The 144,179-nt window shown below is 39.8% G+C and overlaps 3 protein-coding genes and 1 non-coding gene across 5 annotated transcripts; 1 reads left to right on the top strand and 3 right to left on the bottom strand.

Annotated features, from left to right (window-relative positions):
* Nucleotides 1-55,277: 55,277 nt before the first annotated feature.
* LOC130921816 (inter-alpha-trypsin inhibitor heavy chain H3-like) lies at nt 55,278-83,365 on the bottom strand. Of its 2 annotated transcripts, none has more exons than XM_057846114.1 (23): nt 83,226-83,365; nt 81,713-81,754; nt 78,521-78,678; nt 78,338-78,442; nt 78,099-78,261; nt 77,845-77,955; nt 74,998-75,126; nt 72,788-72,904; nt 72,544-72,712; nt 71,187-71,312; nt 69,588-69,769; nt 69,305-69,493; nt 66,417-66,556; nt 66,104-66,255; nt 65,951-65,980; nt 65,824-65,865; nt 64,100-64,120; nt 63,970-64,011; nt 60,073-60,186; nt 59,794-59,995; nt 58,919-59,094; nt 58,701-58,812; nt 55,278-58,616 (listed from the first exon to the last, which is right to left on the bottom strand). In XM_057846114.1, exons 1-23 carry the CDS (start codon nt 83,346-83,348, stop codon nt 58,487-58,489), a joined length of 2,775 nt encoding a protein of 924 aa, XP_057702097.1. In that variant the 5' UTR covers nt 83,349-83,365; the 3' UTR covers nt 55,278-58,486. The 2 variants fall into 2 exon arrangements, with proteins under 2 accessions (XP_057702097.1, XP_057702098.1); XM_057846115.1 differs by having other exon boundaries at nt 81,731-81,754.
* A 9,561-nt stretch (nt 83,366-92,926) lies between these two features.
* Nucleotides 92,927-138,132, bottom strand: LOC130922284 (inter-alpha-trypsin inhibitor heavy chain H3-like). Its single transcript, XM_057846964.1, has 22 exons — nt 137,996-138,132; nt 137,842-137,871; nt 136,119-136,142; nt 132,398-132,552; nt 128,621-128,725; nt 128,386-128,548; nt 128,198-128,308; nt 122,027-122,155; nt 121,828-121,944; nt 118,416-118,584; nt 117,586-117,711; nt 117,303-117,484; nt 106,661-106,846; nt 106,400-106,539; nt 104,126-104,286; nt 100,930-100,956; nt 100,739-100,804; nt 100,538-100,651; nt 97,541-97,742; nt 96,258-96,430; nt 93,228-93,339; nt 92,927-93,154 (listed from the first exon to the last, which is right to left on the bottom strand). Exons 1-22 carry the CDS (start codon nt 138,107-138,109, stop codon nt 93,016-93,018), a joined length of 2,745 nt encoding a protein of 914 aa, XP_057702947.1. The 5' UTR covers nt 138,110-138,132; the 3' UTR covers nt 92,927-93,015.
* Nucleotides 138,133-141,167: 3,035 nt separating this feature from the next.
* On the bottom strand, nt 141,168-143,856 carry mustn1b (musculoskeletal, embryonic nuclear protein 1b). The gene is made up of 3 exons (XM_057846108.1): nt 143,767-143,856; nt 143,553-143,676; nt 141,168-141,551 (listed from the first exon to the last, which is right to left on the bottom strand). Exons 1-3 carry the CDS (start codon nt 143,773-143,775, stop codon nt 141,439-141,441), a joined length of 246 nt encoding a protein of 81 aa, XP_057702091.1. The 5' UTR covers nt 143,776-143,856; the 3' UTR covers nt 141,168-141,438.
* trnae-cuc (transfer RNA glutamic acid (anticodon CUC)) lies at nt 142,563-142,634 on the top strand. The gene has a single exon. It is a non-coding gene; the product is annotated as a tRNA-Glu (tRNA).
* Nucleotides 143,857-144,179: the final 323 nt, after the last annotated feature.

The following is a 144,179-nucleotide window of genomic DNA, read 5'->3' as shown; positions in this document are numbered from 1 at the left end:
ATGTATTTCCACCTTCATGCTTCAAGCATTGCATTGCATTTGTACGGTTCGCCGTTTCTTTCACGGTGATCGCTTGATAGCCTTCTAGTTTGTGTTTCGCTTCGCGAGAGCCGCTGACAGGTGACAAGTGTTGCTTTTAATGTCTGGCAGCGAATCAGCAAGCGCGCAGGCCACTCAGTGAATCATGGGAAATGTAGTCTCGGGACAACACTGAAGTGGTGCTTTGTAATCTGTTCGCTTGTGTGAAAAAACTACATTTCCTCACGCCATTAGACGCCACTTTGTTTTCTTATTGTTGCCACAATAAAGTGGAGAAAGCCATCGGCGACTGTGATATAATGAATATTATTTAGTTGTAATACGGGAGTTCACCAGTAGAGGGTACGCATGCCATTTAGAGGCGTTATTGTTTGTGCCTTACTCCTTCACTAAAAGAAAAGTTGTTGTTCAGAGTCACTTGGCAAGATGTTGAGTAAAGTTGTAAAAGCCAATAAAGGTGTCGTGTGGGTCACTCGGTCAAGATATAACAACGACTCATCTCCTTCTTTCCCCCCAACGTTTTTATATTATTATTTTATATGCACGAGAGCTGCCGGATCTGCCAAAATGAACATGAAGTCTGATTTTTTTTTTTTTTTAACAATTTCATCAGATAGACAAAAACATAAAATTATGTGCAAATGCCTGCATCTTCAAATCATGAAAATAATACCAGCCTATATCTCACCAATGTTGTAATCTCGATGGGTCTTGTATCCATTCCATGTCAGGTAGTATAGCCACATTGTTTGCATCCTGATTAGCGTCTGGCTAATAACATAAAATTCCAATCTCTTCTTCCTCCAACTCTTCAAAAACTTGGATCTCCTCCCTTGCGCTTGATCTATCGCTTATATCGCTGTTTGAATCATTGTTTGAAGGGCTTTGTATGGCGGCCGTATGTATGGAGGTGCCATCGCATTACCGGTGTGACGTATCACTTCCGGGTTCGTCCCCTTTCAGGCTCGAACTTCGGAAACGCGATTATTTTGTCAAATATACAACATCTAAATTATTTTTTCATGCTTTATTTGTTGGACAATGTTTAATTACTGTACTTGTGACCCTATTTGGCATGTGAAGAAATTACTTCCACATTACTGCTTTAAACTCTATAGCTTGCACACATACAATACTCACGTGAAAACACAGACGGGCTAGTTTGACCAATAGCGAAGATGCTGGGAAAGCAGAAGATTCATTGATGTGCTTTTGTGTACTGTATTGTTTAGATATCAGAATAAGAACAATAACAGTCGTGTATACACAATTTACATGATGTATTAAATGTCCTACCAAGTACATAGAAAACATAGAAAATAGAAATATGACTGGCTACTATGTGTTATTTTAGCAAGGGCGGACGGGCGTCTGGCGCCCACAGTGGAACTCTATTGTGCTGTCTAGGTAACAGAACAAGGCTATGATAGAAATCTTACAGTATTGGCCCGGATATAAGACGGCCCTGATTATAAGACGACCCCCTCTTTTTCAAGACTCAAGTTTGAAAAAAGACTTTTTGAACACAAAATTAATTTTTATACAGAAAATAATTACAGTACATCTGAAACAAATGACTATAACAATATATTTGAGAGAAAAAACATGTTATTTTGCCTCATTCAAATCTTTAATATCTGAACATTTAAATATGTAAACTAAAGTGCAATCACATTACTAAAGTGCAATCACATTTGTAAATGAATGGCTTCTGGTTTTTGAAATGTAAATAAACCAATTTGTTGTGGTATAACAACAAAATTGCAATAACTGCATTAACCAAGTGAAGTCTAACTGTAACTGTAGTCTTGAAACAAATCTGAATAAGGAAAAACACTGCAATAAAATAATGCAAACTGGTTAAACTAGTAGCTGAGATTTGTCATGACAGAACATCCCTTCAATGATATCTGGCGCCATCTAGCGTTGTGAATGGGGAGAGTAGCTGAGATCTGTCATATAAGAACATCGCTTCAATGATATCTGGCGTCATCTAGCGTCGTGAATGGGTATAATGTCTAGACTGCAAATTTAAGACGACCCCCTCTTTTTCAATCTTATTTCAATGCAAAAAACACCGTCTTATATTCGGGCCAATACGGTATTCATATTTTACACGACCATCTGCAATAACTGCCTAAAAATTTGAAATAAAAAATTCTGTTGTTTTCAGTCTGACAAATCAAAACAAGAATCCAAAACTGCACACAGGTTTTCGCTATCAAGTTTGTCTTTTTCGTTTTACAGCCATGTCCTTTGCTGTTAAATCAACAGCAGTCATGCCTATTTCTTTCATATTTTATTATAAATCAGGGCTCAGGAACACTTTTGACTGAGAAAGTCAAAATAAACCCAATATATTTTAAAATATGATTCCAAGAGAGCACTGCAGTGTAGGTGTGCTTTCGCACGTGTGTATACAGTATATCGATCGCTCAATCAATCAATCAATCAATCAATCAATCAATCAATCAATCAATCAATCAATCAATCAATCAATCAATCAATCAATCAATCAATCAATCAATCAATCAATCAATCAATCAATCAGATTTATTTCTAGCCCTTTACAAAAACCTGAAAGGCCCTCAAAGTGCTTTACAACAAAGACAAACATGGTTCATAATAGGAAGGAAAGTACTACACTATGACATTAAGAAAAACAAAACAACCCATCACGATACAAGTCAAAACAGCAACTAAAACCATTAAACAGATAATATCCGAAAATATTAAAACCCTTAAGAAATAAAACCAGGCTACTCCACTCAGGGGAAAAAGCGAGTCTAAAAAAGTGCGTCTTTAACCGAGATTTAATAAAAGGCCTGGATTGGTAATGGTGCGGATTTCAGGGGGTAGGCTATTCCACAACCTGGGGGCAGCAACTGCAAAAGATATATATGGAGGAAAACACAGACGAGACTGAAAAAGCAGTTTCTGCTCTTGCACTCCTCTTTAAAATAAACTGCTGTATTTTAAGCCAAAAGAACTGTTGTTTTTGATAGAACAATATGTCTATATGCTGCCATAGCAGATTCATGGCGCATTAAGCCCCGGAACTATTTTTGATTTGTCCGTTTTACCCTGGAACCCCCCGTTTACAGACGTCGCGCAACCGCTTTTGTTTCAACCCAGCCATAAAACGAACGTAATTAATTACATTTATTATTCAAAATGTCCAGCATTTTTAGTTATGAATCATTAATTGATGTCTAATATTTCGTTTGAAAAAAACGACATTAAAAAATTTTGCACTCACATATTTTAAACTTTTAAACAAATTATGTCACAATGAAAAAAAATCGTGTCTGTAAAAAAGTCACGCATATCTACCTCATAACTATCGCTTAATTGTATTGTTTTTGTTACTGTTGCATTTTCTTCGATATGTTAGATGATAAATAATCGATGCAAACAAAGAAAATTTGAAAAAAAAAAATTTAAAAGAGTAAATATATGAAAATCAACATCTCGACCACTCCTTGATGTCTGCAATTTATGCATCGCGACACTTGTTATATTACCATGTTTCACCCATAAAATCCACCATAAATCCGGCTGTGGCCATTCACAGCTTTGTCTTGACACTCGGTGATACATGCCACATGGAGTTTTTGGATCGAAAAGAGGTAAGTATGCGATAAAATCTCGTTAAAATTATGGCGTCTTTAATTATCGCCTCCAGTTAGGGGTTTTGCTGTTTAATTAATTAATTTATTTTTTTAAATGCCCTCCTGTTCAAAAAATTGTCTTCCCCCAGAAAACAGATTTTAAGTTTTCCAATGATGTATCACACATGCATATAGGACAATTTTGAAATCTGGCCAAACTCGGGGTCTCAGAGCGGAACTTCAAGTCACCTGAGTGTTTTCCGCCATATAGGGAGTGTATATGACACAATCAAAACATCGCAACACTGCTAGCTCACAGGCAGCATGTCGCGTATTTTGAAGTATCAAAGAAATATATAAATTATTAAATGAAGGGTAATAAATTTTCTTCAATGCTGCTACACGCTTTTTCTGTAGTTGCTTTCCATTGATGTCTTGCAGTACATTTGAGCCCGTGTGTGAGTAGTTTGGAGTTTAATCAAGCGAGCAGTATACAAATAAAGTAGTATTTAAATGCATACATGTGCATTTGCTGGTTTAGTGCAGTAATATTATTGTACGATCACTTCCTCTTTTTGTCACATTTTTTCCGTGACTTCCACACTCTCTCTGCCAGTCGTCGTTTATTCCGGCAGGGAGCAACTTTGATCGGCTTCGTTGCAGCTTGGACTCGGCCCACTCGCCTGGCCCTCGATCGATTCCACTTATTGCACAAGAAAACAGCTAATCTTATTTTAAGGCGTAAGAGTCATTGTAATAGTCTTGTAAAGAGCTTTACTAGTTTCGGAGAGAACAGAATAGTTTTTGTTGTTGTTGTTGTAAAGTACAGTTCCACACATGCGTACATTGAGAACTCATTTAACTTAGCAACTGGAGGCGTTAGACCAGGGGCGGGCAAACCGGTCCTCGAGGGCCGCAGTGGGTCCTGGTCTTTGTTCCAACTGACCCAGCACAGATAGTATAACCAATGAGGTTTCAGCAGAAATGAGAAGCACCTGACTGCAATCGACTGATTGCACTTGTAAAACAGCAGATTGGTGAAAATGTGTCCTCTTAATGGGTTGCAACAAAAACCCGCACCCACTGCGGCCCTTTGTGGAATGGTTTGCCCACCCCTGCGTTAGACCCATTTTTTGTGTGTCACAAACTTCCAAGAAAGCCCATTCACCAAGGTTCTGAAAAAGAACAAAGTCAAATTTCTCTTTTTGCAGATTCTTTTATTCTTGTAACGAACAGGAGATGACGACACAAAATTCAGGAACGAAAAGAAAGCAATCATCTCGTAAGATGAATACATTTGTTCAGGGAAGAATAATTAAAAGTTGGCCAGCCAGGACAAACCCCAAGAACCCCATGCAGGTGCCCCCAAGTCGATCTGCCCCGACCTTCGAGAACAAAGGGTTTATATTAGTTATATGCTATATTAGTCATAGCGGGCGGAAGGCTAGCGCAGCCTCTTTATGAAAAACAGTGAAAAAACACTAAAGCGAAGAAAATGTGGACAAATGGGTGACCTTGGACAAGATAGACTCCTTGTAATGAAAACACTACTCGTCTCTGGTATTCCAAAGTAGACAGAACACAGTGCTATGGGCATAATAAATGATTATTGTGTGACGATGTGAAATGAACATATGTTTATTTGAGTAAAAGGAATTGTATATCTATAGTTTCATTGGCGGTGAAGTCCACCGAACAGAATGCTATGACTACGCCGGCACCTCTGCTATAGGACGCGTTCAGAGTTTGCCACAAAATGCTCACTGTCGCCGTGAACATTCCCTGCCAAGGGGTTTCAGAATCTGCACCTTTCAAACAAATTTTCTCGAGTCTCGGGGTTCGTAGAACATTTTGAAAGATGTTTTCATACTTGTGAGGAGGAACCATATTTTATTTCTGCCTGATCATGAAAAAAAAATGCTAAGGGCATTAATCGGAAAATAATGAAACAAAAGAATTTTTAAAAAATTAATTGTATACATATGGCCTTTGTGTTTTTTGGCCAGGTGTTTCCAATATCTGTTTTCGGCCAAGAATTTTGCTTTTGGTATATACAGTGGATCACATTTCTGCAGATATTTAATGATATCTTTTCATGGGACAACACTGACAAAATGACACTTTGACACAATGAAACGTCTGTGTGCAGCTTATATAATAGAGTTAATTTATTTTCCCCTCAAAATATAGACACTAATAACTAAACCCCTGGCAACAAAAGTGAGTACACCCCTTAGTAAATACGTACATCCCTAAATGTCCGAATTGATCACTGGTTGTCATTTTCCCCTCCTAAGAGGTGTACTCACTTTTGTTGCCAGGGGTTTAGATATTAATGGCTATATTTTGAGTTATTTGAGGGAAAAATAACTTTATTATATAAGCTGGACACATACTACTTTTCATTGTGTAAAAGTGTCATTTTGTCAGTGTTGTCCCATGAAAAGATATAATTAAATATCTGCAGAAATGCGAGGGGTGTACTCACTTTTGTGATACACTGTATATCTATACTGTATATACCGTATTTTTATATACACACATTCACCCTCCACATAGACACACACATGCACTCACACCTTTCGGGCCCACCTTCTCATTTGACTATTTACTTTGTAGATTCTCACTGAAAGCATCAAAACTATGAATTAGCACATGGAATTATATACTTAGAAACAGTGTTGGGCACGTTACTTTAAAAAAGTAATTAGTTACATTACTCACTACTTCTTCCAAAAAGTAACCGAGTTAGTAACTGAATTACTCTATAGTAAAAGTAACTAGTTACCAGGGAAGGTAACTATTTCCGTTACTTTAAAAAGAAGTTGTATGTCAAAGAATTTGAAATTTTCTGAGCAGTATTCGAGTCAGTGGAATAGAGAAGAACAGACAGGTAGTTAACTTGTTAGATGCTTCAGCAGATTTGAATTGCTTACCACAGATGTCGACAAAAGCTTTGCCCCGGGACATAAATTACACATTTACATGCAGGTTCTTTCCTTTAATTTCGACAAACTTGAAATAGTGTCTACATCTCCACCTCTTAAAGGACAATTTTTCTTCAGACTGCTCTGCCATCCCGACCCTGTGCACCTGTTTTGCGTGTGTGTTTGCCGCACGCGCTGTTCCGGTTTGCTTGTGAAATCACCGGCTCTGATTGGCTTACCACGACACATGACTCTAACCCTCAGCCAATCACAATCACTTCCATCGCATCTCTCGAGGGGCTGCATTCAGGTAGGATAGTTTCCCGACAATTCATGTCACCTTCAAGACGTCTGCCGTCCTCAAGATGGAAGCAGAATTATTGCTGGCTGACAGTGGGAGATGGGAACGAGGCTAGCACCAGGTGTAGCAAACACAGAAACGTTACCAAACTTTGGAGAGCATTGTCTAATTGAATGAGCAGGGACAAACAGCTTGGAGTCAGAAGTTCGTGCGCTATTCTCGAACCTGAACGCACTCCAAGTCTTGGATGACAAATCAACAGAGCAGAGAGTTGACTTGACACAGCTGGTAGTTTCTTCCATTTATTCAGAGTAAGTAACGCACCGCTTTTGACCATCAGTAACGGTAACGGCGTGGTAACGGCGGAAAAAGTAATTAGTTAGATTACCCCGTTACTGAAAAAATAACGCCGTTACGTAACGGCGTTATTTATAATGGCGTTACTCCCAACACTGCTTAGAAAAAGAAAGAAAACATGTTTTATATTGTAGTTTCTTCAAAGTGGCCACCCTTTGCTTTGATTACTTTTTAGCACACTTTTGGGATTCTCTCGATGAGCTTCAAGAGGTAGTCACCTCTAAATGGTTCACAGGCATGCCTTAACAGGGTCAATTACTGGAATTTCTTGCTTAATCATTGGGGTCGGGACCATCATTTGTGTTGCATTGAATGAGGTGTGTCTAAACAAGTGATAGCTGGCCTTGGTTCGTCACTTTTATGAGTGACCGTCTTGCGATATAAATAAATCTTGAGAAAACAACAACAAAAGCCTGTGGTTTTGCGTACATGAAAAGTGGAACTCCATACATGCCCTGTTGCTCTCATGCAGAGACTTGTCACGCAGGAAGGAAAATATCTGAATTAGTGATTTAAAAAAAAAAAAAAAAATCAACTCTTCGCATAGCGCACCCACCCTTTGGCTAATACCAAATAGAAACATGGTGTGGCGTTGAGCATATTTCCTGGAAGTAGAAACCAAATCTAGTCGGATGTGTACACAACAGTGGCTGAGACAGGTGGAGCCACCTAAGGCAGTAGTTTCATGAGGATTTCTCTACTTGGAGTGGTGCCAATTTCACGGCCCAACATTTTTATAATAATCTATTTTATTGAGCACCAAATTGGGAGCCAGTCCTGCCTATGGTAGAGCAGAGGCTATCGAGCTCTGTCACCAAACTGATTCGAGTCTCTGAAAGCGAGCTCCAAAGCTTTATTTCCATCCAGGCGGACTACCGATGGGCGCTGAATTGAAGCATATTATTATAAGCATGAGTTCGACGTGTATAAGGTCAATGTGTCAAAGAACAAAGAGCTCCACATATCGTTCATGTCATGCTAGCCAGCCATTTCCACACTTAAGATGTCGTAGTCGGTTGAGAGCCAGATATGGCTCGCGAGCAACACATTCCAACCCCGGTTGTACATCAATATTTTATTTTATTTTTTACAAATATAAAAACCTACATGTTAAGCACAGTCATAGACTTCATAATGTATTGACGGGATGCAGGGTGCAGGGCCGATAAATGGGGGGCTGCATTGTTGGCGGGGCCGTCAAAGCTGACTGAGTGGAACCACAGACAAAGAGCTTTTTTCGTTGAAAATTCTTGTGAATAAATACTTAAATCCCTGAATTCTTTATAGATATGGACGAAAAACAGTCTCGATTCTAGGTTAAAAGCAAAAAAACGTGCAGTTAGCATTTATTTTACGTAAATATGTCGAAGTACAATGCTAGTCAGTTAGTGAATGTCGCTAGCGACTGCCTTATGTAAACAAGAGTTTTTCCGGTTAAAATTTCTTGTGAATAAATGCTTAAATCCCCGAATTCTTCATAGACAGTCTCGATTTTTGGTTCAAGGGAAAAAAAAAAACAAAAAAAAAAACGTATAGTTAGCATCTATTTTATGTAAATATGTCGAAGTACAATGCTAGTCTGTTAGTGAATGTAGCTAGCGGCCACCTTATGTAAACAGAGCTTTTCCGTGAATCCTTTATAGACGTAAAACAGTCTCAATTCTTGATTAAAAGCAAAAAAAAACAAAAAACAAACGTGCAATTGTTATTTATTTTACGTAAATATTGCAAACTATGATGCCAATGCAGTACCGGCTAATTTCCCCCATTGATTTTTTTCACAGCCTTTCAAAATGCATGGATGGTACGACAAATATAATAATTACCTTGAATCCTTGAACAAATCACTCCTGAGACAATCCTTCCTGTTTGTAATCGGAACAGCTTTCATACCTTTTAACAGAAATCCAGAGTTAGACCGCTGCGTGCATGTGTTTGTGAATAGCGCCTCTTGATGTGGGCGGCTCCCTACTAGAAGGCGAGGCGCAGTGCATGACCGATCTGACCTGTCAATACCATTATGAAGTCTACGCTACTGTTTTTCATATATTTTAAAAAAGGGGAAAATGATCCTGTAGTTTAAAAACCTTATATAATTAACAAACAAAACAAAAACAAAAAACTGAGATCAGACCTAAAACAACCAAAATTGTGTTCCTCGGTGCAATGATCGACGTATCTAACACGCAATGTATATTCTGCATTATTTTAAATAAACTAGCTAAATAATATTAGACATTTGAGATCATTCTTAAATTGTATTGACAGCAGTGTTGAGCTTCTCCATGCTTCATTTCCACATTGTGGCCACTGAGTTGAGCACTATGGCGCTCATTTAAAAGACTGCCATTTGTTTTCTCTAAAAATTGGGTTACTCCGGCAAATTTACACTAATTTACTTAACTTGTTCAAACCTAGGGCCCCAGCCAATCAAATGGCGAAGATGTTTGTTTAACATGCAACTTGAACTTTTGTGACTTTTCCCTCTCCCTCTTCCCAATATCTCCACTTTTATGCCTCCCTCTATTCTTAGACCCTCAACCAATGAATAGTGTTTTTCGAGTTTTAAACATAAGACACTAGGGTTGTTCCGATCATGTTTTTTTTTGCTCCCGATCCGATCCCGATCATTCCCGATAATTTTTCCCGATCATATACATTTTGGCAATGCATTAAGAAAAAAATGAATAAAACTCGGACGAATATATACATTCAACATACAGTACATGAGTACTGTATTTATTTATTATGACAATAAATCCTCCAGATGGCATTTACATTATTAACCTTCTTTCTGTGAGAGGGATCCACGGATAGAAAGACTTGTAATTCTTAAAGGATAAATGTGACTTTGTATATTGTGACTAAACATTGCCATCTAGTGTATTTGTTGAGCTTTGAGTAAATGATACTGTAGCCATTTAACTCCTGCCCAAATGCATGATGGGAAGTGCAACCATGACTGTGCGTCGTGGTACCAATTGATATATCTTCTCTGCGTTGGGAAATAACATCGGGTGTTAAGAAAAAGATCAACTACTACCTTTCTTCCCCACATTGCTTCCCACGATATTTCTAATCGTTGGGAGAGGGATTGTAAGGCTTTAGCCAATTACAAAAAGGCTCTAAAGGCTGCCAAAATTCACTCTACTCATTTTCCGCTGCCTTTTAGCTCTGTATACTGTATGGGTAAAACGGCGCCATTATAGATTGAGCGCGACAATGCGTGAGTAGGTCGTGCAGCGCATGCGTTAATTGCGTTAAATATTGTAACGTGATAACTGTAAAAAATATCAACGCCTTTAACGCGATAAATTTGATAACCCTACCTTAATCTTAAACTAAAGACTCTGGATGAGTGTAACACATTATGACTGTAACGTTAAATACAATTAGAAAACGATTTAATTAAAAAATATTTATCTACCGTATTAAAAAAAGGCATGTCCGATATTTTTTTGCCAATTCCGATACTTTGAAAATGACGTGATCGGACCCGATCGATCACCGACATCTCTATAAGACACCTCTGCTGGAGCATTTTCCGTCAGTGTTGCTCACACTTCTTGATGACTGAATGAGTTTTTAATGTCTAAACTGCAAACAATGGCTCTCTATACTTTAGTCAGTCATGTCAAAGTGTCTCTTCCTGTGTCGAGCGAACCCTTCCAACTTCCAAGCCAGTGAGTCCATTTCCCAGGAGGTTGAGAAGCGAGAGTTGGGTAGTTTGCAATGGGCACTGTCAACTAAAGCGAGCCTTTTGGCCTCGTGCATGACCTGACAACTTCCGGGTCGTGCCGTGATCGCTTTCTTGAGGGTTATTTAGAGTGCCAGCGTGTGTTTCACATGACCTCCAACACATCACATTCCTCAGCACTAATATCATGCAACCATTTTCTCTTCTCGCTCAAATACACGCAAGTAATGGTCTGCTCATGTGACACGTGATCATATCCGTCCGAACACATCGAAAGAATGTATCAATGTCGGCTGTTTGATGTGTGAGCATTCCACCGGGGTGGGTTGATGTCAACAGTTGAGTCATGCGGGTTAATGGAGTTGTGAGTACAAGGGTCTTCAATGTGGCACTCTCCCTCTGACCATGCATGACTGAGGATCATCATCATCATCATTAAAGACACGAAATTAGGCTATGAGCTCATTGTGATGGATGATAATCATTTGTCACATCTTATGAGGTGAACACCCCAGTAATGTGTGAGGCTGTATAATTAAATTGTCGAGTTATTGTCTGATTGTATATTTCAAACTAATAAATTAATTTGGACTATTCGATTATTTTTGTACAACAAATAAAATGTTCAATTGAATGCACTTTTGGTTACCGATCAACCACTTATTTATTCCATATTTTGTAATATCTGGATATCATTTGCGCTTCTGTGGTTATTGACAAAACCGCAAAAAGTGACGCTCAAAGTTACTTCTACAATGCAGCACTTTTCTTGAAAGAGATCTTATCAACTTCACCCAAACATTTTAAGCGTCATGAATTACCATAAGAAGAACATGTCCACAAGGCAAATTAATTAGGAGAATGTAGATAGCGAAGTCATAGATGAAAGAAGCTTGCCAAAATAGTATCGGGTTTTTCCACTGGATGGAGAGGGTGGGGGGCGACATTTGCCTTTTCAAACAATGCAAGAATCAGCAGGAGACAGTAGGGACCAAACACAACATTTTATGATGTTGTAATCACAGTTTTTCAAATCCAAAATATCTTTTTTTTTATTCTGGCCTCCACACTACACAGATATTTTGTCACTGCTTTAATTCCTGGCACGCTATTAACACTGACGCACACAGACAATGAGTGATGACAGCTCCTACTTTACCTCAGTGAACTAAAAGAAAAGACATATAGGGTGATACTTTTTTATTAGAAGGCCAATTGGTTTGTTATTAAACCACACTAAAATGCTTGTCACACTGTTATGGTCTATATCGCCATAGTGATTTTCACCCAGGATACTGGGTCTGTCTATAGACAAACAGTGTAAATTCCTGTTGTTTATCTCTTTTTTGATGGTAGAAATGTAACTTTATATTAGAGCTTTTCGCTATTCTGGAATGTACAAACCAAAATAAGAAACTTAACATGTTTTTCAAAAAAATCTAACGTGTTTATTTTACAAAAAGTCATGAAAATCCAGTGATTGAGTTGAATTTGTGAGTCGAATTCTTGTGAATTTTGTAATCTCAAAATGTGTCTTGAAATCGGGGTTGTACGATCGCGCTTAGAAATTGCACTAATCTGCATTTGCCCGATGGATACCTTATTTTTCGGACTATGCGTCGCAGTTTTTTTTTTTCTTTCCATAGTTTAGCCGGAGGTGCGACTTATACTCTGGAGTGACTTATGTGTGAAATTACGTATTAGCACATCATTATATCATTTCACATGTTAAACTTGTTAGAAATGTTCTTTATACTATAGGCAAGGCAAGGCAAAGTTATTTATATAGCACAATTCAACACTAGGCAATTCAAAGTGCTTTACATCACATGAAGATCATAAAAATCACTTAAATCAATAAAACGTTAAAAAGACAATCGAAACAGGAAATACAATCATACATAAAAATCGCATTTAATCAGGAATAGAAAAAAAAAAAAAAAATAATAATTGAAATCACCAATGGAGCGAAAGCACAAGAGGAATAGAATGCAAACAGCTTGAAACATATAGGCAGTTATGGATATGCTGTGCTAAACAGAACCATTTTTAGCCCTGATTTAAAGGAGCTAACAGTTTGAGCATACTTCAGACCTTCAGGTAACTTGTTCCAGAGGTGAGGAGCATAATAACTAAATGCTACCTCACCCTGCTTAGTTCTTGTTCTTGGAACATACAGGAGACCGGTTCCATTCATTGATTTGATTAATGCGTTTAGTCAGGGAGACTAAGGGACTATAATCATGCGGGGACACAGAAATGTAGAGTTGTGCGTCATCAGCATAGTAGTGATAGGAGATATCCTACTGTTCCATAATCTGAATTAGGGAAAGCATATAGATGTTAAAAAGGAGTGGTCCAAAAACTGACCCTTGAGGGACTCCACACATGAATTTGGTTCGTTCTGACTGATGGTTTCCAATTGACACAAAGAAATCCATATCATGTAAATAAGATATGAACCACTGAAGAACAGTTTCAGTAGGCCCTACCCACTGTTCCAATCTGCTGAGTAGTATGTTGCGATGAAACCGTGTCAAATGTGGCGCTGAGATCCAATAGTAGCAGAACAGATGATTTGCCTGCATCGGTATTCCGACAAATATCATTTAGGACTTTGATAAGCACGGTCTCAGTGCTGTGTTGTGGCCGAAATCCAGACTGAAATGAGTTAAAAAGATTGTTTTGTATCATAAACACCTGGATCTGTTCGAACACAACCCTCTCGATAATTTTCCCCAGGATATAGTTACTGTATCTGAATAACTCCTAATAGCTATTATACATTAACATACCGAGCGCATTTTCAGTTTGTTTATGCGTCATGTAACGTTAGCATACCGTACACTTATTCAGCCTGTTGGTATCTCTTCTATTTTTTATTTTATTTTATTGCCTTTCAAGATGACATGTCTGTTCTAGGTGTTGGATTATATCAAATAAATTTCCTCCAAAATGCAACTTATACTATGGTACGATTTATATATTTTTTTTCTGTTCATTTTTTCGCTGGTGCGACATATAGTCAGAAAAATACAGTGATAATTGAATTTTTTTTGTGCAAGTGATAAAATGAAAAGCCAAAGAGGTGGCAGTAAACTCTTTCTAAAATACGCTTTGAACCCACTGACTGCCAATGACAGCGTTAGATACATTGTTATAAATAACAGCGTAAGAGTATATCGGTGTTTCTAACGGCATTATTTTTTTTCAGTAGTGAGTAATCTAATTAGGGAGGAGGGATAATGATTGGCTAGGTGGCTTGAAGTGTTAGCATAGCATTTAGCGTGGCGAGCGTCATCTTAAACTCTCGGAATTTTTTTTTTTTTTTTTTTTACATACAGTTCGTGGTGTCCAGATGGGTACAATTAATTGAAAATAATCTACTGTTTCCTTGGTGAGTGTGCTTTATTATCACCAAGTTGACGATCTACTTGTAGACGCTACAATATAATGATAATTTGCGTTTTTTTTTTTGTTTTTTTTAATTAACAAAAATAGTAAATTGCCCCTAAATTTTTCTTAAATGACGTATCCATGACCCTTGTGTGATGTTTTTTTAAATCAAAACAACTAGAACAACAATGATAAATGAATAAAACAACTGCAATGAGGAATTACTTTTTAGGAAAGGTAATTTGTAACTAATTACTTTTCTAAAGTAAGATTAACAACACTGGTTAGATATCCAATCCATTATCCAGAAATGGATTGGACATCTAGCGTCGTCAATGACACCGAAAGATGAGCATTCATAGCCTGTCCTCCCAGTTTGAATGCATTGGATGTCTATTGTAAAGATGCACCGATACTAGTATTGGCAGGGGGCGCCGATCCAGCCCGAAATGGTGGTATCGGTATCGGCGAGTACCAACAAAGACGGCGCCGGTACCATTTACTGGTCCATTATGATAACATTTGACCGCAGCCTTTTTTTTCCCTCCTGGCGCTCATTACACTCTGTCTGTTGTGTGATGACACGTGAACACCAAGCAACTATCGCTATTGGCCTGCTCCAGACCAATGAGAACGGGCCAATAGCCACTCCTGACCAATGACAAGGCCGCTTGGCGGCGCCGACATGGCAGCGCCGACATAGCGGCGGTCGGGAAATATTTCAAAATAGAAATCCCGTCAATTAAAATCAATGGCTGCATGCAGGATTTGCGGCCTGAAAGTTTCGAGATGTGGAGTTAAATCGGCCAGTTTCAATACCTCGGACATGTCCGTCAATTAAAATCAATGGCTGCATGCAGGATTTGCGGCCTGAAAGTTTCGAGATGTGGAGTTAAATCGGCCAGTTTCAATACCTCGGACATGATAAAACATTAGAAGACGAAGCGTGAACGAACACAACGAGTTTGAGCCTGCAAGAGCAGGACTGCTATGGAAGGGCGCTGGACCTGTGCAACAATCTCTGGTCAGTTCACTACGTCAACTTTACTTTGTCTTTTACTTAAAGAAATGCTGCAGTAATTTGTTTCCAAAGTAGGGTTGCCACCTTTCAGAAATAGAAATAAGGGACCTTCCCTCCCGAAAAAAGGAGGCTAATAGCGAGACGGGATGCTGTGGTCAATTATTATTACTTATAATTGTTAGCGTCCGCAAATGCTGAAACAAGGTTGGACCTCGAAGCGGACAACAAGCGGGGGATACGTACAAGGGTTTAATGATTGCAAACAAAAAAATAACACGCGATCGCGGGATAGTAGAAATAACAAAAGGAGTCCGTGACAGCAGGTCAACGGAGCTCAATACTACAAACTCGAAGGTTAACTAAGACGATAGGCAGCGAGCCAAAAAGTCAAAATAAAAACACTCAAATACCTGCACAGGGTAGAGGTTACAAACGAGTGCAGCACACTAACAGAAAAAACCCAACGCAGGGGCGTAACAAGCAAATGTAGCGAGACTATAGTGCGAGATGTCAAATGGCAATCAGCAAAGCAAATATCTCGGCAGCCTTCTCTGAGCTCACCCATGCTTAAATGCTGCGTTGATGAGCCCACATTGGATTCAGGTGCGACGTCAGGAACGCCCCCACTAACAGCCCAGCAACAAAACACAATCTAACCAGCAGCAGAAGGTGACAATAATTTCATGAAAGTTGCACTGTTTGGCCTTTGAGAGATTTAAAAAAGTTTACTCAGTTCATTCAGAGTTTATTATTATTATGAACTCATTTTTGCTTTCTTACTGTTGGGCTAGTATTATACTTTGTACAAATCCTTTTCCTATTTTGCAAAGGTAAGCAACAGCCTGACAAAGCCTTGATAGCAATGATTTCACATCCAATTATGTAGCTCTTTGGGGGAGGAAAAAAAAAAAAAAAAATATATATATATATATATATATATAAACGGGGTGGTATCGGTATGGTATCGGCCGATACTGCACAGCCAAGTATCGGTATTGGTATTGGGGCCAAAAATTGGTATCGGTGCAACACTACTCTATTGTTGTCATTGGCATTCAATTAATTAAACAAAATAGGGGTTGGGGGGACTTCAGTCTTATCGGTGGCCGTGACCAAGGTTTTTCTGTTTTAATCGTCTTCAATCATTTTGTTTTCATTAACATTATATTATACTATAATGCCATATCATAAAATACATAAAAATGATTTATTAATTATTAATCATTAATGTGTTTACATAACTATGTAGTTATAATTGAGACCAGGCGTCCACGTATGCAGACATCATATTTTGTGTTATATAGGAGGACCTACAAATGAGTAATGAGAAAATTTTAAAAAAAAAACCTTGAATAGTTGGATTTTTAATCAGTGCCATCAATAAAAAGCTATAAAACAACATTACTTTAATGACATGGCCTTAATGTACAGAAATCACCCTACATCAAAGATCAAAAGGACATTCTGTTTATTACTAAAAGTGTTCAGATTTTGTTCCAACTCTCAATAGAGTTGCACCAAGAACCGTTCGGGCAGGCAAGCATTGAAAGGGTGAACTTTGGTAACATGAAGCGATTAAACTGCTCAAAAAGTTTTCTTCCCAAAGCTACAAAATGAAGTAGAAATGTGGGACGGACTAACGGTAATTAAAAAAAAATTCTGTTTGCTGGTTTTCCACACTCTCAGTGTAAAAACACAAACCTTCTGGGCCCCCAGCAATAGAAGAAAGTGATATCTGCACTTTGTTCATTATGCTGCAAAATGATAGCCCGTTCCCCATTTCTTGGCTTTTATTCATTTTAATTCATACTCTTGTTGAGCCATGTCCCTTGCTGTCCTGCTCTGCTCAGTTCATATACTTCATACTATCTCTTAATTCCCATGATTGGTGGAACTGAATGTATAGGACAATTTGAAATACTTCATGTAGAAAAGTTTTTGCTGTAAAACCAGTCTATGCTAAATGGTGTCTTTGAAGACAAAAAATGGTTTATTTTAATTTGTTTTTTCTTAAACTAAAAAATATCCCCTGCACCAAACCAATCAACCTCGTATTTAAGGTGAGTGCTAGTGAAAGCGGGGCATTGCTAAAAGGAAGATCATCAAAGCAAATTTTGAAAATTAATTTTCAGTTGCTCTGTTTTATTTCGTCGCATGGTAGATAAACCAAAATATTTTGCCGCAGTGGATGACAGCATTCCACTGTTCTCATCACCTGTCCAGATGGTATGAAATGGGGTAAAACAGATTGATGAGGCTGTATGAGTACAATTGTTAAAAGTATGCTTGAGAGACAGGCAAGAGACAGACCCACAAATGAGGCCAAAACAAAGCAGTCTGGATGGGGTTTACATGGGAGGGGGCGTATTTAGGGGCAGCAGGGATGAGAAATGTCAAAATTTTGCCTTCAGAGTGCCCATCCCCATTTGCATAATATGCATTCATCTTGAGCAACAAAGAAAAGACAGACGCTTACACAAAACTCAACTTGATGAGAGAACAATGCCGGTTTAATGGGGATTACGTTTCATGGTTTGGTATTCTGGCAGCAGGTAGTTTAAAAAAAGAAGTTCTACTTTGTCAGAGCGCTTCTTCAATCAATCGATCAACTTTATTAGTATAGCACATTTAAAAAGTCCAAAGTGCTTTACATACCATAAAACAGCAAAATAAGTTAACTTTCAAACACAGTACCTACAACGCCATACTCTTTATTTCTACTTGAGCAGATTTGTGAAGAAGTAACACTTCTTTTACTCCGCTACATTGGATACACACAAGACGCTTTGATTGATGGTAGACCCACAAAATACAGCGCATGAAGTATACGACCCAACAACCAAAACACAGCACTTGCGAAGAATTTTACATATATTAACACTATCAAACCAGATGAAAGTGCACTAAAATAAATACAGTGGGGCAAATAAGTATTTAGTCAACCACTAATTGTGCAAGTTCTCCCACTTGAAAATATTAGAGAGCCCTGTAATTGTCAACATGGGTAAACCTCAACCATGAGAGACAGAATGTGGTGGTGGAAAATAAGTATTTGGTTAATACCAAAAGTTTATCTCAATAGTTTGTTATGTATCCTTTGTTGGCAATAACGGAGGCCAAATGTTTTCCGTAACTCTTCACAGGGTTTTCACACACTGTTGCTGGTATTTTGGCCCATTCCTCCATGCAGATCTCCTCTAGAGCGGTGATGTTTTGGGGCTGTCGTTGGGCAACACGGACTTTCAACTCCCTCCACAGATTTTCTATGGGGTTGAGATCCGGAGACTGGCTAGGCCACTCCAGGACCTTGAAATGATTCTTACGAAGCCACTCCTTTGTTGCCCTGGCTGTGTGTTTGGGATCATTGTCATGCTGAAAAACACAGCCACGTCTCATCTTCAATGCCCTTGCTGATGGAAGGAGATTTTCACTCAAAATCTCTTGATACATAGCCCCATTCATTCTTTCCTTTACACAGATCAGTCGTCCTGGTCCCTTTGCAGAAAAACAGCCCCAAAGCATGATGTTTCCACCCCCATGCTTCACAGTGGGTATGGTGTTCTTCGGATGCAATTCAGTATTCTTTCTCCTCCAAACACCAGAACCAGTGTTTCTAACAAAAAGTTCTATTTTGGTTTCACCTGACCATAACACATTCTCCCAGTCCTCTTCTGGATCAGCCAAATGCTCTCTAGCGAACCACAGACGGGCCTGGACGTGTACTTTCTTCAGCAGGGGGACACGTCTGGCAGTGCAGGATTTGAGTCCCTGGCGGCGATTTGTGTTACTGATAGTAGCCTTTGTTACTGTGGTCCCAGCTCTTTGTAGGTCATTCATTAGGTCCTCCCGTGTGGTTCTGGGATTTTTGCTTACCGTTCTTGTTATCATTTTGATGCCACGGGGTGAGATCTTGCATGGAGCCCCAGATCGAAGGACATTATCAGTGGTCTTGTATGTCTTCCATTTTACAATAATCGCTCCCACAGTTGGTTTCTTTACACAAAGCGTTTTACCTATTGCAGATTCAGTCTTCCCAGCCTGGTGCAAGTCTAAAATTTTGTCTCTGGTGTCCTTCGACAGCTCTTTTGGTCTTGGCCATAGTGGAGTTTGGAGTGTGACTGACTGAGATTGTGGACAGGTGTCTATTATACCGATAATGAGTTAAAACAGGTGCCATTATTACAGGTAACGAGTGGAGCCTCGTTAGACCTCGTTAGACCTCGTTATAAGAAGTTAGACCTCTTTGACAGCCAGAAATCTTGCTTGTTTGTAGGTGACCAAATACTTATATTCCACTCTAATTTGGAAATAAATTCTTTAAAAATCAAACAATGTGATTTTCTGTTTTTTTTCCACGTTCTGTCTCTCATGGTTGAGGTTTACCCATGTTGACAATTACAGGCCTCTCTAATATTTTCAAGTCGGAGAACATGCACAAATGATGGTTAACTAAATACTTATTTGCCCCACTGTATGGTCAAGAGAATATTAATTTAGCATTGCAAACATTAATATATATTAGAAATAATAAAAGTGTGGAAGAATCTACTTGTGACTAGTTGGCTCAGATGTGTTGACCACTACAGGGGCTCAGATTAGAGAGCACAGGAAATGAAATCAATGTACACACATTTAGTATCTGGTGAATAACATATAGACATACAGTCAACATTCACAGACCTCTTAATGCGTTTAATAAGCTAAAAATTGAACCACATAATTTTAACTATAAACCAAATATAGTGAATATTTGCACGCTATCGCCCTTCATTCCACTACATTCACTGCTCAAATTAATTATTTTGATATGGCGCTAACAGTCAAAACCAATAAAAAACAGGGTAACGGCTACAAAAAAATGGAGTGTGAATGATAAAACAAGCAAACAAACAAAAAAAAAAAACGGACACAAAAACACATTCAACACACCTATTCCTCCACCTAGCATTGTTAGGAATGTTCCTTTAATTCACTTTACAAGGCATACTCACATCATCATTGAATGAGCAGACGCGCGAACCGTGAAACTAGAAATAAAAGCAGAGGCAGTTCCCAAAATAAATGTGCCACTCTAAATAGGAAATAAACGATTTAAACATTTAAACTATTATACGACTTAAAGAATTTTTAACAGAAAGAATACATATACATTATACAACTACGTCAATTATTGAGATTTAAAAAAAAAAAAAAAAAAAAAATGCATGCAGCCAGTAACTGTGGTCTGCAGGGAGTGTCATTGCACCGCTAGGGGCACCAATTATAATCGTAAAATATCACTCTGGTGCATGCGCCCGAAGCAATTTTCCGCCCCGGGTGACCACCCAAACCGATTGTGTCAGGCACCGCCATTGGCCTCACGAGTCATTGCATTTTTCCTCTTTATTGTTTATTAGATTTTACTTTAGTTTTGTCAGAGATGCCCAAAGTAGTTTCAACAATGAGGTGTCACAACAATAATCACATGAATCTATCATCCCATTAAGGTGTAACAATACAGGTCCAAGCTATCAGTTGGAAGTCCTATGATCACGCTGGCCTAATCAATCACGTGGCATCTTTAAAGAAAAAGATAACAAACAAATATTTCACATAGAGCGCTGCTCACAACATTTCTACTAGTTTTTATTTGGCACTGATAGACCATAGAAAACCGGAGTTATGACAGTTTTCATTTCATGGTAGAACATATGTTTTCTCCACTAGAGGGCATTCATGCTCTTTGTACGGGTGGCGTTTAATTTCTGTAGATTTCTAGTGGAAAATTCTATGTTTTTTGTCTAATATGGGAATGGTAGTATGCAGGTCCTATTGACGTGCTGACAAAAAATTATATACCATTGTTTAAAAAAAATTGACATTGTAAGCAGTTACTCATTATTTGGGCATTCTTTTAACCGAATAATTTTTTACTTCTACTTGAGTAAATTTTTGGATGTCTACTTTTACTTGAGTAATATTATTTTGAAGTAACGCTACTCTTGAGTAAAATCTTTTACTATCCTACCCTCTTCTGGAAACGAATAAACCACATTATATACTAGGATATTGCGTGGCTAAGAAAGTTGCATCATAATGTGCTTGCCAATGATGCCAAAATAAGGGGAACAAAAGACAAACACAAATGCAGCCTCATTAAATTATTGATGGAAGAGGTGATGGCAAAAGGGTGCACACAACCAGCAGCAGGGCAGGTGTAGCAGAAGAGGGCTGATCTGAGGGTGAATTAGAACGTGAGACGGCAGACAAAGATGGATGATGGATGGTATTGATACAGGCGGCAAAAGCTTTATCTGGGCAGCACAAGCTAGACCTGCCCGGGTGATGGGTGGGCTGTCAGCCCTTTGTTTATGGCCACAACCCATCTTTCATCTCTTATAAGGCCCAAAAGCTTAGATCACTCAAAACTGCCTCACCAGTTTTTGTCTCTTGATCTGTGACTTACATCGCCTTTTTCCCCTTTCCTTTACAAACAATGTTTTCTTCAGCTGACATGAAGTCGCAAACTTACATTGGCGTGAAAAAGTATTTGCCCTCTTCTCAAATTCTTATTTTATTGCAGTTTACCCAATTTATTGGTTAAAATGAAAACAAACATCAGACAAAATAAAAGAAACATGAAATGTAAACATGAAACGCACATTTTTTTTTGGGTTAATTATTTAATTTATTCTAGGAAAAAAGAAATGTTCAAAGATTAATGACCCAAAGGCATCATCTACACTTGAAGAAAACATGGAACCATGGCGAACCTTTCCAGGAGTTGCCGGCCTACCAAAATTACGATAGGAGCACAGCAATAACTCAGTCATCAAAGACAACTGAAAACTGAAAACTAAAGAACCACTGCTGCCCTAAATGCCCTAAACTACAAGGATGATCTAATGTTTACATAAAACTGAAAAATATCTGATTCCCAAGACCTTTGGAAGAGTATTTTGTAGGTTGATGAGTAAAAGTGTGGACTTTGTATAAGTTGTATTTTCTCTTTAGAGCCATTGTAAATGAAACACGGAATTCAAGGGAAAGAACATCATTTCAAAAGTCAAACATGTTAGTAGTTGAATTATTATCTGTGTTTTAGTCCAGGACCTGGAGAACTTTATGTGATTGATAAAACCACGTGCTCTACAGTCCCTCACAAAAGTCGTGTCGCTTATCCATTTTGTAGAAACAATTGCTAATAATCTGACTTTTAATTATTCAATTGGTTTCAGAAATGGCTCATATGAAAGCCAAGACCCTCCCAAATGATGTTGAATGAACAAAAATATTTTTTTTTCACTGAAAAAAGATTCATCATTTAATGAAGATATAGAGGTCAAATTTTGGCAAGACAAAGGTTTTGTCGCCTACAGAAAGTCGTGTGAAAATTGAACAAAAAACGTACTTCAAATACAAAAATATTTTACATAACATAAGTGAATTAAGTAGTGGTGCTGTGAGATCCAAATTTAATATTTTGTATGACTTCCATGGGCTTGAAGGACTGCATCCATGCGGTTCGGCAAGGATTCATACAATTTATTGATGAAGTCATCAGGAACATCAAAGAAAGCAGTCTTGCATGCCTCCCAGAGTTCATCAACATTCTTGGGTTACATCTTCCATGCTTCCTCTTTCATCCTACCCCAGACATGCTCAATGATGTTCATGTCTGGTGACTGGGCTGGCGAGTCTTGGAGGATCTTGATCTTCTTTGCCTTGAGGAACTTTGAGGTAGAAATTGAAGTATGCGATGGAGCACCATCCTGCTGCAGAATTTGTCCCTTTTTATGGTTAGGAATGTAAGAGGCAGCTAAGATTTGTTGATATTTCAGAATACTTATCTGTCAGGGTGCAGACAATTAAAAAAACCGTGTGGCATTTGCCAAGGCCCACAGCCTGTCAAAAGGATGGACGCTGGAAAAGTGGCAAAAGGTGGATTTTTCAGATGAATCTTCCATTGAATTACGCCACAGTTCCCACAAATATTGCAGGAGACCTACTGGAGCCTGCATGGATCCGAGATTCACTCAGAAAACAGTGAAGTTTGGTCGTTACATAAATACGAAAATCATGGTCTGGAAGATTAATCTGGAAAATCCACCTTTTGCCACTTTTCCAGCGTCCATCCTTTTAACAGGCTGTGGGCCTTGGCAAATGCCACACGGTTTTTTAATGGTCTTCTGTTTAATGCTGGTTTCTGGGCACTGATTCGACCATGGAGGCCATTTCTAGACAGAATTCAACAGACCGTTCTGGTTGACACAAGGACTCTAGGTGACCAGGACTCATGGAGCTCTGCTGCATTCGAAAAGATCAAGATCCTTCAGGACTGGCCAGCCCAGTCACCAGACATGAACATCATTGAGCATGTCTGGGGTAGGATGAAAGAGGAAGCATGGAAGACGAAACCCAAGAATGTTGATGAACTCTGGGAGGCATCAATATATTGTATGAATCCTTGCCAAACTGCATGGATTCAGTCCTTCAAGCCCATGGAAGTCATACAAAATATTAAATTTGGATTTCACAGCACCACTACTTAATTCGCTTATGTTATGTAAGATATTTTTGTATTTGAAGTACATTTTTTGTTCAGTTTTCACACTACTTTCTGTAGGCGACAAAACTTTTGTCAAAATTTGACCTTTGTGTCTTCATTAAATGATAAATCTTTTTTCAGTGAAACAAATATATTTTTGTACATTCAACATCATTTGGGAGGGTCTTAGCTTTCATATGAGCCATTTCTGAAACCAATTGAATAATTAAAAGTCAGGTTATTAGCAATTGTTTCTACATAATGGATAAGCGACAAGACTTTTGTCAGGGACTGTACGCTTTACGCAACTCTAGTACAGTATAAACAAGTTTCCTGATCTGCTACGGACTTCCGGTTTAGACACATAGATGAATCTCCGGGACTTTTATTGCCGTGTGTTTCTTCTTATCACTTCGTTGATCGTTCATGGACAAAATTCTAACAATCTGTGCAGCCTGTGTTAACATGAGGTGTAGATTGATACACAGGCCACTTGATTGACCATAATGAGGCAAAATTACAAATAATATTATAGTTGTCGGGTCCAGAAGGGCTGGCACGGATTTTGTTGTTACAAGGAATTACTACAAGGTATTTTTCATCTGGTTACAGATACAGTGCCTTGCAAAAGTATTCGGCCCACTTGAACCTTGCAACCTTTCGCCACATTTCAGGCTTCAAACATAAAGATATAATATTTTAATTTTTTGTCAAGAATCAACAACAAGTGGGACACAATCGTGAAGTGGAACAAAATTTATTGGATAATTCAAACTTTTTTAACAAATAAAAAACTGAAAAGTGGGGCGTGCAATATTATTCGGCCCCCTTGCGTTAATACTTTGTAGCGCCACCTTTTGCTCCAATAACAGCTGCAAGTCGCTTGGGGTATGTTTCTATCAGTTTTGCACATCGAGAGACTGACATTCTTGCCCATTCTTCCTTGCAAAACAGCTCGAGCTCAGTGAGGTTGGATGGAGAGCGTTTGTGAACAGCAGTCTTCAGCTCTTTCCACAGATTCTCGATTGGATTCAGGTCTGGACTTTGACTTGGCCATTCTAACACCTGGATACGTTTATTTTTTGAACCATTCCATTGTAGATTTGGCTTTGTGTTTTGGATCATTGTCCTGTTGGAAGATAAATCTCCGTCCCAGTCTCAGGTCTTGTGCAGATACCAACAGGTTTTCTTCCAGAATGTTCCTGTATTTGGCTGCATCCATCTTCCCGTCAATTTTAACCATCTTCCCTGTCCCTGCTGAAGAAAAGCAGGCCCAAACCATGATGCTGCCACCACCATGTTTGACAGTGGGGATGGTGTGTTCAGGGTGATGAGCTGTGTTGCTTTTACGGCAAACATATCGTTTTGCATTGTGGCCAAAAAGTTCAATTTTGGTTTCATCTGACCAGAGCACCTTCTTCCACATGTTTGGTGTGTCTCCCAGGTGGCTTGTGGCAAACTTTAAACGAGACTTTTTATGGATATCTTTTAGAAATGGCTTTCTTCTTGACACTCTTCCATAAAGGCCAGATTTGTGCAGTGTACGACTGATTGTTAGTCCTATGGACAGACTCTCCCACCTCAGCTGTAGATCTCTGCAGTTCATCCAGAGTGATCATGGGCCTCTTGGCTGCATCTCTGATCAGTTTTCTCCTTGTTTGAGAAGAAAGTTTGGAAGGACGGCCGGGTCTTGGTAGATTTGCAGTGGTCTGATGCTCCTTCCATTTCAATATGATGGCTTGCACAGTGCTCCTTGAGATGTTTAAAGCTTGGGAAATCTTTTTGTATCCAAATCCGGCTTTAAACTTCTCCACAACAGTATCTCGGACCTGCCTGGTGTGTTCCTTGGTTTTCATAATGCTCTCTGCACTTTAAACAGAACCCTGAGACTATCACAGAGCAGGTGCATTTATACGGAGACTTGATTACACACAGGTGGATTCTATTTATCATCATCGGTCATTTAGGACAACATTGGATCATTCAGAGATCCTCACTGAACTTCTGGAGTGAGTTTGCTGCACTGAAAGTAAAGGGGCCGAATAATATTGCACGCCCCACTTTTCAGTTTTTTATTTGTTAAAAAAGTTTAAATTATCCAATAAATGTTGTTCCACTTCACGATTGTGTCCCACTTGTTGTTGATTCTTGAAAAAAAAATTAAATTTCATATCTTTATGTTTGAAGCCTGAAATGTGGCAAAAGGTTGCAAGATTCAAGGGGGCCGAATACTTTTGCAAGGCACTGTATGTATTATGAGCTCATCACACATGTACATATAAACAAAAATAATATGTCATTCTTTTTTTTTGCAGCTATTGATCGCAATTAAACATTTGGAAAATATGATTCCATTTCTTGTTTTATTAAAAACTATTGGTGCGTGTGCAAAACAGGTCAATACATCACAAATTATAAAATTATTAGAAAAATATTAACGAAGGTGGAGCATAAGTCGAACTTTCCATCATCAAAGTAGAATGCGCGTAGTCTCGATATATTTCCACAGCGTACAGTAAGTGTTGTTGTGAGGCACATCAAGTTGTCTTCCCTTGCCTAACAGCATTTTCCACCTGTTAACAAATGAACAAAAACTTGTAACACTTGCATTTATGCAATTTAGGGTAAGAAGCCCATGTATGACTTGTAGTGGATGAGTGTTTTCCATTTCTTGATTGTTGTGTAACTACATTTAGCAAAGTTAATGATATCTCAGCTGGGACGCAAAACACAGAATTGTAGTCAAATTGAACATAAAATTGTGTCATCCTACACGTACGGATTAGCAACAGACTAGCAGCAGATGGGATGTGTTGTAGCCACAGCAGTGCAGTATTCGTAGTAAATAGTATCAAACATCATCATAGTTACAATCATCATCGTAATAACAATATCGAAGACAACAAGTTGTTTCATGCGCAAGATTTTAGCTTGAGTATTTTTGGAAAATGCAGGGATAGAAGGAACATACAGTACCTTCCATAACACAGCAGCAACATGGCTACATTTGTGGTGTCACGGGTTTGGTTCCACATCAGCCTTCATGAACATGTTGTCCTCCCGTGTCGTGATGATGGCAGATGGCAGCGGCATTTCAAAATTGCCTTTTTTTAAGGGATTTTGATGAGTGATGCCACTCCAGCTCCACTGTTGTTTTTGTTGGAAAACGGACGTCGCTAGTAGAAATGCAAAAGTAAAGCGAAAGTACCTCGGAAACTTGTCTATGTTTTTAATTAGCACTTTTACAAGAGTCACATCTACTCCTTGCAGGGCAACAATGCAAAATTCCCCAGCAAGTAACAGCAACAGCAAACAACTTCTGAATTACTTAAATAAACCACAATGAAGGTTTTGGTGTGGGCTGGTCAAAATCTGGAGTTGAATCCAATTAAATGCTGTGGTATGAGCCTAAAAAGGCCATTTATGTTTGAAAACCCTCCAGTGGTGCTGAATTAAAACACTTTTGCAATGAAGAGTGGGTCAAAATATCTCTAAAGATAGGTGAAAGACTCCATTGCCAGCTAAGGGAAATACCTGATTTTGTTGTTGCTGCTCCGTGAACACTTACATTATCACACAAAGCCAGGTAATTTTAAGAAGTTTTATTGCACTTGGGAAATAAAATCACAATTTAATTTACTTTTTCATATTTTTCAGCTCTTTACACCTATTTTTAAATTGTTTTAACTGAGTTTACCCACTCTAATGTTTCAGAGGCACTATGAATTGTTCTCCAGTAGTTGGCAAATTTTAAGACAACAAAACACATTTTCGATTATTTTTAATTTAGATCATAGGATGGATCTTTGACATTTTCTGCATGCCTCAACAGACAAGGAGAGGTAAGCAAAGTAGAGACGGTAGCGGGAAGACAAATATAATTCAACTATAACCCCATGAGTTGTACGCTTCCAATTAAAGACGGGTTGGTTTATCAGTCTCCAATGGGTGATTGCTGTTTTTAATCATTTTCCTCCTCTACATGATTTACTCTCCCTCTATCAGTCTTTGCCGCGCTTATCATCTAACCCCCTCCTACTGCCTTGCTTCCCACCCCATCCATGTAGACTGCTGCTTGTTTCACAATGTTCCTATGAAGCCACACTGTAACTAACATTGGTCAGGACCAAACAAAAATGAAAACTTCTCTACTTTGACAACTGGCACAAAAAGTTTAACACTAAATCATGTAAACCCAGGGCTGAGCATCTCTTTAGCATCAGTTTAAAGCTCCCTGCATAGTGAGTGATGCAGCCAAATGTAACTGAACTGCACTTCGCGTGGATCTGTAAATTTTTTTTTTTTTTTAATGAAAAAAAAAAAAAATGATGACGTGAGATAGAGATGCAAGGATTATGCTTGATTTACACTACCATTCAAAAGTTTGGGGGCCCCAAACTTTTGAACCGTAGTGTATCATGTGGGATTTTTCATTATGTACCAAGGGCGTAGGTTTGGTCTAAAAATTGGTAGGGACGATATAACAGCATAACCTGCATGTACACTTTTTGCTGTGGAAAGGACATTAATAAGACCAAACAGATGTGGTGAATGGGGGTCAGGCCTACATTTGTCACGAATATGAACCTAATTAATTTGTAAGCTATATGATCAATGCAAAAATAAATCTGTATTGACTTATATTAACTTTCAGACTGCAAATTTATAACATCTTAATCTGATCATTTTTCTTAAATCTAGTCAAATAATTTTCTCGTTTTGAGTGTTCAAGACTAGTTAAGAGATTAATGGGTCAGATAATTCCATTTAAGTAAATATTACCATTTTTTTCTTATTAAGCCCATACATCTAAAAGTCAGTCATTTTTCACCTAAATCAAGAAAAAAATACTGTCAAATAATGTTTTGAACAATATCTATTCTTGAATTAAAAGCATCCCAGATTTTTTTTAGATGAAATATACTAACTTTTTGCTAAAATAAGTGTGTTAAGATTATTTTCAGAGAGCCATTTAATCTGAGTAAAATTTACTTGAAGCACTGGCAGATGATTTCACCGATTTCTAGTAGATTTACAGTGAAAACAAGGGAATTTAACTAGTTTTAAGGAGGTGTGTTTTTGCAGTGCATATGTATTGGTTCAGGTGATAACCTTTGTTTTAAAAAGCTTCCTACTCGAGTTCGAGAAATTCACACAGATTAATGTTATGCTAACTCTGATGCAAGTGGGACTTTCAGTAGCAAAATTAGTGGTGTGTTCACCACCTCCACAACACTGACATCTTTTTACATTACTTGCAGTAGCTGCTGCTGGCAGAAAATAATTTCTAATATTCCCTCTCATTCGAAGGGGGCGGAGGAGGCCGTATGCAGTTCTTCTGTCACGGCTGTGACTCCGTCTTTGTGTGTGTGTGTGTGTGTATGGGGGTGGTGTCAAGTCATCAGCCAATCAAACAAGCGTTTGAGGGGAAAAAATTGGACTGTCACATTCGCAAGTGAAAAGGGGTCCGGATCAGTCTGAACCTAATGAAAGCAATTCACTTTAAATTGGTTGGGTCAATTCTATTCTTACAACATATGGGAAGCCAATCTAAATGACTTATTTAACTGAAGTCATTATATAATGGAAATAAGGTTGCTTAAAAGTTTGTGGGGAAAATTTGAGCATCCTGAAAAGTTGGTAGTGTTATGTCCCTACCGTCTATATGCAAACCTACGCCCTTGTTCGCTTAGACCCCCTAGGGTCGCTTAGACCCCAAACTTTTGAACGGTAGCGTATGCTTAAGAATATTCATAAATTCCTATGTACTTGTTGCTATAAAGAGAAATCAGTCACTGTCAATGATTTCTTAATACATCCATACAACAACTTGTTATAATATTTATATCTATTATTTATAGAAAATATTGTCTTGTTGGATAGCGCTCAAAGTTTTTGCTCGGCAGTCATTACAAGTTTTACCTAATTCAACTGGCACCCACTTAAGCCCCTTTCACACACACCGAGACACCGGGAAAATGGCAGGATTTCAACGTGCAGCAGTTTTATTTGAACACAATTTCCCGTGTGGACTGACTCGGCGATTATGCAGACATTTCACGGGTCACGTCTTAGTATAATGTCCGGGACTTTCCCGGGAAGTGGTGTGCATGAAAGCAGGCGTTAAATTCCCGGGTCACAGCACGATGGCTGATGACGTAAATATCATGGCGGGCCGATCGTCACTTCCTCTTTCATCGCAGTAAGACAAAAAGCGGTAAATAAACATTGCAAATATCAACATACCAAGCTGGAAATAGATATATTAAACTCAAAACATAACAAAAACAGGATCGTAGAGCCGAGGAAGAGAGTCCATCGTCCATCTTTGGAAATGTGTGGTTTATTTTGTTGCCGATGTTAGTGTCCGCTACTGCGGAAACAAGGTTGTACTTCAAAGCAGAAAGCAATGGAGGGATGCGTTAAAGGAATTAATAAATACAATATTGGCCCGAATATAAGACGGTGTTTTTTGCATTGAAATAAGATTGAAAAAGAGGGGGTCGTTTTATATTCGCGGTCCAGACGGTATACCCATTCACGACGCTAGATGATGCCAGATATCATTGAAGCGGTGTTCTGTTGTGACAGATCTCAGCTACTCTCCCCTTTCACGACGATAGATGGCGCCAGATATCATTGAAGCGATGTTCTGTCATGACAAATCTTAGCTACTAGTTTAACCATTTTGCATTATTTTATTGCAATGTTTTTCCTTATTCAGTTTTGTTTCAAGACTACATTTACAGTTAGACTTCATTTTGATTGTTAATGCAGTTATTGCAATTTTATTATTTTATCACAATAGATTGGTTTATTTACATTTCAAAAACCAGAAGCCATTCATTTACGAATGTGATTGCACTTTAGTTTACATATTTAAATGTTCAGATATTAAGATTTGAATGAGGCAAAATAACATGCTTCTTTTCTCAAATATATTGTTATAATCATTTGTTTCAGATGTACTGTAATTATTTTCTGTATAAAAATTAATTTGGTGTTCAAAAAGTCTTTTTTCAAACTTGAGTCTTGAAAGAGAGGGGGTTGTCTTATAATCATGGCCGTCTTATATTCGGGCCAATACGGTATATAAAAAAAATATATATATATACATGCGATCGCGGAAAAGGGGGAATGACACAATGGGGCCGTGACAGTAGAGCTGAGGAAGAGAGTCCACCGTTCATCTTTGGAAATGTATGGTTTATTTTGTTGCTGATGTTGGGATCCGCTACTGCGGAAACAAGGTTGTACTTTAAAGCAAAAAACAACGGATGGATGCGTTCAAGGGTTTATTAAATACGAACAAAAATACACGCGATCGCGGAAAAGGAGGAATAACACAATGGGTCCGTGACAGTAGGTCGACGGGAATCAATAATACTAATCTAAGCGGTAGGCAGAGAGCCGATATCAAATACCAGCACAATGTAGGGATTTTCAAAACAAGGGCGGCAGAGGTGTCAAATGGCACCCAGCAAGTTAATATCTGGACACCTTCTGTTTGATCACCTGGGCTTAAATACAGTCTTGATGAACTTGAATTGGCTGCAGTTACGACGTCGGGAACGCTCCCTCTGGAACAAAACACGATTTGACCAACATTGTGACAGCCGATGCCGACCAAAAATGACGTACTGTCCGGGTTATAAATCGCGCCAGCAGCCTATGTTTTGTGCCAGTTAAGTTTGTGCACCAAGGCCCAACTCAACCTCATTCTCCTCTGGTCAAGGTGCTTTTGCTAGAGGGCAGTTATCGCTGTCCGAGAGGTTGGCCACAGATTCACGAACGGCAGAACACCAGGAATACCAATCTCGCGAGCCGAGCACCGTGTGCGAGTAGGTTGTTGCTTGCTACATCCTCTTGGGTGGGCAATAACTCATCTCCAGGCAAGGATAGGACCTTATCTCAGGCGCCTTCTACAGGCCCGCTTGCTGCCTGCTCTGTCTTAGGAAAGGATTTTCTGCTGCCCAGTGTGTGAGTTATAGATGGGGTTAAGGTGACAAAGTAGGCCTGTCTGTTTAGGTTGTCTTACTGGATTTATGTTTGGATGTGCAGAGGAATGTGAAGGTGTGCGCATTCATACAGCATGTGTACGTGTTTATAACCGAGATTAATACAGGCAAGTTCTGCCAGCTTGTCTTCGTGTATCTCATCTCATAAAGCAAAGTATTATTCTCACAAGTTATTTAAACATGTGAAGGGCATCTTTACGGTTGCATCTGAGCTTTGCCCCTCCTTCTTCAAACACACGCGCACACACACATATATATATATATACGCATCCCTCCACCCTTCTATCCCATCCACACCGCCTCTCTGTGTCATCTCGGCCTATCAATCAAAAATGTATTAAGTCCAGAGTCAGGGCCGATCAAAGGCAGAATTCCTGGGAGGAGAGCAGATAAGGCCTATCTCATTAATAAGTGCTTTACCATCGTAGAAGCCTGCGCGCTTCGCCACACCCTGCCTGCCTTCCTTTGATATCTAATTATCCATCCGTTTCATTCTGTCAGAGAAGGAAGAGAGGGAAGACTCACAGTGTCATCGCAAGCAAATACTGTTGCGTGAGTGGATCACGATCAGAACGAGGGGCTGCACCAAACAACTCTGTACATACAGGGAAAAAAATGTAGAGAGTGACACATGTAAACAAATGCAAATGAGATGTTCTTGCAAGAGAGAGTTTACCCTCAAGATAATGTGTCATGCAGATAGATGGGAAGCAGGATCGATTCCAATGAGTTCTTGATAGACTTTATATACATATACGAGACTGCGGCTCATACAAGCACATACATATTGTATCTCCTGTTAAAGAGAACCTTGGACTTAAAGACTTATAGGCTCTAATAAGCCACAATTGTTCTCTTTTACTAAAATATTTTATTAGAAACACATAAATATTGCCATTGATTTAAAAATCTATAATATTTAGTACATGTTTTGACCTACGGAGGGCGACATGTTTTATGCGCGCAATGGACACCTGGGGTGATAACGTAGTTTGTCACTGTCACTAGATCAGGGGTGGGCAAACCGGTCCTCGAGGGGCGCAGTGGGTCCTGGTCTTTGTTCCAACTGACCCAGCACAGAGAGTTTAAATAGTTTATCCAATGAGTTTTCAGCAGAAATGAGAAGCACCTGCCAGCAATCGACTGATTGCACTTCAGATTGGTGAAAAGGTGTCCTCTTAATGGGTTGCAACAAAAACCCGCACCCACTGCGGCCCTTTGTGGAATAGTTTGCCTACCCCTGCACTAGATGAACTCTACCGGGTTACTGCAATTCCTTCTATGCAGCGAGACGTCCAACACTTGCGCACATCGGTTAAAAGCGGCTAGTACTTACATTTTTTTGTTTTTACTGAGTCTTTTATTATCATTTCATTGCCTCAAAATACTTTTTGCATGTGTTTCCCTCTAATACTTTTAAGCAATATGTGTTCCTATGGTAGCTTTAAAGCAGAATGTTGATCTCCTGACCACATTAGTCACGTAGCATATTTAAATCACCCTTATTTGCTATTTCTACGTTTAAGTATTTTCTTAAGGCATCTTTAGTATGTTCTGTCTGTATGCATCTAAAAAAAAAACTAGCTGATACATACGGTAGTACTTTGGGTCTCGAATTTGTCTCTTGTAGATGTTTTGCTGGTGTAGCACATTCTGGCAGAACACCATTTTTTTTCCCGACTGTCATCTCGTCTCATCCCGTCTTTCCTGTTCATTTTGCTTTTGTTGCTCGTTTTGTGAAATATCGACAGTGCTGTCATGCTATTAATGTTCCTCTCGGGTTCAAATTTAAAGGGTTGAACAGATAAAATGTTGATGTCGCTAGAGTCATACTCTGGAAGCCTGGCAGCGTAACCATGTGACATCACCACCCTGCGACGTCAGCAACAATGGCGATCTACTAGTTAAACTAATTTTACAAATTGTATAAAAACGAAAATATCAAGAGGGCTTTTAATATCAAATTATTTTAACTCATAATAATTAGGGCTGTTAAACGATTAAAATTTTGAATCGAGTTAATAACAGCTTAAAAATTAATTAAACGTAATTAATCTCAGTTCAAACCATCTCTAAAATATACCATATATTTCTGTAAATTATTGTTGGAATGGAAAGACAAAACAAGACGGATATATACATTCAACATACTGTACATCAGTACTGTATTTGTTTATTATAACAATAAATCCACAAGATGGCATTAACATTAACATTCTTTCTGTGAAAGGGATCCAAGGATAGAAAGACTTGGTTCTTGAAAGATAAATGTGAGTACAAGTTATAGTAATTTTATATTAAAACCCCTCTGTATGTTTTCGTTTCTATAAAATTAGTAAAATTTTCAATCAAAAAATAAACTAATAGCTCGCCATTGTGGAAGGTAGTGATTGAAATACACCACAAGTTGTCAATGGCCAGTTTTAAATTAATTAGAGATCTAGCTTTTAAGTTTTTCTAGTGTGTTTTTCCCCTCGACTGACGCCGTAGTTTCCGGGTTCATTGTACCTTATGTTCATTTGAGTGTTGACTTCACAACGTACCAGATCTCTGATAGTTTGTATATTGTGACTAAATATTGCCATCTAGTGTATTTGTTGAGCTAAACGAAATGTTTGAATAAAGTTTGACCAAAGTCTGAGCATTATTTTGCATAGCTATTTTGATTGGGAATGCCAGTTCTCTTTGCATTGAGCGCTTTTCTTTTTGTGAACATTATTTTTTTGAGAGATAGGAATATTATTTTTGTTGTGCTTTCAGTAAATGATACTGTAGCGACTTAACTGTTCCGCCCAAATGAATGATGGGAAGTTGGGCAATCATGACTGTCAGTGGTGGCTGCTAGTGATGGGTTCAGTGATATTAATGCGCCGGCGCGCGCACCGAGCTCATGGAGCAACCCCTGAGTTGGTGCACGTATCGCTACAAGAAAATCACATGACCGATGCATGAACTCATTGAACTGTGTCGACACAGTCATGACGCGGCAAAATGGTTCAAAAGGAAGCGCGTCTGTCAACGCGATGGAGCTGCTGAAACAATCCACATCTCACTGGTTACTTCCTCGTTGTCAACATGCTGTGGAAATGTACGTAACACAGGGAAAACGCACTTCCATTCAAAATACAATTAATTTTAAGGTAACTCTTAGTTTATTAGTGTGACAGGTGCATAAGGGTCCGACGTTTGCGGTGCTTGGAAATCTCCCATTTGATGCCTTCAAGAGGAAGTATGGGCAGTTAACCTGCTAGTTTAGTGGTCAGAGTACTCACCTTTTGTCCTCGATGCGTCTTGCGCGCTCGTACGAGTCCTGGTCTGAACGTGTAGAACAGATTGCGTCACACGGCACGGCTCCAAAGTTACTGGTTATATTATTAACGTTTTTTGTTTTTTTTTTTGCAGGTAAAATGTCGCATTTGTACTTTCAACCTGTCATATACAAACAGTAGCCACCTCCTCAATGCCGAATCATTATTGGGCCAAGCATGAGAATGAAGTTTCTGATAATCTCAAAATAAACACAGGTACAGTGGGGAGAACAAGTATTTGATACACTGCCAATGCCAATGTATCAAATACTTGTTCTCCCCACTGTATAGAGCCATTCCTTTACTTTCCCTCAGTAGCTTTTTTGGTAATTTATTAGAAATCGGTAATTAAGCTATAATTTATTCATTGTCCACTTCAATTTTTTTCTGATGGGCTATGGTACCACTTAGATGACGAAGTGGGAAGTCAAGAAGGCAATGCAACTGTAGACGGCACGCAATGCAGATTTTCTTCAATACTGGAGGAGCCAATGGACATCTTATCCAAACCTCTTTCAACTGGCTAAGAAATGAATTTTGAACAACATTTTATCAGAACAAAAAGTCCACAAGCATCGTCTTTCACCCATTCATTATTACTTACATTTTCACATCATAATATATGTTCACATAATTTAAAGATATGGAATAATGCAATATGAATGCAAAGACTTGATGATGATTTGATTTTACATGCGATGTCATCAATTCAGTGTCAGTTTGTCAAGTGGGTTGCCTGTAGGGATTTTTTATGTCCAGCTGGTGTAAGCATTCAATGACACAGTATCCGCACTGTGTCAACACAGTGTGTCACTGCGTCGACATGCTTCATGAGGTCTCACGGACCCATCACTAGTGGCTGCAAATGCTATATCTTCTCTGCGTTGTGTTCAATACAAGGTGTTAAGAAAAAGATTATCTCCTGTCATTCTACCTCACGTCGCTCGCCACAGTAGTTATAATTGTTGTGGAAGAGATGCCAAAGCTTATGCCAATGAATAGCGCAGCCCCAATGAATGCCTAAGTCTACTCCTCTTGCTTGTCTCTGCATCTTAGCTTTCAATATACATAATACGGCGCCATTGTAGTCTGTTTGCTGCAATGCATGAGTGGGTCGTCCCGCGCATGCGTTAAAGAGCATACGACAGGAGAAAAAAGTCTTAAATAGCATTATTATGTGAATTAGAATCATATTTTGAGACGATTCGTCTATATACTGTACAACAATTTAGCAAAGCGCAGATGACGAGAAATTAGTCTTTTAATCTGCCGGTTAGCCACGCCTTACCATTATAGGGCTCTAGCGTCCCCAACAGGTGGATGACGTCAGCAGGTGACTGGGCTCATCGGTTTTACTATTCAGCCCATTGAGGGGGAATTATTCAGAACAAGGAAAAGGCGACGAAGAGAGCCGCAAAATGTCATTGTTTCAGTCTCTCTACTCCAATATTTTTACAGGATATTCTTTTTATCCAAGTATTTTCCCCAATTGCTAAATAAATGGCATGGTCATGACAAATAACAGTCTTGTGCTAAATGGAATATGAAATAATAAAAATGCACTTATTCAGGACGACATGGCAAAATTACTCCATAATGGTCAAAACTGTCGACTTCACCTTTACTGTTGCACCTCCCGAACGATATTTTATGACACCTAAATCGGACAAGTCATTTCCCTTCCCCGGCTTCGGAAAATGTAAACAAACCAAGAGGCGTGACAGCTAGCCGACATGCTAACCCGAACCGAGTGATGTTTCAAAGTCTTCGAAGCGGAAAATCACACATAACTAGCCCGGATTACTTGACATGACGACTGGGTTGTCGATTGTCTTTGAGGATCGGCAAACCGCCCGGCGGAGAGCAATTTACAGATCGTTCCCCGGAGGAGGGCAGCTGCAGTTGTTGTGCAGCTAACGTGCAGCTAATTTGCATGAGGAGAGCTTTTTATATGCCTATCAATGATCAAACGTAAGTAGTCCTTTAGTTAAAGAAAGTTTGTAGTGTTTACTTTGTAATCGCTGTATTCGTATTTGACATAATACAAAACAAGATGTTTACTCACTTCCTCGTAAGTCCAATGGTCCCACAGTAGTAGGGCTTGTTTTGGCCAATATCCATGGTGAATGGGAACCTTTTGAAACTCCAAAAAGGCGCACACGCCTCTCCCTCATAAAGCAAGATTTTTCTGCAGCCGTTTGGCTGGCGTGATGCAAAAAATAAACGTATTAATCCGCAAAATCAGCTGAATCCTTCGTCCTCATACACAACAGTACCGCTGTTTAGTGAAGAGGACGCCTTCACCCATACACATCACAGCGCCCTCCTCCTCAATGCAAGACCGAAGCCGGAAGTCACTCATTTTCATGGCGCGGGTAAAACTAAATAAATATAGTGATCGCTTCCACACACATCCTAGCAGTCCATACCATTCAGGAGCATAAAATACCGCGTTTATTATGAAATAAACATGCTTTTTCCTGTCACATGCACTTTAAATGTGTTAAATATTTTAACGTGATTAATTTAAAAAATTAATTACCGGCCGTTAACGCAATAAATTTGACAGCCCTAATAATAATGTTTGTCGTTTAAGAACTGCAAGTTTTTCTATCCGTGGATCCCTTTTAGAAGCAAATGTAGGCGCAAACAGTCCTACATGATGAAGTAATGACAACAAAAACACTAAAGTACTGGTGAGAGGAGACAAGGGGGAGTGGCAGGTTGGGAAAAGTGGACTAATGCAAAAGACTAATAAGGAAAGAACAGACAAATTGAAGAAAGGAGAGAATTGGAACCGAGAGACAAGGCCATTTCCCTCTTCTTTTCTAGCTTTTCTGTAAGGGTAGCTCAAGCAGATAAGGCTAAAAAGGTCCGTCAGTCTGTTGTGGAACAATCCGTTCTGTGTCTTCCCCTAGCTCACTCTCTCAATTATGACCATCATACTGCCTTTCTCTCAGTCTAATGGCACAACTCGGATTTCCAACGATGCCTCTTGTGATACAGCTCATCTATGTTGGCACGGTTTACTGACAACACTTGTTCAATATAATATACTATCATACCATGAAGTCAGAACAAGCCTTAGAGAATAAACCTTAAGCTTACGGAAACAAAACATTTCTGCACATACTCCTTTCAATAGCTAACCTTCAAACCAGTTTCATTTATTGATACAAAGAATTACAAGTCAAAGAAACATTAAAAAGGCTGAAATGACGTCTTCATAGCTGTTCAAACCTTTTTTTGTAATCTCACAGAGCAGAGACAGGACAAACACAAATTAAGGATTTAGAAGAACAAAAACCAACACAAAACACAGACTCAAATGCTTAACAAAGACTCCAAAGTCCGCTAGCCCGTCCCATGTTCTATTCTAAAAGAGACCTTCATCTCAAGGCATTCTTGTTATAAAGAGACTTTTTCAAAGAGAAAAGGAGGCGTGTGAAAGATATGGGTCACAATATTTACAAAGACGACTTTTAATCCAATCATAGTGTACCCCTGCTTTTATTCTGTATTTCATGGGATTAAAATAAAATAAAACATAATAAAATACAAATTGAATTTATAAGTGAATACTATACTTTGTTGTTTTGAAGTGATGACTTCAAAGAAATCTAAACACAAAATGAGCTCCTTTGACTAATGTTTGTAAAATAATGCTCAGCAAGGACTAAATATTCTAATATTTTACTCTTTTAGTTACATACGAGTAAAGTTGTCAGTGAATGATCAGATGCATGTATTTGGCACTCTTAACACCTTAACAATTTCGCTCTGACCTGTTGTGAAGATGCCTGGAGGTTTAAATAACTGTCTGGTGCCAGGCTGCTTCACCCCAAGGCCTTTTGGGAGATGAAGAGGAGGTCAGCTGCGTGTCGCGTGGATCTATGTAAATTAGAACATGCCAGAATTGGTGAACGAGGAGCGAGTAACATCCTTTTCGCTCATCATTTTTGCTCTAAATACGATCATAGCGGATTTTTAAATGTAGCAAAATGTGCTTAAGTGCAGTCCTCTGCACTAATGTGCGGGTATTCACATCCAAATAAGGTGATCAGTATAGGAACACAATATATTTTTCAAGAAACCCAAAGTAATGGGACAAATGAATAATCATTGATCAAACTTTCACTTTCTTACCAATGGTTGTAAATCATTTGCAGTCAATAACAGCCTTAAATCTGGAACACAACTGTGCTGCAACAGTATTCAGTTCTTGGTTGTTCTTAACATTTCCCATTCTGTTCTGTCTTTAGCAAGTGAAAAGCACACTCATTCGGATTGAGGTCCAGTTATTGGCTTACACTTTTGGCTATTGGCTACACAGTACACTTATTTGTATGAAATAAAAATGTGTTTGCTTTTGCTCTGGGTTATTGTCCATCTGCACTGTGATGGCAGTATAATGGGTTCTAAAGTATTTGGCTGGATATGAACAGATAGTACCGTATTGGCCCGAATATGAGACGGTGTCTTTTGCATTGAATAAGACTGAAAAAGTGGGGGTCGTCTTATATTCGCGGTCTAGACATTATACCCATTCACGATGCCAGATGGCGCCAGATATCATTGAAGCGATGTTCTGTCATGACAGATCTCAGCTACTCTCAAGTTTAACCAGTTTGCATTATCTTATTGCTAAGTTTTTCCTTATTCAGATTTCTTTCAAGAGTACAATTACAGTTAGACTTCACTTTGGTGGTTAATGCAGTTATTGCAATTTTGTTGTTTTATAACTATAGATTGGCTTCAGGTTTTTGAAATGTAAATAAACCATTCATTGGCTGCAAAGCTACATTGCTTCAAGAAGCTTCATTTCGCCACCACTGCTCCCTGGGGGGAGACAGTCAAAGTCTGCTGCCAACTGCTGTCAACACTGTTGTTGTCCAACATGCCTTCAAGCATGCATTGCAGCACTACAGAAGTATAGAACATTAAAATTATCAAAATTCATGATCTGTGCTAGTTATTTCTTCAGTTACTGTTCCAGTTGTTTCATTAATTGCTAGTTCTGTTATTTGGTAACACCTTATTTGACAGTAGCACCATAAGACTATCATAACTATGACATGACACTGCCATGAGCATAAATGAATGCTTAGGACAGATGTCATTTTGTGACACCCGGCAATCATCTTAGTTTTGAATGGATGTAAAAGATCCGAGCTGGACATAAATGGGGTTAGTGACATAATTTGACGGATAGCACTTAATGACATCTGTCAAGAATTCAGTAATGCCCATGATAGTGTCATGTCACAATTATGACGATCTAATGACGCAGCTGTTAAATGAAGTGTTACCTAGTAACCCAAATAAATCAACAAATAAGCTGCACTGGACTATAAGCCGCAGGATTCAAAATGAAGGAAAAAAGTAGCGGCTTATAGTACTAAAATTACGGGTACATTTTTTTGGCTGACTACTTTTACTCTTACTTGAGTAATATTATTTTGAAGTAACGCTACTCTTACCGGAGTAAAAATTTTGGCTACTCTACCCACCTCTGCTTATATGTTGCCCATCGAACATTGCTGGGTTCAAGAAAAGATTGGCAACCTACAAGCAGATGAAAGAGAGGTCAATCGGCAGGGATGAACCTCATCTAAGGCTGACCAGCGCCAGAGGGGCTGCCTACCTGGGTGGCACTTCTTGCACCCCATATGAACGAATCTGGTTGTGATTTAGTCTAGTGGACACTAAGACACAGAAGAGTCTTCCTTCATTTTCCTTTCTGTTCCCAGGATATGTTGGCTAACGTGGTTTGGAAGGGGTGACAGCGAGGTCAGGGGGGCTCCAGTCGACTGTGCCCCAAGGAGGAATCCTGGGGAGGGACAGCAGTGTGGTAGTTGAGAGAGGGAGGGGGTACCCCTCTGGGACTGTAGGCCCCTCCCAAATCAAAAATAAACAAACAGACTAGTCCTCTGATCTAATCAGGCTAAACTAAAAACCCTCCAAGCAGACCGCCCCAAAGCAGCTACTACACTGGACAGTTGATCGCCAACAACTTGAAAAAAAAACTAAAAAAAAAGAAAAAAAGTAATTGACTGTCCTCCGTTAAGTGCTAACAGAATGGAGTGATTAGATGTAAGTATGGCACTCAACTTTAAAGCTCAAGGCTTTAGACATGCATAGAGAGCAGATCTTACAAAAAATTGTCATAAACTTTGAATATTAGCTAATGTCAGTCTTATTTGTACATATAAAACAGGAACACAGCCAGAATCATTCCACACAGTCAACATGTATTGCTTATGTGAAACACCAACTAAACATCCCATTACTGTGTGTAGCATTTTTTGTGTGCGTGATTAGGACATCAGACTAAACGTAGCTAACAGGCATCTCCGCACATTGCTAAACAATTTCCCTTTCCTCTGCACTGAGCAAACCAATAGTTGTGCAGTTTTCTGTCAGCTGACCAGCAAAGAAGACGATGAGAGCTAGATTAGACCAATCAGGGGTCATACTCAGGTTATCACAACCACTGGAAAACTAAAACAGATGGAGAACATATTCCAGCTCGACTCGACGTCTACTGTCGGACTCATATCTTTCGGCACTGTATTCTCCTGCTTCACTGGACTAGAAGAATGTCAGATTTAGCTCTGATTTGGAATTCTAGGTCATGTTTCTTTAACAGCCGCCGAGATCTTAACATGACACGCACAAACAAACTGAAAATAAATCAAATGAAAACACAAGTTTCACCAAGTGTTTATATTTAAATGCTATATTAGTTACATTATGTGATGTATTTCATGCCCAGTTTGACCACATTAAAATATGACACAAATCTTTGGGGTGGCTGAAGGCTCCTGACGCTTTCGCATTTATAAATGCAGCATTTCCAAAAACTGAAAAATGCATTCTTGTGGCGTCAATATGTTTAATGTTGACATGAACTAATTTGTTCGAATTGGAACACGTGATGAAAGTATAAACAAAAATACCCAAGTTGTCTTTTTATTCACACCACCGTGTACTGTAATACTCTCGCCAATAATGGTGCACAAACTTCAACCCGAATGTCTGTTGTTGGTGTCCACGCTTTGTTTAACTTGTTTTGTTGTTATGTCTATTTCTGTATGCAGTTGTTGTCCTTATCTTTTATCTAGAACTCAGCTCCCAGTCTGGATAAACAAGACTTCTTTTGCTCTGTCCACAACCTTTGCACTGAGACGAACAGTCCAATGGTGCCACGGCACGAGGACACAAGAGGCATATCACGACGGAAGAACAAACAAACAAACAAACAAAGCACGAGAGATAAAATGAGGAAAATATGTACAAGGTCTTATCACAGATGCTAATTGTTTCCGTGTGGGAAGGGAAGACGGCGGTAGAGGGGGGCACTCAAGGGAGGGAAAGAGGAACTTGAGAATATCCTGCATGTGCCTTTGGCCTGCGCCTGACTTCAGAGCTAAGCCCTCTCTCAAGAGAGGGTCAACACCAGGTTCAACTTTTCACCTCAACAGCACCAGAGAAGACACTAAATACCGAGGATTACACCACAGCCCGCTGCAATATTGTCTGGCCTTCCATCGTGTTTTGGAGGACGCACAGCTTTCAGAACCTTTGAATTCAGTAATGCATTTTCATTATTATACAAACAACCAAGAAAATCATTGAAATTAAACAGAGCATTTGCTTGAACAGAATCATTACTTTCCCTAATTTGTGTTATTTATTTTTTGTATTGTTTGGCCCCGATGTTAGTTGAACATTACCCTGTAATCAGTATTGCCATAAAACTCTTGGTAATAAATGATGCCAAATGAGAATAATGGAAGGTGTTATAGGCAAATATTCAGACATACTTTTTTCATAGCATATTTTACTTTCAAACTCAACCAAATGAGTCGAATAAGCTACAACATTTTAAAAATTAAAAAAGAAAACAAAGGATTAATGTTATATTAAAACTTTTAGGCTGGGTATTTTTGATTAGCAAAATACAATGCAACTAATAGTTTTCAAAGCATTATGTACGATCTATGTAATACTAATTGTCTCAGAATGTTGATGGGTTTTCATTTCTCCTGAAACATGAATGGGAAAACACTTACATTTGAAATTACATGTTTTTAATTAGCAACATATTATCATTCAAAAAATTATTGCCAACCATGTTCGTGTTAACCGAAACACTGCATCTATTACAGCGGCGCACAAAAAAAGCGACTTAAAGTCCACCCTCCTCCTTGACTGACAGACATGAAAAAAAAAAAATACTGTAATCTGGAAAACTAGTTTGCAATTTTGACAGACAATTTAAAAGCAAAAACAACAACAACACAAATGTGTATTTCAAATTTGAAGCTTTCTGACATATGAGTGATGAGTAAGAAACAGAGATGATGAAATAGCTAGAGCTGTGCTTTTTAGTTTATACACACCAGCAGAATTTATGAACTTTTAAGGGAAACACTTCACAATAGCACAATAAGCAAAACTAAGAAACTGTTCTCTGCTTAGTTATTAGTCCTATTTTCTAAAGACTTGCAAATATTTCTCAAAATCTGCGACTTGGTTTATCACAACTGCAATTTCCAGGAATGCCAAGATAAAATTGAGCAAGAGTTTGTTGTTCAGATATGAACAGGCCACACACGTTCAGAACCATGCTACATTCCTGTTTCATATCAAGTCAGGTGCCAGGCCAGAATAAAGCAAGGTATGCACACCATGTCTGGTGGGTATACACAACAGGTTTTGAGGTGTATAGGTACAGGTATGTGTCACCGGTTGGGCCTAAATGCACAGACAGGCAGTCGGCTGGCTGGCGTCAGAGGCAGCTCGGCCGTCACAACACACCACACGCCGAAGAGCCGCATACCGCAGCACCCACATCGCGTGCACACAATGGACACTCAGTGCTCTGTATCACGCACCAGCAGCATCAGCAATGTGAAATATTCACACCGGGACAAAAGGTAGATAGATGTGCAGAGGAGGAGGGACAAGAGAGGTGAGGACTGAGTAAAAGGTGAAAGAAGTTGGGTTTGGGTCGCATAGGGCCAATGTTTGAGGAAACCTTTTGTTTTCGTTTTTTTTTTTTTTTTTTTAATATCACGTCAGCAACTTGCAAGCCACTTTTGAGATTTTTACTTGTCCTGCACACTGTAAAGGGAGATGCTCCACAATTTCATTGTACAACTGTATAATGACAATAAAGGGCTATTGTATTCTATTCTATTCATTATATTATATTATATTATATTATATTATATATTTAGGGCTGTCAAATTTATCGCGTTAACGGGCGGTAATTAATTTTTTAAAATGAATCACGTTAAAATATTTGACGCATTTAATGCACATGCCCCGCTCAAACAGATTAAAATGACAGTACAGTATAATGTCCACTTGTTACTTGTGTTTTTCAGTGTTTTGTCGCCCTCTGCTGGCACTTGGGCGTGACTGATATTATGGGTTTCAGCACCACATGAGCATTGTGTAATTATTGACATCAACAATGGCGAGCTACTAGTTTATTTTTTGATTGGAAATTTTACAAATTTTATTTAAACGAAAACATTAAGAGGAGTTTTAATATAACATTTCTATAACTTGTACTAACATTTATCTTTTAAGAACTACAAGTCTTTCTTTCCATGGATCGCTTTAACAGAATGTTAATAATGTTAATGCCATCTTGATTTATTGTTAAAAAAAAACAAATACAGTGCTTTTGTACCGTATGTTGAATGTATATATCCGTCTTGTGTCTTTTTTCCATTCCAATAATAATTTACAGAAAAATATGGCATATTTTATAGATGGTTTGAATTGTGATTAATTACGATTAATTAATTTTTAAGCTGTAATTACCTCGATTAAAAATTTTAATCGTTTGACAGCCCTAATTTTATTATATTATATTCAACTAACAATTCATTGTAAGTAAAGCTACGAACACCATTCAGCTATATTTTTTTCAAGTTATGTAAATTAAAGTTGAAAATATTCCTTTAATACTCTTATACACTAATATTGTTTCGATTAAAAAAAAAAAAAAAAAAAAAAAAGTTTGTAAAAGATGGAGATTTTTCTACTATTTTGGAATTGTTCAAGCAAAAATAATTTTTCAATGTGATGTTTTTTTTGTTTTGTTTTGTTTTTTGAAAAAAATCATTTGAATAAAATTGAATTCACTATAGTTATTAAATGTGGCAAATATTATCATAATATTATAATATGCACTAAAAAGGGAATTACAAATTGTATATCATGAGTGGTATAACAACGATAACATTATCTCTAACAGAAGAGACATTTTACAACTTTTTAAATTATTCGAAATTCAATTTTGACTTTTTTCACGCCATAATAAATGTAATGTGAGACTACATATTTTCCCAGAAACTTATGTTAGTGTACTAAATACACTATACCTGCAGATATGACCGGAAACACACGGGCAGACCTTCCACGGCTCGTTGCCTCCCTCTGCTGGAAGAAAAGACATTCAAATGATCGCCCTGCTTTGGCTCGACAATATCCTTTTTCAAAGCTTCCTTCTGCTCCGGCTGACCTAATGTTTCTAACCTTAAGGGGGATGAACAGCGAAGATGTTAATGTCAGCCATGTGTGAAGAAGTCGCTTGAGCATTTTCAGCAAATACAGTGGGGCCCTCTCAAAGTATTGCCGACACCCTGAGCCTTGCACATCTGGCCTTAATCACTAACACACACATGCAAAAAGACACACGCTCACACAGGCAAACACTTCTGCAAAGATCTCCTTAAGAAAATCCCTCTCAACTCCTGAACTTACAACATGACTTGGGTCAGCACACGTGCTCTGGATCTAGTCGCACCACAGCAAAGTAATAAGAGCTGCAAGGTTGATACAGCACTCATTGGACATGCATGCAGTCACAGATAAACTGCGGCCTATCACAGCTGATTTTGAGGAGAGGCGAGGTATACTTGAACTGGTCGCCCACCAATTGCAGGGCATGTTATGACACACAACCTTGGACACACAAACAAAAGCCACACAATCATGGATGGAACATGCAAAATCCGTAGAGAAAGGGCACTACCTCCTAACTATGGGTTCACAGTTTATTAGTCAGCCCAAATATTTATTAAAATAAAATAAATCTGGGTCAGATTCCACAAGAAGAACAAAAACTACTTGTGTGACACCTTGACAAGCCTTCAGTCTATAAAAATACAGAATAGGGGTGAAGTATCCAAAAATATAAGTTCAAGCATTACTTCGTTTCATTTAATCAATGCAGACATGGATGATGTTGATGCTGTATATACAGTGGTATGAAAAAGTATGTGAACCTTTTGGAATTTCTTACATTTCAGCATAAAAATCACCATCAAATGTGATCGGATCTTTGTCAAAATCACACAGATGAAAAAAAAACTGTCTGCTTTAACTAAAACCACCCAAACATTAATAGGTTTTCATATTTTAATGAGGATAGTACGCAAACTATGACAGAAAAGGGAAAAATAAGCAAGTGAACCATCACATTTAATATTTTGTTTGATTTATTTGATTTACTTCTGTGTTTTGGATTGATGTATTGTGCAGCATTCATCTTCTTTTCAGCTTTAACTGTCTGACAGACGGCCTCAGGCTTTCCTGAAAAACATCCTGATAAACGTTTGAATTCATTCTTCCATTAATGATTGCAAGTTGTCCAGGCCCCGAGGCAGCAAAAAACCCCAAATCATGATGCTCCCTTCACCATGATTCACACTGGGGATGCAGTTGGTGAACTGTTCCAGTTTTCCTCCACACATGACGTTGTGTGTTACTCCCAAACAGTTCAACTTTGGTTTCATCACCCCACAAAATATTTTGCCTAAACGTCTATGGAGTGTCCGAATGCCTTTTTGCGAACATTAAACAAGCAACGGTGTTTTTTTTTGTTTTTTGTTTTTTTTATTACAGCAGTGGCTTCCTCTGTGGAGCCCTCCCATGAACACCATTCTTGGCCATAGTTTTACATATAATTGATGTGTGCACAGGGATATTGGACTGTGTCAGTGATTTCTGTAAGTCTTTAGGAGACACTCTAGGGTTCTTTTTTTTTTTTTTTACCTCTCTGAGCATTCTGCACTGAACTCTTGGCATCATCTTTGGTGGACGGCTACTCCTTGAGAGAGAAGCAACAGTGCCAAACTCTCTTCATTTGTAGACAACTTATCTGACTGTCGATTGAAGAACATCCAGACTTTTAGAGATGGTTTTGTATCCTTTCAAGCTTTATACAAATCAACAATCCTTGATCGCAGGTCTTCAGACAGCTCTTTTGACCGAGCCATGATGCACATCAGACAATGCTTCTCATCAAGACATTTCTTATCAGATGTGTGTTTTATAGTGAGCTGGGCAGCTTTAAACCACTCGTCAGTGATTGGGCAAATACCCAACCTAAATTGTTAGGTAAAAATTGGTTTCAATTGCTCTTTAAGTCTCCTTAGGCAGAGGGTTCACTTACTTATTTCCCCCCTTCTGTCATTGTTTGCATGTTATCCCTATTACAATGTGAAAACCTATGAATGTTTGAGTGGTTTTAATTAAAGCAGACATGTTTTTTTCATCTGTGTGATTTTGACCAAGATCAGATCACATTTGATGGTAATTTTATGCAGAAATGTGAGAAATTCCAAAAGGTTCAGATACTTTTTCATACCACTGTATGTTCTAAACCAAGGGCGTAGGTTTAGTCTCAAAATTGGTAGGGACGAGATAACAGCAAAACCTGTGAGAACACTTTTTGCTGGGGACGGGACATTAATAAAACCAAAAAGATTACTGAATGGGGGGTAAGGGCTACATTTCTCAAAAACATGACCCTAATTAATTAATAAGCTAAAATGATCAATGCAAAATCAATCTTTTGACTTACACTAACTTTTATGTGTATTGGTCCAGGTGAAACAACCTTCAAGTCAAACCTTTATTTTCAAAGACTACTGTGACCGCACACGAGGTAGGCCTGGCCAGGAAGGAGCTCGGGATGCCAAGGTTTTCAACCAAACAGCTTCTTTATTCAGAAAAAAACAGCGGGTTTCCCCGAAAGAAAAAGGCCAAATGCAGCACAAGAAATAACAAAACAAACTAGGCCTGCAAGCACGACTGAACGGGCCCTCGCAATCTAGTGCAACTCGGACGTCACGCAACTCGGACAGTGTGCAGGTCAGGGTGGTGGCAGATCCTCCTCTCTAATCATTTCATTAGAACCTAACATGCTCGAAAGTCGCCCCTTTACATTCACACACCTAAGAGATAAAAACCCCTATTGGAGAGAATACTACAAAAAAGGAGCCACTACTGAGCTGTGCAGCCAAGCCCTTATTCAAAACCAAAATGAATCTTCTAACTGGGCCAATTCAACCAAGTGTGCCAAATTCTGTGGCTCTATAAGCTGCCTGAGTCTCTGAAAAAAAAATTTCCTTTTAATGGCGAACAAAGGGTCATCACGGCAACAGACAGAGACATGTAGACATGGGCTGTAAAATAAGTATTTCAAAAGGTCTTGAAGATACAATGACCAACCTGAAAAGAACTGGACATGTTTTGGAAAAACGAGTGCCTTTCTATTGCCACTAGTTGGCGCTGTAGGGTTGATGCAATTGACCCCTACAGGACCCTTCAGAGTATGACTCAACAAGCAGGAGATGTTTGGGGCAGATATGTTGTAGATCTTCCAAGTTATGACTGTTCAAAACTTGTGGTGACACGAAATGGCTTCAGTCATGTTAACTTCTCCTGTTGGACCCTTCTGCTTCAACCAAACCTCAGTATTTTTCACCAGGCACCTGAACACATGTCTTAAGGCTCCCCCGATGCAGGTTTCAGGTGAATATTTTTTTTTTCCTTGGAGGAGGAGCCGGTTTAGTAAAAAAAGACATTTTCTGTTCCCAATAGGGGGTGCTCGGCCTTATGGGTAATGTTTCAATGCACTCGTGTTAAGGGTGGGATCCCGCACATACATCCCAGATATGAAAAAGATTGAACATTGTATCAAGGAGCTATTAGTCTTTTACTGAATTTGTCATTTTGCCGAAAAAATGGCCGACTTAGGTCCACGCCCAGGTCAGACCCGTGAATGAAAACGCACCATTTTGAAAATTTTAGATCTCCTATGTCTCCTGAATAGTGTCACCAATTTTGAAGATGATCCATCTAACTCTCTCTGTGACAAGGTCTCAAATGTGCACCGTTAATTGATAAAAATTTGGAATATGGCTTCAAGAGACTTTTTGGAGCAGTTTTGCACAAGGTATAGATTCCCCAAATTTCATTGCTCTACGTTAAAAAAACCTAATAGGAAACGCCTTTTTGAAAAATTCAAGGGGGCGCCACTGAGCCCTTTTGTTACATTTTTTGTAACGTCGCAAGGTTATCGAAATCCACGCATGTGTATGTGCAAAATTTGGTGAGTTTTCGTGCATGTTCAGGTCTCCAAATGTAAACTGTAGTACAAATGGATAAAAATTTCACCTTCAATCCAAAATATCCGATTTTCAGTTGGATTTGGAAAATGGGTGCAGGAGACTTTTTGGAGCAGTTTTGCATAAGGTATGGACTCCCCAAATTTCATTGCTTTACGTTGAAAAAACCCAATAGGAAAGGCCTTTTTTAAAACTCCTTTCTGTCGCCACTAGTTGGCACTGTAGAGTTGATGCAAATTACCCCTACAAGACCCATCAGGGTATGACTCTCAACACGCACGGGAAGTTTGGCGCAGATATGATGTATATCTGCTGAGTTATGACTGTTCAAAGTTTTTTGCGAGACAAATTGTTGACAGTCATTTTCACTTTCTTGTTTGGACCCCTCCGCTTCAACGAAACCCCCATATCTTTCATTAGGTATCTGAACCAGGTCTTAAGGCTCCGCTGATACAGGTTTGAGGTCAACAGATTTTTTTCCCTTGGAGGAGGAACCTGTCTCGTAAAAAAAGGCATTTCCTGTTCTCACTAGGGGGCGGTAGGCCTAATGGCTAATATTTCAATGCACTCGTGTTAAGGGTGGGATACCGCACATACATGCCAGATAGGAAAAAGATTGAACGTTGTGTCAAGGAACTTTTAGTCATTTACTGAATTTGTCATTTTGCCGAAAAAATGGCCGACTTTGGCACCACGCCCAGGTAAGACCCGTGAATGAAAACGCACCATTTAAAAAACTTAACATCTCATATGTCTCCTGAACAGTCTCAACAATTTTGAAGATGATCCAACTAACTCCCTTGGCGAAAAGTTCTCAAATGTGCACCCTGTAAATCGATAAAAATTTCATATTCGATCCAAAATAACTGATTTCCTGTTGGGTTTGGAATATGGGTGTAAATGCTTTTTTGGAGCGGTTTTGGACAAGGTATAGACTCCCCAAATTTCATCGCTCTACGCTGACAGACCCTAATGTTTTAGGCCAATTTTAAAATTTCAAGGGGGCGCCACCGAGCCATTTTGTTACATTTTTTTGCAACGTTGCAAAATTATCGAAATTTACAATTTTCCACACCTATGTGCAAATTTTGGTGACTTTTCGTGCATGTTCAGGCCACCAAATTTGGCCGTTTTCATTTGCCCTGAAAAAAAAAAATAACTAGGCCTGCAAGCAGGACTGAACGGGCCCTCGCAATCTAGCGCAACTCGGACGTCACGCAACTCGGACAGTGTGCAGGTCAGGGTGGTGGCAGATCGTCCTCTCTAATCATCTCATTAGAACCTAACATGCTTGAATGTTGCCTCTTTACATTCACACACCTAAGAGATAAAAACCCCTACTGGACAGAGTACTACAAAAAAGGAGCAAATAAAGGGTCGTCACGGCAACAGACAGAGACATGTGGACATGGGCCGTAAAATAAGTATTTCAAAAGGTCTTGAAACTACAATGATCAACCTGAAAAGACCTGGACATATATTAGAAAAATGAGTGACTTTCTATTGCCACTAGTTGGCGCTGTAGGGTTGATGCAAATGACCCCTACAGGACCCTTCAGAGTATGACTCAACAAGCACGAGATGTTTGGCGCAGATATGTTGTAGAAGTTATGACTGTTCAAAACTTGTGGTGAGACGAAATGGCTTCAGTCATTTTCACTTCTCCTGTTGGACTCTATTGCTTCAACCAAACCTCAGTATTTTTCATCAGGCACCTGAACACATGTCTTATGGCTCCCCTGATGCAGGTTTCAGGTGAATATATATTTTTTTTCCTTGGAGGAGGAGCCTGTTTAGTAAAAAAAGGCATTTCCTGTTCCCAATAAGGGGCGCTTGGCCTAATGGGTAATTTTTCAATGCACTCGTGTTAAGGGTGGGATCCCGCACATACATGCCAGATATGAAAAAGATTGAATGTTGTGTCAAGGAGCTATTAGTCTTTTACTGAATTTGTCATTTTGCCGAAAAAATGGCCGACTTAGGTCCACGCCCAGGTCAGACATGTGAATAAAAACGCACCATTTTGAAAATTTTAGATCTCTTATGTCTCCTGAATAGTCTCATTAATTTTGAAGATGATCCAACTAACTCCCTCTGTTACAAGGTCTCAAATGTGCACCCTGTTAATTGATAAAAATTTCACATTCGATCAAAATACCCAATTTCCTGTTGGGTTTGGAATATGGGTTCAAGAGACTTTTTGGAGCAGTTTTGCACAAGGTATCGACTCCCCAAATTTCATTTCTCTACGTTAAAAAAACCTAATAGGAAACGCCTTTTTGAAAAATTCAAGGGGGCGCCACTAAGCCCTTTTGTTACATTTTTTTGTAACGTCGCAAGATTATTGAAATACACGCAAAATTTGGTGAGTTTTCGTGCATGTTCAGGCCTCCAAATGTAAACTGTACTACAAATGGATAAAAATTTCACATTCGATCCAAAATACCCGATTTTCTGTTGGATTTGGAAAATGGGTGCAGGAGACTTTTTGGAGCAGTTTTGCATAAGGTATGGACTCCCCAAATTTCATTGCTCTACGTTGAAAAAACCCAATAGGAAATGCCTTTTTTAAAACTCCTTTCTGTCGCCACTAGTTGGCACTGTAGAGTTGATGCAAATTAACCCTACAAGACCCATCAGGGTATGACTCTCAACACGCACGGGAAGTTTGGCGCAGATATGATGTATATCTGCTGAGTTATGACTGTTCAAAGTTTTTTGCGAGACAAATTGTTGACGGTCATTTTCACTTTCTTGTTTGGACCCCTCCGCCACAACGAAACCTCAATATTTTTCATCAGGCACCTGAACATAGGTCTTAAGGCTCCCCTGATGCAGGTTTGAGGTCAACAGATTTTTTTCCCTTGGAGGAGGAACCTGTCTCGTAAAAAAAGGCATTTCCTGTTCTCACTAGGGGGCGCTAGACCTAATGGGTAATATTTCAATGCAATCGTGTTAATTAAGGGTGGGATACCGCACATACATGCCAAATATGAAAAAGATTGAATGTTGTGTCAAGGAACTACTAGTCATTTAACTTTTCGTGCATGTTCAGGCCTCCAAATTGGCTGTTTTCATTTGCCCTGAAAAAAACAAAATGAATAAAATAAAATAATAATGATAATCCTTTGCAAAACAATAGGGCCTTCGCACGCTTAGTGCTCGGGCCCTAATAATAATAATCCTTTGCAAAACAATAGGGCCTTCGCACGCTTAGTGCTCGGGCCCTAACAATAAACCAAATATTTAAAAAACGGCAACTTAGGTCTGTTCTCATCAAAATATGTTCTTCCAAGTCTTTCTGTCAACCTCCTTCCGCCTCTCCCTTTGTTTCATCTGGTCGTCTTTTATATAGTCGTCCAGGCCAGCTCCAATGGCGTACCGCACGCAGGCTATTTTTAGACCGTGACGTTGCATCGTAAAGCGGAAGTAAAGCCGAAGTGGGACATTATAGACCCGCCCTCGCATAGACACAACTTTATTTGTGCTACTTTTCTCCGGTAATCTTTCAAAAACAAACATGCCAATCACGCATTGCTTTTTTGGAACTTGTACAAACGACTCTAGACATTACGACACATGAAGGATGTTTTCTTCATACATTTCCGGAAACCAAAAACTCGGGAGGAAAAAATGTGAAGATCGAATCAACATGTGCGAACTTTTAACACCAGCTCGGTGAATCCATTCCCGTTTCATATGCAGTAAACATTATGTTGGGTTGGCATGGTCTTTCAGAGGACAAAGAGGTAAGCCATTTTTATATTTTTAACTTATTTTTTTCGCGTAACGTTGTGCCATACTGCTTCTGTCTGACAATGAATGACCTGAAAAGAATTACAGTGGTATCTGACTGCCACTGTTACCGTTTCTGTTATATATATAAAAAAAAAAACACTTTAGTAAGGGGGAAGTGTAAATAAATTATAGGATTAAGATGTGTTATCAATGAAAAAATTAAAAGTGTTCGTTGGCTGTCACTGAGTAGCATTTGCGATCTCTACACAAAGCTAACTAAGTTACCCCCAAGAACGGAAGAAATAGGCTTGTTGAAATAGGAGAATGTCATTGTCAGTCACGTCGATAAAAAAGCTAAAGCTATGCTTAGGTCGGCTCGTTTTTTTCGTCTTTCGACACTAAAGCCATCTCTTTAACTGAACATTTTTATGTTCTTCCACATCTTTGCCAGTCAATTTGGGAGCAGGCACATCATTTTCGGAGAGAATTGGTAGGTTTAGCTCTGTAAACATCTCCTTCGTACACGATTTCCATTAATTTCCTATTAGGGACAAACGGTGGCTTGTCCCTACTTAGCAACAGTAGCTAATGTCATGAATATTAATGAGGGGAAGTGACGTGTTGCTTGCGGTACGCCATTAAGTGGCTTAAGCAGCCACACCTGGAGGAGTTGTGCAGCATGATGGGAGGCGTAGTTTTGCGGCTGGCGGCCATTTTGACTGGATTCTTCATCTCTGGCCAAAGAATGTAATGGCCCTCCACTACCTGCCTCTGCATGATGTCACACTACTAAAGAAACATTTTAAAGTACAAGTTCCATTATTTAAAAAAAAAAAAACTGGGAGCTACCCAAAAAATGGGTCCATTCCTGAGGGACACTGGAGCACCCCTAGACTCTAACTAAAGTATTGTAGTATTAAAGTGATTTTGGAAAAAAATAATGAAAAAAAGATCAGTCCTTGTGTAACGGGTATACACAGGTCTGTAGCGGAGCGTGGAAACCTCCCTGACGGTTTCTTCCAGTGGGTGTGCTGGCGGCTGTGCCGTCGGCTCGAGCTTATGGCACAGTGGTTAGGGTACCTGCCTGCCGATTGGAAGCGTCGTGTGCATGCAGGTTCACGTCCCAGCTTTGTTAGAGGGGGGGAGCGGAACGTGGAGCGGTGCTAACACACCGGTTACACTTGGATATCTCAGATTTATCTGAGGCATACTAGACTACCCCAAGACTTGAACCAAAGTACTCTCATGAAATTTTGATCTGTGATTTCATTTCACAGATTTCTTTTTCCATGTCAGTGCCCCCCTGAAGTGGACCCATTCTTGGGTAGCCTCCCGTTTGTTTGTTTTTTTAATAAAGGGACTTGCACTCTCAAGCCACTGCGTTGCATTACCGTAATGGACAGAATGCAAACAATGATCCAAATGAGGGACGGCTAGCTTGACTTCATTGTTCCTTGTGGAGGCTGGCCCGACCGCAGTGGTTTTACAGGTTAGCAAGTTCACACAGTTTATGTGATGCTAACTCTGATGCAGGTCAGACTTTCAGTAGCAAAATTAGTGGTGCTTCCCCAAACTCCACAACATTGACGTTGTTTTACTTTATTTACAGTGGGTGCTGCTGGCCGAGAAAAAAAAAGAAAAAAAACCTTCTAATATCCCTCCTCTTTGAAGGGGCGGGGGAGGCTGCATGTGGGAAGACAATCTAAATTACCTATATAACTGGACTCATCATATAATGCAAATAAGGTTGCTTAAAAGCTGGTGGGAAAAATTTGACCATCCTGAAAATTAGGTAGTGTTATGTCTCGAGCGTCCCTTTGCAAACCTACGCCCTTGCAAGGGCACCCAGCTTGATGTATATTGTTGTAAATTGATAAAGATGTTAATAAAATTAAAAACGAATAAAAACAAAAATATATTGGTTATGACTCCTAATAACACAAGTTGCCGTTACACTCTTGTTTTTATACATTCATATCAGTAAAGGTGTGATTGTTTTAATAGCTTTCACAAATTCATACATATATCAGTCACAACACCATCAATATTTTTGTCTGACTTTGAGTAAATGGAAAATGGTTCCCACATCCTGGCGCTTAAGATCATGGAACCCTTTGGTGTATTGCAAAAACATAGTGATAGTTTTCCTAATAGTGAAAGCTTGAGTGAGTTTTTGAAAGCAGTCCCCGCGCCACAGAAAAAATAAAATAAAATACAGTCAAAAATAAATGGACTCTTCAGACATTAAGATGCATTAGTGCTAGTTTTCATTAAAAATGCTTAATAAGCAAGCAATAGGACAAACATCCTATATTTTCAGATATGTAATTAGCATCTTCAGAAAACCTTTAGGAGTCTAAACGCTTGAGACATTTTGTCATTTTAAGTGTGGAGGGAAAAAAATCAATTTAAAAGAAATTCACATTCAACACATTATTTTCCTTCACACCTCACTACATTCAGCATTGACTAATTACATGTCTTTGGTCATTTTAGTCATTAGTTATTAAAAATGCAAATCTAAAAATCCATCAACTCTGGATTTCCCTATATCCTAAATGTTTTCACATCTATCAATACAGGTAGTCCCCGGGTTACAAACGAGTTTCGTTCCTAGGCTAGCGATGTAACCCGTATTTCTGCATAAACCGGAATTAACCCTTTAAGTACCCCTAAATACAAAATAACTGTCTAAAAACATGTGTTATATTTCATATTAAGAAGATAAGTAAAAAATAAGGTACTGTGAGGTACGTTGTGTTAAATGCCGTTATATTGAATGACTATTCGGACTTAAAAAAAAATATAGATTTATATTTGGGCTTTACTCGCAAGTGAGTCACCTTGCTTGGAGAAAAGAGTGCTGTGGAAAGAGTAGGGAGGTCATGGCCGTTCAGGTCGCCAGCATAGTCTCTCTTTACGCGAGCCCACGGTCCGAACTAAAAAAAAACGGATCACGACTCGCAAGACGAGTCGGCGCATGGGGAGAAGCAGCAGCACCATGAGCATACGCGGATTTTAAGGGGGGGGCAGGCCCCCTGGTGGCTGAAAAGTGTCATTGCATGAAATTGACTTTCCTATATGTATAAAAGTTGTTAAGCAATAAAACTGCGACAAAAATGGATGAAATGAACAAAACAATATATTTTCATAAAGGGCCAAATTATTTTTCAAACAGATCATGTGACTAGCACCTTGGACCAGGGGTGTCCAAACTTTTTGCAAAGGGGGCCAGATTTGGTGTGGTAAAAATGTGGGGGGCCGACCTTGGCTGATATCTTTTATGTAGAACAATATATTTAAGCAAATTTTAGCAAGCCATTCTGTGCGTCACATTGCTTTATTATTATTTTTTTTAATGTATCATTTCAACAATCTCGCAACTAGCCTTTGTGGCGTTCTCTTTTGACTCAGGCTCTTGCGAAATACTGCTGCTGTGAAATTAAACTAGCTTCAAGTTGCTTCAATTTCTCGCTACGTATCTTGCCTGTAATCTTGTCGTACATGTCTGCGTGTTTTGTTTACTAATATCGCCTAACATTAAACTCTTTAAAAACAGCAACTGTCTCTTTGCAAATAAGGCAGACAGTTGCGTATTTTAGTGAAGAAATAGGTCCAATTTCCACCTATCCTTGAAGTGCCAGCCGTCGCAGTCAACTTTCTTTTTTTGTTGATTGTCGCCGTTTTAGAAAATTGGGAGTAAAGGGTCACACGGGGTAATGATGCTTCGAGTGCTGCTGCCTTTTCGTGGGTAAATGAGGAGCAGCATTTAGTGTATAAGATACTTCATGTGCTGGTAGCAGTACTGCTGACCAATTTATTAAGTCTGTTTGTGGGCCAGACTTTATTGATTTTATGACAGAGGCTGGGGGCCGGATGAAATTTGACCACGGGCCGCATTTGGCTCTCGGGCCGGACTTTGGACATGGATGCCTTAGACTGTCATTTGCTTTGCATATAATTTTATAAAATAAATCAATCAGGGGAGGGGAATTTGAAGCAACTTTTTGGGGGACTGAATGATTCAGACTCAAATGTCCTACTCATAATATGGCCCAAACACAAAAAGGATTGCTTCAATCAAATAAAACTTTTTCAATGAAAAATTAAGTGTTCAAATGCAAATTTTTTTATTTCAAATATTTTTTCGCATTCAAAAACGTTTTCTGTGATTGAAATTTTTCCTTTTTTTGATTTTTTTGAAAATATATATTTTTTGAAGAAACTTATTTTTTGATTGAATAATAAAGACAAAAACATCCTAGCCAAAATGTGGCCCAAACACAAATCAACATTTCTTCAATTAAAAAAGTTGCTTCAATCCCTTCAAAAAATTTTATCAAAGAAAAATAGCTTTCACATGCATTTTTTTGAGTTTCAAATTCATTTTTGCATTCAAAACTTTTTTGGGATTGAATAATAAAGACACAAATCTATCTTCATATGCCTCCGCCCAGGGGATAGAGTTTTTGACTGGCGTAACTACATTGGCACAACACCGGCAGACGTACCATATTCAATAGGTCACAATCTTGGCAAAAAATGTTGCCTAAGCAGCCTGATCCCCTCAAGAATGAGGAAAACCAAAAAACGCTCATTGTCAATTTATTATTATAAAAATTCTTGTAAGTTATTGTAATTGCTGACACTGCGTTTCGGGGTCATCAACAAATTGTGCCCCCCCCTGCTCCAACAGTCAAACTCCGCCTATGACCATTAGTACAAGGAAGTGGGACCTGATGCTCTCAGAAACTGCAGGACGGCGACGAGGTTGCTGGGGGAGGAGGGGATCCTGACAAGGCAAGAATTAGTTACTATTTCTGAGATTTAAAAAAAAAAAAAAAGACTGGAGACAAACTGGCAGACTCTGCCACCGTAAAGTCGAAATCACATAAGTCAGGTTCGTCGTAACCCAGAGACTACCTGTATAGTGTTTCACCTGAAATTAAAATTGAAAACTGGATTGTGCTCTTCTCTCTTTTCAGTAGTTAATATCCCTCATGGTGCTGTGGTACATTTGAGTATAAAACAGTTAAGTATCTATAGTCCAATATCTCCCACACTATAATGTATATGGGTCTGGGAAATTATGGAATTAAAAAAAAAAATTAAAGCAGGGTGGGAACAATGTAATCAGAAGCTCTGCCATCAATAAGACCAGCTCCGTCATTTTGAACAAACCAACAGGGAATATCTTCCCCATTTAACACGTCTTTGCTGAAGTCCTTCTGCCAATGTCTACAGAGGAAATAAAATCTAGGTTATTTTACGCATGAATTCTCTTGAACTTCACTTGTGAGTAACTTTATAGGTTCATCTTACCGGGTTACATTGAGTGTCTGTCCATTCACATACAAGGTGGCATCCATTTTCTGTTGCATTTTGTCCATTTTTAGATCGCTTACTTCAAAATTAACTCCATGGTAGAACTGGCCTGAGATTCAAAAAGTTTTGTATAGTTGAGCTAGTGTCAAGTTGACAGCATGAATGTGATAATAAAAGGATAATATTCTGAATGAAAATGCTCTGCTGTTTCTTACCTAGCAGCCCATGAACAGAGTTGGACAAATGGTGGCTGTCCAGAGTATAAAATCCCAAATAGCTTTGCTGATCATGACGTCTCTTCCACACCTTGGTGTGTCTGATGACCATAAATTTGACTGAGTGTCTCAGTGTGACAGTGAGGCTGCAGTTTTTCGTCATCTGAAGGTCCATACTAGTTGTGAGATTAAAGTACATACAGGATATAATAAGTATGTTTTAAGTGTAATACAGTAACATACAAATTATTTATAAATACATATGGACAAAATGGTTGGTAACGTTATTTTAATTAAAGAAAAACCTGATGCAGTCACAGAAATAAATTCAATCTGACATAATATCTGCAAGGAATATCACGCAGTTTGTACCCTAGATGGTCCTAAAGCCTTTACCTTTCACGTGCTTATCTATAATTTTTTTTCTATTTTTACTGAGACAACCCTATATTTCACTTAAATGATTAGTGTGGTGCACAAAATGTCACCTAACGGCACAATGACTATCCGCTACCATAAAAATAGACCAAATTAATACAATTTTGAAGACACCTATGATGCTAATCAGAGGAGATATCTTGCTGGATCACGATCAAATAATTTTCAATGTTCTTTAGGTGTACCAATGTTTTTCCAGACCTGTTTCATGGGTTTGTTTTCTTCCCCGTATTGGAGGGGAGATTAATAATGCCCATGGCACCAATACACATGTCTATGCCCTAGATTAATTCTAAAATCTTGGAGTTGTTCGTTAAACACCATTAACCAAGTAGCTTTCTAAATAGCAGGCACTTCACACACACAAATAAAAAACAAAACACAACATTGATTTCAGATTATGCAGACCCAGTTATTCAACAGTTTGACTCACTCACTTGGTGTCTTTGAGAGAAGCAAAATCTGTCCACAGCATCTTGACCTGTTTACCCCCCTGAAACACAGAAATATTTTGGGTGTTGACCTCCAGCTTTATCCCCAGAGCCTTGTGGCTGATACCAAGACGACCAAAGTATGTGTCCATCTTTTGATCCGTGACTAATTTCTTCTTGGCAATAATCTCGCCATTCACAACAAAACCTGAAAGTAAATTGATTATTTAGTCTCTCTGTTTATTTCTCAGAAATCAAAATGGTCAAGGCATGCTGAGATTTTACCTGATTTGGTGTCCCTGACCAGGTTGAAAATAGTCCCTGGTTTGTCATTGATGTTGAAACACAGGGCTTCGTCTCTGTCTGGGAGTTCTATCATAAAATGTGGATCTCCATCCACTGTGAAAGTACAAAGGAACATTTAAAGACATGACTATATTAAAAAAAAAAAAACTGACATTATTTTTTTATTAACATGGCCATTTTTTCTCAATTTATCTCATGTTTAACAACAGGTGTAAAACCAAGGTAATGTATATACACAGTATATATATTATATATTTATATATACAGTGGTATGAAAAAGTATAAGCTTTTGAATTAATTCTTCCATTAATGATTCCAAGTTGTCCATGCCCTGAGGTAGCAAAACAGCCCCAAATCATGATGCTCCCTCCACCATGCTTCACGGTGGGGATGAGATGTTGATGTTGGTGAGCTGTTCACCTTTTTCTTCCACACATGACGTTGTGTGTTAATCCCCAAAAATTCAACTTTGGTTTCAGTAGTCCTCAAAATATTTTGCCAAAACCTTTGTGGTATGTCCAAGTCCCGTTTTGCGAATATTAAAAGAGCAACAATGTTTTTTTAAACAGCAGCGGCTTCCTCCATGGAGTCCTCCCATGAACACCTTTCTTGGCTATAGGTTTACAAATAGTTGATGTGTGCACAGAAATATTGGACTATGCCAGTGATTTCTGTGGGTCTTTAGCAGACATTCTAGGGTTCTTTTTAAAAAAAAAAAAAAAAAAAAAATGTTTAACCTCTCTGAGTATTCTGCACTGAACTCTTGGCATCATCTTTGGTGGACGACCACTCCTTGGGAGAGAAGTAATAGTGCCAAACTCTCTCCATTTGAAGACAACTTCTCTTACAGTCGATTGATGAACATCCAGACTTTTAGAGATGGTTTTGTATCCTTCCCAGCTTTATACAAATCAACAATCCTTGATCGCAGGTCTTCAGACAGCTCGTTTGACCGAGCCATGATGCACATTCGACAATGCATCACATCAAGACATTTCTTACCAGGTGTGTGTTTTATAGTGGGCAGAGTAGCTTTAAACCACTCACCATTGATTGGGCACACACCCGACCTAAAATGTTTGGTAAAACATGGTTTCAATTGCTCTTTAAGTCTCCTTAGGCAGAGGGTTTATTTACTTACCCCCCCCCCCCCCCCCATGTGTCATTGTTTGCTTGCTATCTTCATTGAAATATGAAAACCTATACATGTTTGGGGGGTTTTAGTTAAAGCAGAAACTGTTATTTCATCTGTGTGATTTTGACTAAGATCAGATCACATTTGATGGTAATTTTTTGCTGAAATTTGAGAAATTCCAAAAGGTTCAGATACTTTTTCATGCCACTGTATGTATGCATGTATGTGTGTGGGGGGAGAACAAGTATTTGATACACTGCCGATTTTGCTGGTTTTCCCACTTGCAAGCCATGTAGAGGTCTGTAATTTGTATCATAAGTTCTCTTCAACTGTGAGGGACGGAATCTAATACACAAATCCAGAAAATCACATTGTATAATTTTTAAATAATAAATTTGTATTTAACTGCATGAAATAAGTATTTGATACATTACCAACTAGTAAATATTTCGGCTCTTAGTTCTTTTTTAAGAACCCCTCCTGTTCTCCACTCATTACCGGAAGTAACTGCACCTGTTTGAACTTCTTACCTGTATAAAAGACACCTGTTCACATGCTCAAACAAACTCCAACCTCTCCACAATGGCCAAGACCAAAGAGCTGTGTAAGGACATCAGGGATAAAATAATAGACCTGCACAAGGCTGGAATGGGCTACAGGAAAATAACCAAGCAGCTTGGTGAGAAGGTAACAACTGTTGGAGCGATTATTAGAAAATGGAAGACGTTCAATTGACGGTCAGTCTGCCTCGTTCTGGGGCACCATGCAAGATCTTACCTCGTGGGGCAGCACTGATTATGAGGAAGGTGAGGGATCAGCCCAGAACTACACGGCAGGACCAGGTCAATGACCTGAAGAGAGCTGGAACCACAGTCTCGAAGAAAACAATTGGAAACACATTACGCCGTCATGGATTAAAATCCTACAGCGCATGCAAGGTCCCACTGCTGAAGCCAGTGCATGTCCAGACACATCTGAAGTTTGCCACTGGATGATCCAGAGGAGCAATGGGAGAAGGTCATGTGGTCGGATGAGACCAAAATTGAACTTTTTGGTCTAAACTCGGCTCGTCGTGTTTGGAGGAAAAAGATGGATGAGTACAACCCCAAGAACACCATCCCAACCGTGAAACATGGAGGAGGAAACATCATTTTTGGGGGCTGCTTCTCTGCCAAGGGTACAGGACGACTGCACCGTATTGAGGGGAGGATGGATGGGGCTATGTATCGCCAGATCTTGGCAGACAACCTCCTTCCTTCAGTCAGAGCCCTGACGATGGGTCTTCCAGCATGACAATGACCCAAAGCACACAGCCAAGGCAACTAAAGAGTGGCTCCGTAAGAAGCATCTCAAGGTCCTGGAGTGGCCTAGCCGGTCACCAGATCTGAACCCGATAGAAAATCTATGGAGGGAGCTGAAAGTCCGTGTTGCCCGGCAGCAGCCCCGAAACCTGAAGGCTCTGGAGAAGATCTGCATGGAGGAGTGGGCCAAAGTCCCTGCTGCAGTGTGTGCAAACCTTGTCAAAGACTACAGGAAACGTTTGGTATCTGTAATTGCAAACAAAGGTTTCTGTACCAAATATTAAGTTCGATTTTTGTGACGTATCAAATACTTATTTCATGCAATCAAATGCAAATGTATTATTTAAAAATCATACGTGATTTTCTGTTTTTTTGTATTAGATTCTGTCCCTCACAGTTGAAGAGAATTTATGATGCAAATTACAGACCCCTACATGCTTTGCAAGTGGGAAAACCAGCAAAATCAGCAGTGTATGAAATACTTGTTCTCCCCCCACACACATACATGCATACATACAGTGGTATGAAAAAGTATCTGAACCTTTTGGAATTTCTCAAATTTCAGCAAAAAATTACCATCAAATGTGAGCTGATCTTAGTCAAAATCACACAGATGAAAGAACAGTTTCTGCTTTAACTAAAACCCCCCAAACATGTATAGGTTTTTATATTTCAATGAAGATAGCAAGCAAACAATGACACATGGGGGGGGGGGGGGTAAGTAAATAAACCCTCTGCCTAAGGAGACTTAAAGAGCAATTGAAACCATGTTTTACCAAACATTTTAGGTCGGGTGTGTGCCCAATCAATGGTGAGTGGTTTAAAGCTACTCTGCCCACTATAAAACACACTCCTGGTAAGAAATGTCTTGATGTGATGCATTGTCTAATGTGCATCATGGCTCGGTCAAACGAGCTGTCTGAAGACCTGCGATCAAGGATTGTTGATTTGTATAAAGCTATATATAGATAGATATAAAGATATATATATATACATACAATTCAGCTATAATTAGTGGTGGTGTTTTTTTTTTTTTTATAAAGTCAATAGCACATGTGCTCATTGTTTTTTGCTACAATATCTACTTTTCAAGGAGACAATCTTGGTGAGCCAAACACACACAAAATTTTTCATTTAATGTCTATACTTGTTAATTGTAGGTTGTAAGCAACAAATTAGGTTATATTTGGGTGGGGGGGGGGGTGCCGGGAGCTACCCGCACTAGCGTGGTCTATAACACTCTAAATATTTTGTTGGAATTCTGAAAACACTGTATTTTTTTTTTTTTCTATTACTATTGGTACATGTCAAATGATATCGATTTTTGGACACTATAATAATTTCATCTAATTTGAATCCAATTAAATTTACAATGATCATCATCATCATCATCATCATCACCATACACTAATGTAATAATCAGAGTAATAGTAAAACTACCATTTGATTGCTGTCGAGAGCTGGCAGCATGGGCAGCAGAACCTAAGACAAATAATGTTCAGTAAATCATGCATACTCTGTATGTAATGCAAAACACAATTACTATTAAGGACAAAAGTGACCAGCGTACCACGGCTTCTCTGTGGTTTACCTGTTCGAAAAAAAAAACACAAAAAAAACAGTTCAGATTGTTATTCATTTGAGAGCCTATTATTGATGTTATAGCGTAAAACATAATTTCTGTTAAGGTTTACCCTCGAAAAAGAAGAATGGCGAATGGACATGAAATTTAAAAAATATCTGTAAATAATAATGTCAATTCAATTCAAACAAATAATTTTTTTAATGATACTGTAATCATACCTGTCAATTTGTACGGTTGTGGCGTAATTTGTACAGGTGAGCACTGATTTTTAAATGTGTACGCCGTATGTTCAAAAAGTTTTTCCTGCGTCACATTTTTTTTTTCTTCGTTCGGATTTTGTCACCGTTTCGGCAACAAGACAATGTGCGTTACTATACGTTACTACGTTGGTTGAATGATGCGAGAAAAGTCAGAGACACTGAGAAAGAAGAGCGGGAGTGGGAAGTACGGAAGAGTGTTGTGACGCTGTTGCAGACGCGATGCTAGGCGGCTCCAATATTTCCTGACTGTAGCCGACAACCTACAATCTACGCCCACTTGATGCTACACTAGATATCAGATACGAAATGACAGACTCGGCGGCGTTAGTAAACAACCGCCATCTTAAAGCAGTAGACTTCCAGAAAGGCTCTGTTGTAGTGAACCTTCCTAGCGAACCTAAGTAACCTTTTATGTAAAATACTCCTAAATCGGCAACATCTTGACTTGAATCTATCTTTAAATGATGAAACAGTTTTAAAACTTTCACATGTCGAAAGTACACAGAAGGGAACTAATGCAAAAACGGGAGCAATTTTAACAACTTTAACGGTTGATTCACAACATTAAATGGCTTCTAAACATAGCATAGGTTACTATTTTATTTATTGATTTTTTTAAATGAACCACAAAAAAAAAAACATGAAAGGTAATACCAGTTAGTTACTTTGGCAAGTAAGTAATTACTCTTACATTCAGGTAACAGTTACTAATTCAATTACTTTTTGGGAAAAATAATTTGTAACTGTAATTAATTACTTTTTTAAAGTAAGATTAACAACACTAGTCATAAAGATGACGTCTGCAGAATGAAAAGTGACGAAAGCGGAGATTTTATTCTGCCAATTTGTTGCCGAATACAAGTTGTTGCATGCAACTATTGCTGATCACTTCTGAGAATTAGCAAAAGAAATGTTCCCTGACTCAAAGATTGCATCGGTAAGTTAATTTTATTAATTGACTTTTTTAATTTATAATTGGACACACTAACGAACTACCTTCAAGTCAATCTGAATTGCGAGCTGAAGTGCAGCCATCAAGACATGATAGAAATTGCCCAAAGTGCTTCATACAATTATAACAAAAGTCACTGTTAAATTTTAGTAATCATGATGTAGCTGAAGATATTGATTGTTCTTTGATTGCACCAGGTTATATGTGACAATATTACCAATAAATTCATATGATTTTAAAAATTGAGTTTTATTTTTGTTTCATATTGCACACTATATAAAACACTGTAAGATTAGTCATCAATTTGTAAGGGCATACATTAATATTTGTAAGATTGCCAACGGCCTCGGGTTGACAGGTATGAATCGCATTGTTCCTCTATGATCAATAGGTGACATACATTGGATAAAATGTAATTCGGTGAATTCAGTGAATAAAAACTATAACTTAAATCATGTATTTATGGAAATAAGTAGTAATAAAAAGAAAAACTTAACGATTTGCTTGACTGATTTTTCTTGCAGCCGCAGACAAAGAGCCTAAGACAAGTAAATTCAAATCATAGATAAGTAAATAAGTATTGGCAGAAATGCAACCATTAAATAAAGCAGTAGCTGATCATACCTCTTTGTCTCTCTGCTTTTTGTCGTTGCTCTGTTTTATAAACAAACATAAATATAAGTTTAATTACTTTTCATGATTTTAGTGTTTTGGCGAGATTTTACATGACTATTGTTGACAAAATGTTGAATCCTAAACCCCAAGAAAGTCTTTTACCCTCTGTCAGCTTATCAGCGATGAGGGGACCGTCCTCACTTTCAGGTTTGGTGACCACCATAGAGGTGAGAGGGGTTACGAAATTGTAGCGCAGCGACATCTCCAAGGCCTTGGCTGTGAAGTTGATCTTTTCCTCTGGACCAGAAATGTGACTGGAAGAAATGTTAGGTGCTTCAAAATTACACAAGTGCAGGAAACCTCAGTTCTCCAGAACAGGGTTCTTATCAATGTTGTGATTGTAATTACTTTAGGGGAAAGGTCCATCAAATACTGGTATAGATAAAGCAGAGGGAGTCATTCTAAACGAGCAAACCTCTTCTCCAGTAGTTGCTGAATTGTAAGGTAAGCCCAGAGACGCTCAGTGAAGTCCCCAAAGATGTACTTGTCTTCTGGATAGATCACATCCCAGTCTTCCACTCGGGCCATGCCCTGCACTTGGAAATCTTCTTTTGGCTGGAGGAGGAAGGAAAAAGAGCAGTGTTCAGTTAAATACAAACTGAAAGTAATCCAACCATGTATCCATTTTTTTTTTTAGGTATTTGTTCAATAATGTATCCTTCCACCTTTTCATTTAAAGAAAAAAAATATATATATATGTATTATTTGAGGTCCATTGTGTGGGACAGAGGTCAGGATTTTATATGCAATTAGACTCGTCTGATATTATCGGTTAGCCAATGATATCGGCCGATAAAAGAATTTTAAAAGCATATCGGATTGTATCGACATCAGTTTTTTATTATTGTTTTTGCATGTTGCCTTCAAAGTGAATGTAGATGGCTTCCACCTTTGTACAAGGGCTGATCATACATACAGTGGGGCAAATAAGTATTTAGTCAACCACCAATTGTGCAAGTTCTTCTTCTTGAAAAGATTAGAGAGGCCTGTAATTGTCAACATGGGTAAACCTCAACCATGAGAGACAGAATGTGGGAAAAAAACAGAAAATCGCATTGTTTGATTTTTAAAGAATTTATTTCCAAATTAGAGTAAAAAAAAAAAGTATTTGGTCACCTACAAACAAGCAAGATTTCTGGCGGTCAAAGAGGTCTAACTTCTTCTAACGAGGTCTAACGAGGCTCCACTGGTTACCTGTATTAATGGCACCTGTTTTAACTCATTAACGGTATAAAAGACACCTGTCCACAATCTCAGTCAGTCACACTCCAAACTCCACTGTGGCCAAGACCAAAGAGCTGTCGAAGGACACCAGAGACAAAATTGTAGAACTGCACCAGGCTGGGAAGACTGAATCTGCAATATGTAAAACGCTTTGTGTAAAGAAATTAACTGTGTGAGCAATTATTAGATAATGGACGACATACAAGACCAATGATAATCTCCCTCGATCTGGGGCTCCATGCAAGATCTCACCCTGTGGCGTCAAAATGATAACAAGAACGGTGAGCAAAAATCCCAGAACCACATGGGGGGACCTAGTGAATGACCTACAGAGAGCTGGGACCACAGTAACAAAGGCTACTATCAGTAACACAATGCACCGTCAGGGACTCAAATCCTGCACTGCCAGATGTGTCCCCCTGCTGAAGCCAGTACACGTCCACGCCCGTCTGCGGTTCGCTGGAGAGCATTTGGATGATCCAGAAGAGGACTGGGAGAATGTGTTATGGTCAGATGAAACCACAATAGAACTTTTTGGTTGAAACACAGGTTCTCGTGTTTGGAGGAGAAAGAATACTGAATTGCATCGAAAGAAGACAATACCCACTGTGAAGCATGGGGGTGGAAAAAACATCATGCATTGGGGCATGCAAAGGGCCAGGACGACTGCTGTGTAAAGGAAAGAATGAATGGGGCCATGTATCAAGAGATTTTGAGTAAAAATCTCCTTCCATCAGCAAGGGCATTGAAGATGAGATGTGGCTGGGTCTTTCAGCATGACAATGATCCCAAACACACAGCTAGGGCAACAAAGAAGTGGCTTCGTAAGAAGCATTTCAAGGTCCTGGAGTGGCCTAGCCAGTCTCCAGATCTCAACTTCATAGAAAATCTGTGGAGGGAGTTGAAAGTCCGTGTTGCCCAACGACAGCTCCAAAACATCACTGCTCAAGAGGAGATCTGCATGGAGGAATGGGCCAAAATACCAGCAACAGTGTGTGAAAAGCTTGTGAAGAGTTACAGAAAACGTTTGTCCTCCGTTAAAGGTGGAAAAGCGCTATATAAGTATAACACCATTTACCATTTACCATTGCCAACAAAGGGTATATAACAAAGTATTGAGATGAACTTTTGGTATAGACCAAATACTTATTTTCCACCATGATTTGCAAATAAATTCATTAAAAATCAAACAATGTGATTTTCTGTTTTTTTTTTTTTTTTTTTCACATTCTGTCTCTCATGGTTGAGGTTTACCCATGTTGACAATTACAGGCCTCTCTAATATTTTCAAGTGGGAGAACTTGCACAATTAGTTGTTGACTAAATACTTGTTTGCCCCACAGTAGCACAGAAGTTATGCTTATCTACTATTAGATGTGTCTAAACTAAGAAGTTTGTGATTTATATGTGAGCAGACCATTTGCATTCATGGTGCAAAAATTAAATGTAATCCTCAGTTCACTACATTTCTCATATTTTAATTTTTACAATAGAAAACATACAAGAGGACACTTTTAAGTGGCTTACTACTCGAGTTATGCAGGTTAGCAAATTCACACAGTTTAATGCTATGCTAACTCTGATGCAGGTCAGACTTTCAGTAGAAAAATTTGTGGCGTGTTCCCCACTTTCACAACATTGACATCTTTTTACATTACTTACAGTGGCTACTGCTTCTGGCTGGAAAAAAAAAGGTCTGGCTGGAAAAAAAAACTTCTAATATCCTTCAAAGGAGGCAGAGGAGGCGGTATGTTGTTGACATGTTGTATTTCTGTTGGGGATGCGATTGTGTGTGTGCGTGTGTGGGGGGTCACTTAATAATGGTAGGCGCAATTCTATCATTACAACATATGGGAAGACAATCTAAATCACCTATATAACTGAAGTCATTATAAAATGCAAATAAACTATCATAGCTTAAAAGTTGGTGGGGACAATCTGTGCATCCTGAAAAGTTGGTAGTGCTATGTCCCTACCGTTCCTATGCAAACCTACGCCCTTGATACTTACTTACAACTATGTCGTTGTGTCCAACCACCACCAGGACAAATTGACCTATAAACGCTGTCATTCACTCACCCCCTGAGCGAACACCTCCACAAGGAAGTTGTCAAGCTCATGGCTGTCATCTAAGCGACCGGCCACCACAATCTCAGAGCCGTTGAACAAATGGCTGTATTGATTTTTGGTCAAGAAGTCAACAGCATTTCCTGGATACTGTAGTTTCACCCCCAAGAGCAGTGGACTGGACACCTCTTCATAGAAACCCTGCAACACAAATCAAAGGAATAGCCATTACTAAATCCATTATGACTCCACATGCCTTTTTCCAACTTTAGATATTTTCACTTTTTCACTCTACTTGGAGTTGAAGCGCTGCATCTGAGGCCTCAAAGATTCTGCGGGCTAGCCCTTTGTTTTGTTTGCTCATTACATCCAGGAAGGAGTAATCCACATCATTTCCAAATCCAAGACAAAACAGAGACATTCTTCCTTGTATAGCTTGACGTACATTCTCCTGGATTTCCTCTAGGTTGGAAACCCCTGTGTGTGTTAAGAAGCTGTGTGAGCACACATCCGCATTAATATCTTCACTCTATTTATAGTTTTTTTTTCTAACAGATAAAATATAACTGAATGTAATTTAGGGCTGTCAAATTTATCGCGTTAACGGGCGGTAATTAATTTTTTTAGTTAATCACGTTAATGTGTTTAACGCTTTTAACGCATGCGCGGAATGACCCAGTAATGCATTGCCGCAAACAGACTACAATGCGCAGTTTTTTGTTCATTGAGAGGTAAGAGCCAGAGAAAAGCGAGTGGACACAGGCATTCATTGGGGCTGCGCCATTTATTGGCATAAGCTTTGGCAACTCTTTCACAAAAATCATAACTATTGTGGTGAGTGGCGAGGGGAAGAATGACAGGAGATTATCTTTTTCTTAACACACTTCATTGAACACAACGCAGAACATATACTATTTGCAGCCACCACTGACAGTCATGGCTGCCCAACTTCCCATCAGGCATTTGGGCGGAACAGTCATTTACTGAAACCACAACAAAAATAATATTCCTATCGCTCAAAAAAATAATAATTTTCACAAAAAGAAAAGCGCTTAATGCAAAGAGAACTCACATTCCCAATCAAAATAGCTATGCAAAATACACATAAAACTTACTCAGACTTTGGTCAAACTATTCAAACATTTCATTTAGCTCAACAAATCCACTAGATGGCAATATTTAGTCACAATATACAAACTATCAGAGGTCTCTTACGTTGTGAAGTCAACACTCAAATGAACGTAAGGTACAATGAACCCGGAAACTACGGCATCCGTTGAGGGGCAAAACACACTAGAAAAACTTGCCAAGATGTCTAATTAATTTAAAACTCGCCCTTGACACCTTGTGGTGTATTTCAATCACTACCTTACGTAGTTAAAGACACTGTGGTAGAACGGCTGTGACAACACCGCTCGGCGACGTCAACAATGGCGAGCTACTAATTTTTTTTTTTTTTTTTTTTTTAAAGTTTGCAAATTGTATTAAAACGAAAACACTAAGAGGGGTTTTAATATAAAATTACTGTAACTATTACTCACATTTATCTTTTAAGAACTACAAGTCTTTCCATCCATGAATCCCTTTAACAGAAAGAATGTCAATAATGTTAATGCCATCTTGTGGATTTATTGTTATAATAAACAAATACAGTACTTATGTACAGTATGTTGAATGTATATAGCCGTCTTGTCTTATCTTTCCATTCCAACAATAATTTACAGAAAAATTTGGCATATTTTAGAGGTGGTTTGTATTGCGATTAATTACGTTTAATTTATTTTTAAGCTGTGATTAACTCGATTAAAAATTTTAATCGTTTGACAGCCCTAGAATGTATTCATGTTAGTGTAAAACTGTCTTGGTCATTCCTTCGAACAGAGATGATACTTACCATGGTTTGGCATCCCATCAGTCAACAGAATAATCATATCCACACTCCTTTCAGGAAGCCTTTTATCTCTTCTTTCCTTCTTTAACATTTTAACTGCTTCCAATAGGGCACGGTTGATATCAGTAGCTGAAAGACGAATAGAAAATTAGCAGATTAAAGATACCTAGAAGATTCAATTTCTGGAGAAATCGCGTCGGGATGCTTTCCTCTCTTTTTCTCTCTCAAGGGTCATTTCCTGTAGATTTTTGGTCACTTCCTACTAATTGTGAGACATTTTTGGTCACTTCCATTTGTCATTGTCCGCCACTGGCGACACTAGATGTACAATTCATTTTGACGTTCGTTCATTCGCCCCTCTCAGTTAAAATGGATTGGATGTATTACTCCATAAAGATGAAAACTAAAAGTTTTGATTGTTTTTCTATTTTTTGTGATATTTTTGTGGTTATGGGATTTTTGTGGGTTTTTTTCATATTCATTTGTGGTTTAATTTTTTTTTCAGTTTTTCTTTTTTTTATGGGTTTTTCTTTGCTGTTTTTTCTGGATTTTTTTTTTTTTTTTTTTTGTACCTCATCACATTTTTTTTGTTTTACACTTTTCATGGTTTTCCGACTTTTTCTTGATTATCGAGAATTTTTTGTGGTTTTCGCAGGGGTTTTATGCATTGATTTCTGGGTCATTCCCTGTTTATTCTTCACTTCCTATAGATTTAGTGGCTTTTTCGGGGCACATCCTGTAGATATCGGGTCATTTTTTTCCAATTGGAAACGAATGGGGCCATTGAAAATAAATTAGGAAGTTTTCGTCAATTTTTGGTAGAACCATGAGTGTTTGACAAACACCATATACAATTTTTATGCTTATTGATTTCCTGAATTTTTGATGAGTAAATTATGGGAATTGAAATTTTAAATGCTTTTGCCGGTGGTAATGAATTTTCCTTTTTGGCGAAAAACCCACATTTTTATCACAACCGTAAACGTCAAAGGCTAAATCAAAAGTGAGTTAGCATTGTATGAATTTTTGGAACGTTTTGAAGTTGGAACGGTAAGAATCAGTCAAAGCCTGTGGCCTGTGCAGCGTGCTGAAAAATGGACGGGAACATACAAATGTTATATATGGGCAGATTTTAGAATTTAAAACATTTTAAAATTAGAATTTAAACACATTTTATGTAACACATCTTTCAGCAAATTTTAAATAATCCATCTAGAAAATATAGAAACATGCACCCGTGTGTCAGTACAGTAATATCTATGAAATTCTGGAGTGAACAGCACAGAAGATTGAGTTGAAGCAGACGCTCATGGAGAGAAACAAATACAGTACTAAAAAAAATTGGTCTCCCTCCTCTTACATCCTTTCTCCTTGAGTTTCCTGATGTAGGCGATGGCGTTTGTCACGTTCTTTTCTGTAGCTTTCATTAATGAATTCTTCCAAGTGACAATCTTATCATCAAACAGGACAATAGCGAAGTGGTCGCCCTTGTGGAGGTCCTTCAAAATGGCTGTCAAGGCTTCTCGGGTCTGTATTGGTTTACAAAAATCCTTACATCAGAACACGTACATAAAGGCACATAGGACTTACAGGAGTTACAGTACCTGTGCTATTTTTTTTCCAGACATTGAGCCACTCCTGTCAACCACAAATATCACATTTTTGGGGACGCCGGGTAAGTCAGGTGGGGAAAAGAAATGGACAAAGTAGCCGTTTACCATCTGAGGGAAAATACATACATGGCACAAACCATAAGCAGATTTTGAGGGTGGGACAGGGGGGCCAGGCCCCTCCTGGTGGCCGAAAAGTGTCATTGCATGAAATTGACTTTCCTATATATATAAAAGTTGTAAAGCAATAAAACTGCAACACAAATGAATGAAATGAACAAAAAATATGTATTTTTATAATGGGTCAAAATTATTTTTCGAACAGATCATGTGACTAGCACCTTAGACGGTCATTTGCTTTGCATATCATTTTCAACGACAACAAAAAATTAGGGGAGGGCAATTTAATTTTTCAAATGATTTTTTTCTTTGATTGAATTTTTTTTTTTTTTTTTTTTTTTTGATTGAAGCAACATTATTTGGGATTGAATGATTTAGACACAAATATCCTACCCATAATATGGCCCAAACACAAAAAGGATTGCTTCTACCAAAGAAAACTTTTTGAATGAAAAATTAAGTGTTCAAATGCAAATTTTTCAATCTCAAATATCTTTTCGCGTTCAAAAACGTTTTTCTTTTTTGATTGAAGTGATTTTCTTTTTGAAAAAATATATTTTTTGAGGCAACTTATTTTTTGATTGAATAATAAAGACAAAAACATCCTAGCCAAAATGTGGCCCAAACACAAATCAACATTACTTCAATCAAAAAAGTTGCTTCAAACAAAAAAAAACTTGAATCCAATCCAAAAAAGAAGAAAAGAAAAATAGCTTTCACATGCATTTTTTTGAGTTTCAAATTTATTTTTGCATCCAAACACATTTTTTTTTTTTGAATCGGCTTTTTTTGATTGAAGCAACTTTTTATTGGACTGAATAATAAAGACAGAAATCTACCTCCATATGGCTCCGCCCAGGGGATACAATTTTTGACTGGGGTAACTACATTGGCACGACACCGGCGGGCCTAGCATTTTCAATGCTTGACGATCATGGCGAAAAGTATTGCCTAAGCACCCTGATTTAGAATTCCCCTCAAGAATGATGGGAAACAAAAAACGCTCATTGTCATCTTATTATTATAAATATTCTTGTAAATTAATTTTATTGCTGACGCTGCGTTTCGGGGTCATCAACATGTTATACCCCCCTTGTCCCAAAAGTCAAACTCCGCCTATGGCACAAACATTATTGAAAACTATTAGGGCTGTCAAACGATTAAAATTTTTAATCGGGTTAATTACAGCTTAAAAATTAATTAATCGTAATTAATCGCAATTAATCGCAATTCAAACCATCTATAAAATATGCCATATTTTTCTGTAAATCATATATATATTCTGTAAAATAAATTGTTGGAATGGAAAGATAAGACACAAGATGGATATATATACATTCAACATACGGTACATAAGGACTGTAGTGGGCATTTCACTCTACTGTCATTCAAATCTGTCTATGCTGTCCTCACTCCAAAGCGTCTACTTTTTCCAAAGCTAGACAGCTAGTGCACGACGCCTTAATAATTAGACTTCTTCCTTTTTCATCTGATTTATTAAAAAATGGCCTCAAACCATTGTCCTCTTTAGACCGTGGTAAAACTACAAAAAAAAAGTACACAAGCATTGCATTAGCAACAACGTTAGATTAGCACGCTATACAGGTTCACTAAACATAAACAAAAAGCGTCTCATACAAAAAATAGAACATTTCGCTTACTAACATAATATGTACATTCTTTACAACAACCATACTTACGGACAAATCTTGTTCAAGGATCATATAAGCACAACATTATCAGCCCGAGACGTCGTGCAGCCATAATGAACTGGCAAGAAAACAATAAACCATGTCGCAAAGCGACCACAAGAGTTCACTGTTGGACAGCACAAAAAGCCTTGCTGTAAAACTTACCAAAAGGCAGAATACTTTCTGAGCGGGACATGTGCGTTAATTGCGTCAAATATTTTAACGTGATTAATTTAAAAAATTAATTACCGCGCGTTAACGCGATAATTTTGACAGCCCTAAAAACTATAAATACCAGCCTGTAAAGGAGAACTGCAGGTGTAAATTTATGCTCCAGGTTAAAACATACTGTAACTCATTAGTGTTGTTTGAAATTATTAGTGGGGAACTTACCTGGACTTCACCAAGGTTTTCTTTTCGCTTGACATCATACTTGACGATAAAATCGCCCTCAATTTGAGTGTCCACACACGATGGGCATGTTCTCTGTTGCTCCATTGTTGGTGAAAAAGTGATGTGAGCCTTCAACATAGAGACACCCAACGAAATATAGCCACACGTTACTTTACATTCTTCAAATTCTTCATTATAGGGTTTCTAATTGCAAATGTTTTGCTTCATAATGCCACATTTCTAGAAATATTTGAGGTGAAAACACTACTTCAACAATACCAAAATGGCATATTGACAACTCGTTATGACATTTCCAAATTGCTCTAGTTTTAGAAGTAAAATTCCCACAGTAAAAGACTTTAAACGCGTGTACCGTAATTTTCGGACTATAAGCTGCTACTTTCCCCCCTCATTTTGAATCCTACATCTAATAGTTCAGTGCAGCTTATTTGTTGATTTATTTTGGTTAATAGATAACACTTTGATAGCAGTGTCATAATTATGGCATGACACTATCATGGGCATTAATGAATGCTTATGACAGATGTCATTCGGCAAATTATGTCCCTGACTTCATTTATGTCCAGCTCGGATCTTTTACATCCATTCAAAAGTGAGATATGAATGCTCATGGCAGTGTCAAGTAGTATGCATGATGGTCTAATGACAGTCTTATGGTGCCACTGTCAAATAAAGTGTTACCAAATCCCATTAGTATCAATTAATGAAACAACTGGAACAGTAACTGAAGAATTAACTACCGTATTGGCCCGAATATAATACGGCCCTGATTATAAGTCAACTCCCTCTTTTTCAAGACTCAAGTTTGAAAAAAAGACTTTTTCAACGCCAAATTAACTTTTATACAGAAAATAATTACAGTACATCTGAAACATGATTATAACAATGTATTTGAGAAAAAAAGCATATTATTTTGCCTCATTCAGATCTTAATATCGGAACATTTAAATATGTAAACTAAAGTGCAATCACATTCCTAAATGAATGGCTTCTGGTTTTTGAAATGTAAATAAACCAATCTATTATGATAAAACAACAAAATTGCAATAACTGCATTGACCATCAAAGTGAAGTCTAACTGTAACTGTAGTCTTGAAACAAATCTGAATAAGAAAAAACATTGCAGTAAAATAATGCAAACTGGTTAAACTTGAGATAAGCTGAGATCTGTCATGACAGAACATCGCTTCAATGATATCTGGCACCATCTAGCGTCGTGAATGGGTATAATATCTAGACCACGAATATAAGACGACCCCCACTTTTTCAGTCTTATTTCAATGCAAAAAACACTGTCTTATATTCGGGCCAATATAAAACATGAATTTTCATTGTCATGTACATCTGTAGCGCTGCAATGTATGCTAGGAGGCATGTTGGACGACAACAGTGTTGACAGCAGATGGCAGCAGAGGTTGACTGTCTCCCCCAAGGGAGCAGTGATGGCCAAATGAGGCTTCGAAAAGCAATGAAGCTTTGCAGCCAATTGGTTCAAAGCTTCATGGTGGTTCATTTGGTCTGATGACAGTCTTATGAAGCCGCTGTCAAATAAAGTGTTCCCATTTAATATCTTTTGGTGTAAATATCCCATAATAAAATGAGGACAGCTGTGGTTTATCGTCCTGTGCGGCTTATCTATGAACAAATGCCGTTTTCGTGTCAAATTTGGTGGGTGGCGGCTTATAGTCAAGTTTTCCTATCAGAATTGTGTAGATGGGACCGCTTGGACAAGGGCGTAGGTTTGTATAGGGACGGTAAGGACATACTGTAACACTAGCAACCTTTCAGGATGCTCAAATTGTCCCCACCAACTTTCAAGCAACCTTATTTGCATTATAAATACACTGTAGGTCATTGAGATTGTCTTCCCATATGTTGTAAGGATAGAATTGACCCTACCATTATGAGGTGGATTATATTCCTGATGTTCAGACCCTCTTTTCACTTGCTGAATGTGCCGGTCGATTTTTTTCCCCCTCAAACGCACGTGTGATTGGCTGATGACTTGCATTTATTTAAAATGTTTTTATTTATTTTCTACATTTTTTTTTTTTTAATATATATACAGCATATATATACGTTTTTCAGACAATCACACATTAATCATAATCGAATGTAAAAAGTTTTCATTTTTCTGTTAAGTTTGGCTGTGCTTGTGGACAAAAGCTGTAGTGGTTTACCTAAAGGAAGGCTCCATTTGTATTTACCTGGGTCTCTGGGAAAGCCAAGGTAGTGTTGTTCCGCAACTTTATTCGTCTTATTATTATTGTTTTTGTTATCCCTAAACTAAGAAGTTTTTTCAGTTCTATTTAATTTATTTATTTGGACAAATATTGAGTGGTCTTAAGACAAATGTTTATTTTTAGCATTCCTGGATAGTTAAGAGATTATAAACAAGTTTGTATTTATGGTGTGTATTAATACAATTAAAGTTATGTTCAAATAATCCAATTCAAATTTGCTAATAAAATCCAGACATTTATGCTGGAAGTTTTCAAAATGTTTCTTTAGTCATTTTTTAAAATAAAGGTTTGAATTGAATAGTGTATCACCTGACCCATTACATATGAAAGTTAGTATAAGTCAATACAGATTTATTTTGCATTGATAATTTAGCCTATCAATTAGGTTCATATTCATGAGAAATGTAGCCCTGACCCCCGTTCACTCAATCTGTTTTTCTTATTAATGTCCCGTCCCCAACAAAAAGTGTTCATGCAGGTTATACTGTCCCTACCGATGTTGAGACCAAACCTATGCCCTTGCGTTTGTACCTGGGAAGAAAAGCATCCTAGATTGGGATCGACGTTGTCATTTCTACTTTACCTTTGTGTCAGTAACAGTTTTCTCCACCAGAGGGAGCAGCTGATTAGTTAGGAATGTTGCTGTTGCATCCACCGAAGCGAGGCCTTGGGGCTCAAAGATGTTAACTGTGATCTACACGTACAAGCACATGCAGGCATAAAAAGTTACGTTTGAAAACAAATAAATTTTGTATCATATTGGTCTTCATTATGAAATTAAGCAGACATTCATAAAGAAAATAAAAAATTAAAAAAAAAGAGAAAAATTGCATTTACCTGAAAGTCTTGGACTGGTTGTCTGGGTTTCACTCGTGTCAGAATCTCATACTGGCCTAGTTTCCGCTGAAGGAGCTCCTCGTAAGTCAAAATGAAAATAACATTACTTTCTGCAGCAATGTTGACAGAAACTGAAAACTGCTCCATTTGTCTTCCAGATGCCCTGAAAGGAAATGTTAGTAATCAGTTACATAATGTGCTTCATCATGTGCCCTTCTCATGCATTCAGTCTAAATTACTTGACTAGTCCAGCGGTCTTTCCGGAAGAAACTGCCTTTTCATACTGTTTTTTGGCTTTCTCTTTCTCCTTCACCTCTCCAACAAAAAGTTGCCCATCAATTTCCCTGAGATGCATAAAATGAGTTTAGAAAAAAAGAAACTTTTTTTGTGTCATAAAATGCACAGTACATTTTTTTCTTTACATGGTAAAGTTGGTGATGAACGCTGTCTTTGGGAGCTCCACTTCGAAGAAAATTTCCTGTGAGATGTTGGCTCTGTTTAAGGCCTTGGAGGTCATGACAGTGTGAGCGAAACGAGATGTCACTGCACAGTCAACTCTGAAAGTTTGCACCTCGACCATCTGACACGATGAACAAAATACTAGTCAGGTACCACATTTGTCACAGGAAGATAGAACAAGCACTTTGAGATACAGTGAAGAAAATAAGTATACGAACACCCTGCTCTCCCAGTTCTCCCACCTAGAAATCATGGAGGAGTCTGTAATTTTCATCGTAGGTGTATGTCCAAGAGATAAATAATCTAAAAGGAAAAATCCAGAGATCACAATGCATGATTTATTACAATTACAATTTATAACAATTTATTTGTGTGATTAGGCTGCAGATAAGTATTTGAACACCTGTTTATCAGCTAGAATTCTGACCCTTAAAGACCTGTTAAAAGTCCACCTCCACTCCATGTATTATCCTGAATCAGATGCACTTGTTTGAGGTTGATAGCTGCGTAAAGAAACCTGTGCACCCCTTATAATCAGTAAGACTCAAACGTCTAATATGGCCAAGACCAAAGAGCTGTCTAAAGACACCAGAGACAAAACTGTACACCTCCACAAGGCTGGAAAGTTCTACGGAGCAATTACCAAGCAGCTTGGTAAAAAAAAAAAGTCCACTGTTGGAGCAATCATTAGAAAATGGAAGAGGTTAAACATGACGGTCAATCTCAATCGGAGTGGAGTCCCATGTAAGATATCACCTCGTGAAGTCTCAATGATCCTAAAAAAGGTGAAGAATCAGCCCAGAACTATATGAGAGGAGTTGGTCAATGACCTGAAAAGAGCTGGGACCACCGTTTCCAAGGTTACTGTTGGTAATACACTAAGACGTCGTGGTTTGAAATCATGCATGTCACGGAGGGTTCCCCCTCTTAAACCAGCACATGTCTCCTTGTCTTAAATTTGCCTGTGACCATTTGGATGATGCAGAGGAGTCATAGGAGGAAGTTTTGTTGTCAGATGAGAGCAAAATAGAACGTTTTGGTTGTAATTCCACCTGCCGTGCTTGGAGGAAGAAGAATGATGAGTATTATTCCAAGAACACCGTATCCACTGTGAAACATGGGGGTGGTAGCATCATGCTATGGGGGTGTTTTTCTGTGCATGGGACAGGACAGGTGCACTGTATTAAAGAGAGGATGACTGAGGCCCTGTATCACACAGATAAATCGTTAAAAAAATCGTACATGGTGATTTCTGGATTTTTCTTTTTAAAATGTCGCTCTCATGGTGGGCATTCACCTACGATAAAAATTTCAGACCACTCCATTATTTCTAAGTCGGAGAACTTTGAAAATAGCAGGGTTTTCAAATACTTATTTTCTTCACTGTAAATAAGAGAACAAATTTTGTTTCTCAAAAATGCATACACACAAAATGCAGGACACATTTTGATGTGATTGGCTTGGTGCTTGGCTGCCATTATGGTATTTTTCTTTAGAGAAACTATGTATACAATAATGCACAGAGAGCTTTCCACCACCATTGGTAGACAAATTACCCAGTGGGACAAATAAGTATTTAGTCAACCACCAACTGTGCAAGTTCTCCTACTTGAGAAGATTAGAGAGGCCTGTAATTGTCAACATGGGTAAACCTCAACCATGAGAGACAGAATGTGGAGAAAAAAAACTGAAAATCACATTGTTTGATTTTTATAGAATTTCCAAATTAGGGTGGAAAATAAGTATTTGGTCACCTACAAACAAGCAAGATTTCTGGCTGTCAAAGAGGTCTAACTTCTTCTAACGAGGTCTAACGAGGCTCCACTCGTTACCTGTATTAATGGCACCTGTTTTAACTCATTATCGGTATAGAAGACACCTGTCCACAACTTAGTCAGTCACACTCCAAACTTCACTATGGCCAAGACCAAAGAGCTGTCAAAGGACACCAGAGACAAAACTGTAGACCTGCACCAGGCTGGAAAGACTGAATCTGCAATAGGTAAAACGCTTGGTGTAAAGAAATCAACTGTGGGAGCAATTATTAGAAAATGGAAGACATACAAGACCACTGATAATCTCCCTCGATCTGGGGCTCCATGCAAGATCTCACCCCGTGGCGTCAAAATGATAACAAGAACGGTGAGCAAAAATCCCAGAACCACACGGGGGGACCTAGTGAATGACCAACAGATAGCTGGGACCACAGTAACAAAAGGTACTATCTGTAACACAATGCGCCGCCAGGGACTCAAATCCTGCACTGCCAGACGTATCCCCCTGCTGAAGCTAGTACACGTCCAGGCCCGTCTCCGGTTCGCTAGAGAGCATTTGAATGATCCAGAAGAGGACTGGGAGAATGTGTTATGGTGAGATGAAACCAAAATACAACTTTTTGGTAGAAACACAGGTTCTCATGTTTGGAGGAGAAAGAATACTGAATTGCATCCGAAGAACATCTTGAAGATGGAAGAATCTCCTTCCATCAGCAAGGGCATTGAAGATGAGACGTGGCTGGGTCTTTCAGCATGACAATGATCCCAAACACACAGCCAGGGCAACAAAGGAGTGGCTTCGTCAGAAGCATTTCAAGGTCCTGGAGTGGCCTAGCCAGTCTCCAGATCTCAACCCCATAGAAAATCTGTGGAGGGAGTTGAAAGTCCGTGTTGCCCAACGGCAGCCCCAAAACAACACTGCTCTAGAGGAGATTCTGCATGGAGGAATGGGCCAAAATACCAGCAACAGTGAGTGAAAAGCTTGTGAAGAGTTACAGAAAACATTTGGCCTCCGTTATTGCCAACAAAGGGTACATGACAAAGTATTGAGATGAACTTTTGGTGTTGACCAAATCCTTATTTTCCACCATGATTTGCAAATAAGTTCTTTAAAAATCAAACAATGTGATTTTCTGGTTTTTTTTTTTTTTTTTCCCACATTCTGTCTCTCATGGTTGAGGTTTACCCATGTTGACAATTACAGGCCTCTCTAATATTTTCAAGTGGGAGAACTTGCACAATTAGTGGTTGACTAAATACTTATTTGCCCCACTTTATATACTCTATATATTTATGATATTTGTACGCAAAAGGGTTGCGGTAAAAGATTGTGGAAATGCTGGTACAAAGATTCAATTTAGACATCCATATTCTTATCACCAGGCTTCTGTTCCTTACAGTCTCAGAGTTGGTACTTCTTTTCTGTTGAGGAAAAAAAAGACAAAACATGAACTACCATAATCAATAATTTCTTGTGTTCATTTACTATCTACTCAAACAGAGGGGAAATAGTGCAGTCATGTTAAAGTCATAATCTTTTCAACTAACACAACTTGTGCACTTCAATTACAGTAAGTTTTAAGAATAATTAAACCTATTTTTAATACTTCACTACTAGACTTGTGAAAGGAGGAAGTGATTCGCATGATAGGCTACAGTAGTTCTCATTCCCAGGTGGGGTTTGCGTGTGCTTGTGATTTCTATAGTTTATCCCACTTCCTCTGACATTTCAAGAACATGTTTAAATTGCCCATTGTCACTGTATAAATCTGTGTGAATATACAGTATTTATTTATTTTTTTTTTCATTTTTGATTTTGTTTTTTTTTTTTTCATTGTGGTGATCACGTGGATGAACCGTTTGTTAATAATAGTGTGATTTTCTGCAAATGTTCTGCAAAAAGACATGATTACTCAATGGTGCTTCTGCTATTTTGCAGATCCCAACAAATCTATTTTAGGAATGCATTACAGAATCAATTAAAAATGAGTAATACATTTATTTATAATAACAATTAAAAACTAGTGACACACAACAAAATTAAGACAGTGGCTGCTGACTTGAGCATTTTGGACCAAGTGATAAAAGCTACATTAATTTTGTTGCCTGTGAACGCTGCTGTTTCTGAAAATCGATATTTGTATTCACTGAGTATACAATTATTTTCTTGCTTCCATATTCGAAAAAATATGTGAGCTTAATTTTTTACCCTACATTATCCATGAATGTGAACATAAATTGTTGTTGTTATTGTTGTTGTTGTTTTAACTGGAAAACCAAAGTGTAATCCACAGATGTTTTATTAATATGACTCCATGGTGAGCATTCACTATTAAAATGCCTCATCAGATTTTCATAATCAAATCAAGCATCTTTAAATTGCATTGTGCTCTTTTGGATGTTTACTTTATTTTGAGCTAACCTGACTTGTTCTTTCCTTTTTATTCATGTTCAAAAGTCGTCCAGTCTGGAATGGAACTTTGAAAGCAACAGAACATATGATAATAAACATTTAGACTTAAAGTTGCTAATGTAAATAGACAAATGCACCCCCAAACAAAATAATAAATAAACTCCACCAAAGTTAGAAACCTCTGCTTAGACTAGTTTTAATTTTTCCTTTATGCTCTCACTAGCGTTTAAATGTGTTCTTAGTCAGGTTTGATGTTTGTCTCTTCTCCCCTTGATTATGATTACATCTTAGCACTCTTAACAAGTTTTCTTTGCATAAGTTTTAAAAGTCACCCTACTTGCAGCTGAGCAGTTAAAGGCCTGGTACTGGCTCTTAAAAAATGTAAACACTGGCCTTTATAATCAACACATTCTAAATATACCCAGAGTGTCAGACAAATAAAACATTTGGTTTTAAATGTGCTCTAAATGTTAGAATTACCTCTACAGGAGCATCTCTTTTGGAAACAAGCAGAGCTTCTTGCACCTGAGCTGCAAGAACAATGCAGACACAAGCCCAAAACACTGGCATACCTGCGACCAGGAAAAGCTGATCCCGATGCATGGCTGAAAACAAGTGCTCTGGGAATCCAAAGCATGTGAAAGAAAGTTTTCCCATCAAAAGTTTTACTCCGCCCACACGTTCCTGGAGGCGGAACTTGTGTTTCCACTCTGACAGTGTGAGTCAGAGATTGCCAATGTGTGTTTTCCCAGAAATTGGCACGCGAGCGATGGGATTAAGAATGCATGCAAGGTTTTTATTACCTGAACTCAAATCTAGACATGTCCATTCAAGATGAGTAGATTAGATGAATCCGTGAAAACAAAAGGCATCATTGTGAAAAAGGAAGCCTTACATAAACTGTGGTCAGAAGTGCTATGTTTTTTTCTTCTTAGTTGAGGGATCACAACAGAGCAGATGTGTTGTTGAGTTATCCTCGTGTATTGAGAAATAAATGTAAGAAGGGGGGCATGCAGACTGAAAGCAGTAACATCCAAAGAAGTCAGGGTAAAAACACATAGTGATAGTAAACACAGGGTTGAAATAAATAATTATAATTAAATCAGGCTAATAAAATATAAATAGTCTGATTTACTGTATTGTGGAACATCAAAATGGCCCAACCCTCAATTTAATCCCAGAAAACACACAGATACAAATTCTTACCTCCCAACATCCCATTCCCAAAGGACACTGTCCACTTATTATTGGATCATTATTTAACAATATATTATTCACTTCAATGTTGTGTCAGGTACAGGACAGAGGAACCAGTTGCGTATTGCAAACACACGACTTTATTAAAGTGCCTATGACAGCAAAAAGCTTGTTTATTTCATATTTCACGCGGTATTTTATGCTCCTGAATGAAATGGACCACTTGGATCTGCGTGTAACCGATTGTTTTATTTATTCAATATTCAATATTTATATTTTTAATCCCGCGCCATGAAAATGAATAACTTCCTGTTTTGAGGAGGAATGCGTCACCTGGGTCAGCATGTCACAATACAGCATTCCTTTATAGCATGCAGGTGAACTGCTGATTTAGTTGATTTTGCAGATTACCGTATTGGCCCGAATATAAGACGGCCCTGATTATAAAACAACCCCCTCTTTTTCAAGACTATAGTTTGAAAAAAGACTTTTTGAACACCAAATTAATATTACACAGAAAATAATAACAGTACATCCGAAACAAATGATTATAACAATATATTGAGAGAAAAAGCATGTTTGTTTGTTTTTTGCCTCATTCAAATCTTTATATCTGAACATTTAAATATGTAAACGAAAGTGCAATCACATTCGTAAATGAATGGCTTCTGGTTTTTGAAATGTAAATAAACCAATCTACTGTGATAAAACAGGGTTCACTAAATCCGGACCTCGGTGCCACTTTTCCTGTCGTGTTTTCCACGTCTCTCTCCACTAACACACCTGAATCAAATGATTATGTCATCAGCAACCTCTCCAGAAGCCTGACAATGATCCTGATCATTTTGTGTATGTGTGTGTATTTTCTGTTTACATGGAAAACACAACAGGCCAAGTGGGACCGAGGTCCGGATTTAGTGAACCCTGTGATAAAACAACAAAATTGCAATAACTGCATTAAACATCAAAGTCTAACTGTAACTGTAGTATTGATACAAATCTGAATAAGGAAAAACATTGCAATAAAATAATGGAAACTGGTTCAAATTGAGAGTAGCTGAGATCCGTCATGACAGAACATCGCTTCAATGATATCTGGCGCCATCTGGTGTCGTGAATGGTTATAACGTCTAGATCGCGAATATAAGACGACCACCTCTTTTTCAGTCTAATTTTAAAGCAAAAAACACCGTCTTATATTCGTGCCAATACGGTAATTGGTTTATTTTTCACATCGAGCCAGCCAAATGTGCTGCAGGGTTTTGTTAAAAAAAACTCAGAGATTGGTCAAAACAAGTTTGACAACTGTTGGACCGTTGGACATACAAGGAAGTGAGTAAACATCGTGTTTTGTATTATCTCAAATACTGGGATCATGGCACACGTTTTAATACGGAGGTGGCTTGCATTTTGCGGCTGACAATGCTCCTTGTCCACCGAGAACGCCACTTGGCCGATGACCGGTGGCTTGTCGCACACCCACCTTGGTCCTCTTCGCTTGCCCACCAGGAGAGCACTATACTCGGCGTATTGCCCTCTTCGTGTGCCCGGTGTTCTGTCAAATTTTGCACCCCATTAGAAATTGCGACTGGCCGCGAATACTGCGATTACAAAGTAAACACTACAAACTTTCTTTAAATAAAGGAATATTTACTTATGTTTGATCATTGATGGACATGTAGAAAAGTTCTCAGACACATCCTGTCATGTTAGCTGCACACAACTACTGCACACCGCTCTCTCACTCTTAAATCTTCACCGTGTCGTAAAGCATTAATTTACACCATATTCGTGTTGAACATGTGCTTATGATGTGACTTGTTTATTGAGCACCTGTGGATAAAATTGAGAGTCCAACTGAATGTAAAAGAGGTCTTATTCACAGCCACAACAGCTTTGGGAGCAAAATATTATAAGGGTTAGAAATTTGGCAGAACACCGGCAATAGAACACCATCCTCGTGTTTGGCTCGGGCAGCTACATACTTGGCCGGTTTGTCAGGCGGTCATTCACAGCTGCTTACTCAGCAAACGAGCTCTCCTGCCCACAGCAGGGGAACAACAACCTATAACTTGCTCGCCGCTGGGGGGTTGCCAATCGGCAAAGACAATCGACAATCCTGCCGCCGTGTGAAATGATCCGGGTATTTTTGTGTTATTTTTCGCTTCGAAAGGCAAGAATAAGACCTGGAAACGCAGCTCGGTTCGGGTTAGCATGTCAGCTAGCTGTCACGCCTCCTGGTTTGTTTACGCTCTCCGAAGCCGGGCAGGGAAATGACAAAAGCCGGACTAACTTAATTTAGCATAAAATATCGTTCAGGAGATGCAAGAAGTCGACAGTTTTCACCATTATGGGGTAATTTCGCCAAATTGTACTGAATAAATGCATTTTTAATATTTTATATTCCATTTAGCACAAGACTGTTATTTGTCATAACCATACCATTTATTTAGCAATTGGGGAAAATACTTAGATAAAAACAATATCCTATAAAACACAATGATACAATGATAACATTTTGCTGCTCTGTGTCGTAATTTCCTCGTTCTGAATCTTCCCTATCAATGGGCTGAATTCTAAATCAGCTGAAATCATGACCCTGCCGACGTCATCCTCTAGCTGGGGACACTAGAGCAGGGGTCTCCAACCCAGTCCTCAAGGCCCACTGTGGGTCCTGGTTTTTGTTCCAGCTGATCCAGCAAAGACAGTTGAACCAATGAGGCTTCTGCTAAAACAAGCCATGCACACCTGACGGCAATCAACTGATATCACTTGTAAAACACCAGATTGGAAAAAAAATTGTTGTCATCTTGTTTGGTAGGAATGAAATCCTGCACCCACAGTGGGCCTTTGTGGAATAGGTTGGGGACCCCAGCACTACAGCACAATAATGAAAGGCGTGGCTAAACGGCAGATTAAAAGACTAATTTCTTGTCATCTGCGCTTTGCCACATTGTTGTGTACGGCGGAAAACACAGAGAAGAATGAAAAAACAGTTTCTGCTCTTGCACTCCTCTTTAAAAGAAACTGCTGTATTTTAAGCCAAAACAACTGTTGTGTTTGATAGAACAATATGTCTACATGGTCCCATAGCAGATTCATGGCGCATTAAGCCCCTGAACTATTTTTGACTTGTCAGTTTTACCCTGAAAACCCCCGTTTTCAGACGTCGCGCAACCGCTTTTGTTTCAACCCAGCCATAAAACCAAGGTAATTAATTATATTTACTATTCAAAATGTCTGTCGTTTTAAGCTTAGAATCATTAATTGATGTCTAATATTTCGTTTAAAAATAAAAAACGACTTTAGAAAAATTATTCACTCACATATTTAAAACTTTTAAACAAATTGTGTCACAATGAAAAAAATGGCGTCTGTAAAAAAAGTCACGGATATCTACCTCATAACTATCGCTTAAGTGTATTTTTTTTGTTACTGTCGAATTTTCTCCAATATGTCAGATGATAAATAATCGATCCAAACAAAGAAAAGTTGAAAAACAAAGTTTAAAAGGGAAAATATATGAAAAAGAAAATCTCGACCACTCCTTGACGTCTGTGATCTCTGCATCGAAACCCTTGTGATATTACCATGTTTCACACATAAAATCCCCCAAAAATCCAGCTGTGGCCATTCACAGCTGTGTCTTGACACTCAGTGATACATACGACATGGAGTTTTTGGATTGAAACATGGTAAGTACGCAATATTATCTCGTTAAAGTCATTGCGTCTGTAATTCTGCTGTCGTGTGCTCTCCCCTCCAGTTAGGGTTTTGCTGTTTATTTTTATTTATTTATTTATTTATTTATTTATTTTTTTAAATAACCTCCTGTTCAAAATTTTAATTCCCCGGAAAACAGATTTTAAGCTTTCCAATGATGTATCACACGTGCATATCGGACAGTTTTGAAATTTGGCCAAATTGGTTGTCTCAGAGCGGAACTTCAAATCACATGAGTGTTTTGCGCCATATAGTCGGATCAAAATATTATTCTAATTCACATAATAACGCTATTTAAGACTTTTTTTATCCTGTCATAGGCACTTTAAGGCAGGCAATGAAAATGAACAGGAAGCGGAGGAATAGCGTAGTCAGGTTGAGTAGGTCAAGCTGAGTAGGCTGGAGGTCTGGCGTGGTCGAGTCAGGCCGGACGGGCTAAGTTTAAAGGGTCAAAAGTGGTGATCGGTCAAGGAAGGTCGGTGAGCAGGAGCATGCTGAATCTTTGATGAACATACACTGAATGCTATATGAGGCTGTGCCTTAAATGCACAGCTGGTAACAGGTTGCAGGTGGTGGTAATTAGAAATGATTGGAAAATGAGCTTCCTGATAGGTGGAGTGGCAGCAGGCTGAGTGTGAATCTGCTGACAATTAGTGGAGAAGGGCCAGGCACATGACATGTTGCATCCATTTCGTTGTTAAAATAAATTAAAGTAGAGCGTTATCTCCACCATAGACTTCATAATTGTATTGATGGGTCAGTTCTTCCAGTCACTGCGCAATGCCTTCAAGCAGGGGGCCCAACCCACAATCTGCTTTAGTTATTGGCAGTCGGTTGCTGTGACACATGCAGTGATTCAATGCTGGATTTAGGATAAAAGTACGAAAGCTGTACTGCATACAAACAGGAAGGATTGTTTTGGGAGTGGTTTATTCGAGGATTCAAGGTAATTATTATATTTTTCGTACCATGCATATATTTTTAAACGTCGTTGAAAAAAAATCAATGGGAGAAATTAGCCGCTACGGCATTGGCGTCATAGTTCGCAATATTTACGTAATATAAATGCTAACTGCCCGGTTCTTTGCTCTTTTAACAAAGAACCGAGACTGTTTTACATCCATATCTATAGAGAATACAGGGATTTCAGCATTTATTCACAAGAATTTTAAAATAAAAAGCTCTTTGTTGTGGTAAGGTGGCCACACAGTGACTTAAAGACGAGCAGCACATTCGACATATTTAGGTAATATAAATGCTAACTGCCCGGTTCTGTGCTCTTTTAACAAAGAACCGAGACTGTTTTACATACATATCTATAAAAAAAATCAGGGATTTAAGCATTTATTCACAAGAATTTCAACGTAAAGAACTATTTGTTGTGGTAAGACGGCACCACAGTGACTTAAAGACGAGCAGCACATTGGACATATTTACGTAATATAAATGCTAACTGCCCGGTTCTTTTTTTTTTTTGCGTTTAACCAAGAATCGAGACTGTTTTACGTCCATATCTATAAAGAATTGAGGGATTTACGCATTTATTCACAAGAATTTTCAATGTAAAAGCTCTTTGTCTGTGTTTCCACTTGGTCAGCTTTGACGGAGATAGGCCCCCTATTAATCAGCGCCCCGTGCCCCGTCAATACCATTATGAAGTCTATGGCTCGACATACAGTACGGACACATCGAAATACGATTAGTTCGACATATGACATAAAATTTGACACTTCATCTGTCTCGACATACGTATGAGTACATGCTCGAAATACGACTATTTATGACAGTGTCGCATTTACATCGATTTCTTGCAAGACAACAGCACGTCGGATTTTCTTGTGAGAGAAATTATCATTAGTCCCAAGAAGGTTAGTGCAGGTGGTAGTAGTGGTGAGGAAAGAAAGAAGGTGACGCTTACCATTGAAATTAAGAAAGAAATCATAGAAAAATATGAGCATGGTGTGCGTTTGAGTGAACTGAAATTGGAATTAGACAGAACACGGCTCACCACATCCTCTTATACCTCCCCACCCGGTGTCTCCTCCAACCTCCGTTCACCAGTAAGTTAGGTGACAATAAAAACTCTTATTTAAAATTTCTTATTTATTCATAACTTATTTGTTTTACATGTGTCTGATTTAATCATTTGTTAAATTGATCAATTTAATCGTTTTTTAAATTAGACAAAACACGGCTGACCGTATCCTCCTCTACCTCCACACCTGCCATCTCCTCTGACGTCCGTTCACCAGTCTCTATAAATTAAGGTGAGATTAAAAATATTTATAATTTTGTTAATTTTCTTATTTGTAATTGTTCCTGCAATATTTATTAAAGGGATCCTCTATTTTTAAGACAAGTAATTCTTAAAACATAAATGTTAGTATGAGTTATAATAATTTGATATTAAAACCCCTCTTAATGTTTTTGTTTTAATAAAGTTTGTAAAATTATTTTAAGTGATAGGTCGCCATTCTTGTTATGTCGCATGGCGTGACGTCACTGGCCCCGAATGCCGAAATTCCAGGTTGTCACTCGTTAGCTTTCCCAACATGTCATCAGTTCTACCCTTCCTATTTGAACCAGATCTGAAAAGTGAAGAGCAGGACAGCACTGTCGGTCGTTCACAAGACGAGCTTCAGGGGAAAATGCGTGCAGCAAATACCTGATAAGACAAAAGTTGGGCAAAACTGGTGATGCGAGAGAGTGCTGTTAGGAACTCCGGTTGGGAGCGAGAGTGCATGCTGTTGGGATTCGGGAACTCCGGTTTTATTAGGAGATATTCAAGGTAAGCATATTGCGTTTTCAAACGTTTTCCCAATATAATTATGTAGATTGGTAGCATCCAGAGCTGCCGTGTGCTTTACATACAGTACAGGCCAAAGAGCACACCTTGTGTAATCCAGGTCTTGTACATTGTAACGCGTGGTAGCTAGGATACATGTATAAAAGTACCAGAAAGGGGAGAAGCTTCCACTTATGCACATTTATTCACAAAAAAATAACATTTCCACCTTGACCACTCTTCACTCGGGAGCTCAGCAGTACGCAAACACGCATTCCTGACGAACTCCAACATCAGTGACAGTGACTTCACGTCAGAGTCACTGTCGTCACTGTAGCGTGCCATAGTGCTTTAATTATTTAGTATGATTTGGGGAAAACTCCCACGAAGAATAGTCAACAAAAAAGATAGCAATACTAATCCAAATCCGCGTTTTTTACTCACTCGAAGATCCAGGAATTAGACCGATCCCATGGCAATATCGCAGCCGCGATTAGGCCGTCGATTCCACAAAATAGACTGATCCGAAAAGCCGCTGTGGGACCGACGAATAAAAATAAATGGACAGATCCAAAACCATTATTGCAGACGCGATGGGACCCTTACTTGACTGAGGATCCAGGAAAAATGTTCTGGCGCCAGTTGTAACGCGTGGTGGGTAGGATACATGCATACAGGGACCAAAAAGGGGGAGAAGCTTCCACTTATGCACATTTATTCACTAAAAATAATAATTCCACCTTGACCACTCACTTCACTCCCCTTTTTTCCATTTGACTGGAAATTGCATCCAAAAGCAGCACATCGTGGCATTTTACTTTGCGAGTTTAGGCAGCAATAAGCAATTGTTGAACACGCTACACATTTGGAAAGATACCAATTACGTCATCACTGCGAGCCCGCAAACCATGGCGCCAACTAACGGTCAAAATATGGACTAAATATTATAAAATATTGCCATTGATTTAACATTTTATGTGTTTCTAACAACATATTTTAGTACAAGAGAACAATTGTGGTTTATTAGAGCCTACATGTATATAAATCAGAGGATCACTTTAAGGATTTATCGTAGGTTTTGGGGCTGTGGAACGAATTACCGTATTTTTCGGACTATAAGTCGCAGTTATTTTCATAGTTTGGCTGTGGGTGCGACAGGAGCGACTTATGTGTGAAATTATTAACACATTATGATATAATTTCACATGTTATGTTTGGTGTTTTGGAGTGATACTGATGGTTTGGTAAACTTGTTAGGATGTTCTTAAGTCTATAGTTATCTGAATACGAGCAACTTTTAATAGCTATGGCCACGTTTGCGTTCTGCCTTTGGCAATGTGTGTTCAATTGTATTATTGACTTTTTTACATTGAAATGCATACTTAATTTTGTGGCACATTCACGCCCAAGTGGGGGCGCATTCGTTCTTGTTTACGCGAAGAAGAGCGCTCACATGCCAGAAGAAGACGGACAGCTATGCAGCGTCTGAGCGAGTGGGTGAGAGAGAGAGAGAGAGAGAGAGAGAGAGAGAGAGAGAGAGAGAGAGAGAGAGAGAGAGAGAGAGAGAGAGAAACACGCCTGCGAGCCTACATTCATTGTTTATGCTTGTAAAATATCTCTACAGAGGCAACGCCTGTGTGTATCATCTTTTTTGTTGTTGTTGAGTGTTTTCCAACCACGATCGGACACTTAGAGCCAGTTGTGTGGTTGTTTGAACGATGTGCTAATGCTAGCAAACGCATGCTAACCCTTTGTGTCATTGCTGTAATAGCAGCTAATCATCATTTATTTACATTGACGCGAACCTGTTTGGTATCGAGAACGAAACTGATTGGTATTATTTCTATTTTTAGTTTCACTCTTCAAATGATGGTGTCATAACGACGGCCAAAATAAAGTTAGCAAATTATACGGACGTCCAGCATCGTCATTTGGGAGTTTAGCTCGCTGTATAGCCAGGACCGAACCATAGCGTCCTGGTGAGGACAGTATATTCGCATTTCGTTGTTCATGCATCATGTAACATTATCATACTGTACACTTATTCAGCATGTTGTTCTCTATTGTGTTTTTATATTAAATTGCCTTTCAAGATGACATACCTATTCTATGTGTTGGATTTTATCAAGTAAATTTCCCCCAAAAATACGATTTATACTCCGTTGCGACTTATATACGTTTTTTCCTCTTCGTTGGGCATTTTATGCCTAGTGTGACTTATAATCAGGCGCGACGTCGGTATAGTCCGAAAAACACGGGTAATCGAATTATAAAGTATTTTTATTTGGAAATTTCTTCTCGAAATTCGACCATTTCTACATACGAAACAGGTCTTGGAATGAATTAAATTTGTTTGTCGGGGTACCACCGCAGTAACAAAAAAAAAGTTATGCAATGAAAAAAAAAAAGCAAATTCAAACTGGTTAAAAGAAGCCTCTTTGTGTATTGTGAATGATTGGAGATTTCATGTCATGTATTTAAAGCACTTTGGTCTGTTTATTGTGATTATTTTAATGCTTGGATCAATATTCTGTCATTTATTGATAAAGTCATAAACATAAAAGGCTAAACACTTTTGAAGAGACCAGACACAATGTAGTCTGAGGCATGTCCATCAATGAGGCCTGTCCCATTATTATGAATGAACCAGCAGGGAACATTCTCTCCATTTTTTACATCTCTTCTGAAGTCTCTTTGCCAGCCCCTGTGGACACAGAAAATGCCCCATTGAGAAAATGGTGTCAAAAGAAAAAAAAAGAAAAAAACAGATCTCATACCTGGTCACATTGAGCTCTTGTCCCTTGACGTACATAGTGGCATCTGGTTTCTCTGGGACTTCTCCGGGACGCAGGTCTGTGACCTCATATTGAATACCGTGGTAGAATTGACCTGGAAAGTGAGCCACAGAATTATTTGGTAATTCATCTTGTCACTTTTTTAGTTAATTCATGCAATGAAAGTTCTTCTCCAATGTATGAACAAATACAGCCATCCATTTTCCTATTATCTATCATGTGTGCAGTGGCAGATCCTGGCACGGGCTAGTGGGGCAATCGCACGGCGAGGCAAATTCACAGACGTGCGAGTACTTGTCTACATTGCGCCCCTAATGTTACAATAACGCCCCCCTGCAGACCGCGGTTACTGTCTGCACGCCACACATAACAGGAGAACGGGAAGAGGTTGGATCAGTGAGCGATGTCACTCACCTGCGACTGTCACACTATTGAAAAATATGTTTGGGGACCCTGGACTGCAGTGTGAGTATCGTAGTATCCTAACGTTCTCAAAAAGTCTAAAGAAATTCACACTAGTCTTATTTCAAATTCCATTTCGTCTTGATTTTGCTCTATCTGGGATGTAACGCCTAATATGCCCTTATAATAGTACCGAATTAAAATGAGGTTCTTTTTTTTTCGGAAGAAAAGGAAAGAGGAAAGCTCTAACTTGTTCGCCGCCGGGCGGGTTGCCGTTCGGCGAAGACAATCGACAACCCAGTCGTCATGTTAAATGATCCGGGCTAGTTATGTGTGATTTTCCGCTTCGAAGACTTTGAAACAGCACTCGGTTCGGGTTAGCATGTCGGCTAGCTGTCACGCCTCTTGGTTTGTTTACATTCTCCGAAGCCTGGGAAGGGAAATGACATAAGCCCGACTTAGGCGGCATAAAACATCGTTCGGGAGGTGCGACAGTAAAGGAGAAGTTGAGAGTTTTGACAATTATGGAGTAATTTTGCCATGTCGTTTTTTTATTATTTTATATTCCATTTAGCACAAGACTTATTTGTCATGACCATGCCATTTATTTAGCTATTGGGGAAAAATACTTGAAAAAAAAGAATATTCTGTAAAAGTATTGGAGTAGAGAGACTTAAACAATGACATTTTACATTTCTCTTTGTCGAGTTTTCCTTGTTCTGAATAATTCCCCCTCACTGGGCTGAATAGGAAAACTGATGAGCCCATTCTACCACGTTGCTAACCAGCAGGTTAAAAGACTAATTTCTCGTCGTCTGCGATTTGCTAAATTGTTGTATATAGTTAAATCGTCTCAAAATATGATTCTAATTCACATAATAACGCTATTTAAGACTTTTTTTTCTCCTGTCGTACGCACTTTAAATCTGCATGTTAGTAGCTCCTAATAGTTGAATGATATCAAGATATCATTTTTTCAGTGTGCTGTTTTGGCCTATTATTGATCATGTTCCTTTCTAAAATATTTGGGAGCACCTCTTGTCCAGAATGAATCTTCAGCAGTGGAATGTTCTGTTGTACCAGAAGATCAGGAAATCCCATCCACCTCCACGTCAATGCCAAGAAGCTTCTCCAAATTAATAAATGTCACATTCTTAGCAAATACTGTGTTTTGGCTTTTGGGTTGTGCTTTGTACACTTCATGCGCTGTATTTTGTGGATGAATGGCTTTTGGGGGGTGGGGGGTGGGGGCAAAGCATCTGTTCGCCCAGGGCAACATGGTTAGGCTCGGACCGCCACTGCATGCGTGTCCTTAACTCATTTGCTCCCAAAAACGTATAAATATGTTCTATTTTTTATTTTTTCAGTGTCCCAAAGATTATTTTTTTCAGTGTCCCAAAGACGTATTTATACGTCTTTTACATGTTTTTTTCACAAGAGACATCTCTGGGTTCTGATTCAACTTAGCTCCAAAGCACAAAGCTGAAAATCCATTTTAAAGCAATAAACGGCCGGGGCGCCAGCGGAAGATGACCGAATGGACGTCCAGGATGTCAGGCGGTGGACGACCAAGCAGAACAACCAGGAGGACGCCCGGGATGCCAGGCGCCGGACGACCGAGCAGAGCCCGCGCCACCGTGCTCGGCCGCTCGCGTCCCCTTCACCCTCCAGTGTCCCGCACGGGAACGCGCACGGCCAAACAGGTTCCCCCCCAGGAACACAAGTTCCCCAGGCGAACTCTGCCACGAGGCAGTGGTCACCAAAAAGGAAAGACTAAAAAAAAAAATCCATCTTTATGAGACAAGTGGCGATGACGAAAAAGTTTACCCCGGCTGTCGCACCCACAACAGTGTCATCTCTCAGTTAGTTATGCGTAAATAAATTTTTACTTTGCTATCAAAAGCTATTTGTCTTGTTGTTTATATTATTTTGTAAAAGGAAAACATTCAGATGTTTGGGATGTAACTAAAGCAAAAAATAGCTGTGTTAAAGTCAAAGTTATGTTTGAAATGTATGCTTTCACAAAAAGCTCAATTTCTCTGTTTTTTCATCAGAAATTGGCAAATTGCTCAAACTAAGCTATTTTCTAATGCTGATTTCTGAAGAATGGAAAAAGATATGAACTAACATTTTTTTTCCTGCTGAAAGAACAGAGTCTAATCTTTCTTTTGGTGGGTTCCATTTTTATATCGCAATAGAACAGAATTTTCTGTGGGCCTTGCAAAATCAGTAAAAATCCAGTAAAACGGCCGGGAGCGAAGGGGGTTACTCTGGTGAAAATGGCTGGGAGTGAATGAGTAAACTGGGTTGCAAGTGAATACAGTGATGAGTTGGTAGGTATGTGAGGGTCTGTTGTGAGGGGGTAAGTCACGCACTGTTGTGTGTTGACAATTGTCCCATGCACTTTAGTTCAGTTTGCAATGAGTCTTATAGGTTAATGGATGCTCAACTTGATGTGATCTGTTCTTGCGTTACAGTACGTCATAGGTGAAGGATTGAGGAGGTGAGGGACTTTTACACAAATTTCAAAATTCCTGGTTGCAAAAGGTTTAGGCTTTCAAATTCAGAGGCTCCCCTGTACTGATATAATTTGTCTTTGTGTTGTTATACCTAGTAGGCCGTGAACAGAAGGTGACAGGATGTGGGTGTCCAGTGTGTAAAAACCCAAATAATCCCTGTGGTATGGGTGGTTCTTCCACACTTTGTGTAACACAATCACAAACTTGACTGAATCTTTTAGAGTTATTGTGAGGCTGCGGTCCTTGGTCAAGAGAATGTCCATGCTAGGGAGAAAGGGAGGGATGAGAAAAAAACAGAAGTGACGTGTCTATACAAACAGCAAAATAGGTGAGAATAGGTGACGTTAAAGACAGAGTGGACAATAGACATCTTGTACAGTTGTAGGCTAAATGTTTAGCATTTGATAACAAGCGCATTTAAAAACAAGATTTGGCAACCTCAGTGTTAAACAAATATAGCGTGAATTTCTGAAAGTTTTTTTTTTTAAATAGTCATTTAATATTTCACCATGACAGACTGGCTGTATAAACCCCATAACATTAAACAACACAGAATTATCAATTATCAAATATACAAATTAGGGCTGTCAAATGATTAAAATTTTTAATCGAGTTAATCACAGCTTAAAAATTAATTGATCGTAATTATTCACAATTCAAACCATCTCTAAAATATGCCATATTTTTCTGTAAATTATTGTTAGAATGGAAAGATAAGACACAAGACGGACATAAACATTTAACATACTGTACATAAGTACTGTATTTGTTTATTATAACAATAAATTCACAAGATGGAATTAACATTATTAACAATCTTTCTGTTAGAGGGATCGACGGATAGAAAGACTTGTAGTTCTTAAAAGGTAAATTTGAGTTTATATTAAGAAAAAGAATGTCTCCTGCTCCGCCCAAATGCATGATGGGAAGTTGGGCAACCATGACTGTCAGTGGTGGCTGCAAATGGTATACAGTATGTTCTGCGTTGTGTTCAATTAAGTGTGTTAAGAAAAAGATCGTCTCTTGCTCTCCCCAAATGCATGATGGGAAGTTGGGCAACCATTATTGTTAGTAGTGGCTGCCAAAGCTTAAGCCAATAAAAGGCGCGGTCCAATGAACGCCTGTGTCCACTCGCATTTCTCTGCCTAAACTGTTTGAGGCAACCCACGAACGGGTCACTCCATGCATGCGTTAATTGCGTCAAATATTTTAACGTGATTAATTTTAAAAATTAATTACCGCCCGTTAACGCGATAAATTTGACAGCCCTAATACAAATAAGTGTACATTTCTATACTGCAACTTCAACAACCCACTATTTCAGCCTTGAAATATTTATGAATGATATTGTGATATTGACCCACTAACACTCACCTGTCTCCTTTGATGGTAGTGGAGTTGGACCATCGTAACTTGAGCCTCTTGCCATCCTGGAACCCTACAATGCCCTTTGTGCTCACCTCCAATCGCACTCCTAAAGTTCGCTGAATAATGCCAAATCGCCAAAAATAGGTGTACATTTTACCATCAGGAGGAATTTGCTTGTCTCCTATGATCTGGCCATTCACCAAAATACCTAGTGAAAAAGGAAGAAAAATAGTTAAATACTAATGCCAGTTTTCGACTGAAGATTGGTTAATTGCCAAAGGTAGGGTGAGCATAGACTTCATAATGGTATAAACGAGTCAGATCGGTCATGCACTGTGCTTCGCTTTCAAGTAAGGGGCAGGCCACATTATGACGAGCTATTCACAAAGACACGTACGCAGCGATCTAACACCGGATTTCTGTTGAAAAAGTTTGAAAGCTGTACCACATACAAACAGGAAGGATTGTCTCAGGAGTGATTTGTTCGAGGATTCAAGGTAATTATTATATTTTTTTGTATCATGCATGCATTTTGAAATGTTGCGGAAAAAAATCAATGGGAGAAATTAGCCACTACTGCATTGGCTGTATCATAGTTCGCAATATTTACGTAAAATAAATGCTAACTACACGTTTTTGGTTTTTTTTTTTTTGCTTTTAACCAAGAATCAAGACTGTTTTACATGCATATCCATAAAGAATTTGGGGATTTAAGCATTTGTCCAAAAGATTTTTCATCAGAAAAGCTCTGTTTACATGAGGCGACCGCTAACTACATTCACTAACAGACTAGCATTGTACTTCGACATATTTACGTAAAATAAAACCTAACTGAACGTTTTTTTTGTTGTTGTTGTTGTTTTTTTCGCTTTTAACCAACAATCGAGACTGTTTTACGTCCATATCTATAAAGAATTCAGTGATTTAAGCATTTATTGACAAGAATTTTCACCGAAAATACTGTTTACATAAGGCGGCCGCTAGCTACATTCACTAACAAACTAGCATTGTACTTTGACATACTTACGTAAAATAAATGCTAACTGCACGTTTTTGTTGCTTTTAACCAAGAATTGAGACTTTTATGTCCATATCTATGAAGAATTTGGGGATTTAAGCATTTATTCAGTAGAATTTTCACCGGAAAAGCTCTGTTTACATAAAGCGGCCGCTAAGTACATTCACTAACAGACTAGCATTGTACTTCGACATATTAACGTAAAATAAATGCTAACTGCACATTTTTTTTGTTGCTTTTAACCAAGAATCGAGACTGTTTTACGTCCATATCTATAAAGAAATCAGGGATCTAGGCATTTATTCACTACAATTTTCAACAAAACAAGCTCTTTGTCTTTGATTGTACTCGGTCAGCTTTCACGGCCTCGCCAACAATGCAGGCCCCCTATTTATTGGCCCCGCGCCCCGTGTCCCTTCAATACATTATGAAGTCAATGGGGTAAGGAAGGTTTGTCTAAGTCTCTATATTAGGAGAGCAATATCATACAAAATATTGGCACTTGTTAATACAGTGCCTTGCAAAAGTATTCGGCCCCCTTGAACCTTGCAACCTTTCGCCACATTTCAGGCTTCAAACATAAAGATATAAAATTTTAATTTTTTGTCAAGAATCAACAACAAGTGGGACACAATCGTGAAGTGGAACAAAATTTATTGGATAATTTAAACTTTTTTAACAAATAAAAAACTGAGAAGTGGGGCGTGCAATATTATTCGGCCCCCTTGCGTTAATACTTTGTAGCGCCACCTTTTGCTGCAATTACAGCTGCAAGTCGCTTGGGGTATGTTTCTATCAGTTTTGCACATCGAGAGACTGACATTCTTGCCCATTTTTCCTTGCAAAACAGCTCGAGCTCAGTGAGGTTGGATAGAGAGTGTTTGTGAACAGCAGTCTTCAGCTCTTTCCACAGATTCTCGATTGGATTCAGGTCTGGACTTTGACTTGGCCATTCTAACACCTGGATACGTTTATTTTTGAACCATTCCATTGTAGATTTGGCTTTATGTTTTGGATCATTGTCCTGTAGGAAGATAAATCTCCGTCCCAGTCTCAGGTCTTGTGCAGATACCAACAGGTTTTCTTCCAGAATGTTCCTGTATTTGGCTGCATCCATCTTCCCGTCAATTTTAACCATGTTCCCTGTCCCTGCTGAAGAAAAGCAGGCCCAAACCATGATGCTGCCACCACCATGTTTGACAGTGGGGATGGTGTGTTCAGGGTGATGAGCTGTGTTGCTTTTACGCCAAACATATCGTTTTGCATTGTGGCCAAAAAGTTCAATTTTGGTTTCATCTGACCAGAGCACCTTCTTCCACATGTTTGGTGTGTCTCCCAGGTGGCTTGTGGCAAACTTTAAACGAGACTTTTTATGGTTATCTTTGAGAAATGGCGTTCGTCTTGCCACTCTTCCATAAAGGCCAGATTTGTGCAGTGTACGACTGATTGTTGTCTTATGGACAAACTCTGCAGATCTCTGCAGTTCATCCAGAGTGATCATGGGCCTCTTGGCTGCATCTCTGATCAGTTTTCTCTGCACTTTTAACAGAACCCTGAGACTATCACAGAGCAGGTGCATTTATACGGAGACTTGATTACACACAGGTGGATTCTATTTATCATCATCGGTCATTTAGGACAACATTGGATCATTCAGAGATCTTCACTGAACTTCTGGAGTGAGTTTGCTGCACTGAAAGTAAAGGGGCTGAATAATATTGCACGCCCCACTTTTCAGTTTTTTATTTGTTAAAAAAGTTTAAATTATCCAATAAATGTTGTTCCACTTCACGATTGTGTCCCACTTGTTGTTGATTCTTGACAAAAAAATTAAATTTCATATCTTTATGTTTGAAGCCTGAAATGTGGCGAAAGGTTGCAAGATTCAAGGGGGCCGAATACTTTTGCAAGGCACTGTATGTCTATGTTTTGCATCAGAAAGTATATTTTATGCATGTTTGATAGTAACGAGAACATGGACGGACCTGACTTTGTGTCTTTAACCAGTGTGAAAATAGTTCCCGGTTTGTCATTAATATTAAAGCATAAGGCATCGTCTCTATCCGGGAGCTCTATGATGAAATGAGGATCTCCATCCACTGCCGACAAACAAATCAAATTAGATATCAGAAGAAGACAATACAAAGACTATGTACTGTATCAACAATTGACAGTACTGTACTTACCTGAGTATGTTGGTGACATGTAGTTGTAATTAGCGCTTGAGACTGAATAGGTTGGGACTGAATATCCTTCCCAGAAAAAAAGTACATAATTTTCGATTACAGTGTCTCGGGAAATATAAAATAATCAAAACAGGTACATGTGCAATTTGTTGAAAGAAAGAAAAGAGGAACAAAGAGGAAAAATATCTTACGGTCTTGCCCTGACCTCTGCCTTTCCGCTGAAAGAGAAGAAGAGGGAGAATGAATTGGTATGCCATATGATTTCAAATCGGTGAAATACTTGATTGCAGTTACAATGGATTTATTTTTACGATGATTTAAAAATTATACAGTATACTAGTCTTTCTCAAAAAATTAGACAAATTTCATTATTTTCTCTAATGCATTGATAAACATTCGACTTTCATATATTTTAGATTTATTACACACAACTGAAGTAGTTCAAGCCTCTTATTGTTTTAATATTGATGATTTTGGCAAAAAAAAGTCAAGAAAAATAAAAAATCGCCATCTCAAAAGGTACTCTAAAGAAGCTACTCACCTAATCATCTGAATCAACGAATTACCTCAAAACCCCTGCGAAAGATTCCTGAGGTTTTTAAAAACTCCCAGCCTGGTTCATTACTCAAAACCCCAATCATGGGCAAGACTGCCGACCTGACTGCTGTCCAGAAGGACATCATTGACACCCTCAAGCAAGAGGCTATGACACAGAAAGAAATTTCTGAGCGAATAGGTTGTTCGCAGAGTGCCGTATCAAGCGCCTGACCTGGGCTACAGAGAAGCAGCACTGGACTGTTGCTCAGTCATCCAAAGTACTTTTTTCAGATGAAAGCAAATTTTGAATGTCATTTGGAAATCAAGGTGGCAGAGTTTGGAGGAAGACTGGGGAGAAGGAAATGCCAAAATGCCTGAAGTCCAGTGTCAAGTACCCACAGTCAGTGATAGTCTGGGGTGCCATGTCAGCTGCTGGTGTTGGTCTACTGTGTTTTATCAAGGGCAGGGCAATGAAGCTAGCTATCAGGAGATTTTGGAGCACCTCATGCTTCCATCTGCTGAAAAGCTTTATGGAGATGAAAATTTCATTTTTCAGCATGACCTGGCACCCTGCTCACAGTGCCAAAACCACTGGTAAATGATTTACTGACCATGGCATTACTGTGCCATCCTGCGTCCGAGATATAAATACCTGGATGAGCACTAGCTATCTTCTACTTAACCCTGAAAAGACAGAAGTCCTTATAATAGGCCCGAAAAGTGTGAGAGACTCTTTAGCTGCCCAGATAGTCACTCTAGACAATGTAAGTGTAGCCTCCAGCACCACAGTTAAAAACCTAGGAGTTTTATTTGACCCTGACTTATCGTTTAAAGCACACATTAATCAAACCTGTAGAACGGCTTTCTTTCACCTGCGCAACATCGCCAAAATTAGAAATATTTTATCTAAAAGCGATGCAGAAAAATGAATTCATGCTTTCGTTACATCGAGATTGGATTACTTTAACTCCCTACTTGCAGCTTGTCCTAAAAGTTCTCTAAAAGGTCTTCAGCTAGTCAAAAACGCAGCAGCAAGACTTTTAACAGGAACCAATAGAAGAGAGCACATCACCCCTGTGCTCCAGGCACTTCACTGGCTTCCAGTCGAGTTTAGAATTAAATTTAAAATACTCCTTCTTACATTTAAGACCATTAATGGGTTGGGGCCATCTTATCTCACCGATGCTCTGGTTCCATACCGCCCCAACAGAACACTCCGATCTCAGAATGCAGGTCTACTGGTAGTTCCCAGGGTTTATAAAAGTACTGTCGGAGCTAGAGCCTTTAGCCACCAAGCCCCTGTTTTATGGAATAAGCTTCCAGCTAGTATTAAAGAAGCCGAGACAGTCTGCACATTTAAGATTAGATTAAAAACGTTCCTATTCGACAAAGCTTATGGTTAGGTTAGTTGAACTCACAGTTTAGTCTAAACTGCACTAGAAGCTATAATGCTGGGGGAAGTACAGCCGCTGAGTTCTATCTCCTTTTCTTACTCTATCTACCACTTGTCTTACTTTATTTCTATTTTCCAATGTTAATATCTAGTTGTCTAGTCTCTTCATCACTAGTCACCCGGTGTCCCCTTTCCCCCCTCCCCTCTGGGGAGGGGCTATTTTTCAGCTGCAGCCTCCTGACTGTCAGGACCCCTGGCTGGATAGACGTCCTCGCTGCTACCCCCGTCTCATCTGGCTAGATGGACCTCTTCTTGCTCCTTTACTCCACTGCATTTTTATGGACTGTAACTTCGCCTGCTAATTCCGATTAGCAGTTCTGGGGTTCCTGTCTATCCGTCCTGGGAGTGGATCTCTCCTGACTGTGGTACTCCCCGAGGTTTCTCATTTTTCTCCCAATTGACTCTGGAGTTTTTGGAGTTTTTCCTTGCCGGCATGGAGGGTCTTAAGGATAGGGGATACCCAGGACTTGAACTGTATCTATTCATCTTTGTTGCTTCATTTCTAATTGTGTATCATATTGCCTCTGTAAAGCCCTTTGAGACATCTGTTGTGATTGAGGGCTATACAAATAAAATTGAATTGAATTGAATTGTGCTCAATTGGCCCGCCAACTCTCCTGACCTGAACCCCATAGAGAATCTGTGGGATATTGTGAAGAGGAAGTTGAGAGACACCAGACCCAACACTGTGGATGAGCTTAAGGCCGCTATCGAAGCATCCTGGGCCTCCATAACACCTCAGCAGTGCCACAGGCTGATTGCCTCCATGCCACGCTGCATTGAAGCAGTCATTTCTGCAAAAGGATTCCCGACCAAGTATTGAGTGCATAGCTGATATAATTAATTAAAGGTTGACTTTTTTTGTATTGAAAACACTTTTTTTTTTATATTGGTCGGATGAAATATGCTAATTTTTGGAGATAAGGATTTTTGGATTTTCTTGACTTTTTTGCCAAAATCATAAATATTAAAACAATAAAAGGTTTGAACGACTTCAGTTGTGTGTAATGAATCTAAAATATATGAAAGTCTAATGTTTATCAGCACATTACAGAAAATAATGAACTTTATCACAATATGCTAATTTTTTTAGAAGGACTAGTAGTTTGTGCAGTGTTCTTTTTGTACCACATTTGTTCATAAACGTCCTCTCGTATTGGCCAGCTCTTTTTGTGTAATATTATTGTTTATGAAGTCACACAAACCTAAACCTTAGCTCAGACTGGTAAGGATGTGGTCAAATCATTTACAAATTGTAAATTGGTGCACAGAAAGTGAGATGTGTAGAAACTCAGTCATTTTTCTTTCTTTTTTTTTTTTTTTTTTATAAATTAAAAAAAAAATTGACTCAAAAGCAAGTACTTTTGGGGGGGATGAATAAAAGATCTATCTCTTACCCTCAGTCAGTTTATCAGCAATGAGAGTGCTGTTTTTTCCGTCCTCAGTCTCAGGCTTGGTGACCACCATGGAGGTGAGAGGAGTGACAAAGCTGTATTTCAGGGACATCTCCAAGGCCTTGGCTGTGGCATTGGCTTTATCATCACTGCTACCAGTCTTGCTGTAAGAAAGAATACCCGGATTACGTGTCGCCACATCCGTCTACTGTTTGCCTGCCTCATAACCCTCACAGTGCTTTTTGTCTAGAAAAAAAAACTCTTCAAATGCAAATGCCTCATAACTTTTTCCATGTCTCAATTTGAGGTACAGTCATAGACTTCAAAATGTATATTATGTATTATATTATGAAATCCATGGTACAGTATTATAATTTTCTGATTTATCATTCAAACTGTCAGTTTTTATACTGGGCTGTGATCTGGACCTACCTTAAGATGAAAAGACTGACAGTGCCCCCACCGCACGCCAGTACCACCCCACAAGGTCACATATACCCCCCAATACAGTGATCCCTCACTTATCGCTGTAAACCGCGTAAAGTGAAAAAACTGCGAAGTAGTGTCACCCTGCCCCCATCTATAATGTACATTTTTTTGTGTGTGTACATATAATATTAAGTGTAAATGAAACCCTATAAATACATATGCTATCATTAGAACATTAATAGTTTGAAACATGTCAATAAAATAACACAATAAATCATGTACAGTGGTATGAAAAAATATCTGAACCTTTTGGAATTTCTCACATTTCTGCATAAAATCATCTAATGTGATCTGATTTTTGGTAAAATCACATAGATGAAAAAACTGTCTGCTTTAACTAAAATCACACAAACATGTATAGGTTTTCATATTTCAATGAGGATAGTATGCAAACAATGACAGAAGGGGGAAAAATAAGTAAGTGAACCATCACATTTAATACCCCCCCCCCCCCTTTGGCAGCAATAACTTCAACCAGACGCTTCCTGTAGCTGCAGATCAGTCTGGCACATTGATCAGGAATAATCTTGGCCCGTTCTTCTCAACAAAACTGATTCCTGGGATGTCTGGCATGAATCTTTAGGTCATGCAACAGCATCTCAATGGGGTTCAAGTCTGGACTTTGACTTGGCCACTCCAGAATGCGCATTTTGTTCTTCTGAAACCATTCTGAAGTTGATTTATTTCTGTGTTTTGGATCATTGTCTTCTTGCAGCATCCATCCTCTTTTTAGCTTCAAATGTCTGACAGACAGCCTCAGGTTTTCCTGCAAAACATCCTGATAAACTTTCGAATTCATTCTTCCATTAATGATTGCAAGTGGGCCAGGCCCTGAGGTAGTAAAACAGTCCCAAATCGTGATGCTCCATCCACCATGCTTCACGGTGGGGATGAGGTGTTGATTTTGGTGAGCTGTTCCATTTTTCCTCCACACAAGACGTTGTGTGTTACTCCCAAAAAATTCAACTTTGGTTTCATCAGTCCACAAAATATTTTGCCAACATTTCTGTGGAGTGTCCAAGTGTGTTTTTGCGAACATTAAACGGGCAACAATGTTTTTTTTTTTTTGTTTTTTTTTTTGACAGCAGTGGCTTCCTCCGTAGAGTCCTCCCATGAACACCATTCTTGGCCAGAGTTTTACATATAGCTGATGTGTGCACAGAGATATTGGACTGTACCAGTGCTCTGAGTATTCTGCGCTGAACCTTTGGCGTCATCTTTGGTGGATGGCCACTCCTTGGGAGGGAAGCAACAGTGCCAAACTCTCTCCATTTGTAGACAACTTCTCTGACTATCGATTGATGAACATCCAGACTTTTAGAGATGGTTTTGTATCCTTTCCCAGCTTTATACAAATCAACAATCCTTGATCGCAGGTCTTCAGACAGCTCTTTTGACCGAGCCATGATGCACATCAGACAATGCTTCTCATCAAGACATTTCATACCAGGTATTTTTTTTATAGTGTGCATGTTTGGGCACACACCTGACTTAAAATATTTGGTAAAAATTGGTTTCAATTGCTCTTTAAGTTTCCTTAGGCAGAGGGTCCACTTACTTATTTCCCCCCATTTGTCATTGTTTGCATGTTATCCTCATTTAAATATGATGCATCCTTTGCTTATACCGCGCGGCAGCAATGACTGATGTAGCTAAATGTAAATTTGACTAACAAGTGGAAATGTGAATGTAATAGAACAACAATAATTTTTTTTCACAAAATATTTCAGTTGGGTGATAGATAAATTTCAACGGTTCATTTTGTTATAATGTGGCAAAATGATTTACCTCTTCTCTATTAGCTGCTGAATTGTGAGATAAGCCCATAGACGCTCTGTGAAATCCCCAAAGATGTAGCCTTCATCGGGGTAAATAGTGCCCCAGTCCAGAGCACTGGTCTGGCCCTGCACTTTGAAGTCCTCCTCAAACTGCAGAGAAAGGAAATAATTTAGGAGGCAGTATGTTCTGCAGACAAGGGCAAGGCAGACCAAAGCCAAATATAGACAATGTTGTGAAAAGATATATATATTAAGCCAGACATTGTCTCACCCCCTGGCCAAACACTTCCACTAGGAAGTTGTCCATGTTATTGTCTATCAACCGACCAGCCACCACAATCTCAGAGCCATTAAATAACTGGCTAAAGTGGTTAGTGGTAAGGAAGTCCACTGCATTGCTGGGGTAACGTAAGTCCACCTCAGAAAGTAATGGGCTGGAGATCTCCTCATAGAAGCCCTGGAATAGATTGACACTTTCAGTCATCTTTCTTCTGCACATGATAAAACAAATTGGAATCATTAGAATACTTGTATTATAATACAGCAAATACATCACTTCTAGCATTTTGTCATCAAATGTAATGTCCAGCCAATAGTGTTCAACACGCTTATTCACAGTGGCAAACAGCACCAATTTAACTAGTTCTGATGTTGCGTGGCACACTCAGTTACTGTCATTCTTGGTGTTTTTCATTTGTCTATTATTTAGGAGATAGAAGTTTTTCATACAAATATGGAGTAAACTATAATTATTAATGTACTATTGCATTAGCATGTTTGTGATAGTGTTAGTGCAGTGGTGTTCACCCTAAAATTCATATTTGTGTTACATTTGTCTGTCCTAAATTCTGTCTATACCCGGGGTGCTCAATTCCGGTCCTCGAGAGCCCCTATAACAGCTTGTTTTCAGTGTCTCCCTCCTTTAACACACCTGAATCAAATGATCAGCTCATCAGAAAGCTCTGCAGCAGCCTGATAACGATCCTGATTGGTTGATTCAGGTGTGTTAGAGGAGGGAGACATGGAAAACAAGCTGGATAGGGGCTCTCGAGGATCGGGATTGGGCACCCCTGGTCTATAATAACAACAAGGGCGTAAGTTTGCATAGGGACGGTATGGACATAACAATACCAACTTTTCAGGATGCTCAAATTGTCTCCACCAACTTTTACGCAACCTTATTGGCATTATATAATGACTTCAATTTTATAGGTAATTTAGATTGGCTTCCGATCTTGTAAGGATACAATTAACCCTACCATTATTAAGTGAATTACAGTACTTTCAATCAGGGGTGAAAGTAGGCCAGAACGGTCAGGAACGCAGTTCCGGTATAAAATTCAGGGCTAGAACGCAGTTCCGGTATAAGATTCAGGGCCGAAATTCTGTTCCGGTACACGGTGCTTTGATTCCGAAAATATGACAGCAACTGTCAAAACGCTATAAAAAAAAAATGCTAAGCTGCCACACATGCATTTCCGCTCCAAGAAGAAAACAATCTACCAACATCAGATTTACATACACAAGTGTTAACAACAAGCATAATAAAGTGCTTGTGTAGTGTAATCCGTTTCCACCAATATTTATAATTGATTTAATTCCACGGACGGCATGGAGGTTTCCCCAGCTGCTGCAGTTATCTGAGTGACGATGACGAGTCACGTCAATGTGCGAATACACGCACCAAAGCAAAACGCCTGGACTCATTTAGTCGTTCAATTGGCTGACATACTGACATGTGATCAGCAGAGATGGTTAGCTCTGATTGGTTCAAATGTGCATGTTTTCTGGAACAGCAAAAAAAGCTTGTTGAATTGATTCGACAAAAATAGGGCAATGCAACATAAAATGGATCAAATCTTTAAGAGCAACGAAAGAGTTGAGGAGGCTTATTTATCATATTTAGTTTTATTTGCTCTTATGGGGAGGATCAGAACATCTTTGCTGTCAATGTGCACTTTGGACTTATATTTGTTCATTTATGTTAGGCTACTTAAATATTTCTGTATGATTTAAAAAGTCAATGTTTGCGCGATCTTCAAAATATATTCCATTTCACTCTGCATAATATAAGTCATTTGTACTTATTTTCTGAATATGTTACTTGTATCTTTATTATTTAAAAAAAAAAAAAAAAAAGTAAATGTTTACATTAACTTCAATTTTAATTAAGACTGTCAAAATTATCGTGTTAACGTGCTGTAATTAATTTTTTAAATTAATCACATTAAAATATTTGACGTAATTATCGCACATGCCCCGCTCAAACAGATTAAAATGACAGCAGTGTAATGTCCGCTTGTTACTTGTTTTTGGTGTTTGGCGCCCTCTGCTGGCGCTTGGGCCCAAATGATTTTATGGGCTTCAGCACAATGAGTGAGCATGGTGTAATTATTGACATCAACAATGGCGAGCTACTAGTTTATTTTTTTTATTAAAATGTTTTACTAATTTTAATAAAACGAAAACATTTAGAGGAGTTTTAATATAAAATTTCTATAACTTGTACTAACATTTACTTTTTAAGAACAAGTCTTTCTATCCATGGATCGCTTTAAGAGAATGTTAATAATGTTAATGCCATCTTGTTGATTTATTGTTATAATAAACAAATACAGTACTTATGTACCGTATGTTGAATGTATATATCAATTACAATATACAATTTACAGAAAAATATGGCATACTTTATAGATGGTTTGAATTGCGATTAATTATGATTAATTAATTTTTAAGCTGTAATTAACTCGATTAAAAATTGTACTCGTTTGACAGCTCTAATCTTAATATATATCCTATGTTCTTGATTAGTTAAAATTGAGATTTGGCATTTAGTATGTGAAGAAATGAGAAAATAAAATAAAAATTAGAAAAACTTTTTTTTTGCAAATCATTGAAAAAATACAATTTTGAATGAAAAATAAATAAATAAAATTTCTGGCTCCGTGGCAACCTTCATGTCGGGGAGTTCTGGCAAGAAATTCTAGCCACTTTCACCTCTACTTTCAATATGTTCAGACTTTCGTTGACCCCTTTTCACTTGCTGAATACACTAGTCCATTTCCGCCCCCTCAAACGCAAGTCTGATTGGCTGATGACATGACCCCACCTCCCCCCTCAACACACACGCATTCACAGCCAGTGTTCTGTCAAATTTTTCACCATGATAATATTTTGCTCCCGAAGCTTTTGGGTGGTGAATAAGCACTCTTTTACATTCAGTTGGACTCTCAGTGTTATCCAAAGACACTAAATAAACGGGACATCATAAACATACACGTGCAACATGAATATGGCATAAATAAATGCTTAAAGACACAGTGAAGACGTTAACAGTGAGCGAGCGCAGTGCAGTTGAGTTTTGTGTAACCACATGGCAGGATGTGTCTGAGGAGAACTTTTTTATATGTCCGTCCATGATCAAACGTAAGTACAGTGCCTTGCAAAAGTATTCGGCCCCCTTGAACCTTGCAACCTTTCGCCACATTTCAGACTTCAAACATAGAGATATGAAATTTTAATTTTTTGTCAAGAATCAATACCAAGTGAGACACAATCGTGAAGTGGAAAAAAATTTATTAGATAATTTAAACTTTTTTAACAAATAAAAAACTGAAAAGGGGCGTGCAATATTATTCGGCCCCCTTGCGTTAATACTTTGTAGCGCCACCTTTTGCTCCAATTACAGCTGCAAGTCGCTTGGGGTATGTTTCTATCAGTTTTGCACATCGAGAGACTGACATTCTTGCCCATTCTTCCTTGCAAAACAGCTCGAGCTCAGTGAGGTTGGATGGAGAGTGTTTGTGAACAGCAGTCTTCAGCTCTTTCCACAGATTCTCGATTGGATTCAGGTCTGGACTTTGACTTGGCCATTCTAACACCTGGATACGTTTATTTTTGAACCATTCCATTGTAGATTTGGCTTTATGTTTTGGATCATTGTTCTGTTGGAAGATAAATCTCCGTCCCAGTCTCAGGTCTTGTGCAGATACCAACAGGTTTTCTTCCAGAATATTCCTGTATTTGGCCGCATCCATCTTCCCGTCAATTTTAACCATCTTCCCTGTCCCTGCTGAAGAAAAGAAGGCCCAAACCATGATGCTGCCACCACCATGTTTGACAGTGGGGATGGTGTGTTCAGGGTGATGAGCTGTGTTGCTTTTACGCCAAACAGATGGTTTTGCATTGTGGCCAAAAAGTTCAATTTTGGTTTCATCTGACCAGAGCACCTTCTTCCACATGTTTGGTGTGTCTCCCAGGTGGCTTGTGGCAAACTTTAAACGAGACTTTTTATGGTTATCTTTGAGAAATGGCGTTCGTCTTGCCACTCTTCCATAAAGGCCAGATTTGTGCAGTGTACGACTGATTGTTGTCCTATGGACAGACTCTCCCACCTCAGCTGTAGATCTCTGCAGTTCATCCAGAGTGATCATGGGCCTCTTGGCTGCATCTCTGATCAGTTTTTTCCTTGTTTGAGAAGAAAGTTTGGAAGGACGGCCGGGTCTTGGTAGATTTGCAGTGGTCTGATGCTCCTTCCATTTCAATATGATGGCTTGCACAGTGCTCCTTGAGATGTTTAAAGCTCGGGAAATCTTTTTGTATCCAAATCCGGCTTTAAACTTCTCCACAACAGTATCTCGGACCTGCCTGGTGTGTTCCTTGGTTTTCATAATGCTCTCTGCACTTTAAACAGAACCCTGAGACTATCACAGAGCAGGTGCATTTATACGGAGACTTGATTACACACAGGTGGATTCTATTTATCATCATCGGTCATTTAGGACAACATTGGATCATTCAGAGATCCTCACTGAACTTCTGGAGTGAGTTTGCTGCACTGAAAGTAAAGGGGCCGAATAATATTGCATGCCCCACTTTTCAGTTTTTTATTTGTTAAAAAAGTTTAAATTATCCAATAAATGTTGTTCCACTTCACGATTGTGTCCCACTTGTTGTTGATTCTTGACCAAAAAATTAAATTTCATATCTTTATGTTTGAAGCCTGAAATGTGGCGAAAGGTTGCAAGATTCAAGGGGGCCGAATACTTTTGCAAGGCACTGTAAATGTTCCTTTCTTCGTCGAAAGTTTGTAGTGTTTACTTTGGAACCGCTGCATTCGCGGCCATTTTCAACACTACACGCATGCGCAGAACCGTTTATTTTTTGCATTCCTGGATAGTTAAGAGATGATTAACAAGTTTGTATTTCTTGTGTATGTTTATATAATTTATGTTTTAATATTGCAATTTAGATCTGCTTATAAAATCCAGACACGTATTCTGAAGGTTTTCAAAATGTTTCTTTAGTAGTTTTTCCAAAACAGAGTTTTGAATCGAATGGTGTACCACCTAAACCAATACATATGCACTGCAAAACCTCACCTCCTTAAAACTGGGGGGGGGGGACTCTTGTTTTCAGTGTAAATCTATTAGAAATAAGTGAAATTATCTGCCAGTGCTTCAAGTAAATTTTACTCAGATTTCTTGGAGTAAGAAAAATACCGAGCTGAAAATAAGCTTAACTGTCAGGCCTAGTGCTGGGCAGGTGTGTGGCTGTGTTTGTCATCCAATTACAGGCCCAGCACCTGACGGGTGGAGCGACGGCAGCTGGCAGCAATCACCAATACCAGCCTACATAAGCCAGCCAGAGCTCCACCACGTCGCTGGATCGTCTCTCTCAGTACACTGTTAGTGCGTTCTCGTGTTTTGAATATTTCTGACTGACCTTATCTGATCATAGACCTCTCTTGCTTTGCCCTAGGATCTCGCTAGCGCCTCACGTCTCTTGTTACCTTCGCCCAGGCTCTCTACACCAACGAACTCCATTTTTTGAATAAACTTTTTGACTTCCTAACCACGCCAACTCACGTGCCTGCTTTAGGGTTGTCTGCTCACGATCAAAACAGCACGATCCAGCCAGGAAATGGACCCCGCAGGCACGGATCAGACCCCCCAGGACCAATCAACTCCACTCGTGGAACAGCACAACCAGGCTATCCATTATCTCCTCACTCAGGTATCAAATATCTCTCAAACGCTGCTTTCGCTTCAAGCTCAGCTCACACCCCTGCCACGCGCACACCAACCGCCGTCACCTCAACGAGCACCTGCCCCGTTTGCAACACCACCAACGCTGCCCCTGCGTGAACCCATGGTGCCGACGCCCGCTCCCTATGATGGCGATCTGGGTGCTTGCAAGGCATTCCTGGTCCAATGCGGCCTTGTGTTCGAGCAGCAAAGCCTCACTTATGCCAACGACCGAGCAAAGATTGCCTACCTCATTGGGTGTCTTCGCGGCAACGCTTTATCGTGGGCAAGCGCCGAATGGGAAAGGGGTTCGGCAGCATGTTCCTCCTATGCCAGCTTCACGGAGGAGATGCGGAAGGTATTTGACCACCCGGTGCGCGGTAGAGAGGCTGCTAAACGCTTAATGTCCCTTCGCCAAGGCGCTCGCAGTGTGGCGGAATACTCCGTGGAATTCCGTACCCTCGCCGCCGAAAGCGGGTTTAATGAAGAAGCCCTCCAAGAAGTGTTCGTAAGTGGCCTCAGGGAATCCTTGAAGGATGAGCTGGCGTCCCGTGACGAACCCGCCTCTCTCGACGAGCTCGTTAGCCTGGCAATCAGGATTGACTGTCGACTTCGGGAGCGTAGACGGCAGCGGCGTGACTTCCCACTTGCCGCCCCCACGCATGCATCAGAGAAGCCCGCCTTGGTGTCACCTCCTGCGGTGGTGGCCTCTCCCCCAGCGGAGGGCTCTGAGCCCATGCAACTGGGCCGTGCTAGGCTCTCGGCGGGGGAGCGCTCGCACCGACTCAGCTCGGGTTTATGTTTCTATTGTGGTGGTAATGATCACTGCGCACTGCCCAGTCCGCCCAGTAAAAGATCGGGCTCACCAATAGCAAGGGAGGCGTTGGTGAGCCATACAATGAACAATTTCTCCCGCCGTCTCCTGCTGCCGGCTTCCCTCACGTGGGAGGGTCGGAATTGTGAAATCTCTGCGTTGGTCGATTGCGGGGCGGACGAGAGCTTCATTGACCACTCAATCGTGTCACAATTGGGCATCAAAACGCGCCAGCTGGACACTCCTTTGAAAACCACTGCACTCAACGGACAGCTGCTGTGCCGGATGGAACACCAAACGGAGCCCATCAACCTCTGCCTCTCCGGGAATCATCGTGAGGTAACTGCTTTTTATGTTTTTGATTGCCCACGCACACCCTTAGTGCTGGGCCTTCCTTGGCTCAGAGTGCACAACCCCAGTATTGACTGGTCTCACCCAAAGCTGATAGCATGGAGTCCCACATGTCACACAAGTTGTCTGCAGTCTGCTCTTACTCCCTCTAGACCGGCTCCAACGCCACCCACGCCTGACCTCTCTGCCGTTCCTAGCTGTCACCATGACCTCACACACGTCTTCAGCAAAGACCACGCAGCAGCGCTTCCTCCTCATCGCCCCTATGATTGCGCCATTGAGCTCCTGCCGGGTGCCGCTCTACCTACGGGACGCCTTTACAACATCTCGCAGCCCGAGCAGCAGGCCCTGGAGAATTACATCGCCGACTCGTTGGCTGCAGGCATCATCCGCCCCTCCTCTTCCCCAGTTGGTGCAGGCTTCTTTTTTACTGGGAAAAAGGATGGCCGGCTACGACCCTGCATTGACTACCGTGGCCTGAACGCCATCACCATCAAGAACAGGTACCCTCTGCCGCTTATTGATTCTGCCTTCACGCCGCTCCATGGCGCCCGCATTTTCACCAAGCTGAATCTCCGCAATGCCTACCACCTGGTTCGCATCAGAGAGGGGGATGAATGGAAGACCGCCTTCAACACCCCGCTGGGTCACTTCGAATATCTGGTGATGCCATTTGGCCTCTGCAACGCGCCCGCCGTATTCCAGGCCCTCGTCAACGACGTCCTTCGGGACATGCTGAACAGGTTCGTTTTTGTCTATCTGGACGACATACTTATCTACTCTCGTACCCCTGCAGAACATGAGCAGCATGTGCGGCAAGTGCTGCAACGGCTCCTGGAGAATCGCCTCTACGTGAAAGCCGAAGTGTGCCTTCCATGTACCTGAGACTTCCTTTCTCGGGCTCATCGTGGCCAACGGGGAACTCCGGATGGATCCCGCAAAGGTGACCGCTGTCTCCCAGTGGCCCAGGCCGGCCGACCGGAAACAGCTGCAGAGATTCCTGGGGTTTGCGAACTTTTATCGGCGATTCATACGCAGCTACAGCCAGATAGCGGCCCCTCTTACGGCCCTCACGTCCACAAACACTCCATTCCAGTGGTCGGAGGCCGCCGAGGTTGCCTTCTGCGACCTTAAAGCCCGCTTCACGTCGGCTCCTGTGCTCGCTCATCCGGACCCCGCACTGCAATACATCGTGGAGGTGGACGCTTCTGAGCAGGGGGTGGGTGCTGTCCTCTCACAGCGTAGGCTGGGGGATGGGAAAGTACACCCCTGTGCCTACTTCTCCCATAGGCTCACTCCCGCAGAACGCAACTACGCCATTGGGGATCGCGAGCTGCTGGCGATAAAGTTAGCCCTGGAGGAATGGCGCCACCTGCTGGAGGGATCTCGTCATCCATTTGTGGTTTGGACAGACCACAAAAACCTGGAATATCTCAAGTCAGCCCGCAGGCTGAACCCCCGTCAAGCCAGGTGGGCCATGTTTTTTAGCAGATTCGATTTTACTTTGTCCTATGTCCCAGGCTCAAAGAATGGGAAGGCGGATGCCCTGTCCCGCCTATACCAACCCGTCGATTCCGAAGAGGAACCCGCACTTATCCTCCCACCATCCTGCGTGGTAGCTGCAGCAATGACGGACCTGGAGGATGAGGTTTTGGTGGCTCAGGGCCACTATCCGAACCCCCGACAGGGAACGCAGAGTGATCTGTTTGTCCCTGAATCACTCCGTCCCAAGGTGCTGGAATGGGCACACACCTCCCGCCTGACTTGCCACCCTGGCATCACCCGCACCTTGGCTGTTTTGCGCCAGCGTTTCTGGTGGCCAACCATGAGGGAGGATTGCCGGTCCTTAGTCTCTGCCTGCCACGTGTCTGCCCGTAGCAAGTCGTCCACCAAGCCTAGTTCAGGCCTGCTCCTCCCGTTGCCGATACCAAGCCGTCCTTGGTCTCACATTGCCATAGACTTTGTTACTGGACTCCCGCCATCTCGGGGTCATACTGTCATTTTAACCATTGTTGACCGTTTCTCCAAAGCTGCTCACTTTGTCGCCCTCAAGAAACTCCCCACAGCCAAGGAGACCGCAGACTTACTGGTCGAGCACGTGTTTCGCCTACATGGGATTCCAGCCGACATAGTCTCAGACCGTGGGCCTCAGTTCACCTCCCACGTCTGGTCTGCCTTCTGCTCCGGTCTCGGTATTACTTCAAGCCTCTCCTCTGGTTTTCACCCCCAGACCAATGGACAGTGTGAACGCGCGAACCAGCAGCTAGAGGCGGCGCTCCGTTGCACCACTCAGGCCCGTCAGACTACCTGGAGTGATCAGCTGCCCTGGGTTGAGTATGCACATAACTCGTTACCAAACGCATTGTCCAATCTGTCCCCCTTCCAGTGCTCGCTCGGCTACCAACCTCCTTTGTTCCCATCTAAGGAGGCTGAGATTGCCGTCCCTTCCGTACAAGCACACCTTGCCGAGTGTGCCAAGATCTGGGAGCAAGCCCGTGCTGCGCTCGGGCGGTCGTCTACGCGTACCCAGAAACAGGCCAACCGTCGCCGTGCCCCGGCGCCTGCCTACAAAGTTGGCCAAAAGGTCTGGCTGTCCTCCAGGGATCTGCCACTCAAGACAGAGTCAAGAAAGTTGGCCCCTCGATTCGTCGGCCCTTACGAGATCGTCAAGGTGATCAACCCATGCGCCGTGCGCCTTAAGCTTCCAGCAGTACTTCGAGTCCATCCGACCTTTCACGTGTCCCAGGTGAAACCTGTCGGAGTGAGTCCCTTGTCCCCCCCTATTCCGCCCCCTCCGCCTCCTCTGTCAATCGACGGGCATCCGGCCTTCAGGGTGGAGCGGCTCCTGGATGTCCGCCGCCGGGGCCACGGCCTGCAGTATTTGGTGGATTGGGAGGGCTATGGCCTAGAGGAGCGTAGTTGGGTCCCGGCGCGCCAGGTCCTCTGTCGTTCCCTTATCCGGGATTTCCATCGGGCCCACCCGGATGCTTTGCGTCGTGCGCCTCGAGGCGCACGTAGAGGGGGGGGTACTGTCAGGCCTAGTGCTGGGCAGGTGTGTGGCTGTGTTTGTCATCCAATTACAGGCCCAGCACCTGACGGGTGGAGCGACGGCAGCTGGCAGCAATCACCATCACCAGCCTACATAAGCCAGCCAGAGCTCCACCACGTCGCTGGATCGTCTCTCTCAGTACACTGTTAGTGCGTTCTCGTGTTTTGAATATTTCTGACTGACCTTATCTGATCATAGACCTCTCTTGCTTTGCCCTAGGATCTCGCCAGCGCCTCACGTCTCTTGTTACCTTCGCCCAGGCTCTCTACACCAACGAACTCCATTTTTTGAATAAACTTTTTGACTTCCTAACCACGCCAACTCACGTGCCTGCTTTAGGGTTGTCTGCTCACGATCATAACATTAACAGACTTATTTTAAGCAAAATGTTTGTATATTTATTATTAAAAACTTGTTTTTCAGAATTGTTCTTAATTCAAGAATAGATATTATTCAAAACATTATTTGAAAGCATTTTTTTTCGTGATCTACATGATGATGATGTTGCCCTGACCCCCGTTAACCCAATCTGTTTGATCTTATTAATGTCCCGTCCCCAGCAAAAAGTGTACATGCAAGTTATGCTGTTGTATCGTCCCTACCAAAACTGAGACAAACCTACGCCCTTGACTAATAATGTGTAATGAATGCATATATAGCCTTTATGCTCTACCTTCAGTTGAAGAGCAGCATCTGAGGCCTCAAAGATTCTACGAGCAAGTCCCTTGTTGTGTTGGCTCAGTGTATCTATGAAGCCATATTCCACATTATCTCCAAATCCAAGACTAAATAGAGATACGTTTCCACCAGTGACGGAATGTAGCATGCCATTTATGTTGTTTGGATTGGTCTCACCTTCAGGAAAAAAAAACAATCTCATATTTAGGACTAAACATACAGTATAAATAAAGTTCAAAACATTTCACCCTAAGGAAGACACAGCACATAGCATTTACCATAATTTGGCATTCCATCAGTGAGTAAAATGATCATGTCAACACTTCTTTCTGGGATTGTCTTCTGTGCTTTGTCTCTAAGCAGCATGTTCACACCTTTTAACAATCCACCACTTATGTTAGTGCCTGGAAAGACAACACACAATGAGAAAAGCATTTGCACGTTTATAAAATTATTAGAGCTGTCAAAATTATCGCGTTAACGGGCGGTAATTTTTTAAATTAATCACGTTAAAATATTTGACGCATTTAACGCACATGCCTCGCTCAAACTAATTAAAATGACACCACAGTGTAATGTCCACTTGTTACTTGTGTTTTTTGGTGTTTTGTCGCCCTCTGCTGGCGCTTGGGTGCGACTGATTTTATGGGTTTCAGCACCATGAGCATTGTGTAATTATTGACATCAACAACGGCGAGCTACTAGTTTATTTTTTGATTGAAAATTTTACAAATTTTATTCAAACGAAAACATTAAATGGGGTTTTAATATAAAATTTCTATAACTTGTACTACCATTTATCTTTTAAGAACTACAAGTCTTTCTATCCATGGATCGCTTTAACAATGTTAATAATGTTAATGCCATCTTGTTGATTTATTGTTATAATAAACAAATGCAGTACTTATGTACAGTATGTTGAATGTATATATCCATCTTGTGTCTTATCTTTCCATTCCAACAATAATTGACAGAAAAATATTGCATATTTTATAGATGGTTTGAATTGCGATTAATTACGATTAATTAATTCTTAAGATGTAATTAACTCGATTAAAATTTTTAATCGTTTGACAGCCCTAAAGATGACTGTTCTCCTCCTTTTCACCTCCTCTGCTTGTCAACCCCTGTGCATATTTTACAGCCACAGCCAAGTTCTCCTTAGTCGCTTTAGCCAGGTTCTCCTTCCAACATTCAATCTCGTCATCAAATGGAACAATGGCAAAGTAGTCATCCTCTTGCAGATCCCCAAGGATGGATTGCATTGCAACTCGTGTCTGGAAAGAAAACATGTACCTCAATAACTTTATACACACACACACACATACACACCCTCTCCAAGCTATTATTCAGACATGAATGGAGCATGCCAAACTGATTAGTTTTATTATCTGCAATGTGGGTAATCCAATGTTCTTTCTCAAAAGTGCCCACTCCATGGCACAGACTGGCACGTTCAAAGGGAATGGGAGGAGCTGCTTTGATTGGCCATGAATGAAGTCATCTCGGACCATTTTCACAGTAGCGCAGACTCCCCTACTTATCTGTGTAATGACCAACCAACCTGACTATGGCGCAGTTATGCATGCCAATTAAAACAAAACACAAAAACGTAGAGGCAGCAACAAATTTGTGACCATAACTATTATCTTGGTCACAATTGGCAAATGTATATTTGGCGGAAAACACAGACAAGACTGAAAAAGCAGTTTCTGCTCTTGCACCCCTCTTTAAAATAAACTGCTGTAAAAACTGTTGTGTTTGATAGAACAATATGCCTATAGGCTGACCCCGAACTATTTTCAATTTGTCCGTTTTACCCTGGAAACCCCCTTTTACAGACGTCGCGCAACCGCTTTTGTTTCAATCCAGCCATAAAAAGAAGGGAAGTAATTATATTTATTATTCAAAATGTCTGTCATTTTTAGCTTAGAATCATTAATTAATGTCTAATATTTTGTTGAAAAAAAAAAAAAAAGACTTTAAAAAAATTATTCACTTGCATATTTTAAACTTTTAAACAACTTACGTGACAATGAAAAAAAATGGTGTCTGTGAATAAGTAACGGATATTTACCGCATGACTATCGCCTAATTATATTTTTTTGTTACTGTCGCATTTTCCCAGATATATTAGATGATAAATAATCGATCCAAACAAAGGAAAATTGAAAAAAAAAAAAAAACATTTTAAAAGGGTATAAATATATGAAAAAGACAAGGGCGGCACGGTGGCTGAGTGGTTAGCACGTCTGCCTCACAGTTCTGAGATCAAGGGTTCAATCCCGGGCTTCGGCCTTCCTGTGTGGAGTTTGCATGTTCTCCCCGTGCCTGCGTGGGTTTCCTCCGGGAACTCCGGTTTCCTCCCACATCCCAAAAACATGCATGGTAGGCTGATTGAACACTCTAAATTGTCCATAGGTGTGAGTGTGTGCGTGAATCGTTGTGTGTCTCCTTGTGCCCTGCGATTGGCTGGCAACCAATTCACGGTGTCCCCTGCCTACTGCCCGAAGTTAGCTGGGATAGGCTCCAGCACCTCCGCGACCCTCGTGAGGAATAAGCGGCATGGAAAATGAATGAATGAATGAATGAATATATGAAAAAGAAAATCTCGATACTCCTTGATGTCTGCGATTTCTGCATCGGGACCCTTGTTATATTACCATGTTTTGGAGTTTTGGTTCGAAACAAGGTAAGTACGTGACAATATCTCGTTAAAATCAAGGCGTCTTTAATTGTGCTCTATCATGCTCTCACCTCCAGTTAGGGTTTTGCTGTTTAATTAATTAATTTATTTATTTGAAATGCCCTCCTGTTCAAAATGTTTCTTCCCCCGAGAAAATCGAGATTTTAAGCTTTTCAATGACACATGCATATTGGACAATTATGAAATTTGGCTTAATCGGGGGTCTCAGAGCAGAACTTCAAGTCACATGACTGTTTTCCGCCATATATACAGTTGTGGTCAAAAGTTTACATACACTTGTGAAGAACATAATGTCATGGCTCTCTTGAGTTTCCAGTTATTTCTACAACTCTTATTTTTCTCCGATAGAGTGATTGGAACAGATACTTGTCACAAAAAAACATTCATGAAGTTTGGTTCTTGTATAACTTTATTATGGGTGAACAGAAAAATTGATCAAATGTGCTGGGTCAAAAATATACATACATGGATCCGAAAAAGCGAATCATTGACTTGAACAAGTCAGGAAAGTCACTTGGAGCCATTTAAAAGCAGCTGCAGGTCCCAAGAGCAACAGTGCAAACAATTGTTTGGAAGTATAAAGTGCATGGCACTGTTTTGTCACTGCCACGATCAGGAAGAAAACGCAAGTTATCACCTGCTGCTGAGAGAAAATTGGTCAAGAGGGTGAAGATTCAACCGAGAATCACCAAAAAGCAGATCTGCCAAGAATTAGAAGCTGCTGGAACACAGGTGTCAGTGTCCACAGTCAAGCGTGTTTTGCATCTCCATGGACTGAGAGGCTGCCGTGCAAGAAGGAAGCCCTTGCTCCAAAAGCGGCTCGACTGAAGTTTGCTGCTGATCACATGGACAAAGATAAGACCTTCTGGAGGAAAGTTCTGTGGTCAGACGAAACAAAAATCTTTGTCCACAATGCCCAGCAATATGTTTGGAGGAGAAAAGGTGAAGCCTTTAACCCCAAGTACGCCATGCCTACCGTCAAGCACGGTGGTGGTAGTATTATGCTGTGGGGCTGTTTTTCTGCCAATGGAACTGGTGCTTTACAGAGAGTAAATGGGATAATGAAGAAGGAGGATTACCTTCAAATTCTTCAAGATAACCTAACGTCATCAGCCCGAAGATTGGGTCTTGGGCGCAGTTGGGTGTTCCAACAGGACAATGACCCCAAACACACATCAAAAGTGGTAATGGAATGGCTAAATCAGGCTAGAATTAAGGTTTTCGAATGGCCTTCCCAATGTCCTGACTTAAACCCCATTGAGAACTTGTGGACAATGCTGATGAAACAAGTCCATGTCAGAAAGCCATCAAATTTAACAACTGCACCGATTCTGTCAAGAGGAGTGGTCAAAGATTCAACCAGAAGCTTGCCAGAAGCTTGTGGATGGCTACCAAAAGTGCCTAATTGAAGTGAAAATGGCCAAGGGACATGTTACCAAATATTAGCGCTGCTGCATGTATATTTTTGACCCAGCAGATTTGATCACTTTTTTCTGTTCACCCATAATAAAGTCATAAAAGAACCAAACTTCATGAATGTTTTTTGTGACAAAGAAGTATCTGTTCCAATCACTCTATCGGAGAAAAATCAGAGTTGTAGAAATAACTGGAAACTCAAGAGAGCCATGACATTATGTTCTTCACAAGTGTATGTAAACTTTTGACCACAACTGTATACGTATACATCATACATCATGTTTCTCATCTAAGTACATTTGAATCATCTTTTTCCTTGTACGTATTCATATACAGTAGGTATGCGTGTAACGTACTAAAATTTCTTATTGATGCACACAATCCAACAATCTCTTACCTGAAACATTTTCGTTCCAGACATTGAGCCACTTCGATCAATTACAAACACTACATTTGTTGGCACTCTTTCCAGGTTGGATGGTGCAAAAAAATGCACAAAGTATCCATTGACAATCTAAGGGACAGATAAAAATCTTTAAATCTACTCACAAGCACACCTTACCAATCTGTACAATAATAAAAACTCAATGGCTGACCTGAATGTCCCCAAGGCTCGATGCGTGGTTCACATCATATTTGATGACAAAATCTCCATTTATCAGTGTTCCATCACAGTTTGGACATGTCCTCTGTTGTTCCAGAGTTGGTGAGAAAGCTATATGTGCCTGAAAGTAGTATAAAATCAATCAATTTGAAATCGAAAAGCGCTGAGAAATGAAGTCCCACTGAGACTCATTCACATCATTGTTAGGTTTTGTGTTGGGTTTTTCCTAGTGTGACTTGTCTCTGTGATTACCCATTGATTTCACCTGTGTGTGTTCTCCCAGCGTATCCTGCAATCTGCATCCACCTGTGTTACCCAGCTGTTCCTCGTCTCGTTACCCCTTGTCTGCGTGTGTATATAATGACCCAGTTCTTTGTCACCCCTTGTTGCGTCATTGTCTACGTCTATGTCCGTCTTTGCAAACTTCAAGTCCGTTCCAAGCCCTCGTGTACCAGTCCCTCTGATTTAAGTAAGTTTTGTTTGAATCTTGCCCTTTGATCCCCAGTGGTTTTGTATGTACTTTGTGCTTTTGTTAGTTATAATTAAAACCATTTTTTGAGTTCTCTGCCACCTGCCTTGCGTTTTTGTTTCTCTGCATTTGGGTCCACACCACCTGCCTGCCCGCGCATTCCCTGACAGAATGACGCAACCAATTGTGGACCCAGCGGGAAAAATTCATTTTCGGCAGGCACGCCGACGGCCATCAACCCGAACCCGACCACAGCACATTTTGTTAGACTCTGATTTTTCTGATTTTGAGGAGGATCATAATTTATACGATCTCCTATTTTCTGATTCTGACTCTGACCCGGATTTTGATTTCACAGCCTCTGTTTCCTCTGATCGTTTTTCTTTCTACCCCCCTACCACTGTGTCCCGCTCGGAGCTCCTGGCCAGAGACTCCTACCTGGGGTCCCATTGGGCCATCTATCGGGGACCCCCCCGGGGTGGTCTGCGGGGTCGCCCTGGGACAAGGCGGCCTAATGAGGCCGTTCTGCCGCCCCTGCCACCTGAAGGCGCTCACCAAAGGCCTCGGCGTGGTCATCAACGCCGACGGCGTGCGGCGGTTCCTCCCGCGCCGGCTCCCCGCAGTCAAGTTTTTCCCGCGCCGGCTCCCCGCGGTCAAGTTTTTCCCGCGCCGGCTCCCCGCGGTCAAGTTTTTCCCGCGCCGGCTCCCCGCGGTCAAGTTTTTCCCGCGCCGGCTCCCCGCGGTCAAGTTTTTCCCGCGCCGGCTCCCGGCGGTCAAGTTTTTCCCGCGCCGGCTCCCGGCGGTCAAGTTTTTCCCGCGCCGGCTCCCGGCGGTCAAGTTTTTCCCGCGCCGGCTCCCGGCGGTCAAGTTTTTCCCGCGCCGGCTCCCGGCGGTCAAGTTTTTCCCGCGCCGGCCCCCCGCGGTCAAGTTTTTCCCGCGCCGGCTCCCCGGGGTCAAGTTTTTCCCGCGCCGGCCCCCCGCGGTCAAGTTTTTCCCGCGCCGGCCCCCCGCGGTCAAGTTTTTCCCGCGCCGGCCCCCCGCGGTCAAGTGCCCGCGCCGACGTCCAAGCTGCCCGAGGTGCCAGTCCCGGCACCTCGCCGTCTGGCCTCCGTTCCAGTGTCCGCGCCGACTCCACGCAGTCTAGTGCCCGCGCCAATGTCCAAGCTGCCCGAGGTGCCCGTCCCGGCGCCTCGTCGCCTAGTCCCTGTCCCGGCGCCTCGCCATCTGACCTTCGTTCCAGTGCCCGCGCCGACTCCCCGCAGTCTTTTGCCCGCGCCGACCACTCCTGTTTTCTCCTGCGACTCCGCTGCTGTCCCGCCAGCAGACTCCTGCGACTCCGCTGCTGTCCCGCCAGCAGACTCCTGCGACTCCGCTGCTGTCCCGCCAGCAGACGACGACGACGACGACTGCGCTGCTGTCCCGCCAGCAGACGACGACGACGACGACGACTGCGCTGCTGTCCCGCCAGCAGACGACGACGACGACGACTGCGCTGCTGTCCCGCCAGCAGACGACGACGACGACGACGACTGCGCTGCTGTCCCGCCAGCAGACGACGACGACGACTGCGCTGCTGTCCCGCCAGCAGACGACGACGACTGCGCTGCTGTCCCGCCAGCAGACGACGACGACTGCGCTGCTGTCCCGCCAGCAGACGACGACGACGACGACTGCGCTGCTGTCCCGCCAGCAGACGACGACGACGACGACTGCGCTGCTGTCCCGCCAGCAGACGACGACGACGACGACGACTGCGCTGCTGTCCCGCCAGCAGACGACGACGACGACTGCGCTGCTGTCCCGCCAGCAGACGACGACGACGACTGCGCTGCTGTCCCGCCAGCAGACGACGACGACGACTGCGCTGCTGTCCCGCCAGCAGACGACGACGACGACTGCGCTGCTGTCCCGCCAGCAGACGACGACGACGACTGCGCTGCTGTCCCGCCAGCAGACGACGACGACGACTGCGCTGCTGTCCCGCCAGCAGACTCCGCTGCTGTCCCGCCAGCAGACGCCGAAGTTCCTGGCCCTCGCCCCGACGATGCTGCTCCCCGCTTCTTGCCACGGCTTGGCGGCATGAAAGACCGAGCACTGCCTCGTCTGGGACGCCCACCTGATCGGCCCGTGCGGTCACCCAACGTCTGGCGCCCTGGACGCCCTCCAGATCGACCCTTGCGGTCAACCCATGTCTGGCGTCCTAGACGCCCGCCTGACTGGCCCTGACGGGCTGGTGTTGCTCCCTCCCCCGAGCAACCTTCTGACTTTTTGTTTCTTCAGGACGTCTGGGATCCGTCCTTTGAGGGGGGGGTACTGTTAGGTTTTGTGTTGGGTTTTTCCTAGTGTGACTTGTCTCTGTGATTACCCATTGATTTCACCTGTGTGTGTTCTCCCAGTGTATCCTGCAATCTGCATCCACCTGTGTTACCCAGCTGTTCCTCGTCTCGTTACCCCTTGTCTGCGTGTGTATATAATGACCCAGTTCCTTGTCACCCCTTGTTGCGTCATTGTCTACGTCTATGTCCGTCTTTGCAAACTTCAAGTCCGTTCCAAGCCCTCGTGTACCAGTCCCTCTGATTTAAGTAAGTTTTGTTTGAATCTTGCCCTTTGATCCCCAGTGGTTTTGTTTGTACTTTGTGCTTTTGTTAGTTATAATTAAAATCATTTTTTGAGTTCTCTGCCACCTGCCTTGCGTTTTTGTTTCTCTGCATTTGGGTCCACACCACCTGCCTGCCCGCGCATTCCCTGACAATCATGGCTTTGGGATATTGTTTTGTCGCAATGAAGTAAGGCACTCCGCATGCGTTAGCCTCCTCTTCAACCCTTTCATACACAAAATAGGAATCTTTTTTTCAACCTTTATAGGGCACTCATTTAACTCATTGGATGCCATTGACAGTGCTAGACATCCAATCATTTTGATGTTGGTTCATTATCCCCTCCCAGTCAAAATGGATTGGACATCTAGTACCTTCAATGGCACTGAAAGATGAGCATCCATAGCCAGTCCTCCCGGTTTTAATGAATTTGATGCCCATCGTTGTCAATGTAAAGCAATTTGTTAACTAATATAATTAAGGAAAAAAAACAATCAACTTTGCAGTGTTTATTGTGGCCGTAACCAGTGTGTATTTCTATTTTAATAAATTGTAAAGCAACACTAGGTAACTTTTCAACCTTTATAAAATATTTCCATAACATTTTTGATAATGTGTTGACTGACAACTACCGTAATTTCCCGAATATAACGCACACTTTTTTTTATCCCCAAAATCAACTTGTAAAATCATGGTGCGCATTATAAACGGGTACATGGATGGAGACAAAAAAAAAATATATATATATATATATATAAGACCGATTTTTTTATATTTTTTTAATTGACACGGCCATGTTGTGTTGAAGAAACGTATGCGTATGACGTCGCCATTTTGTGTCGGTAGTGGCGAGCTAGGGAAGGCGTCAGAGGCGGAGTATCAAACAACGGAGCTAATCCGCGTTGCTTTATTGATATTTAGGCTGCAACAAAATACGGTAGCAATGTCTGTCTCACATGCAACCCGCGGAATATAACTATCTTTCCGGCTGTTCCCTAAACAAAATACCTCCCCCCTGGAACTATACAACGTACCAACATAAGTTCCGCCGGTGAATTCTGTTATAACTCGCTACACGTTAATACTTCACTCTGATTGGTCGAATGATTTCGTCTGTGTTAAATTCTGCTTTTTTCACTCTTCATAAAGCACAGAATTTTGTTTCTTGAACTCATTTGAGTCAACGTTTATTGCTGCTCCGCAACTCGGACCGTAACAAACGTAACACAACACAGACTTTCTGTGTCCGTGAACTATATCTGTCCCTCGGGAAACTCAAATCCAAATAACAATAGTTCCTATTGTTACATTCTAGTCAACAGCGATGCGCTCTTCTGATTAGCGACCTAAATCACCACTTTTATTTTACTGTATCAATCCATGGAAGAAACATTTATTCATCATGATGAAACGAGCAAGTTATACAGCAGCCTGTCTGTTTTGTTTTCTCCTGGATTCTGGTAAGTTGAAGAAGTTGTCAGATCATATTATTACTAGAGATGTCCGGGTCCAATCACGTCATTTTCAAAGTATCGGAATCGGCAAAAAAATATCGGCCATGCCTTTTTTTAATATATATATATATGTACAGTACTGTGCAAAAGTTTTAGGCAGGACACCTGATATGGCTATGATATGTTACACTCATCCAGAGTCTTTAGTTTAGGCTAAAGGTAGGGTTATCAAATTTATCCCGATAACGGCGATAATTAATTTTTAAAAAAATGAATCACGTTAAAATATTTAACGCAATTAATGTATGCAATTAATGCCAGCATTGCACGACCCACTCACGCATTGTCGCGCTCATCCTGTAATGGCGCCGTTTTACCTATATAGAGAGATAAAAGGCAGCGTAAAATGAATACAGTGAATTTTGGCAGCCTTTGGAGCGTTTTTCAATTGGCTAAAGCCTTACAATCCCTCTCCCTACGATTACAAATATCATGGGAAGCAATATGGGGAAGCAAGGTAGCAATTGATCTTTTTCTTTACATCTTATGTTACTTCCCAACGCAGAGAAGATATATCAATTGGCAGCACTACGCACAGTCATGGTTCGACTTCTCATCATGCATTTGGGCATGGCTCCAGTATCATTTACTGAAAGCTCAACAAATACACTACATGGCAATATTTAGTCACAATATACAAAGTCACAAGTCTTTCTATCCGTGGATCCCTCTCACAGAAAGAATGTTAATAATGTAAATGCCATCTTGAGGATTTATTGTCATAATAAACAAATACAGTACTTATGTACTGTATGTTGAATGTATATATTTGTCCGAGTTTTATTCATTTTTTTCTTAATGCATTGCCAAAATGTATATGATCGGGAAAAATTATCGGGAATGATTGGAATTGAATCGGGAGCAAAAAAAAAAAAGCAATCAGATCGGGAAATATCGGGATCGGCAGATACTCAAACTAAAACGATCGGAATTGGATCGGGAGCAAAAAAACATGATCGGAACAACCCTACCTGCCACACAAAAAAGAACTACAAATGTGCTGACTGCGTTATGCGATACGTCACTTGCCCCTTTCCCTATTCATTTTAAAGACAGAAGTCGATGCAAACGCTTTCGCGCGATTTCTGCAAAGATGGCAGAGCATCAGAGACAAAAAATCTAATCTGAGGAAGAATAAGAAAGGGCAGCTACTAGGATAAACGGAATAAACGATTGGCCGGCTTAACTCACTGGTGTGACGACCCCCCCCCCTCCCCCCCAATCGAAATCGTCGGTGGGGGGTTTAGCCACACAGTTGCCAACCGTAATATTCTAGTTTTTTGGCCGCAACTACCGCTTTTGTCCACTTTCATTGCTAAAATCGACTAAAACTGAAAAGTTGCCGAGTGTTGCTTTATTTCATTCATTCAGTTTTTAATCAAAATTGTAGTAAGTTATAAATATATTTATTATTATTATATTTAAAAAATACAATTAGGATTAATAATTTAAAAAATGGTATGGTAGAAATGTAAATTGTACACATAAGCAGAAACTTAATGAGGAGGCATACGCGAAGAAAAGGATTTTAAGAGCAGCCAAGCTGAAATGTGAGCCAAAGACGTTACCAAGACGAACAGTACCTTCTTCTCTGTAACAATTTTCTCCACCAGGGGAAGCAGCTCATTTGACAGGAATGTTGCTTGGGCGTCAACGTAAGAAATACCTTGAGGTTCGTAGATATTTGCGACAATCTGACACAAACAAGAACATAAACTGCAAAATTGTATAAATAACAAATAGCACAATTATTGCCTCAAACTTAATTAACCTGAAAGTCCTGGACCAGTTGTTTAAGTTTCAATCGGGTCATAATCTCATAATTGCCCAGTTTCCTCTGAAGGAGCTCCTCGTGGGTCAAAACAAAAGTAACGTTACTTTTTGCTGCAATGTTGACAGACACTGAAAACTTCTCCATCTTCCTCCCAGAAGCCCTTGATTGAAGCACAACCATAAGACATCGTAACATGAGTCAGGAAAAATCACATTTGTGTCAGTCATCTTACTTGACCAGTCCAGCAGTACGTCCTGAAGACACTGCCTTCTGATACTGTTTCTTGGCTTTCTCTTTTTCCTTCACCTCTCCAACATAAACTTGACCGTCAATTTCCCTGAGAAAAGCAAAGACTGACAATTGAACTTTGTCACTCTCAAACTCAAAACGTGTGAGTAATGGAGGGCCTTGCATGTCGTTTTATGTTCATTTGCTTCAGTTATTCTATGACTTCAGTTCAAAACAAGAAAGAACAACAACCAATGTCATTTTTCTATATATCTTAATAATTCACACTGGTAAAGCTTTTACTGTAGCCACTGTCTGCATTGTCGCGTTCCAAATAAGAAGGCAAACTATTGCTACAGTTCTGAGTACACTTAAAGTGCGTACGACAGGATAAAAATAAGGCTACGTTCATACTACAGGTCTTAATGCACGAATCCGATTTTTTTGTGTTTTTCCGACTCGAGTGAGGCATTAACTTGACGGTCTGAACGTGACAAGTCGCATAGAACGGGACCATTTCAAATCCGATCTGGGTCACTTTCGTATGTGGTCTAAATCCGATCTGGGCCACATTTTTCCAGACTGTCGCGGCGGTCTGTACTGTCCAGTCCCGCAAATCGGATTTCATGCAGCAATTACGTCATCAAATAGCGAGAGAGACGCTTACCGTAGCAGTGCCGCTGTGCGTTATTAGCGCCTAGCTTGCAGTACACACGGCATTTGGGGAAGGGCTGGGCTTGACAACAGTCATAAAAAATAAAAACGGGTTGAGGATAAGCCTGAGAATGCTCAGTTTTCTCTCTGCTCCAAGTGAGCAATATTTCAACATTGCCTACACGGCCGAGGTCGGGGCAAACTGCCCGTATGTGTGTGTGAGATGTGCACGGACCGTGCGTGCATGCTATCAATCCATATAAACTTTGAATATCAGCCTAAACGGGGATTATTTATGTCTGTTATTTGTGTCCTCCTTTTGAAAAGCAAAATATGATATCCCTGGAATGACGGATGACGTGTGTCATTTGTTTTGATGCTTCTGCGCATGCGGGTCGTCTTGTTCAGCGCGTGTCGGACTGCGAATTAGTGCGCATGCGTAATACTTGAATGGTCTCAATGGACAAAGGCAATCTGAACGGGCACGCCAAAAAAACAGATATGACAAAAAATCGGATTCGTGCATTAAGACCTGTAGCATGAACGTAGCCAAATAGCATTATTATGTGAGTTAGAGTCATATTTTGAGACGATTCAACTATATACAACAATAAAAATTAGAGATGTCCCGATCGATCGGCATCCCGATCAGGTCCGATCACGTCATTTTCAAAGTATCGAATCGGCAAAAAAATATTGGCCATGCCTTTTTTTAATATATACCTGTATATATATATTTTTTTTAATTAAATCGTTTTCTAATTATATTTAACGTTACAGACATAATATGTTACACTCACCCAAAGTCTTTAGTTTAGGCTTAAGGTAGGGTTATCAAATTTATCCCAATAACGGCAGTAATTAATTTTTAAAAAAAATTTATCACGTTAAAATATTTAACGCAATTAATGCATGCGCTGCGCTCAGTCTGTAATGGCGCCGTTTTACCTATATAGAGAGATAAAAGGCAGCATAAAATGAGTAGAGTGAAATTTGGGAGCCTTTGAAGCCTTTTTTTAATTGGCTAAAGCCTTACAATCCCTCTCCCTACGATAAGAAATATCATGGGAAGCAATGTGGGGAAGCAAGGTAGCACTTGATCTTTTACTCAACATCTTAAGCTATTTGCCAACGCAGAGAAGATATATGAATTGGTAGCACTACGCACAGTCATGGTTCCACTTCCCATCATGCATTTGGCCATGGCTACAGTATCATTTACTGAAAGCTCAACAAATACACTAGATGGCAATATTTAGTCACAATATACAAAGTCACAAGTCTTTCTATCCGTGGATCCCTCTCACAGAAAGAATGTTAATAATGTAAATGCCATCTTGAGGATTTATTGTCATAATAAACAAATACAGTACTTATGTACTGTATGTTGAATGTATATATTTGTCCGAGTTTTATTCATTTTTTTCTTAATGCATTGCTAAAATGTATATGATCGGGAAAATTTATCGGGAATGATTGGAATTGAATCGGGAGCAAAAAAAAGCAATCGGATCGGGAAATATCGGGATCGGCAGATACTCAAACTAAAACGATCGGGATCGGATCGGGAGCAAAAAAACATGATCGGAACAACCCTAATAAAAATGCATTTATTCGGTACGACATGGCAAAATTACTCCATAATGGTCAAAACTGTTGACTTCACCTTTACTGTCGCACCTCCTGAATGATATTTTACGCCACCGCCGTTAGTCAGGCTTTTGTCATTTCCCTCCCCACCGGCTTCGGAGAATGTAAACAAACCAAGAGGCGTGACAGCTAGCCGACATGTTAACCCAAACCGAGTGACGTCTCAAAGTCCTATTTTCGCTTTTGGAAGCGAAAAATCACACAAAACTAGCCCAAATCATGTAACAGGGCAGCGGGGTCGCCAGTTGTCTTCGCCGATCGGCAACCCGTCCGGCGGCAAGCAAGTTACAGCTCTGACCTGCAACGGACAGGAGAGCTCGCCGGGGGAGCAGCTGGAGAGTACCGCCGGACAAATCAGCCGACGTCGGAGGAACGCGTAGCTGCCACATGGTCAACATTAATATGGCGTAAAATAATGCTTTACTACACGGCGACGACGTAAACAGAGAGCGGCGGGCAGTTGTTGTGCAGCTAACTTGGCAGGATGTGTCTAAGGAGAACTTTTCTACACGTCTGTTTATGATAAAACGTAAGTAAATAGTCCTTTATTTAAGGAAATTTGTAGTGTTTACTTTGTAATCACTGTATTCGTGGCAATTTTTAACACAATGTTGCAATTTCTGATGGGGTTGAAAATCTGACAACACCAGGCACACATAGAGGTCAATAAGCCGAGTATAGAGGGGTGTGTGCAAACAAGCCGCCAGTCGTCGGCCGAGTGGCATTCTGGACAATCAGCCACAAAATGCAAACCACCTCCATATTAAAACGTGTGCCATGATCCCAGTTTTTGACATAATACAATATATGATGTTTACTCACTTCCTGGTAAGTCCAATGTTCCCACAGTAGTAGGGCTTGTTTTGGCCAAATCTGCGATGAACAGGAACGTTTTGAAACCCAAAAAGGCTCACGCGCCTCTCCCTGGTGCAGCAACAATTTTCTGCAGCCGTTTGGTTGGCGTGATGCGAAAAGTAAACTAATTAATCCGCAAAATCAGCTGAATCGGCAGTCCATCTGCATGCTTTAAAGCAATGCTATATTGTGAGATGCTGACCTGGGTGACGTCACATTCGCACTCGTCCTAAACCCAAAACTGAAGCCGGAAGTTTTGGCCAAATCTGCAGTGAACAGGAACGTTTTGAAACCCAAAAAGGCTCACGCGCCTCTCCCTGGCGCAGCAACAATTTTCTGCAGCCGTTTGGCTGGCGTGACGCAAAAAATAAACGAATTAATCCGCAAAATCAGTTGAATCCGCAGTCCATCTGCATGCTATAAAGCATTGCTGTATTGTGAGATGCTGATCTGGGTGATGTCACATTCGCACTCGTCCTAAACCCGAGACTGAATCATTCAGGAGCATAAAACATCATGTGAAATATAAAATAAACATGCTTTTTTGTGTCATACGCACTTTAAGTTTGACACTGCTGTGTTAAAATATTATCATGAAAAAATGAAATACATGGAACCTTACATGGTGAAGTTGGTAATAAAGGCTGTCTTTGGGAGGTCCATTTCGAAAAAGATTTCCTGGGAGAAGTTGGCTTTGTTCAAAGTCATTGATGTTATGACGGTGTGAGCAAAACGAGAGGTCACAGCACAGTCCACCTTCACACTGTGCACTTCCACCTGAAATTAAAAGCCTTTTGAACATTCAATCGATAATGTTGGTCCACCTTGAAGTCCTTGTAGTTGTATGCTCTCGGGACTAACGGTTAATCAATCTCAATTGATATCCTAAATCTATTTTCAAGCACAAACAAATTGAAATCGATTAAAACGCAAAACGATGATCAATATTATCTTTTAGCTATTATTTAAAAAATATATATGAATGAAAGTGGTTTTCATCAAAATGTCTGAAATTTTTCAGCAACAAAATTGTCAAAAACATTAAAATGTGTATTTTTTTTTTTTATTGCTTTAGGTCAGGGGGTCCCCAAAATATTCCACATCGGGCTACAGTGGGTGCAGGATTTCTTTCCAACAAAATAGGATGACACCTTTGCACTCATCTAGGGGGCAGTTTACATGGCGACTCTGCGACACTAAGACGTGATGACTGTGTTGCGGAATGGCCTTGCCTTCATATGGTGTCGGCGAAAACGGAAGGTGAAGACGCAAACCATTGAATCCGGGCTCCAAAGTGGAAGGATTCGATTGCGGGGGCTTGCTCCGCATCCATATCAATGGAAAGATCCTGCGCTGATAACGTCAGCACTCGCACACGTCACATTGGGCGTGCGCAGCGGTGCTACTAAACATTAAAAACAGCAAATATGGTTGAACGTCGGCTTTGATTTACTGTTTTTATAATAGTTTTAATTTAAATATGTTGAATATTTCCATTTTTGTGCCTTTTGGAGCAAAAGAAAAACGCCATTGCTTGGAGGGTGTGAGTATGTTTTCTTCTGGGCTGAGGAGGTTGTTGTGGTCAAAGTGCATCATTGGCTGTCGCCTTGTAAATCTGCACTGCTCCCTAGGGCCTGGCATGAATACTACATCGTTTTCACGCAGAATTGCGACATTGTTCAAATGGAGACAGAACCATATAAGTGCAAGAGTGCAAGAGAGTCACCATGTAAACGGCCCCCTAGTGTCTTACAAACACAATCAGTTGATTGTAATCAGGTGCTGCTTGTTTTAGCGGAAAATTAATTGGTTAAAAATTGGTGAAATGGTCTGTGCTCGATCAGTAGGAACAAAAATCAGGACCCACAGCGGCCCTTGAGGACCGGTTTGGACACCTCTGCTTTAGGTAAATGGGCTTAACAAATGAAAAGCACTTTTTTACTTTCAAGGCACTTTGACAAATTCACCTACTGATGACGCAGCATCAGGAGCAACTTGGCATTCAGCATTTTGCATAAGGAAACTTCAACATGGTCACCAGGGTGGTGGAATTGAGCCCACAACATCTGGGTTGAGCCATGCAGGCCCAAAATTGAACTGATTGTAGATAACTGATTTGGACAGAATAGTTAATTAAATTGAAGGCCCTCGATCCAATAGAATTAAAGTACAGTAGGGCAAATAAGTCTTACGTCCACCACTAATTGTGCAAGTTCTCCCACTTGAAAATATTAGAGAGGCCTGTAATTGTCAACATGGGTAAACCTCAACCATGAGAGACAGAATGTGGGAAAAAAAAACAGAAAATTACAGTGTTTGATATTTAAAGCATTTACTTGCAAATCATGGTGGAAAATAAGTATTTGGTCAATACTAAAAGTTCATCTCAATACTTTGTTATGTACCCTTTGTTGGCAATAACGGAGGCCAAACGTTTTCTGTAACTCTTCACAAGCTTTTCACACGCTGTTGCTGCTATTTTGGCCCATTCCCTCACGCAGATCTCCTCTAGGGATGTTTTGGGCTGTCGTTGGGAAACACGGACTTTCAACTCCCTCCACAGATTTTCTATGGGGTTGAGATCTGGAGACTGGCTAGGCCACTCCAGCACCTTGAAATGCTTCTTACGAAGCCAGTCCTTTGTTGCCCTGGCTGTGTGCTTGGGATCATTGTCATGCTGAAAGATCCAGCCACGTCTCATCTTCAATGACCTTGCTGATGGAAGGAGATTTTCACTAAAAATCTCTCGATACATGGGGATCAGTCATCCTGATCCCTTTGCAGAAAAAGCCCCAAAGCATGATGTTCCCACCCCCATGCTTCACAGTGGGTATGGTGTTCTTCAGATGCAATTGAGTATTCTTTCTCCTCCAAACACGAGAACCTGTGTTTCTACCAAAAAGTTCTATTTTGGTTTCATCTGACCATAACAGATTCTCCCAGTCCTCTTCTGGATCATCCAAATGCTCTCCAGCGAACCGCAGACGGGCTTGGACGTGTACTGGCTTCAGCAGGGGGACACATCTGGCAGTGCAGGATTTGAGTCTCTCGCGGCGCATTATTTTACAGATCGTCTTTGTTACTGTGGTCCCAGCTCTCTGTAGGTCATTCACTAGGTCCCCCCGTGTGGTTCTGGGATTTTTGCTCACACCACGGGGTGAGATCTTGCATGGAGCCCCAGATCAAGGAGATTATCAGTGGTCTTGTATGTCTTCCATTTTCTAATAATTGCTCCCACAGTTGATTTCTTTACACCAAGCGTTTTACCTATTGCAGATTCAGTCTTCCCAGCCTGGTGCAGGTCTACAATTTTTTCTCTGGTGCCCTTCGACAGCATTTTGGTCTTGGCCATAGTGGAGTTTGGAGTGTGACTGACTGAGGTTGGGGACAAGTGTCTTTTATACCGATAATGAGTTAAAACAGGTGCAATTAATACAGGTAACGAGTGGAGCCTCATTAGACCTCGTTAGAAGAAGTTAGACCTCTTTGACAGCCAGAAATCTTGCTTGTTTGTAGGTGACCAAATACTTATTTTTCACTCTAATTTGGAAATAAATTCTTTCAAAATCAAACAAGGTGATTTTCTGTTTTTTTTTACCCACATTCTGTCTCATGGTTGAGGTTTACCCATGTTGACAATTACAGGCCTCTCTAATCTTTTCAAGTAGGAGAACTTGCACAATTGGTGGTTGACTAAATACCTTTTTGCCCCACTGTAGATGTTGCATTATTAGCTAATATCTTATCGTTGTCCGACGAATTGTATCATATTGTGATGAAAATAATGATTTACGTTTCTAGTCTGTACTTTTCCTTTATGAGTAATTCAATTCTGAGCACTAGTAGAACAACTAGGAGCTCTTGGAGAACTACAGTCTTAGTACTGATGTATTTTCACGAAAGTAATGCTGTTACACAGTTCTGTACAGTAGTAGGAAAACACTGGCAAATTGAAAAAACAGCCAATTCACCTTTTGACAAGTGGCAAACTTGACCTATGTTGAATAAAGTAAATTACTGTACCGCTGTCAAGGACACTTATGACTAGAATGTCAAGTAATAGAGCTCAACCTCACAAATGTGATCCAGATCATCACCAACATCTTTTGCGTATTTGTCTCTTAAAACCATTGTGGAAGCCCCATTATCACCTAATTACCAAAATATTAGAGGACTGCTGTCAAATATTATACTGTTTTTTTCATGTTATTAAGCAATGAATAATACTAAAAAATAAAATGCTCTATTGCTGTAACATAATCAGTACCCAGTCAAATCAATATACTGTAATAACAATAGAAACAGCAGTAGAGCAAGTGAATTCTATAGAATTATTTTCTCACCGTGGCATCCGGAGTATTTCTTTTCTGTAAAAAAGAAGTGGACAATTACATTTTTTGATAAGCAAATCAATGAACCACATTTTATGTGCTAATCCTTAACAACAACCTTAAGTAGTCCACTCTGAGACTTAATAACATTGACAGACTGTTTTTTTTCTTTGTGTGTGTGTTAGTTTAACCATAAAAAACCTTGAAGTCAACTTTTTGTTGATGTTTTTTGGGAAAACATTAGAATTCCTTTAAGGTGCTTGTTGAACAGACATAAACAAATTAAAAAATACAAAACTAACTAACAAAAAAAAGCTTACAGTGCTCTAACAGCTTGGTAAATAAACAACCTAACCTGAAGAATAGTAGGCAATGCCCCTTGTAGGCAAATAAAGCGATCACTACAGTGTGTCTATGTAGGGAAAAAAAATAAATTGTATGTATATAAATATACATATATATATATATATATATACATATATATATATATATATATATATATATATATATATATATATATATATATATATATATATATATATATATATATATATATATATATATATATATATATATACACACACACATATATATTAGAGCTGTCCCGATCGATCGGGTCCGATCACATCATTCTCAAAGTATCGGAATCAGCAAAAAAATATCGGACATGTCTTTTTTTAATATATATATTTTTTTATTAAATCGTTTTCTAATTGTATTTAACGTTACAGACATAATATGTTACACTCATCCAAAGTCTTTAGTTTAGGCTTAAGGTAGGGTTATCAAATTTATCCCGTTAACGGCGGTAGTTAATTTTTTTTTTTTTAATTATCTTAATGCAATTAATGCATGCGCTGCACGACCCACTCACGCATTGTCGTGTTCAATCTGTTATGACGCCGTTTTACCTATATATAGAGCTAAAAGGCAGCGTAAAATGAGTAGAGTGAATTTTGGCAGCCTTTGGAGCATTTTTTTAATTGGCTAAAGCCTTACAACCCCTCTCCCTACGATTAGAAATATCGTGGGAAGCAATGTGGAGAAGAAAGGTAGTAATTGATTTTTTTCTTAACATCCTATGTTATTTCCCAACGCAGAGAAGATATATCAATTGGTACCACTATGCACAGTCATGGTTGCATTTCCCATCATGCATTTGGGCAGAACAGTTAAATGGCTACAGTATCATTTACTGAAAGCTCAACAAATACACTAGATGGCAATATTTAGTCACAATATACAAAGTCACATTTATCCTTTAAGAATTACAAGTCTTTCTATCCGTGGATCCCTCTCACAGAAAGAATGTTAATAATGTAAATGCCATCTTGAGGATTTATTGTCATAATAAACAAATACAGTACGTATGTACTGTATGTTCAATGTATATATTCGTCCGAGTTTTATTCATTTTTTTCTTAATGCATTGCCAAAATATATATGATCGGGAAAAATTATCGGGAATGACTGGAATTGAATTGGGAGCAAAAAAAAAAAAAGCAATCAGATCGGGAAATATCGGAAACGATCGAGATCGGATTGGGAGCAAAAAAAAAAACATGATCGGAACAACCCTAATATATATATATATATATATTTTTTTTTTTTTAATTCTATTTTTTATTTTTTATTTTTTTCAATGAGTGGATTCTATCGTGAACATGTATTTGATATACTGTATGTATAAACTAGTAAGTCAAGGTACAGCTTCTCAATCATGCTTGTGAAATACCTGCCGAGGAATGGCGTGATGTCCTGCATCCTACAATATCAAACATAGCAGACAAACATTGAGTAAAGAAATTCTTTAACTTTTCTGAAGTGACCAGAGCACAAATTATTGAAAACTTGCATCCTGTGTTACATGTCAGAAGTCCAAACATTACCTTGGCAGCACCTCTTGGTCCAGGGATGACAAAATCACCCAGAGTCGGGCTGAACATCCAGAGGCAGGCGCTGCCCCATAGCAGCAATAGTCTAACAGTCAGTGCTCTTGACATGACCAATGCTCAACTGAACACACACTTGCTTTACCACTGAAGTAAGCACTCTGGCCGAGGGGAGGTACACTGGGCTGGCCAACTAACTGGAGGCCAGAAGTTGGACGTTCTGGTCTCAGGAAAAAAAAAAAAAACATGCAGGTGTGTGCGCCCTGGTATTTGGTGTGGGTGTTTACTCGACTTCACTGCCAAATACATGCTTTTTGCACTGTCGACAGTATTTTAAATCCTCAATTCATATACTATATGAACACTATTGCAGTGTACGTTGAGACATACAAACACATTTGCTATGCAACATAAGGTAGAATGTGTGTTGTTGTAGGCCTAGAATGGTCAAGTTACTTAGAAAGTAGTGAAGTACTCCACAAGTTGTTCTAAAATAAGCCGACAAAGGTAGCTAACACTCAAACCTGCTCCAGTTAGGTGAAGCCTCTTAAAGATAAACAGCAGAATAACAAATTATACTAAATTTACCTAGTATGCACTAAAGATTAGACAAGGGTGACAGAAGTAAAAAAAACAACTATAAATACAGTGGTATGAAAAAGTATCTGAACCTTTTGGAATTTCTCAGATTTCTGCACAAAATCACCATCAAACGTGATCTGATCTTTGTCAAAATCACACCGATGAAAAAACTGTCTGCTTTAACTAAAACCACCCAAACATTTAGGTTTTCATATTTTAATGAGGATAGTATGCAAACAATGACAGAAGGGGGAAAATAAGTAAGTGAACCATCACATTTAGTATTTTGTGGCCTTCAACCAGACGCTTCCTGTAGCTGCAGATCAGTTGGTCAGGATTAATCTTGGCCCATTCTTCTTTACAAGACTGCTGTAGTTCAGTCAGATTCCTGGGATGTCTGGCATGAATCGCTGTCTTTAGGTTATGCCACAGCATCTCAATGGTGTTCAAGTCTGGACTCTGACTTGGCCACTCCAGAACGTAATATTTTGTTCTTCTGAAACCATTCTGTAGTTTATTTACTTCTGTGTTTTGGATCATTGTCTTGTTGCAGCATCCAACTTCTTTTCGGCTTGAATTCATTCTTCCGTTAATGATTGCAAGTTGTCCAGACCCTGAGGTAGCAAAACAGCCCCAAATCATGACGCTCCCTCCACCATACTTCAGGGTGGGGATGAGGTGTTAATGTTGGTGAGCTGTTCTATTTGTCCTCGACACATGACGTTGTGTGTTCAACTTTGGTTTTATCAGTCCACAAAATATTTTGTAAAAACATCTGTGGAGTGTCCAAGTGCCATTTTAGGAAGGTTAAACGAGCAACAATGTTTTTTTAGACAGCAGTGGCTTCGTCCATGGAGTCCTCCCATGAACATCATTCTTGGCCATAGTTTTACATATAGTTGATGTGTTCACAGAGATATTGGACTTTGCCAGTGATTTCTGTAAGTCTTTAGCAGACACTCTAAGGTTCTTTTTTACCGCTCTGAGTATTTTGCGCTGAACTCTTGGTGTCATCTTTGGTGGACGGCCATTCCTTAGGAGAGAAGCAACAGTGCCAAACTTTTTCCATTTGTAGACAACTTCCCTGACTGTCGATTAATGAACATCCAGACTTTTAGAGATGGTTTTGTATCCTTTGCCAGCTTTATACAAATCAACAATCCTTTATTGCAGGTCTTCAGACAGCTCTTTTGACCGAGCCATGTTGCACATCAGACAATGCTTCTCATCAAGACAATTCTTACCATGTGTGTGTTTGATAGTGGGTAGGGCAGCTTTAACTCACCCATCAGTGATTGGGAACACACCTGATTTAAATTGTTTGGTAAAAATTGGTTTCAATTGCTCTTTAAGGCTCCTTGAGCAGAGGGTTCACTTACTTATTTTCCCCCTTCTGTCACTGTTTGCATGCTATTCTCATTAAAAAAACAAAAACAAAAAAAAACCCTACAAATGTTTGGGTGGTTTTAGTTAAAGCAGACACTGTTTTTACATGTGTGATTTTAACAAAGATCAGATCACATTTGATGGTGATTTTATACAGAAATGTGAGAAATTCCTAAATCCAACTGGCACTCTGTGAGCTATTTTGATCGACTATTCCTCATGGAATTCTTTCAGTTTAACTACAGGGAAGGGTTTTTAGAATGAGCTGCCTATTTTTTTATGTACTAATATTAACATACTTTAGGTCAAAACTCTGTTACAGTCTTTATACTCATTGGTCTGATTCACTGGGTGACGTATGTGTTTATGTCCTTTCCCAGCAAGTGAATAGTGTAGCCCTGTTCAAAGTTCCCACCTTTCATTTTTTCATAGTATATCCCAACATGTGCTCACTTTTGCTGGATTTGTCAAGTTGCTTCACTGAAAAAATAACTGGTGGATTTACTTGATAAAATCATTGTAACAATTTGAACTAAAATTTAAGTAAGCTTATAAGTACATTTTAAAAATGTACTTAATAAAAATCATTGCAAATTGTTACAATGATTTTATCAAGTAAATCCACCAATTATTTTTTTTCAGTGTAGATTCAGCACAACAAACTTCAAAAATAAAATTGCTGTTATAATTTCCTATATAGCGGCATACGGCATGACATACCAGTTAGGTAGCTTGTTTTTCTTCAAATAAATACTAAATACATAAATAAATGCATATTGAACATGAAGCAACGAAAGAATTAATGATTTAATTAATTTATTAATTTCAATACCGTTTTAAATTAACTGAGTTGTGCTCCAGCTCATCCAGTACCCTAAGAAGAAGTACTTTAGAAAACCAGTCACCCTGCAATTGTTCATCACAACTGCTATATTGTACTTGCTTTCTTGATATGTAGTTCATATTGGTATAGTGGTGAGGAATTCATTTTGCAGTTATGATCATAATATTTGTGTTTCTTGTGTTGTGGATGAATCATGGAGTACCCAAAGATCTATGATTTGAATTAGAGGGAAAGGAGGTCACTATTTAATCATGAATTTTAAAAGAATTGTGTGTCAGTGGTTTATTGTCAGTTAGTGGACTATCTTACCTAAAACAGAAAGCCAGAGGATTTTTATTTATTTATTTAATAAACCAGAAAAAGTACAAACACGGGGGAGGGGGCGTGAGATTTAACCACTGTTTGAGAACACATCGGTGTTACTCACTAAGGTTGATACACTTTACAAAATCCAAAGTACAACAACTGTTGAGTTAAAGCCCCTCTTTGTCAATACAGACTTCCTCTGGGCTTTTTTCCAAGATTTCTGGGAAATATAAATTCAGAACAAAAATGCTGGAAATCTATCACAATGTAGTGATTTGCCTACAGTGCAAGTATTTTCACAAATGAATACTGAAATGAGAGGCTACTTGTTGAAGACGCTGGCACCCGGGGCTTTGTCAGCAGGCTTTTCCAGGGACGTCTCGGTCCCTGATCTGACATTGCTAAACACTGATGGTGCAACTTTGCCCATTCGCTCTGAAATTTAAAAAAAAAAAAAAACGGGCAAGTTATACAGTAGGCCGGAAGTATGTGGGCTGACAAAGTTGAAAGGTCATATAAACAAGACAGACTGACATTTTCTCTGGTCCAAGAGTGTTTGCATATGTCTGCTCGGATGAATAGAGGGAGTAAATAGATCGATGTTTCTGCCATTCAAAGTACGTACAACACATTGAGTGAGTATATAAATAGCTCATTTCAAAAAGCCAAAGACTGGCCTACGTTTTTTTTTTTTTATTTCATTAATTCATTAATTCATTCATTTAAAATTTCTCAATTAGGGTTCAACTGCCTGGAGATAAAAAAGGGTGGATCTGATTGTCTTCTAAAGCTGGAACAGTTTTAATGTGCCTCATAGGAGTTTTGTTACTTTGGTTTTGGTATTTGTGGGGGGAGGTAAAAAATAACAACAACTAAATTGATTATTAGAAACACTGTGTCTGGATTCAGTGTATTTTAGAGAAAAAACGTCCCAGACAAGATTACTTTGATTTAAAAAACTAAATTTTTAAAACAATACTTTAAATATTAGAAGCATTGTTAAAACTAAATGAGAGGGGGGAAAACGTCCATACAGCCCACTCGTACTACAAACTCGCGAAATGTCCACACCAATAATGTCAATGACTCTTGAACCCTGAACGAGATTCTTTTACTTTGGTTAAATATACAGAACGAAACATTCTTAGGGAACAAGTCGAAACTTCACTGCCGACTTTGTTTTTTTTGTTCGTTTGTGGGCGTTTTTTGTTGTTATTGCTTGTTTTGAACCACGCCATTACTTGAGTAGTAATTAGACTTACATACAAAATTATAGCGAGAGCGTGAGAGACCGAGACAGGAAAAAACAGAAAGGAGCAAACCAATGCGACTCGGTTCCAATCATTCATGATCATTTTCTTTTGTGAACACCACAACTAGAATATTATTGGATTCCAGTGCATGTGTATAGTCTAATTACACATACATACTTCGTCATTCTCATATTCCCTGGTGGTCTAGTGGTTAGGATTCGGCGCTCTCACCGCCGCGGCCCGGGTTCGATTCCCGGTCAGGGAACACTTTTTTTTTTTTTTTTTTGAAATGTGTTCTTTGATTTTTATATTAAAAATATTCAAAGACTTATTTATGATTATAATTATTATAAAACCATCCGATAAAGATCTCAAGATCTCATTTACTTTGTCCTTGGTGAGGACACTATATAGCTACTCTTCCATTATTCATGGGTGGATCAGAATGAAATTTGGTAGGTATATTTTAGGGACATTTTTATGCAACATTCCTTGGAGCCCGATTATTCTTTTTTTTCAATTAAAAAAAATATATATTTGTATTTTATCTCAGGGCTGTTTAATTAATCCTTTTGCACATGAAATCTTTGTTTATATGTATAGATATTAATGGAACGCATTCAGCTATCATTTCGAAAAACAGTTGTTATTGACGTATTCCATATATTTGATATTGTTATATTATGTTCTTTACTTGTTCAGCATTACAAGACGTGATTTCTTTTCCCAAGTCAAATTTATTTATCAAAAATGTTTCAAAGGGCAAAGGGTTCATCGCTCGCAATGCACACCATATCCTACTACTAATGCAAATGGGGAAATATACAATATCAAATAATGTAGTAGCTCTTTATAAAATGTAAATAATGTTTTAGTTCATTAAAAAAAAAAAAAAAATCTCAAAGTTGCGAGCAAGCGGAATAGTCTACAACGCAGAATTCAAGTAGAATACAGTGTACTGTATTAACAACAGTTGAATGGACTTCATAAGACCAAATAGAGCTGTATTATATTTTCCCCTTGAATGGGTGCTATATTATAGTGTCCTGATATTTGGAATAATTGACAAAATCCAGGGTCCAACTTCTATTTTAGGTAAAGGAACATTTTTGATTTGAGAGTGCGTGACACCATTTTGGTTACTGCAATTAAAGGAAAGAACAACGTGTACAGTATGACTTACCACACTCCGCCATGACCTCATAGGTCTTACTCTTGACTTCACCTTTCAGGCCCAGTTTGCTTCGGGCTCCTTTCAGGTCCTCCTCCTTCATGGGTGGACGCTTTTTCTTTTTCACTTCGCCTGGCTAGGAAGAGCACAAACATAAATAGTAACAACCAACATTGTTTTACAGTGTGTCTTGAATGATTAAAAGTCAATTAGGAAATAACGTTACCTGCGACATCTTCCCCAAGTCTTTGTGTCGGCTCTTTTCTGTGTTTTCTCCACGCCTAGGGTGTGTCTTTTACCTCCTGCAAGCCTGACGTGACACAGATATATATATAGTCCAGCCACAGACCCAGTGAGTGACTCAGGCCCCCTACCTTCTGTTCATTGGTGCTTGTTGTCAAGGGGGTATTATTAGGCATGATGTGAGGGATGGAGCAGCTGGACTTAGTCTCCGGTATAGACTATGATGAGCTTTCAGGCCAAAAGTAAAGCCGGTCTTCCCCAATCACCTCTCAAGACTCTCAATGTGGCTGAGATAAAGTGCTTTATAAGGCACTTGTCTCAGTGAGGGAAAATTTGCCATGGAGCAAATCGTAGATACTTTGTTTTCGTAGTGATTCAAAAAATCGAATACCTACA

Source organism: Corythoichthys intestinalis, chromosome 9, assembly GCF_030265065.1.
Source record: "Corythoichthys intestinalis isolate RoL2023-P3 chromosome 9, ASM3026506v1, whole genome shotgun sequence".
In the NCBI taxonomy this organism is placed as follows: domain Eukaryota; kingdom Metazoa; phylum Chordata; class Actinopteri; order Syngnathiformes; family Syngnathidae; genus Corythoichthys; species Corythoichthys intestinalis.
The sequence above is the reverse complement of the archived record's forward strand: the minus strand, read 5'-3'. Positions and strand labels throughout refer to the sequence as shown.

Excerpts from the sequence above, each read along its gene's own strand:
- LOC130921816 (XM_057846114.1), bottom strand. The coding sequence starts at position 83,348 with ATGCATCGGGATCAGCTTTTCCTGGTCGCAGGTATGCCAGTGTTTTGG. Across the intron at positions 65,866-65,950 it reads AAAAGCAGAGAGACAAAGAG|GCTCTTTGTCTGCGGCTGCA; the intron begins GTATGATCAGCT and ends TACTTGTCTTAG. Across the intron at positions 59,095-59,793 it reads GCTTCTCTCAAAGACACCAA|TATGGACCTTCAGATGACGA; the intron begins GTGAGTGAGTCA and ends TCTCACAACTAG.
- LOC130922284 (XM_057846964.1), bottom strand. The coding sequence starts at position 138,109 with ATGTCAAGAGCACTGACTGTTAGACTATTGCTGCTATGGGGCAGCGCC. Across the intron at positions 128,549-128,620 it reads CGTACTGCTGGACTGGTCAA|GGCTTCTGGGAGGAAGATGG; the intron begins GTAAGATGACTG and ends GCTTCAATCAAG. Across the intron at positions 117,712-118,415 it reads GGGGTTGACAAGCAGAGGAG|GCACTAACATAAGTGGTGGA; the intron begins GTGAAAAGGAGG and ends TTGTCTTTCCAG.
- mustn1b (XM_057846108.1), bottom strand. Across the intron at positions 141,552-143,552 it reads TGAGGTCATGGCGGAGTGTG|AGCGAATGGGCAAAGTTGCA; the intron begins GTAAGTCATACT and ends TTTAAATTTCAG.